This window comes from Ursus americanus, chromosome 2, assembly GCF_024610735.1.
Source record: "Ursus americanus isolate L20-20 chromosome 2, mUrsAme1.1.p, whole genome shotgun sequence".
Classification (NCBI taxonomy): domain Eukaryota; kingdom Metazoa; phylum Chordata; class Mammalia; order Carnivora; family Ursidae; genus Ursus; species Ursus americanus.
In genome coordinates this window covers 6,192,777-6,331,688 of record NC_142128.1, presented here as the reverse complement: position 1 = coordinate 6,331,688, position 138,912 = coordinate 6,192,777, and the positions used below count along the sequence as shown (strand labels likewise).

Genomic DNA, 138,912 nt, shown 5'->3' with positions numbered 1-138,912 from the left:
GCGTTTAGTTTTTGTTTTTTTTTTACACCGCCCACATTTTGACTTGGGATTGACTCCGAGTTTTTTGTCCCTTCTATAACGGGTCTATTCAAAGCAAAATATAAATGTGAATGACGCAAGCTGAGCGCTCAGGACGCGGAGGGTACTCGCGCTTGGAATTCGGGAAACTCACCTCCCCGGGGCTTTTAGGGAGCGTCCTTTTTTGGGAAGCGTCCGGAAAATGTCAGTCGCAGCTCCCAGGGAAGGCAGGAGTGGGGGCGTCTGGGACCCGAGTCCTCTTCGGTCCAAGCCCTTCGGCACGCGGAACAGCATGAGGATTTGCACTCCAGTCACGCCTATGGTGGAAGACTAGTTCCACTTCCCAAAAGGAGCACTTAGAAGTTTCTTTTTTACCTTTTGCTTTAAAAAAATAATAACACATATTCGTTGTAAACACCTCATCAGATATGAAAGCAAACAAAAACAAAACCACAAGGAGTGTTGAGCACCTGCAGACACCAGGCTCTGTACGTCTTGCCACCTGATGTGATCTTTGGGGTTAAAGAACAATGGGGTCCGGGAGGGGAGAGTAATACTTTGTGCTTGGTATATGGAGCATGACCGTGGATAATAGGATTCTGGTAGCTGCTCTCTGTTCATTGATGGTGCTCAATGAATGGAGAGGACCTGGCATCAGGGACATTCTGGACGCAGGACATGTGACAGCCAGGTGTCCCCGACTTGGGCATCATAAAGGCTTCCTGGGTGAAATACCAAGACTGATCTCGCCACATCCTTGCTGGTGTGACGGGAAACCTTCCACTTCTGAGTTTTAGGATGTGCGGAACGCAATGATGATTTTGAGTTGGAACAAAGAATAGTTTAGATATTTCCTCATTCGTGTGTCACAGGCATACCCAGTCAGGACTAGCGCCGTTGGGGATGCTTTAGACTGAAGATTTGAGGTCTCCGGATCAGTGCTGCCTTTTGGCATGGGCTCTACTTTTTTCTACGTATCCAAGTCTTCTGGAAGACAATGAGAAGATCTCGTGCCATTTATAAAAGCGCACCTACAGCAAAGCTTCCCCTGAAGATGCTGCAGTGAATTTGCTACAGTGACAGAAGAGCCAGGCTTCAGTCTGTAGGCATTTCTCAGAGCTTGGACCGAGCCACTAAAAGTTGCATCAGGAAGAAAAGTACTTTTTTATTGTTTCAATAATGTATTTTATTTTTCAAATACAGCAAGTGATACTAGAGATTTAAACTGGGGATATAGAGTTATGGGATGTAAAGGATCTACAGATCTATGCCCTTTTAATGGGAGTTGGTTTTAAAGTAACAGAACAGTAGCGGCGCCTGGGCTGGCTCAGTGGGTAGAGCGTGCGACTCTTGATCTCAGGGTTGTGAGTTCGAGCCCCACGTTGGTTGCAGAGATTACTTAAAAATAAAATCTTAAAAAAAAAATTGAAGTAACAGAACAGTAGAGTGAACACCTCCAAGACACAGACTTGGAGATCATTTCTAAGTCTAAAATGAGGAATTCTTCCAAGGCTCCAACCGGAGTGTATGGATTTCTATTTCCCCCAGAGAGACCCTAACACTGAATGCCCCCCTAGGAAGGGATCAACTGGGGGCTTTCCTGACTGAGGCTGGCAGCTTCATGCCCATCTTGACAGCTCTTTGTGACCTCAGGTGGTTCAGGGGTATTGGTGGCAGAAATGCGTTACTCTTTCATTCTCTAATATTAATGTAAAGAAGAAGGAAAGGGATAAATGTGTTAAAACAAAAAATTCTCTTTTACTCAACAATCACAATGGAACACTGCTAGCATTGGTTTCTCAAAAACTGTGTTTTTATTCAGACAAAACCACAATAATTCCCTGGGCGTGTTCTGGGGAGGAGGCTGGGCTCTGCCATTCGCCAAGCAGCTTGGTGCCTGAACCTATGGGTAAGTTTTCAGGAGGCGTTTTAGGACAGAAATGAAGCAACCTGAATATCGCTCAGATTTAAAATGTACACTCTGCCCTAAAATGTCATAGAAGTAGGGACCTCCAGACACATAGCCCAACCCTCACCTGCCCTCCCCCCAAGAGCTCAGATTTGACCTTAATGCCCACATGGCAGGATCAGACATCTTACCTTGTTCCTGATTTTAGGGAGAAAGAATCCAGTCTTTCACCGTGGTGTATGATGTGGCTATAGGTTTTTCATAGTTTACATGGAAAACTACATATTTTCCCTTAGGAAAGGTCAATATCTATGGGTCTTGAAGACTTTGGGATCAGTTTTCAGGAGTTTTCTGGGAATTTAATACATGCTTACTTTAAAAAGCAAGGTGTGATTCCTCCAGAGGTTTCTGCCTGGTGCTCCCCTTAGAGCCAAGAGTGAGGGCCAATGGGAACAAGTCGAAGCTCAGTAGGGCTCCATGATCCACTCACTGTAAGACCCTCTCCCCAACTGAAGGAGATCATTGATCATTCTGATCATTGAGGTGAACTTTGTTCTCCCTAATGTAGGAACAAGACGGGGGGGGGGCTGCTTTCACCCCTCACATGCCCAATCACTGCTTAACATCACCCATGATGGACCGCCAGACAGTCACACAAAACACTGACCCCATTCAACCTGGATCACTGATCCTGGATGTGACCTCAGATCACAGATTGTTTGCATTGATCTCCACTCCCCAACCATATCAGACACACCCCCAAACCCCTCATAACTCAACCTCTCATCCCCCAATTAATCTCAACAGAAGGCCTCAAGCACTCTCTTACACAGACCTGTAGAGCCATTGGTGCCTGCAGGCCCAATCTTCAGACCCTGAATTCCTGTTGCTCCCACTGGCCAGGATCCAAGATTCTCCCATCTGCCTGCTCCCAGCATATCCTGCAGGTCAGAATCCACTGCTCCTTCCTCCTTCCCTCAAGACTATCTAAGACCCCTTAGGGCCTTTACTGGACTCAGTGGTGAGTCAGAGGTAAGGAGCGTTGAACAGGATTGGTGATCACAGCAACAGCACCTTAGCAGTAAATGTTCCCCCAAATGAACTGAGTGAAAGAGCATCTTGGAAAGAGGAGCTTCCTTTATCTGTAAAATTGTGATTCTAATATCTTCTGTCAAGGCGTTTTAAGAATTAAAGAAGATAATGTGATGTACAGCATGGTGATTATTGTTACTAATACTGTATCGTATATGTGAAGTTGCTGAGAGAGTAGATCCTAAAAGTTCTCATCATAAGAAAAAAATTGTGTGTGTGGTGATGGATGTTAACTAGACTTATTGTGATCATTTTGCAATATATCGTATATCAAATCATTTTGTCGTACACCTAAAACTGATATAATGCTGTATGTCAAATACATCTCAATGACAAAATATCAATTAATTAAAGAAGATAATTGTAACACGTAACATTTAAGTGGGATGCTTGCTATGAGCCACTTGCCCATTCTAAGTATGTTATGTTATTAATCTTCTTACATCCTCTCTGCAGTAGATATTGTTATTAGGAATCCCACTTTTCTGGAGAGGAAATGGAGAGACAGAGGCTAAGCAAATTGCCCAAAGTGATTAAAATGCTAAGCGACAACCCTGGGAAGAACCCTCCCAGCTTTTCCTTTATTGCCCGGTTAGGCAGAGTCTTGACTGAACAAGCTCCCGCCACAACGTGGATGGATCAGTTATCCTAGGTTTCTCTTGGGGGTGAAAACTTCAAGCCCCTCCCTTACATCAAAGGGGATTATCTCTAAGAGGAGCCTTGTCTTAGAGTGGTGGATGTGTTTGCACAAGTAGTAGGGCAGAACAAATGATTTGCTCTTTTTTTTTTTCCTGCACGTGTATTATTTTTGATTGACTTATAACATTGAATTAGTTTAAGATATACAATATAATATGTATATATCGTAGAATGATGGTCCACTCTTTTATAGATACAAATTTTCATCAATTCCCCACATAGCTGCTCAGTGCCAACTCCTCCCAATGATCTGTGATGAGCTATGAAGTGTAACTGTCAGGAACAATCCTGAGACTTCCCACGACGAAAAGCCCGCAGCTTTGAGATAAAACGCAGTTCTTACCTCATGGCTAGTTTTCCTTCACGGTCGCTCCGTTCTGAAAATGTATTAATAGTGTCTGTATGTATAAAATCCTAGCTTCTGGCCCTAGGCCCTCCACCCGACGGAGTGGTCATCACGGCGCTCCCCTCCGGCCGCTCTCTGGGGCCTTCCAGGCGCCGGAGGTCTGCACAGTGGGCTCGAGAGACGCCTGCGTCCCCCATGCGTGCCGGATGGCGGGCATGGACGAGGGGAATAGGAGGAGGGGACGCAGGGGCCACCGCCGCTCCCTTCCTGGTGCTGCTGAGCCCGGCGGGCATTCGTCTCCAGCCCCTGCTTTCCGATTCACGCGAGCCGGCAGAGCCTCCCCAGAAGACAAGCGCTGCTCGCCCCCAAGCTCTCCCTTCCCAGCTGCGACCTCGATGTGGCACCCGTTGAGTTCAAACCAATCAGCTCTGTGAAAGAGTGGAGGACCCTTGGCAAATTTAGCGGGAGAGTAGGGAGGACGCCACGCCGCGCCTTGCGTTGGGTGGGGAAGCTCTGCTCGGTCCCTGCGCCACTAGTGGGGGCTCAGATCCCACCAAGGAAGGCCCATCCCGGGAAGGTGGGAGTTACAGACCTAGATGCAAGGCAGGGTCTCCCCCGACTCCGGTTGCTTGGGACCAGCATCCCCAAACTGGAAGTAAGCTCCGTCTAAGGCTCAGTTCTACCCCCAGACACTGTCCATGGTCAACAAAAGCCCTAAAGAAAAATTGAAACGAACTTTGAAGAGAGTTCAAGGACGCACGATACCATTTCGATGCAGAAGAGGAAGGGATCCAGGTGATTCCCACAGCCCCAAGAGTTCCGGCTCGGGTGGCCAGGGGTGGAGGGAGCCTGGGAGGAGCCGAGGGCTGAGCGGGACGCGGCTGCGGGTGGGGCCAGCGCCGGGCTGGGGGCGCGCTTCCACCCGCGGAGTTCACAGATCTGCTCCCGGGAGGCTGGGGTGGCGGGGCGCAGGGGAGGGGAGGGTGGAAGAGAACTTAGCTGCGGCCCTCCGCCTGGGGGAGAGTGTTACAGCCCCGAATTTGGGTGTTCGCCACACCAAGGCGCAGCCGCTCACCTCTCTCCCTTTCCCCAGATGCGGGGCGAAAGTGGAGTAGACCTGTGGATCCAAATCGCCCGTGTTGAGGATGGGAAGTAGGTTCTGCTGCGAAGGGAGCAAGCGCACAAGGCCAACAGCGACGTTGGTCTTGAATTTTTTATTTTTTTAAGTTTATTTATCTGTGTGTTTATAATCTCTACACCCGAGTGGGGCTGGCACTCACGATCCCCGAGATCAAGAGTCGCATGCTCCTCTGACTGAGCCAGCCAGGAATCTTGAAGGGTGCACTAGGGGCACTGCACGAAAACAGCCAAGGAGCAAGGAAGGTGAAGGCCAGTGCACCGGCAGGCGGGCGGAGGCAGGATCCCGAGGCTCCTCCAGTTCCCCCAGGGCGCAGTGCTGCCCGCATTGTCCTCTGGGCAGGGGAAGGCCGAGCAGGAGCGCGGGGGTTAGGACTGGAAAGAGGGAGAACTCCGATGGAGGTCGAGAGAGTCCTGAAGTGCAAATCGGCTGTCTAGCCTCGATACTCCGTCCAAGAATGACTTCTCTGTGGGAGTCAGATAGGGATGGGGACTAACACCAAGTCCCATTGTGACCCGCCGGGAGCCTCAGCTGAGGATAGGGGCGGGGGGTGGGGTAAGGATAAAAGCCCAGGTCACCAGAGCCTGTACTGGACACAGTTTTGCCGCCCAGCGGAGGCCCTCCAGCTTCTGTCCTGCTGGTCCCTCCTTTTCTGGAGCCCTTTAAAGCTGACTCTGCAGAGGTGACCACTATGACCCGCTGCTCCTCTTCTGAGCCGCAGGCATAGACTCCGGATTCCCACTGCTCACCCCTCTCTACCTCCTCTGCCCTTGAGGAAGCCAAAGAAAAACCGGGAAACACCACGCTGAGCCCCATTGGCTTTGGAAGGAAATACCAGCTGGGGAGTAGTGACAACAGGAAGGGCATCACCGGAATGAAGGACATGGTGTTTAGAGGTTCTGGGTCTGCAAAAGGAGGAGAAAGAAAAAGAAAGGAATGCTACATGCTCAAGTTCATGCAGTGTCTTCTCTTCTCCATCAGAGCTGATGAATGAACATGCGAGTGCACGCTAATGATTTCTTTATGGAGAACCTGCTAGCACAAAGTTCATCTCACCTGTGATGCTAACACTTAACCCACCAGGTACACTGAGGAGGCAGTGTGTCCTTCAGGGGTTCCTATCCATGCTCCTTGTGCTCCATGGCTCCCCCCTGAGCTGTGTAAGGCTTCCCTCCACCCCTCTGCTATCAGTATCTTGAAGGAAGTGAACACTGGGATAGGTTTCCTAAAGGGATCTGAGTGAAGGAATCTGTTCTTGCCTTGAACAAGCTTATTCCCCATGGACACGGCATCCCAACAGGTCCAACTACCCTGAAACCTCATATCCCTTTGCATGGGGACCTCCACACAACATCAAAGTAGGAAGGGCTTCATCAAGTTTTTTCCCCCAGCATTTAATTATGAAAATTGGGAAACAATTTTAGGAGACAAATAATTGTCCAGATAACACCTGTATCGCCACAACATTAATTCTATCATTAACATTTAAATGTACTTGCTTTATCACACGACTCCCCACCCATCAACCCATATTATTTGTATCCATTTCAAAAAAAATTGCAGACACCAGCAAATTTTTCCTTAAATAATCCAGAATGCCTATTAATTCGAGTTCAATATTTTACAGTATTCATTTTAGTTAAAATTTGCTTACAATGAAATGCACATATCCTAAATGATGAGTTTTGACATCTATGTAACGCAAATCTCTATAAAGTTATAGAACATTAGCTTTTGTCCCAGAAAATTCTCTTATGTCCCTTCCTTGTCTATCCCCACCTTCACCCACCCCCCCAAAAACTGTTCTGACTTTTTTCAATGTGGTTGAGTTTTGCCTCATGAACTTCGTATGAATTGCGTTTAATCACCAATGGCCCAGGATTTAATCAAGCATGCCCATGTAATGAAGCTTCCATCAAAACCCAAAAGAATGGGGTTCAGGAAACTTCTAGGTTGGTGGACACATGGAGGTACAAGGACAGTGACATGCTCAGAGACAGCATCGAAGCTCCTCACCCCTATGCCATACCTTGTCCTGTGCATCCATTCTAGCAGGCTGTTCCTGAGTAATAAACCAGTGAGCTAGTAAGTAAAACATTTCTCCAAGGTCTGTGAGCCACTCTTGCAAATGAATTGAACCCAAGGAGGGGGACAGCATTGGAATCTCCTATCTATAGCTGATGGATCAGAAGCCATTTGTCTCAAGTGGGGGTAGGGGCAGACTTGGAGGACTGAGCCCTTAGCCTGTGGGATCTGACACTATCTTCAGGTAGCTATGTTAGAATTGAGTTGAATTATAGGACACCAGCTGATGTCAGAGAAGCGCTTTGGTCGTGTGGGGAAAACTTACATGTTGGAACTGGTGTCGAAATCAGAATGATGTATTGGGAATCTAGGCCTGGAGGGGGAAGCTTGTCCTTGGCCACGCAAGCCCCAGCATATTCAGGAAAGCAGCCACCATCAGGATTCATGCCCCTGCTGTCTCCTCCTGGCTATGGCTCAGAGGGAGCCGGGCCTGTTGGGACTTTCTTACTCCAACTCCTTGGGTTTCCTGTATCCATTTTATATCACAGAGAGTAGCACCCAAGCTCCAGGGGTGGAGAAAAGGGTCTGGTTTTCGCCTTTCACTGTTGGCTTGGGCTTAGGCTTGTGAGCAGGTTCAAGACAGAAACGAGAGCAAATTTCTTTTTTTTTCTTTTTTTTCTTTTTTTTAAGATTTTATTTATTTGTTCGACAGAGATAGAGACAGCCAGCAAGAGAGGGAACACAAGCAGGGGGAGTGGGAGAGGAAGAAGCAGGCTCATAGCGGAGGACCCTGATGTGGGGCTCGATCCCATTACGCCGGGATTACGCCCTGAGCCGAAGGCAGAAGCCCAACCGCTGTGCCACCCAGGCGCCCCCCAGAGCAAATTTCTGACTCCCGGGATGAACATGACACAGGCCTCCACTTTCCCCAAGTGTAAGTGAAGGATTAACTCTTTTGTCTGGGACTCCCTATGGGCCGGACACTGTGGGAGCAGGAACCGTCCCAGTGAATTAGATCTAACATGAAGTGAAGTAACTTCCCCTCCACCCTGTTCTCTCCAGTTCCAGTGTAGACTCTTGGAGCCCCCAGAGTCATCCCTTTTGCAGGCTGCAGATGGGATCCTACACACTCCTTCCCCCCGTGTCCAGCTCCAAAGAACGCATTATGGTCAAAGGCAGGATGCCTGGGAAAGGAGATCATTGCACACTGGCCTCCTGGGGCTACTCCTCTGAGTTGCTCCATCTCACCAGCTTTTGGATGGAAGTGGCTCCTGGAACAAACTCAGTGCTGGGTTCCTGCCCCAGGATTATCCCTTGGGCTCCAGAGAGAGTGTTGTGAGCATCTGTGTGTATAAATGATTCTGTGATGTGTGCATTCCCATCCAAGAGCTTTCATTTATTAAGTTCCCGCAATATTCCAGGCATTCCAATGTGCTTCATGCAGCATATCTTTCATATTGACATCAGTAGCCACTCTGTATTTCTCTGATTAGACCCAGGAAGCCCAGGGCGCCCCTTCCGTCTGGCTGCCTCTACCCTAGTCCTCATTTACGTGGAGAAGCCGAAGGAAGCTCCCAGGTTAGGGAAACCCAGAGAAGCCATCTTCAGGCAGGTTGTACTGCTGGGACACCAAGAAAAAAAAAAATCTTTCTTGGGTTAACAGTACCCATAGCAATGGCAGCGGAGAGCCAAGAGGACTTAACTTCCAACTGGGAGATGAGTCAATGATTTTTTTTAATATATATTTTTTTTATTTATGAGAGAGAGAGTGAGAGCACAAGTCGGGGGAGGAGCGGAGGCAAAGGGACAAGCAGACTCCGTGCGAACTGACCCGGGGCTCCATCTCGTGGGACTCGATCTCATGACCCTGAGATCATGACCTGAGCCGAAATTAATAGTCAGATGCTTAATGACTGCGCCACCCAGGCGCCCCTGCAAAGATCAGTCTTGAACTGTTTGCAACTTTCTAGAAAATAGACATCTGATGAGACTTCACTGGGAGAGGGGTTGCAGGGTCTGGAGAACATGACAATGTTCTTTGCCCAAAGAGGCATTTCTGAATGTCTCAATTCTATTTTTTAAAATTTTATTTTTAAGTAATCTCTGCACCCAACGTGGGGCTCGAACTTACACCCCTGAGAAGAGTCACATGCTCCACTGACTGAGCCAGCCAGGTGCCCCTAATGTCTCAATTCTTGAAAATAAAAGCCACCATCCTGAAGTGAGTCAATCTCTGAACTGCTCCTCTAAGGCTGGGGTGCTTTGCCAGAAATGATGCCCTGAGTGAGAGGGGCTGGTTAGGGTGGGCATCAGCACAGGATAGAGGGCAGAGCTGCTCACCCAAGGACTGCGGGTGGTGTCAGAATACAGTGACTGCCCTCAAGTGGTTGCAGATCATGAGCCTGGCAATGCATGAGAGAGGGCTCATTGTTTATCTGATTCCCCAAATCTTCAAGATCCAGATCTATGACAGGTTCCCTGCACCAAGCAAAGCCGTTACCCCCAGAAATTCTGCCCCAGATGTGACCTTGCACCTATTCCAAAAATTCCATCCTCAGATGGAAAACCTATGACCAAATGAAGAAACAGTGGTCTAGGATCACAGTGCAATTCAAGATTTGGGAAGAGACATGCAAGCGTGAATGGAAGCTGGGTGACCATCACCTTAATGTTCACAAAATTAATAAATCTGGCATCACATAATCTTTCCTACTCTTTTTTTTTTTAGATTTTATTTATTTATTTGAGAGAGAGAGCACGAGTGGGGAGAGGAGGCACAGAGGGAGAAGCAGGCTCCCCGCTAAGCAAGGAGCGGGAGCGGGACTCAATCCTAGGACCCCGAGAGCATGAACTGAGCCAAAGGCAGACGCTCAACCGACTGAGCCACCCAGGCACCGAGGATGTTTTTCGGTGGTTTCCTTGCTTGTGTTTCCAAGGGAAATGCCCACAGCTGCGGGCGTTTTCCGTTCAAATTGTGGGTTATCAGTTTAGTGTCTCGAGGGAAAAAAATGAGCAATCAGCCAAAGGATTTTTTTTTTCCTGGGCCTATAGTGCCCCTGGTGGCTAACTGGATAACAACCCACTTCTCTGAATGTAAGGTGGTGTGGTAAAGATTTTAGGGCGAGACAAGGCACCTCTAGGGGAGCTTCTCCTCCATTAGGACACATGGGGGCGGGGACCCCCCAAGTGCATGTAATCAGAAAACTAATACATAACTTCAGTGTAATTTCCCTGGGGATGGATGTTTTTGTCTCTTTTGTTCAGGACTGTGCTCCCAGGAGCCACGCACGTGGCCACACCAGTGCATAACACATCATCAGTAAGGACTCACCGAATGGCTAAATGATTCAAATGCCCTATTCTGCACATGACATTGTTTCTCCTAATGAATTCTTGAGGTCATTCAATCAGTGAACATTTATTAATGACTTCCTGTGTGTAAGACACCATGCTGGGAGACATGGAGATTAATTTTTTTTTTAAGATACTGTTCTTGTTCTAATGGAGTTGCTATTTATTGCATGTGACAGACCACAAGTGACTGCCTATAACTGAGACAGCCCGTGAGGGACAGGAAAGAGGTGTTAAACAAAGACGTGGGATGGTGGGGTGGGGGGTGGTGGAGACAAGGTAGGGGGACTGGATGTGAGCCATGCAACTCACGGAGCCTTCCTGGAGGAGGCAGCATTTGAGAAGAAGTTGAAGGAGAAATAGAATTTCAGTAGTGGAGGAGAGAGGAAAGGGTAATGCAGGGCAAGGGAATGTGAAGCCAACACCTTTCTTCGATGTTCTTATCTTTGCTGAGGGCCATGTTTCTTACTCCCGCTTTTTGTTCACCACGTGGTGACTCTGTAACACCTGAATCCCTAACAGTCACCTCTCCTGGAGAACTCAGCTGGACCTGCCTGCCTCTCTGGATGTTTCCTTTCCTTTCTGGGTATATCCATGTCTTGGACGTTTCTTCCACCCAACCCTGAGTCGGCTTGGGTTTCTCTCTCCCTCTCCCTCTGTCCTCTCCCCACCCCGTGCTTCTCTCAAATAAATAAATCCTTTTGAAAATGTTTAAAAATTCATATTTTAAAAAAGATATATTTATTTGAGAGAGAGAATGCCAGCCCCAGTTGGGGGAGGGGCAGGAAGGGAGGGAGAAGCAGAATCTCAAGCAGATTAGTACCCAGCTCAGAGCAGATGCTGGGCTGGATCCCAAGACCTTGAGACCATGCCTAGAAATCAAGAGTCAGAAGCCCAGGGGCGCCTGGGTGGCGCAGTCATTAAGCGTCTGCCTTCGGCTCAGGGCGTGATCCCGGGGTTCTGGGATCGAGTCCCACATCGGGCTCCTCCTCTGGGAGCCTGCGTCTTCCTCTCCCACTCCTCCTGCTTGTGTTCCCTCTCTCGCTGGCTGTCTCTCTCTCTGTCAAATAAATAAATAAAATCTTAAAAAAAAAAAAGAGTCAGAAGCCCAGTTGACTGAGGCACCCAGGTGCCCCGGAAAAACCTTCATATTTAAATGTAAATAGCCACAAAAAGCAACTCATGGTTACCATACTGAACAACACAGTGTTATGGTGTCTGATAACTTACTTTTTCTCCAGATAGGGATACTGTAACTATCTCCTACAAAGAAACTGCTTCAAGAGAGCTCATCTGATATAAAGAATTATTTCAAAGAAAGCAAACAATTGTTAAGAAAAAGAAAAAAAAAAGAAAAAAGAAAGAAAAAAGTTTACCTAAAGGTACTCTCAGAACACAACACATCAGGAGGACTGATAACAGATTAAAAATGGGCAGCACGTCCTGAACTTAAGAAAGCCATCATTCCTACAACGTGAGACAAACGTACAGATCGCAGGGCCCCAAAGAGGGCGGGAGGACAGTAAGTGAAATATATTTTGCAGTGCTCAGGGCGGGGGCAATAGTCAAGTGGCACATTGGACACGGGTGTTCTGTAGGAAACTAAATGGAACGAAGGGTACAAGAGGGCCGTTTTTGAAAAAAAAAAAAAAGAAAAAAACAAGAATTCTAAAGGATCGAACCCTTTAAATGATATGAATGTAAAATCCGATTTAAAAGTACACATTTACCAGGGAAACAGCCCTTTCTGAAGACCCTCCAATGCTCGAGTCCCACTCACCGTGTTCCTCTCCCTTCTCAGCCACTGCTCACACTCCTCGTCCGGGAAGACCCCTGCTCCCATCCAGGACAACGCTAGGACCAGGTGGTCTTGCCTGGCATGCGGCCCCGACCCCCACCCCGCACCTTCCCCAGCTCTGCTGCATGGGGCCACTTGCACATCTGGGCTCCGTCTGCTTCTCTGGGAGGCGGATTCCTGGTTCTCCCGGGAGCTGTTGTCCCTTCCCGAGGACTGTAGCCCCTCCCCGGGCTCGGTCCGGGTGTCCCGAACCCCAGGCCGCCGAGGCCAGGGCTTCGCCCCCACTTGGGCTCCCTTTCTCGAAGGCCCAGTTCCTCCCAACCGGGTTTGTGCGATGTCTTTCTGGGTTACCGGGAGGAGCCGAGGTTTGTTTACTGTCACCATGGAAACCTCCAGCTCACCAGGTGCGGAGCTCCGGAAGGGGCGGGGTCGTGGGACGCGGAGAGAGGACCTGGTCTCCAGCCCTTGCGGGAAGCTCTTCCATTTGCCTTAACTCCGCTTTTGACCTTGAGCACCCGCCTCCCTGGAAAGCAGCCGACCCAGGGAGGAAGCGCTGCCCCGCGGACCCTGAATTTAAGGGATTTCCTCTAACCCACCCGACGTCTTGATCGCTGCAAGTCCTGGTCTCTGAGCCGCTGCGATTTCTCTGGGAAATGTGGGACATCTGGTTCTCCACGGGACGGAGGGCAGAGCTGGAAAGGGAAGGATGTGGCGGAATAGGTCGCTCAGCGCAGGGAGGACGGGACAGCTTAGAGGGTCTTCAACGGATGGAGTCATGAGGGTCCCATTGTGACGCTCCCGAAGCCTCGACCTCCGACTGGCCAGGCTTATGAAGGGCAACGACAAAAGCCCAGGTGGCCGGCCAGATACTGGACAGAGAGGGTCTGGGCGCAGAGAGACGGGTCTCCAGCTCTGGGCCTTCTGCTGATCCCGTCCTTCCAGAAGACCTTTAAAGCTGACTCTGCTGAAGAATCCGCCCTTATCCTAGCCCCCTAGCCCGTTTCACAGGCACAGACTCAGATGTTGGATTTTCCGCGCCCACCTTCCCCTCGGACACCGCGTCCCGCATCTCTGCCCAGGGCTGGGGCTGCTGCGCCCCGCACTCCTGTCTCCGGGGTCCAGCCCTCAGTGCCAGGCTTCCCGCCCCGCTGACACCTGCCGCTCCCGTTCCTTGTGCCTATCCGTCTGGAGCCACCAGGGGAGCTGCTGAGTCCCCCTTTCCTGAGTCCTGGGAGCGCGGGACGCCGCTGTAGAAATGAGAAATTGGGTGGGTCAGTGCCTTGATGTGGGGCTCTGCACGTAAGGGACAGTCCCCGTTGCAAGAGAGGAAAGTATCCCAATGACAACTTCTGAACCACTGGAGAATACCCAGTGTCTGAGATTAAATGAACAAAAAAACTGAGCTCAAAAGCCATTCAGGTTTGACAATCATACTTTGTTTTTATTGTTTTTACAAATGTGGATTGTTTCATACAATCATTTTTATATTAAGTAAATTATATTGTGTCATGTCAAAAAAGCCTTCTAGTATTACAGATAACCGAGTGAAGTAAACAAGGGTCATGCTCTGCAGAAGGAGACTAGAACACAGAATGAGAGACTAGGTCTTCAGAGTGTCTAGAGATAGTTTTGACAGGTGCAGAGATGCAGCCTTTTGGGTCCAACATGGACTAAGAATCATCAGGACTTCGGGGTATGGCTTAGAAGAGTTCCAGGCATTAAAGGGGTGGAGTGTGTGTATTTTTGTTAAGGAAACCTGGTAAGATGGATGGGATATTAGGAACTTTCCATAAAAAGAAAGTATCGATTGAACATGGGAGTCAGTAGTTAGTTGTTCAAAATACCTCTATTAACAGGAAAGAAGTTCTTACAACATCAGAACATTTATGGAAGTCAAAGCAGAAAAAAATCTTTAAAGAAACACGCAAAAGATTCTCCTAAGGAAGTTATTCCAAAAAGTAAAGAATGGGAGGAAAATGAGTAAAGACAATCAAAGGAGGTGAAGTTGTATAAAGAAATAATTCAAGGGGTACCTGGGTGGCTCAGTTGGTCAAGCATCCGCCTTCGGCTCAGGTCAGGATCCCTGGGTCCTGGGATGGAGCCCCACATCTATCTCCCTGCTCAGCAGGGGAGTCTGCTTCTCCCTCTCTCTCTGCCCCTGCTCATGTTTCTCTCTCTCGCTCTTTCTCTCAAATAAATAAAATATTTTTTAAAAAAAGAAATAATTCAAGAACCAGAGGAAGAAAATACAGAAAAGAGCACTCCTACAAAAACCAGACAGGTAACTTGGTAAGAAAACCATGCCCACTACCTTGCAGCTCAAGTTTTTTCTAGAGAAATACCAACAGTAACCTGTGGTTGGCCCTTGATTAATTTTTTTAAAATCATTTTTTAGAGCAGTTTTGGATTTACAACAAAATTTAGAAAGAGGTGCAGAGACTTCCCATATACCTCCTGTCTCTGTACATTCATAGCCTTCCCCATTATCAAAATCACTCGCTGGAATGATAAAATTTTTTTTTTTTTGCTGGGGATAAACCTTCATCAACACATCATAGTCATCTAAAAGTCCATAGTTTGCCTTAGAATTAACCCTTGGTGTATATTCTGTGGGTTTGGACAAATGTATAGTGGCATTTATCCATTATTATAATATCATGCAGAGTATTTTCAGTGCCCTTAAAGTCATCCGTGCTCTTCTTTTTTGTCTCTCCCTGCCTCCATCTCTGGCAATCACTGTTCTTTTACTGTTTCCATAATGTTGCCTTTTCCAGAATGTCATATGGTTGGAATCATACAGTATGAAGCCTTGTCACATTGGCTTCTTTCACTTAGTAATATGCATTTAGGTTTCCTCCGTGTCTATCGGCTTGAAAGCTTGTTTCTTTTTCGTGCTGAATAATATTCCATTGTCTGGATGGACCGTTTGAGCTATCCATTCACCTATGTAAGGACATCTTGGTTGCTTCCAACTGTGAGCAATTAGGAATAAACCAGCTATAAACATTAATATGCAGGTTTTTGTGTGGATCTAAGTTTTCACTTCCTTTGGGTAAACATCAAGGAGCATGACTCTGTTACCCAACTTCCTTTCCAGCCATCCTGTAGGATCAGTTTGTCCACATCCACAAAATAACTTGCTGAGATTTGACTGGGATCGAATCTATAGATCAGGTTGGGAAGAACTGACATCTTGACAATAGTGTCTTCCTATCCATGATCATGAAATATCTCTCCATTTATTTAGTTCTTGGATTTTGTTCATCAGAGTTTTATAGTTTTCCTCACATAGATCTTGCACATGTTTTGCTAGATGTATACCTAGGTATTTCGTAGTCTTTGGTGCTAATGTAAATGATATTGTGTTTTTAATTTCAAGTTCCATTTGTTCATTCTTGGTATATAGGAAAACAGCTGACTTTTATATAATAACCTTGTGCCTGCAGCCTTGCTATTTTTTTTAAAAGATTTTATTTATTTATGTGACAGACAGCCAGCGAGAGAGGGAACACAGCAGGGGAGTGGGAGAGGAAGAAGCAGGCTCCCAGCGGAGGAGCCCGATGTGGGACTCGATCCCTGAACGCCGGGATCACGCCCTGAGCTGAAGGCAGCCGCTTAACGACTGCGCTACCCAGGCGCCCCTGCAGCCTTGCTATTAATCAGTTACTAGTTCCAGGACTGTTGTTGATTCTTTCTGATTTTCTACATAGATGATCCTGTCGTCTGTGAATAATGACAGTTTTACATCTTTCTTCTAAATTTGTATACCTTGCCTTATTGCATTAGCAAGGACTTCCGGTGCCATGTTGAAAAGGAGTGGTGAGAGGGGACATCCTCACCTTGTTCCTTTTTTTTTTTTTTTTTAAGATTTTATTTATTTGAGAGAGACACAGCCAGCGAGAGAGGGAACACAAGCAGGGGGAGTGGGAGAGGAAGACGCAGGCTCCAAGCGGAGGAGCCCAATGCGGGGCTCGATCCCAGAACGCTGGGATCACGCCCTGAGCCGAAGGCAGACGCTTAACGACTGAGCCACCCAGGCGCCCCCTCACCTTGTTCCTGATCTTAGTGGAAAAGATTCTAGTTTCCCTTCGTTGAATATTATGTTGGCTGGAGATTTTTTATACATAGTCTTCAACAAGTTGAGAAAGTTCCACTCTGTTCCTAGTTTACTGAGAGGTTTTATCATGAATGGGTCTTGGATTTTGTCCAACGTTCTGCAGTGTTTTTTGGATTTGTCCTGCATGTGCACCACACACAGGTCGGTCTGGGACTTGGATAGTTGTGTACTCTAGTTCAGTTCTCAAAATCTTTGATATGCAGTTTAGGGCCAGAGCCATACATTATCAGCTTGGTGGGGAGCCCAGAGTTTGTACAGAACTGTAAGGGATCCTATGAACAAAACACCAAAGGCCCGTTATTTAACAAGGATATTTTAACACTCCCCTTGGATATTATCCACTTGTAAGCATTTTGTCTTAAATAATATTTAAAAATCATAAATACCATGTCGGGGCACCTGGCTGGGTCAGTCGGTAGAGCATGGGACTCTTGATCTCAGGGTTGTGAGTCCAAGTCCCATGTTGGGTGTGGAGCCTACTTTTTAAATAAATAAATATCATTTCAGAATCTATTTTACTTAAGTATTACATATCGCATTTTTGCCTAATCCTTTCAATCGCATCTTTAAATATTGCATTGTGTTCCATCGAAGATACTATACCAGTATCTTAATTATCTCAATTATTACATAATTATTGTTTCCCCAGTACAGAATGTAGAGTTCTGTTAACACAAATGTCACATCTGGAAAATGTTCCCAATAGGTTTCTCAGCACTTAATTCCCTGAGAAAGTACACTCTTTGATATTTCCACCCTGGAAAGTGTCAGGGCCCTTGTGGGTGACATGACAATCATATTCCAGTATGAAATGAGATCATTCACCAGGTCCCTATAATCTTAGATCCAGTCATTGCCCCCCAGACACACCTGTCAATTTCAATCACCAGCACCCTGGGGCCAGCAAACTCAGCTCAGGTGAGTTCCCTCTGCCCACAAGCTGAGAGTGACAGGGACAAATTCTTCTGGAGAATTACCATTTAATTGTTTACATCATTTTTTTAGTTTTCCGTTATGGTTTGTATCTTCTAAAAATTCATCTGTTGAGGGGCACCTGGGTGGCTCAGTTGTTGAGCTTCCGACTGTTGGTTCCAGCTCCGGTCATGATCTCAGGATTGAAAGACTGAGCACCTCATTGGGCTCTGCACTCAGCGGGGGACTCGACTTGAAGATTCTCTCCCTCTGCTTCTCCCCCAACTCTCTCATGCATGCTTTCTCAAATAAATAAATAAATAAATAAATAAATCTTTTAAAAAATTAATGGGGCACCTGGGTGGCTCAGTCAGTTGTGTCTGACCCTTGATCTCAGGGTCATGAGTTCAAGCTCCGTGTTGGGTTACACTCTGGGCATGGAGCCTACCTAAAGAAAATAAAAACAAAAATAAATAAGTAAATAAAATTAGCCTCTCATTTATTGTTTCTGTGTTCTTTTAACCTTTTAATCCCTTCTCACCATCTTTCTGTCCTATTTCCCTTTCATTGCATATAAATCAGATCCTCCAGGATTTCTCTGTTCACTCTTCAACTCCTCTCACCTCACCACTGGTGGCCACCTTTGTGCACCAGGTGCGTCCTCACTGCACTACCCCTTTATGCCTCCTTGCCAATAGACCTTTGCTCCTCCCCCAGTCTATGATTTTTTTTTTTTGGACATTTTTCTGATTATACTAGAAATGCACTTAGGGCCTTATTCCCCTCTGGTGTGCTGAGATGCCATGCTGAGGTTCTTCTTGCGTTTCTCACATACTGAGCATAGGGACTTCAATTGCTTTCTATCTCTGTGATTCTTCATTTCTTCTTCTGCTCATTTACCTCTCTTTCCTCACACAGTAATTTAACAAACACCAATTGGACATCTTGATTGCGATAGCCAGACTTTGATTTCAGAAACAGAGCTTTATTTTAAGGAGCTCAATTTATAGTGGAAGAAGCAGAAGAGAGGGAACCATTGATGGTTAGTATATCCATCAGTGTACTTGGCAATAAGAAGAGCATCACAAGGCTCTTGTTTAATAAGTGAAGGTAATGATCCCTACCCCCCAGCACCACGTAGAATGAGACAATGATCACAACAGCCTTTGTTAACTTGTAAGGAGCTCCCTGCTATGGGGCGGTTCTCCCTGGTGAGAGGCACCCCTATCATTTTTGAAGAAAGATCATTCAAGGCCACCAAAGCTGAAATGACCATAGCTTTTTGTCTTACAGAAAGTTGCCCCATCCTCTCTGGAAACCAGATCCCAGTGTCACCCCTAAAATGCAAATCCTTTTAGAACAAATCTTAATGGAGGGCACCTGGGTGGCTCCATTGGTTAAGTGTGTCACTCTTGATTTCAGCTCAGGTCATGATCTCAGGGTTGTGAGATCCAGCCCCATGTCAGGCTGCTCACAGGGCATGGAGCCTGCTTAAGATTCTCTCTCTCCCTTTCCCTCTGCCTTTCTCTCTCTCTCTCTCTCTCTCCCTCTCTAAACAAACAAACCAACCAACAAAAAACCAGAAAGAAAAAAAAAAAGAAAGAAAGAAAGAACACGTGTTAATGGACTTATCAGGACTGGAGAAGAAATTTTCCAGGAACACATGAACATGCCCTCCAAAGCCTCCTCAGAGAGCACTAGTTTTTGTTTGTTTGTTTGTTTTGGTTCTAAGAGAAGGAAGGAAAGGGTATTTCAAATGAATTAAACTTCTATGAGGAGACAAATACCACGAAAATGGATCTCTGCCCCAGTGAGGAGTCCAGTTTCTTGATGGACCTATGAAGGCAGTAAATTACAACCCTTTTGCCCAGGGCGTGGATCCTGGCACTGAACCTCTAGCCCACGGGGTTTATATGGTGCTCCAGGGACAGCAAGATCGTGGGGTTCACCCCTTCCTTGTCCCTGTTTTCTTCTGAAGATGAATGGCTAAGGCTTAGAAATCATGGGTCTCGGGGAACCCTGTGCATGTGACTGCAGAGTTTGTTTGCACTCCTGGTTTTTCACATAACCACAGATCCTTATCTATCTATCTATCTATCTATCTATCTATCTATCTATCTATCTATCTATCTATCTCCACAGATCCTTCTGTTTCTTACACTTAGGCTCCTTCTTGAATAGGGAAGAAAACTGTGGAATCCTAAAGCTCCCTGAGGCAGGCAGCTCTCCTGCTGTTGTCTGCTGGTGTCTGCTGAATTGCATCCCTACTTTAGAGAAGGAAGTGAAGTTCAGGGAATAGAAGCAAGCGCCTTGCCCAAGTCAGAATTCCTTAACCAGGAATGCTTATCGTGACCTTTACAGAAAAAACCTAGATGATGGTGAGGCATCACTATGCTTGGAACAGTGGAAGAAATAAGGGCTGGAGCTGTGTACCCCTGGGTCTCGTTTTTTTCTGTCTTCACAGCCCCGCCTAGGGCGGACACATAGACTATGCCTCCTGTAATCTCCCACAACAATTTTAATGCGACAAAGTAAAAAAGCCAGGCTGCTCTTTTTTCCTCATTTCCCATTTTTAGGTCCCTTTCAGCCTCCTCCCTCCTAGGATGGGAAGCCCAGGCTGAGTCCTACCATCACCACCCCGCCCCCATCCCCCTATCCCTCCGCCCCCATTCCCCGGTCCCTATGCCAAACAATCCCGGGGCTTCGCCTTCCAGGGACTTTACCCTTCACCCTATGGTGCACTTGCAGCTCCAGACTCATTACAGCAGCGACCTGCTTCCCATGAACCTCTGCTCTCCGCGCCAGCAGGGGCGCGCGCTCCCTACCCGGCAGTCCTTGCGCGGCCCGACAGAGCGGACACCCAGGACTCCAAAATGGCGTCAGTAGGTGAGTACTTGGAGCCGGTTAATGTTGAAAGGTTGAGGGCAGGACCCGTGGTCCGGAGTTCGGGGCTCAGCTGAACTGGGAGGGGAGGAGGCTGCGGAGCCGCCTGCCCTTCGCTCAGGGCCTTCCCTGTGGCCTCGCCGGAGGCGCACAGAGCCCTCTGCCCAGGGCCCTGCACCGTGCGACCCTTCTCCGCTCGCTCAGCCGCGCAGCCCGCCTGCCCAAGGGCCCGCGTCTCGACTGCAGCGGCGGGGGTGAGGGCAGCCGGGGGACGCGTCTGCGAGCTTGGGAATGCACCACCTCCGGCCACCCTTCCTCCTCGCTGAAGAATAGTGACCCCGCCGCTGCCCAGGCGCTTTGCATTTGAACCCTACGCGCAGTTTCTGCCCTTCTTTTCAAAGCTGAAGCTCAAATTAAGCTCCAGGAGGAGCGAACGCCTAGGACGGTTTCTGATACCACGTCAGGTTGGACGCATATATGTTGAATACCCGTTAACCGGCTTAGAGAGGGGAAGTGACTGACTCAAGGTCACAGTGAGAGGGCTGAGCTGAGATGTAAACCTAGGAGTCTGGTGCCTCTTGGTAAACTGAGCTTTAATCTCTGCAGACTTTTAAGTCACATGCATGTACAAATAAATCTACACTTACCTGACTGTGCACACTGATTTTGTGGGTGGTTTTTTTTTTTTTTTTTTGTACCGAAACCATGTTTTAGCCCTAGAGCCTCTCACCGTAGAGTTGTCAGTAAGTCCCTGTCTGGAAGGTTGATCCCATTTTATTTTATTTTTATTTTTTTAAAGATTTTATTCACTTGAGAGAGAGAGCACAAGCAGGGGAAGAGGGAGAACCAGACTCCCGCCGAGCTGGGACCCGGATGTGGGGTTCCATCCCAGGACCTGGAGATCATGACCTGAGCCGAAGGCAGAGGCTTAACCATTTGAGGCACCCAGGCGATCCCGTTGATCCCATTTTAAAGATGAAAATAAGGGTCAGAGATGTGTGGTCTGCCTGAGGCAGAGTTTTGATTAACCTATGTGTGTTTTACCCAATTTCTATATTCTTAATATCAGCCTGGAGAAATGAAGAGGGGATGAGAAAAGATGAGAATGATGCTATTCTTCCCATCTGTAAAAAAACCGGCACGAGAATATTTATCAGCAGTGGTTACGTTGTTTAAACAAGAGGACATGTGAAAAGGAAGCTTTGCAACTTGGCATCTTATTTAGGTAGAGTGAAGTGATGAGCACTGTGGACTAAGGATTAAACAATTTAGTACGTGTAAGGTACTTGAAGCACTGCCTGGCCTGCTGTTGAGTGCTGGTCATCTCACCTTCCGCTCTGTGACCTTTGAGCAGGGTCATGTCACATCTGGCCCATTCAGCATCAGCCTAGGTGAAGGAGTTGGAGTCCAAGTTTCTTAAGTACTGACAGTCTGTTAGATGGCATCGGTCACCGGAGCATAAAGCCACTAGTTCATTAGCAAATAAAGTGATGGAAATAGGAATCAACAGCAGTAGATAAGATTGGGTCAGCAAACTGTGGCCAGTGGGCTAGATTTCCTGTGACCTGTTTTTGTATGGCCAGTGAGCTAAGAATGGTTTTTAAACATTAAAAAAAAATGTTACAGACGTTTTGTGTGGCCTGAAATCTTTACTCTGTGGCCAACCCCCAGGCTGGATTTAGCACCAGAAGAGACTTAGCATTTTCATGCCTCTCCATATAGGTGGGCAGTATGCTTCTTTGAAGTCATAAAGTCAGGCCAGGGAGCCACCTACCATCCCAAGAACATGTGGTCCTTTCTAAACCTTCACTGAAAGTCTGTCATGACCACAAACTGTGTGTGGGGTTGCTCCCACCCTCACATAGCTCATAGGCAGAAAGACCGATAATTTCCATTTATAGAGTACCTACAGCCAATTACCAAGGTGGCTGCTGTTTTTTTTGTTTTTGTTTTTTTTAATACAAAAAAATTTTTTTAAAGATTTTATTTATTTATTTGACAGAGAGAAAGACAGCCAGCGAGAGAGGGAACACAAGCAGGGGAGTGGGAGAGGAAGAAGCAGGCTCCCAGCGGAGGAGCCCCACACGGGGCTCGATCCCAGAACCCTGGGTCACGGCTTGAGCCGAAGGCAGACGCCTAATGACTGAGCCACCCAGGCGCCGCAAGGTGGCTGCTGTTCTTAACCTTATTTTACAAAGGATGAAACTGAGGCATAGAGGGCAGGAACTTGTCCAAGGGTGCACAGCAGCTCAGTGGCACTGAACCCAGAATACGTGACTCCCCAAGTCTGCTGTGTGAGCCAGCGAGTGCAGAGGGGTGTGCAGCATTGCAGGAAGTGTTGGGAGGGTTCCGGTTTGGCTGCCTAAGGACTGAAGTCTTTGTTTTCCATCAAGAGAGACAGTCTTGGAAAAAGTGTAGATTGACCTCTGATGAATCCGTTGATCCCTTGGGAATTTTATGATGGTGCTGTATTTTCTCTCTTTAAGCCTACTGTGAATTTTTTTCCCCCCTGTATTTATACATTTCTTATTTTTTGTTAAGAAAACCCTCTTAATATGTCTAAATATATAGAAAAATAAATTTTAAATCGGCTGCCTTCTCCTGTGATGCGCCAGGCCACCCTGCCAGCCTCTGAATGTGGTCATGAGAATGCAGGGTATGTTTTCATAGCTTGTGGGCTCAGAAGTGACCTGATTTTTTTTTTTTTTTTTGAGTGACCAGCCTATACCAGTCAAAAATACTTTTTGACTTAAAATACTGTGTTTCTTTTGTACACTTCCCCCAACATAATCCTGAAATGAAAAGCATTTTTAAACCTTTTATTACGGAAGATTTCAAAGACAAAGGAAACAATAATGTAATGAACACTTTACACTCATTACCCAGTGTCAACAGGTAGCAACATTCTGCGCTTCTAGTTCCATCTATACATTTGTCACGCACTCCCCACCATGTGGCAATACTTAAAGCCAGCGGTTTTAGAGTGACATGTTTGCGCTCCTCACTGCATGCAAGAAGGCTTCGGGACTGTAGCAAAGGTGTTGACTGTGTTCTTATTCGAGAAGAAATGTGATCTAGTCATCCTTCAACTGAGGCCTCTTGAACCAAATGAAGACAAAACTGGCATGTAAGAATGTGTACTTGTTAAACTTTTCTAGGAATAGCACGGACAGGGTGACAGACAAAGGTACAGGTCATTCTCAAATGACATTATTGTGTGGTATACTATCACTGACACTAACTCTCCAACAGAGATTTGGAACATATCCTGAAATTCATCTGAGACTATCTCATCTTCAAAAATACTACCAAACTAATCACATCACAGTTTTCTGTTTGTAAACGAACTAAAGAGTGCAATTAATCACTGAAGTCCTGTATGCTTAAAATGTCCTTAAGTTTGGTTTGTATGCCATTTCTTTTTCTGCTTCTGTCTTTTTTGTTTGCTTCACAAAGACCTTAATGACATTTCAACAAGAATGATACTAACAGTTTACAGTTCTGAGTACTGTTCCAAATGCTTTTACAGAGATTCTCATTCAATGCTTGGAATAAGCCATTTTACAGACAAGGAAACTGGAGCTCAAGGTTATATGGGAAGGTAGTACTAGTGCTTGAGATAAGGTGGGCAGGGAAGGAGGCCTTTTAGGGAATAACATTTTAAGTTGAGCTGGCTGTGTGATGATCCAGGAGCATAGCACACACAAAGGCCTCAGGTAAAGCAGCAGAAAGAGGTCTTGAGGAAGCATGCTGAGCCTGGTAAGATGAGTGGGTGAGACGGTTGTCTGGCGATAGCATGTTGGCTCCTGAGAGCAAGGCTGTCGTCTGCAGTCATTGCTGTGTCCACAGTGCATAGCACACTGTCTGTCATACAGTAGGTGCTCCATATTTGTTGGATGAGTCTAGATGGAAGGTTCGGGCCAGTTTGTTTGGCACAGGCAGCCTAAACCATAACCCTCAAGCTATGTATGCAAGTCTTGGGCTTATGCCTCCACCTGTCACTTGTGGTCTCTTGACAAACATTGGATCTGGTCCCTTTATTTTTATTTTTTTTAAGATTTATTTATTTATTTATTTATTTGACAGAGACAGCCAGAGAGAGAGGGAGCACAAGCAGGGGGAGTGGGAGAGGAAGAAGCAGGCTCCCAGTGGAGGAGCCTGATGTGGGGCTCGATCCCACAACACCAGGATCACGCCCTGAGCCGAAGGCAGACGCCCAACGACTGAGCCACCCAGGCGCCCCTGGATCTGGTCCCTTTAGGCCAGGTGTCTCCAGATGTTCTCCAGATGACCCGTAGCAGATTAGAAGCTGCCAGTGAGCCTTGTATTTCTGTTTATGGCCCAGCAACCCTTGCCCTTTTGAAGTGTTGGGAGATGTCAGGAGATCTGTGGGATTCCCCTCAGTGGACTCTCGAGGCTGGTCCTTACAGTGCCTAAATCTTTCCTTGGATCCCCAAAATGGAGAAGAAACCTTTGAGTGATTTGGTCTGGCCCCTTCTGTGGTTGGTAATCTTTAAGGACAACAGACTTTGACTCCTTGCCCTGAAGAGGATACCTGCTCAGCAGCTTTTTAAAGTTGATCTCTCGGGAGGATAAGAAAGGAGACCATTCTCTTCTTATGAGCATCTGATGTTCGCAGTTCGGCCCCGCTCTGGTTCTCCCTGGTCCCCTTCCTATTTTACTCTTAAGCCAAGATGATCACCATGTGGCCTCCACCCCCAATGCCTTTGTGTTCTGTCCCCAGACTCTCATTAGAATATTATCTGGGGCTCACTGGACCATTTGGAGCAGTTTTTATTAAGTCGTTTAACATTTGCTGTCCCAGGTAGGATGTTTGAGTAGATAGCAGATTATCTTCAGGAGCATGGGAGCCAGACCTAAGGCTGAGCCCTGCCTCTACTGCCTGCGTGCTGTGTGAGCTTGGCCAAGTTGCCCAACTTCTCTGAGTCAGTCTCCCCCACTCCTTATAAAATAAAGGCATCAGCTTCTTGCTGTGAAGATTAAATGAGCTAATACATGTAAATATTAGTTTTGCAGTCATTATTCTGCCTTCCACTTGATTACTTAATTCTTCAGGGCCCTTAGGTTCTATTTTTACATAGTTATTCCCAATAAGTTGTTATTCAAATCTTGTTCATTAGTAAGGCTATCGCTTTATATATATTCTGGCTTAAAATAGTGAATTCAGTGTGATACATTCATAATATATTCCTTGTGTGCAGCCTCTGTGTGGTGACTTTATTGAATGGTTGAAGTGACAAAAAAAGGAGGCTGTTTGTCTTACTGGAGGGTTTTCAGTGTGTGTTTTCTGCTCTTCCTTTTCAGTACCAGTGAAGGAGAAGAAGCTCATGGATGTGAAACTAGGAGAGCTGCCTAGCTGGATACTGATGCGGGATTTCACCCCTAAGGGCATTGCCGGAGCATTTCAAAGAGGTCAGAGCCTACAGCCGGGTGTAAACAAAAGCAAATGCCTGGGTCCTCTGGTCTCTCTTTGCTCTGAATTGATTTGAGCAGTCAAAGCCTTGTCTCAGACCAAAAAGTTGTGTAGAGGAGGACAGGGACAGACTGTTAGGCCCTGAAGGTCCATGTCTGATTCGTGATTGGTCCTCTCAGAGGCTGGCTCTAAGATATTTCAGCCAAGACAGTGTTTTCTGCTGCTTGGAATTGGTACCACTGCCTTCGTCTTAAGGATATGTCCATGAGCATTTTTATATCATAAGACTTTTTAAAGAGGAAAATGAGTTTGAAGCATAGTGGATATCAGTCCATGATGTAACGCTCATCCCCTTGCCAGGCAAAACTTCCAGATGTTTGAAATGATCTGTCCTTCAGGTCTGCGCATGGTCACATCAGTCCCGTGGGGCCCTTGTCCCCCTTCCAGGAATCAGAGACCCACATCAATCCATGGGGGCCTGTGTAGTCCCTGGCTTCAAGCCCCACCCCCCCCTTCTGTTTTTCTTTCCAGTCCTGGCCATCCTGTAACTCTTGTGTGTGGCTTGTTTTCCTTCTGCCCCGAGGCCTTCCCTTAGCTCAGATTAGAATTCTCTGCCTTTTCCCCCATACTTAGTGACAACAGTCCCTGACTTCACAGCTTCCTTCACTGTTGTAAATCAGGGCCTTTTAGAATCATTTCATTCTTTTGTCAACCAAGCCACAAGCCCAAAGAGGGTAGAAACTGTTTCCTCACTGGGGGGGCGCAGAGGGGTACCCAGCAAAGAGATGATCGCACAAAGCCTTCTTCCCTGACAGGCAGACCCAGCTGGCCTCAGCTAAGTGGCCTTCACTTAGGGTTGGATTTTTGGTCAGAATTAGGGTAAGAGGATCCCTAGGGCTGGAGGTGAAGGTGAGGTAGGATCAAAAGCTAATAGGCTGAGCCAAGTCTGTTAAGGTGAAGGCCTAAGCATAGGGGTAGGATCCAGGTGGGCCTAGCTGGGGCTTATCCTGGGCTCCCAGGGCAAGACCCATGGGGCAATGGTGCTTTTCCCTTCATCAGCCAGTGAATTTAGGGTGAGGGGCTTCAAGAGCCAGAATAGGACTGGGTCCCTGAATTTAAGCCAGACTTGACTTTGCACTGTGTGAAGCATTCACAGCAAAGCAGACAGTGGCCTCCTCTCCTGTTTGCAGGTTACTACCGGTATTACAACAAGTATGTCAATGTGAAGAGAGGGGGCGTGGCTGGGATTTCTATGGTGCTGGCAGCTTACGTGCTCTTCAACTACTGTCGTTGTTACAAGGAACTCAGTGAGTGTCTCTCCGGTCACCTTGCCCTCTGGGGTTTCTCATAGCTGATGGGACTGGTTCACTGTCGGGTTTACAAGTCCATCATTCTACGGCAGCTGAAAAGTTGGGAGGGACTTACCCAAATATAGCATATAGGATGCTATTTTAAGCGACAAAATTGTGGCAAAGAGAGGAAAACTAACGTGAAGCCAGGATAAAGATAGTACTTGGGAAGCGTTCTGTAAGGTGCCGCAGGCTCCGCTGAGGGTTGGTGGAAAACTTTGGCTTCGTCTTCCCAGCAGCCAGTGCGAAGAGAAAAACAGGAGTGGTGCAATCCGGTGTCTGTGCGGTGTTCTGGAAAAGGGTAGCTTGTCCTGGGTCTGAAGCCGGAGAGGAGCTTGTGGGGCGGGAGATGGCGGTGGAGTGCCCGCGGCAGCCCCCGCCAGTCTGAAAGCCAGGGTCATGCTGGCTCTGAAGGCCAGGGGCTCCGTGGGATCCTTCTGGGAAGGAAGATTAGCTCCTGAGATGCCTTGTACCTCCAGGCAGGTTCTGGGTTATCTCCTGAAAGGGATTCTCAGGATGGCTTTAGATGTTAGCCTGCCGTCACCCAGTCATCTTGCGTTTTCACTACGCCTTTTAAGAAACTTACCATCTTGCCTTTCTGACTTCAGAACACGAGCGGCTACGCAAGTACCACTGAAGAGGGCCCAGTGTGGAGGCACATTCGGCATTCCTGACCGTGACCTTTGCCTGGCACCCTTGAATCCTTTCATATCCTAATTCAGAATTAGCATCCAATAAAAGATGACTGGTACTTGGTACTTGGACTGCTTCGCTGGTGTGGGCGTTTCCCTGCCCTCTTGGAGCTCCTGCTGTGGCAGCAGGGACGTGAAGGCTCTCCGTTCCCAGAGGGCGATTTTCTTGCGGACGGGCCCGGGCTTTGGGGCTTTGAACCAGCTCATGGGAGGTGGGGTGTCACCTGGTTTAGCCGGTCAAGTGCCTGGAGGGGTTTCCCTGCTCTTTGCACGTAGGCTATTCTAAGCACTTCTGGCTTTTTATCAGCTGATGCTTTTACATCAGAATGATGCCCTGAGTGCTTAAGAGTGCCTTCCCCTCCCCCATCTTCCTGCACTAGAGAGGCTGCAGTAGTGCGGGCCCTCCTGGTAAGGAAGCTTTTTCCCTGTGGGATGATTCAGGGGAGCAGGGGAAAACACAGGCCCTGTACCCAGCCCCCTCACCCTTACCCTCCATCAGAGGTCATCGGTAAAGGGATGTGAAGGTCAGAGGGGTGTATGGTACGAACACACGCTGCATGGCGTATAAAGGGTGAGATGCTGTGACTAATTATCTCGTAGAAGATCCGAATTTGAATAAGCAGGTATCATCCAACATCTGAGTTGGAGTAAGGAGACCTGCCACGTGGCTGTTACAACCAAAGGCCAAGCTTCCAGACTTTACCAGCTGCCAGTATAGAGGCCCTTCCTTCCCTGGCAGCATCCCTCCCCTCCGGCAGATTCACGTGTCGAAAGGGGACAAGCGAGCACCGACATCAAAGCTTCGTGCTGGACATCTAGCGCGGCCAGCAGCAGGAGTCCTGTCCTTGGCGTGGGGTCCCTGAAGTAATGAGACGCAGCTTAAAAAATAAGCTTTAATCAACCTCATAAAAAGTGTTCTTGTAATGGAACTTGGATAGGCCCACTTGCCCAGCAGGCTGCAGGTGATGGTTTCACATTTCCAGGTTCAGGGGCAGGGTGATCTCCGAGGCCAAAGGTGAGGGACGCACTGATGCTTGGCGGGACAGGAGGTAGGTGCACAGATGGACCGCGTCCTCTGTTTACTGGGTGCTGTGCAGTTCCAGCTGAAGGTACACCTTGAGATATACCACTGTCAAGTAAGGCGCTCCGAGGAAATCAGCCCAGAGGAAAAAGACCCTCACACCTGAGAGCCCTGCGCCCTTCCTCTCAACTACTGCCAGCTTGGAGCAGGACCAGGCCGAGGCAACAAGTGCACTTAAGTTTGCCCTGAAGGGCTGCCTTGTTCAAATCCCATGGATAGGCACGGCTTCTGGATTCAGCAGGACATGGAAGAAGCAGGCATGACCTGGCCGAAGCTTTAAATGATCCACCAGCCCCCGGGGTCACCAAGAACTGGTGTTTAATGAGGAGGCCTCGAGGGGAAGGGCTGCCTTCCATACAGACTGCTTAGCACAAGCCCTTTGCCACAACCTCCTCCTCTCCCCAGAGGGCCATGTGCAGGGAGATCCGGACAGGAGGTGTGGACGCTAGACAAACATGATGCCAACTTGGAAGGACCAAACTAGAGCACTTGTCCCCTTTTAAAAAAAGATTACAGCAAAATGATAGGGAAACTGACAGACGTAGCCCCTCAGAACGATAACCCCGGCGTGCCTGCCTGCCAGCCCCAGCCAGCGTTGCACCAACACTGGCATTAAACGGTTCAATGCACGCTCCCAACAGCGGGGCCCTCTGGGCTGCTCTGAGCTGGCTCCAGCTGCTGTCACTGTCCACTGAGAAAGGCCAAGTGCCCTTTGGTGCATCTGTTAGCGTAGTGTCCTTTCTCGCCACACTGGGAACAGCAGGAAGGGAGGGAGGGAGACAGAAAAAACCACCGTTTTCAAATGCAATTTTCAAGTGAGGCTGTACCCACCAAATACCAGATGAGGGATGGGACTCTGAAGTTCTCAGTGGTACAGACATTGATTCAAACACGAAGGAAAAGGAGCTCCAAAGCTACAGTGGCCCAGAAGCTTCAGCACCTCAGCAGATGGAAGGGAGGCTGCAGAGCCAGAGGAGGATCTGAGGGCACACAGCAGGGAGAGCTCCCGCAGGCTGGGCCCTGCCCACACGGGCCTGTCCACGGAAGGTCTCTCATGGTGGGTGGCAGGATGATGAGAATCCCATGGCACCAGAGCTCCCCCACCTGCCTGGGGACCAACCCCTCTGTATGGCTGGCCAGTCACTTACCTTTCTGAGGCACTGTTCTGGTGACAGGAGGCAACAACGTGAGAGAAGCCACCAGGCTCCTCCCCCCAACTCGGGGACTCGTTGCGGTGGACACAGGGTGGGCAGCACCCAGTTTTCCCTCCTGGCTCTTGCATAAGCCTAAGCTACCCCAGGGACAGGTTTGTTACAGGAGCAGAGAGATGGGATAGTCTTGGGCGAACAGACCCAGAGCATCCCTTCAAAAATCTAGCACTGACTCTGACCTGTCCCGGCTCTGATTATCCCGGCCCTTCCTTAGCTTCTCTTCATTTGTTCTTGTTACTCAGAAGCAGAAGGGATTTAAGATGTTGAGCGGTAGCCTCAAGCACTGAACAGGGGATCGGGAGGAGACAGGTGGAGGCACCCACTTGGCACTAACTCACCTAGGGCCCTCCCGGTCCCGGCTCCCTCAGCCTGGAACACCGGGCTCTACCCAGGCCGCAGCCCAGATCTCCTGCCTGCTCTATCTCCTGACCCCGCAGGCCCCATGTTCTCAAGTCTGTCTGATCTGTAGGTGTGACTGTGGATGAGTGGCCTGTGTAGCTGCCAGCTGGCGCTGAGACTGATGAGATAAGCAGAGGGAAGGACCAACCGGGCGCCTGCTCACAGCATCTGCCATGTTTATGGGCCTCCACCGCTGATCCTGGAGAACCCAGGATTCCCACAAGGTGCCTGTGTCAACTATGAAGTGCCCATGGTGAGAAGCAGGTGTTAGGTTCTGGCTCCCCCTAAGTTCAGGATGCAGGAGAGCCTGCTGCAGGGTGCGGGGCGCCAGGTTGCCAGCTACACTGCCTCAGAACGCCTGCATTTCCTCGTACCTGAGAAGTGACTGGTCGGAGGCACACCCCCCCTTTCTGTACTCTCCTCACCTGGCGGGGTTCAGGCTCAGAAATCTCTGAGGCCTTTAGTGATTGGGGCACCTGCTGTCCCCTCCTGGGAAAGCGCTAGCATTCTTTGTTTCAGTAGGGATGGCACATAGCACGGGCTCGGTGAGTGTCTGACGGCTGTGGGAAGTGGCTCAGCCTTTGTTGAGGGAAAGTTCTAGGAACAATTTAAGCTAAGCATACGCCTCCTGACTCGGACCTTCTGCTTGTAGGCACGGACGCCGCTGCTATCAGGTGAGAGCTCACAGATGTCGAAGTGTTAGATTCAGCACTGCTTGTAGCAACAAAAACTAAATTGCTACCAACAGAGAACTGGTTAAGTAAACTGCAGTTCTGTTACGCACCCAGTGAAACAGATTAGATGTACGTACACTGACACAGAATGATCCACAACATATTGTCGAGAAAAAAAGACTACAGGATGTTATACTATCAGGGCCTATTTATACTAAAATATACTTTCCTTGTGCTTGTGTAATTAAGGTTTGGCACAGCATTCCCCACGTGGGGTGTAAAAGAGCATCAAAACCAAAAATCGTACATGACACGTGGAATCAAGTGGCTGTTTTAGGAAAGGTGGGAATAGGAACAACACTCTGCACCCAAAACATCTGTGTGTCATCTAAATGTTTTTATCAAAAGCATGTACTAACTTTGCATTTTGTCTAAGAATCCCCAACTCTGAAGTTTTTGTGGCCTAGCTCTATTATCAGTTGTTTCTGCTGACTTCCCTCAGTGGTGGTGGTGATTTCCTTCTAGGTTTTGTGATTAATTACGAATTCATTCTTCAGAACTCTAGCTGTGGGAATTATGTGTGGTCGGGTTAAGAATAAATTCCTTGTAGAGCCAGGCACCAGGGGCCCACATTTGGGGCTGTTTCAGTTCGGAAAACTCAAGTTTCTGGCTTTCCAGCCCTCACCGGGGTGTGAATACAGCCCCGAACTGACGAAGGGTCCTCTGGTGACTGTTAACTCTCAAGGCACTTACCTCCCTGCTTTCCATCCAGAGCCAAGAATGAGACAAGTTTTCTAGTAGGTTTTTAAAAAGTTTACCCTTTCCCTGAGGGTGTGTGTGTGTGTGTGTGTGTGTGTGTGTGTTAGGGGGGGGCGGAGGGGTGAGTTCTAATCTGTTTTCTTCCTCTGTGGGCTTAAAGCTCTGTCCCCTTCCCTTGGGGATGCCCCTGCACGATGTGAGGAGATGCAGAGGCTTAGGGCTTACTCCCGCCCCGGGACTTGTGCTCCTACTTTATTACCAGCCTCCCTTTCCCGCAAGCTCCGTCCTTTCCTTCAACAGCATATGTGATCGTTCACTTGGCCTTGGTGTGTCGTGGAAGGAAGCAGGATGGTCTCTAGCCCACCAGAGTAGCCCATTTTCACTCTTATGGTCCAGAAACAAAGATGTTATCATTTTTCAAAATGAACTATGTGCGGAATGAAGGAGTGGTCCCCCCTACCCCCCCCCCCAGCCCTGGGACTCACCTTGTAACAGGTGACCTGCTCCAGCGGCCGGGGTCCCCGGTTGCCTGCGCTGCTGTTTTGACTCTGCATGACCCCGATGACCTGCGGGGCTCTCTGCTGGTTGGGAGAAGAGTTCTGACTCGTTAACTGGATCAAGGAGGACGACCTTTGTAATGGCGGATTGTTACTTTGCTGGAAAGAGTTACACAACACGGTTTTACTGTGGAAAACACGTGCACGCAGACTACCAATGGGGACAGGAAAAAAGAGGGCGGGACTGCTCCCGCACGACCAGCAGGAAGAAGGGCTTCCGTGGTGGCCCCGCTCAAGACAGCAGGCAGAAAAGAAACATCTGGTGATGATGGCAGGAGCCGCTGCCCGAAAAACACCATGCAGACACACAAAAACGAAAAATAAAAGTAGAAAAGAAAACACCAAAGAGACGAGGAGGTCTCTGGGGCGGCAGGGCGAGGGCATGAGCAGGCCTTACTTTTGTTTCTGAGGTTCTAGCTTCAGGTCAGGATGAACGCTTGGTTCAGCCAGATGTTTAGTAGCCTACACGGCGAGCAACAGTCACAGAAAAACAGTTGGAGGCTGACATGCTGACCTGCGGTCTAGGGGCTGAGAGGGCCCTCCACTAGTGAGTCATGTGAGCAAGGGGGACGGGGGCTCCCGGGGTGGGAACTGGACAGCTAGGCCACCTCCCAACCAAGAGGGTTCCTGGCTCCGGCCCCCATAAATACAGGAGCAGTGAGCTAGAAACCCCCGGGTTGTCATGGCTGTTCCCACACTCAGGAATTCCTGGCTTTGGGAGGAGTTCTGAGTTATCCCACAGCCGCCTGAGGGTGGGGGTCAGTGCAGTAAGTCCAGTCGGCCCCATGCTTAGCCTGTGGCACTCGAGGATGGACAGGGCTCTGGCAATGGGCTCAGCATTCAACCAAGTAAAAGGTAAGGATTCAAGATCAGTAGGCGGGTTTACTCAGCCAGTTGAGACCCTGCTTAGTGCACCTGGCCAGCCTTTCTTCTGGGTCCCCAACCCTCCACTCCCATAACCAAATCCAGGGTGCCCTTAGTTTGGGGGGAGGGACTGCTGCAGATTCCCATTTGTCTCTGGCATCTCTCCCTCTCATGCTTGAGAGGATCAGCCCATCGCTGGGTTATGGGACCCCCTTGTCTAGGAAGGTGGAGCCAGCTGGTTCTTCAGCCCTGTTCCCAGCCCCCACTCCCAGCCAGGAGCCCCCACACGGGGCAGCAAGGGCACTGGTACAAGTGGGAGAACTGATCAGCCCCGGGTCTGCTCCCAGGCTGCTCCTGCCCAGTTGTGGGACCTTAGGTGAGGCCTGCCCTCGAGGACTTTGTTTCCCTGTTTATAAAAGGAAGGACTACGAACCAGAAGAGCAGCAGACCCGGGGCGCTCATGCTGCCCTCCACTCTGACTCCCAAGGGGGCGCTGCTGAGCCACTCGCCAGGCCAGAGGGGAAGAGAAGCCACGTGGGCATTCAGCTCTAGCAGATAGCCCTCCACCTCTCGAGGGAGATGCAAACTGCTCTGCTCCCCGAATTTTCTGCTGGAACTCAGGGTGACTCCCCTTCTGTCCCACTTCCTCCCCTGCCTCTCACATGTTGCCAGCCGAGTCTGTGGCTGACTGCACACCGGGGCAGGCACTGCCAGGGCCGGCAGCACTACCAGGCCAGGGAGGGGCCGGGGCACGGTACCTTTGTTGGAGGCTGCGTCTGCTGTGGCAGTGGGGGCTGCTCGGTGGTTCCCATTGGCAGTTCAAATCGAGGGCTGGTCACCCCGCAGCCGGAGGGTATGAGAACAAGGGGAGGAGAAGAGGGGATGAGAGAGGGGCCAGGCCAGGCACTGTTCTCAAATTCTGGCCCTAGAAGATCACAGGCAGCTTCTGCCCGGGCACAGAGCAACACGGCTAGACGGGGGGCGGGGGAGGGGGGTGCTGGCTCTCAGCTCTGTCCCCGAACCCTCGGGAAAGAGGCGAAAAGAAAAGACTGACCTGGAGTCAGACCCAGCTCTGCTCACACCTAGCTGTGGGACCTGCACCAAGTGCTGCTTCCCCACAACACACACCCTCTCCTGAGGGTCTAGCTCAGCTGCCAGACCACCTCTGACAAGACACACTCCCTGGCTCTCACCTAGCGAGTGGGACCAAGTCTGCAGCACCTGCCACCTGCCCACTGTGTGGCAGTGACCGGAATCCTGTGCTTCTGTGCAGGTGTCAGTGGGGTGGACGGAAGCAGCCTGGGGACTGGGGGACGAACTGTTCTGCGGTCCCAGCAGAAGTCTGACTCCACAACCACCCAAAGTGACAGGTATGCACTAAGGCCCAGGAGAGGAGCTCTGAGCCCTTCTGGGCAAGGAGCACCCAACTTCAGAGGCCACACACCTGTCTCTGACCAGGTGCCACCCTTACCACCATGTGACCCTGGCCGGTGGCTGAGCTGAGCCTCAGTGTTCTCATGTGTGAAATGGGGACATTTTCTTTTCTCTTTTACACACAGACTTGTGAAGAGCTATATGAACTAGTGTATGTGGAATCTCAAGGTCCTTGCCTCCATAGAGGAGGCCCCCAAACTGGTCTCCTTCCTTTAGGAGGTTCTTAATCAGAGGTCCCTAAGTGACATGCTAGACATGAGCTTTCCTGGAGCACCGAGGCCAGCTTTCATCAGATCTATGACCCAGGAAAGGTTACGTGCTGGGCTAAACAGAGCCACCTCTGAACTTGGGGAGCAGCAGTGGCCTCTGCCGCAGGCCCTGTGGTGACACCACGCAGTGATCAAAGGCCATGTGGACCCAGGAAAGATCTAGAGGGCAGCAGGGCCTGGGGCAGGAGCAGGGTGGGGGAATAGGGTCTGGCTACTCACTGCATGAATTTACACGAGGGCCCCTCCGGGCAGAATCCCACGAGGTAATTCACACAGATGACTCTCCGCGTGTGCCGGTGCCTGCACAGGGGACCTGCAGAGCCAAGCGTCCGGGACATTCAGATGCCCTGCTTCGGGGGATGCCCTCGTGCCCCTGTGCTGGTCACAGCCCTGCCCGCACCACTGCCTGGGGCGCAGAGAGCAAGAGCAGGGCTCCACATGCTGGCTCTGCCTTGTATCCACTCACAGGGGACAGCGGGCAGGACCCTTCAATGCTAGTTTCCTTATGGAAAATACAGGAGAGAAGGCAGTCCATGTGGGAGCTCTGGGAGGCTGAGGTGAGCTGAGGGTGTAAAAAAGACTCACTAGCCCCAGACGCCTAACACCAGGTTTTGCTGGGACAGGTAGAGGGTCGTGTGGGCAGAGAAAGAGAGGACCGGCCTCTTGCTGGGGGGCCCAGCCACCCCGACACCTACCATGCTTGCAGAAGCCACGGTCGTACCAAGGGCAGTCCTTGATCTTGGACTCGGGGTCGATGTGCAGGAAGGGGCACTCCTTGTTGCTGCACTCCCCTGCAGGGAAAGCCAGACACACATCCACCTGGGGCAGCTCGAGGAGAGCTGGACTCAGACCCACCTCGGCTTTTCTCAGGGCCGGGACCTGCTGTGTGGCAGAGGGCCAGGTGCTTCTGGTGTCGCCTCCTGGCCTGGCGAGTCCTGAGACCCAGGGCAGCGTCGCAGAGCCTCAAGTCTCCTGACCCATACGTGGACTACGTACAGGACCGGTACATGGTGCCTCCCTCTCACGTGTCCATGCTGCCTTGAAGGTCAATGACCCAGAGCCAGGCACAGGGTACACACTCATCAAATAACTTATGGCTCTACCCCTTACCTAAAAAGGGGTACCCTGGGCACTGTGGGGGGGCCCAAATGTGCAAAGGCACCAACTGAGTCCAGAAAATGACTGGTCTACTCTGATCCGCCCTTCCCATCTACTAGCTGGGACGGGGGAAAGGTCTGAGGATTCTGTCTTTCAGGACAAAAGCAGGGAAGGCTTGGGAACTCAAGGCTGGATCCCTGTGGTCAAGTGCGATGGAGCCTTTGTGATGACAGCTCCTCTCGGGAGCAACTGGCCCAGCTGGCCGGCAGCATCTGTCATCCAAATACAGGAACTGCCCAGCTGGGCAGCCTCGCCACCTCCACGCTTGCCCTCCCGGACCCACGTTACACACGAAAGGCCAGTCTGACCACTGCTGGTCAGAGAAAACGCCAACTCTTTCCCAGATGCACCAGAAGTCCCTGTGAGGTCGAGCCCACCCCTCCCCAGGCTCCTCCTCCCCCAGCCACACTGGCACCCCAGCTATGGCCCCCCACGACTGGCCCCTTCTTAGCCTTCTGATCCCAGCTCCACTCTCACCTCCTCAGAGAGGGCTTCCCTGACCATTCAGCCTAAAGGACACTATGGTCCTCATGTGCTCCCATCGCTGTCTATCAAAGCACTTCTTGCATATAATTTCCATCTTTGTCTCACTGGTGTCAGCTGTCTCTTTCCCTGGGCCGCTAGGGCAAAAGCACCACGGGCCAAGGACTGGGTCTGTCCTGTTTACTAAGACCCTCACTTGTGTCACAGGCGACAGGAGCTGTAGACAGTACATGCACACCAGGCCAGGCTCTGTAGGGAAAGGGCAGGCAGGGGTGCATGAGAGGCATCAGGGGGGTTGCCTGGGCCAGCAGGAATGAAGGAACCCCGGCCAGCCCACAGAGGTGCCCTTGAGAGTCTGCCCCCTTCTGGTGCTGGTTCCAGTGCTGGTATGGGGGGGCGGGGCTGGGAAGCCTGGGTCCTATTTCTGACCCTCTGTGCTTTGACTGCACAGCTTATGCTACCTCTACAAAAAAAAGCCACAACTATCATGAATAAACCGGTGGGCCACCCCTGCTGGGCTGCTGGAAAAATTAACGGCTCCTGATGACACTGCTTTGAAGGAGTGCAGCACACGCCCAGCCCCGCCCAGCCCACCCCAGAGAGTACAGCAGGCGTCCAGCCTCCCGCGGGGCCCCTGCACAGGGCCGGCAGTCCCAGGGCCAGAGCCCACCCTCATCCTGACCGACAGGGCTCCTTCCCGCGCAGCCTGGCCCCCAGCAGAGATGGGGGATAATTCTAGTGCCATCAGGGAGCAGAAGCGCTCTGCTGAGCCCTGGCCCACCCTGTTCTCAGGATGGGAAAGGGCATGTGTCTCTACACAAGGATCAAGGTAATCTCAAGGTGATGAGTGGAGCTCTTTGCCACCAGAAGACAGCCCCCTGTTTACACACTACTACCTGGGATTACTTTCCCAGAGAGCAGGAGCCAGCTGAGGCCCGAGGGACAAGGAGTGGCCATGCTGGAAGCAGCAGCTGATTTAGGGGAAAAGGCCACTGGGAGCAGAAACAAGGCCTCCACCCAGCTGCACTGCACACTCACCCACCACGTGACCCTCCACGGTCTCCCAAACTTCCCAAAGTACTGGAAACTAGAGGGCCAGCTGAGGCTGGTGGGCACGGCCTAAGGTTCTGAAGCCGGAAAGCTGGGAGACGGCAGAAAGTGGGGGCGCCTGAGCAGCTCCTTCTCCCCTGGGGCTCCCGAGGCCGGGCGGCTGCTTACCAAACTTGGAGTAGAAGTAGCACTCGGGCATCTTGGTCATGTCGTACTCGTGCAGGAACTCACACTGGTCCCCCTTCTTGCACAGCCCCCGCAGCCAGTGTTTGCACACGACGGTCTTCTCACCGCTGATGTGGCGGAATGGACACATGCCCCCTGCCAAGGAAGATGCGGGGCTGTGAGGAGGGCGGGGCCTTCATCCCACACGGCCCTGGAGTACCTGAGAGGGACACGTCCTGGAAGGTGGTGGCTGCCTCTGGCAGAAGGCCATGCAATGTCAGGCAGTACAGAGCCACACATCTTAAGTTGTAGTACTTACTTGATGTCAGCGTGTTTTGGAAAACCCTAAATGAAACACCGAATCATGATTTCACAGACATCGCCATAAAATGGAAGCTTAACAGGCCTAAGGGTGGTGGGAGAATGAGCGTATTTCTTAACTGAATTATAGTTCTAGTGATACACAGAGATGGCCAAAAATTGTAGGGGTAGTAAAGACTGGGGTTTGAGAAACACAACACTTTATAAAAAACAGAAGGTAAAGAGGCGGCAGAAGCCTGGACTCAAAGCGGGTTCCAGCCGTAGTTGTAAGTGCCCACTTGGCATCCAAGAATTAAGAAAGAAAATCAACTTCGGAATTGAAGAAATGCATTGTATACAAACTAGGGGAGGTGTGCCTTCTGTAGCAGGACCTGAGCAATCAGCCACCAGAGGGGACAGAGCCAGACCCTCGGAAACTCGTATTTCTAACTTGTGGCCTGGTGGGACCACTGGGAAGGCCCAACCAGAGTGAGGTTGTGACTCGGCAAGACCTAGACCAGCCCCTTCTAACAGAACTTTGCACTGAAGTTCTCCATCTATGCCGTCCAGTATGGCAGTCACTGGCCACATGTGTTAACTAACTAGTAGCCACATATGGCCGGCCAGTGGCTACTAGGTAGTTAACACAGAGCCAGCCACAGTGCCCTGTGTTAAGGACAGCTGTCTGACAGAAGGTGGCGGGTCAGAAGGGCAGAATTACCGAGCACAGACACAGGAAGAAGACCAGGGGCCCAGTGGGCGATGATATTCCAACCAGACAGCCCCAGGTCAACCTGGTTGATCTACCCAGCAGGTCTATCGTTTCCGTGGTAAGTGACGGAGTTATAGAACCAAACTTGCCAAAATCATCCATTAAAACCATTCCTATGCTCTAATCCTGTGCTCCCTACTCACTGATTGAAATTTAGTTTCCAAATAAATTTGCCTACAGGAAGAAAAATGCCCAGATCTATACCCGGCATCTAAGCTCCCACCCAGCAATCGGTCTCCTTATGAGTTGGTGGACAGTCTGGTTCCAGCAGCCTCTGTTGGAGCCCGGTTAGTATGAACAAGACTCCACAGGACAGACTACTGTAGGGGTTTTTGATGACATGAGGCAGAGGACAGTGAGCTCGTGTAGACTGTAGAAGCAGAAAGGCTGGGGTTTAGACACTGGCTCAGTCACTCACTAATGCCGTGATCTTGAAAAAGTTCCTGAACACCTCGGTGCATGGCCTTTCTGTCCATGTCACAGGTCAGCTTGTGGCCACAGGCAAAGTGAGGTGAGGAGGCCAACTCAGAGTGAGGTTCCGTGCTGTGTTGTAGATTTCGGGCAGAATACCCCCTCATGTTCCTAGCCAGTCCGAAGCACAGTAATTTCATCTAGGGACACTCACTCTTAGTCTGCAGAAAGCAATGCGAGCCAGAGGCCTGAGGGTCTAGAGTCTGCTAGGGGGCAGGGTGGTGGAAAGCACCTCGGGAGGAATGTCAGGGAGCCAGGGGTTTCTTACCTTTGCCACAGGCAGCTTTCAAAAAGAATTCGCAGACAGCAGCCCCCGACTCTGCAGGAAGGAAAGGAGAAGCATCAAACAAAGTGAGGTGTGCCTGGGGACAGCTGAAGACATAGGGAGGGGACCCTTCTGGCCTTTGACTTGTGAAGGGTTCAGGGTACAGGAAACAGACTGGCAAAAAAAAAATGCAAGGCCTGGCAAGCACAAAAAAAAGCCGTTCATTTCAGTCACTCCCTGCAAAATGAGACACCTATGCTGAGGGCGGTCATTCTGAGAGCCTCCTATAAGCAAGGTGCTTTCAAGGAGTTAGGAGTGGGTGTGGAAGGACGGGGCACAAGATCACAGATGTTAATTACCCCCAGGTCAGACTCGGACCTTCCAGAGGGCTAATTCACGGGCCCTTTAACAGGAGGCAGAGGGAGGGAATGAGCTCACAGGAAGAACAAACAGTTGTGGGGACTCTGAGGAGGGACAAGCTCCAGAGAAGGGGTGTGGTGCCTCAGAGGCGCTATTCCGGAGGGAAGAGCATAATGGAAGACACAGAGGCAGAACTCCGCCTGCCCATGATCTAGTTCATGGTGGGGCAACACCAACACACAATTATTAAAGGCTCAGTCTTCTGCTTCCAGAGGCAGCCAGTTCAGGTGAGGCGAGCTACGGAATAAAGGCTGAGTGTGATGTCAGTCAGTGACTCAGGGGGCAAGCCTCTGCAATGAGCCCAGGAATTCACTCGCCATGGCGGCTTGAATAAATGGTCCGTGGCTTCATAAACAGGTTTCTCTATCAGCAGGCATGTGGGAGTTGCTGAAAATCCACCAACAGCATCTTGGAAAGCCACTTTCATACCTCTCTTCACTAACCTGAAAGAGATCCCTTGGATTCTCAGAAGTGGCAGATTTTGCTAGGACAGGTTTAAGGCTGTCAAGGGGGTATCACTTGTTTGCATCCCAAAAAGCTTAAAAAGCCAAAAAGTTGTCACCCATTTGCATTTCAAAAGGTTGAAAAAGCCTTACATTAAGAAAAGCATCCTAGAAGAGTATTTCTGGGCTCTTCTCAGAGGTTAAGGTTGCTTCATTCCTTGAAGCCAGAAGTCCACAGTCCTGGGTCTCAGGCAGACAGGTTAAGAGTATGCCTTCAGGGAAGAACTGACAATTCCTCCCAAAACCAAGATGACACTGAAGTGCCGGGACAAAGGAGGAAGGAGGAAGGGTCGTGGCCTCCCAGGGCTGTAACACACTAAACTAGATCGTGGGCAGGCAGAGCGCTGAGGGTGCCTACCAAGTCTGAGGCCCGAGCCAGGGCAGGACCTGTGGCTAGGCACGTCCTGGATCCACCTTAAAACAGGTATGTGGGCCCCTCGCTACTGCGCCTGCCTTCAGACTCAAGTATGTGTGGTGCCAGGCTGGAGAAGGGTAGGCGGGAAGGAGCTGCCCCGCATGGATGGTTCCATGGCCTCAAACTAGTGCCATCAGAACAGGGAAAGGCCCCATGTGCAAAGGTGGATGTGCACGCACAAGCAAGAAGTGATCACGTGTGTTGAGGGGTCTGCTTATAAGATGTGTATAGTAGAGATGCAGGTGGTGTGTGTATAAGATAAAGTTGCCAGGTAGGTCTCGTGGGTAGAAGCAATATCTCACACAGAAGCGTCAGCATGAGTGGGACAACTCAGGTCCTGTGTGCATGAGAAGTGTGGCCACTTGAGGGGAATGAGGCTGCAGGGAGGCTCTTCCAGGCCATGGACCAGTGGGAGAACGGGGGCCTCTGGCAGTCGTATGGCACAGCACAGGGAACTGCAGATTGAACCAGTCAAGAACACTGGAGAGCTAACCTGACTCCACCATGTACTGAGTCGCCAGGGACCAAGTGGTCTTTGGCAAGTCCCTTCCCTCACCCAGGCCTCAGATGCCCCATCTGTGGATTGAACGCAAGGTCCTCTAAGCTTTAATGCTACAACATTAGATTCTAAGTGTGTCCAGAAAGGAGAGAAGAAAACTGCTAGTTTCCTTTAAAGTGCTAGACATCCACCTAAGTCGGTGGGGGAGGGGTGGAGGAGGCAGGAGCTATCATCTGAAGGTGGAGAATGAAGGGAGCTCAAGCAGCTGCCCAGGTGTGATGAATGGCCCAGAATTGGGGTCCAGAGAAAAAGTGAGGGATAGGCTCCCAAGAGTGCACATCCTAGAAGAATGGAGGTTGAGAGTCTAACTGGTAATCTCCTACAGAGAGGGACAGGTGGGTCTTCCTCCAGCAAGACTCCTCCAACCGCCCAGTTTTGATGAAAGCAAGGAGAGGATGATCAAAGTGGGGGGCTGGAGGTGGAGAGGGGGAATATCTAATTATTTTGTTTTAGTTATGGGAGGGAGTAATTTCCAATCCGGGACACCCGCTTTCATTCAAGACTGATTTGAACAGCCAGACATGGTCCTGTCCTCCTGAAGGTTGTATTAGAATAGCCCCAGGGGTTCAAAGACTGGAGAAAGGGGGGCTCCCGAGTCTGAATGGGGGAAGGGGAGTCCCAGGATTGGAGGTGGGTAATTCCAGGACCGATGGGGAGAAGGCCCCGGGACCCAGGGAGAGGGCGTCCCGAACCGAGGGGGAGGGGTCCCAGGGCCAAGTCGGTCTCGCCCCTCGCCCGCGGCCACGGCCCCGCGCTCACTGTCCATGCCGGGGAAGGGCAGCGGCTGTGCCCCGAGTTGCTGCTCCACTGCGATCTCCAAGTCGAACTTGATGTGGTCCACGCTGGCGATGATTTCCTGCATGGCGGCGGCGGCGGCCACACCGGCCCGACTACCCCTCAGGTCCCTCGCCGCCCTCACACCTCTACCCGCCACCGGCCCCGCCGCACACGGTCCTCCGCCTCCTTGCCTCGCCGCCGCCGCCGCCGCCGCCGCCCGAGGGATGCCGGGAGCTCCCGGAGCCCGCGCCGGCCTTTCGCCTGTCCAGACCCGGCCAATAGAGCGGGGCGTACGGGACGCTCCGCTAGGCCAGGCTAGCCGCCCGCCGAACTCCCGCCTACCCTCGCTGCCCCGGGTAACCTGCAGCTGCGCGCTCCGGGCGGGGAGTTCGCGACGCCGACTGCGCATGCGTGAAGTCGGCCGCGGCGTGCGCCTACGAGAAGGTCTCTGGGAAGGAGAACCTGGTCCGCGGCGCGGTGAGGCGGACGCGGGAGTGGGAGCGACGCAGCGGGGTGACGCGGCGCCGGACTGGGGGTGACTTGGGGCGGGAGTCCGGGCTGCATTTACTGGGCCGGACTTTTTGAGTGAGGTCCTGTTTGACCTTTACTGGAGCCCGGTTCCCGGGTGGGGACAGGACGGAGGGGCAGCAAGTGTCGCAGCTGGGGTCGGGACGTCTAGTGAGACGATCGAGGTTCCAGAGGCCCGTGTGGAGGGGGTCGGGCTGGCCAGAGGGCCCCGGGGAGCGTCTGGGGAGGGGCGGGTCCCCCAGAGAGGACAGCGGCGGCGCGTCTCTAATTCAGGGGTTATTAGCTTGGGCAGGTTAATGAACTTGGGTAGAAAGAAAATTGCATCTTTAGTTTTCTCTGTGCGGAATGAGCATTTCCTTCCGTGACTGATGGAGTAGCATTGACGGGGCCCTAAACTAAGTCGTGATTTCTTTTTCTTTCTTTTCTTTTTTTTTTTTTTTTAAGATTTTATTTATTTATTTCTCAGAGAGAGAGGAGAGCACCAGCAGAGAGAGCCACAGGCAGAGCAGGCAGAGGGAGAAGCAGGCTCCCCGCTGAACAAGGAGCCCGCCAGGGGACTCGATCCTAACACCCTGGGATCATGATCTGAGCTGAAGGCAGAGGCTTAACCGACTGAGCCACCCAGGCGCCCCTAAGTCGTGATTTCTAATGGGGATGAGTGTAAATGATGTTTGGAGACAGAGTATCTGTAGCTACTACAAGTTATCATTTACACTAATCACTGCTGTGACAGGATGGCAGGCTCTTGGTATTAAAGCATCAAAATAGCACATATGCTAGTATAGGAAGACTTTTTATTAAAACATCTTGATACCTATTTCGATATCATTGGGATTTTTTCTTGCAGTGCGATGCATTTCATTTAACACAGGTAAGCGCTTTATTTAATGTGGCTACTTGAAAATGTAAAATTAGACCCCAGAAGTGATTTCAAATTGATTAATAACTGAGGCTCAGGAAGGGGAATGACTTTTTAGGGGTCTTGCAGCAGTGCAGCTGAGTGCAAAGGTGAGACTGGCCAGCTGTGGAACTGGGCTGCCTGTGAACCTAGGTCTGGGTAACGTATTAGACAGCCTTTCTTGACCAGCACCCTGGTGACACTAGTACAGAGAGCCCTTAGCACTGCACGTCTGGTGAGGCCTGCCACTCTAACAGAAATATAACTTGGGGGGCACCTGGGTGGCTCAGTTGTTAAGTGTCTGCCTTCGGCTCAGGGTGTAATTCTAGGGTGCTGGGATTGAGCCCTGCATCGGGCTCCCTGCTCCACTGGGAGCCTGCTTCTTCCTCTCCCGCTCCCCTGCTTGTGTTCCCTCTCTCGCTGGCTGTCTCTCTCTGTGTCAAATAAACAAATAGAGTCTTGAAAAAAAAATTAATATAACTTGAGCACATACGTAATTTTACATTTTTTTAAAAGATTTTATTTATTCATTTGACAGAGAGAGAGCAAGCAACAGAGGGAGAGGGAGAAGCAGACTCCCCGCTGAAGAGGAAGCCAGATGTGGGACTCCATCCCAGGGCCCTGGGATCATGACCTGAGCCAAAGGCAGACACTTAACCAACTGAGCCACCCAGGCGTCCTCTGATATTTTTTTATTAAAGAGTTTCAAGTGTGCAGACCAGGATCTCTAGCCTAGCACTGTCCAGTAGAAATATAATCAAAGCACATATGTGATTTAAAATTTTCAAGTAGCCACCTTAAATAAAGCTTACAAATTGTGAAAACTAATGTTAATTTTTTTTAGTCCAGTATATCCAAAATTATCATTTTGACATGTCAAAAGATTATTGTGTATAATTTACCTTCTTTTTTTGGTATAAAATGTTTGAAATGTGGTGTGTGATTTGTACTAAAAGCATATCTTCATTTAGACTAGACACATTTTTAAGTGTGACCACATGTGGCCAGTGGCTACTGTATTGAACAGCTCAACTCTAGGCCATTTGTCCACAAATTTTGCAGAAAAGGCATGCTTGAGTTAACTTCCCTGCGCAGAGGCCCAGAGTGCTGACTTTTTTTTGTTTTTGATAATACATTATAATAGCTACAATTGAAAAAATATTAATGAGATGTACTAAAAACATTTCATTTGGTCTTTACAAGCTTGTGGTGAGGTTAGGATCATCCTTATCTTGTAGCTGAAGAAATCTAGGCACAGGAAGGTCAAGGAATGGGCCTAGTCACACAGCTCTGGCCAGGCCAAACTCAGCTCTAACTTCAGTGCCCAGTCTCAGATCATGGGTTGATAGTATCACTAGCTTATGTCTGTTCAGCGCTGACTGTGGCAGCACTGTGCTGCATACCATGTATCGGAGGCCTCATTCGATCATTGCTCCAGTGCTGTGTGGGCAATAGTTCCAGTTAACCCCAGTTCACAGGGCAGGAGACTGAGACCAGAGCGGCGAGGGCCCAGGGACTCGTGGATGGTTGTTTGGCGAAACTGAAATCTGAACCTAGGCATTCTAATCTCAGTGCTCGTGCTTGTGACCGCTTCTCTGTCTTCTTTTTGCCTTTTGTGACTACAGACCCCAGTAATTTCCATTATGTTTATGACCTGTGCCAGGCCCTGGAGGAGAAAGTCAGAGATGGACCTTGCGAGATTGGCCCGGCTCTTCTCTGGACTCCGCCCCATGGGACTGTCCACCCTCCAGCACTTTGACCCTCTTGGAGCCAAATGGGCAGGAGGCAGGGAGGGGCCTGCATGGCTACGGGCTGCGGGGCTGACTCGAGCCTGCAGCAGCTCCTCGTCACAGCCGCCTCTGGGCCAGGGGAACCAGGAGAACACGAGCAGCCTCAGCTCTGACCTGAGCCAGCCTAGCCCCACGGCCGCTCAGGAGGAAGAGGAAGAGAGCTTTGGGACCCTCTCCAACAAGTACTCCTCGAGGAGAATGTTCCGAAAATCGACAGCCCAGTTGTATAATCTACGGCTCAGGGAACAGAGTGCTGAAGACGAGGAAAGGGAGCTGGAGCCAAAGTCATGGCAGGGCCGGAGAAACACGCCTTACTGGTACTTCTTTCAGTGCAAACGCCTGATCAAAGAAGGGAAGGTGAGGGAACCTTTGGATTCTGTTGCTCCTAGTTCGACTTCCCCAGAAGCCCAGTATTTTGGGGGGGGCCACCTTACCTTCCTGATCTCTAAATATTTGGATGCTCAGGGCTCTTCTGTTTTCACTCACCCTGGGTGCTGCACCGGGCAATCCAACAGCCCCCTGGCTTTTGCCCCCCCCCCATTGCAGTTCTCATGTTTGTATCTCCAGCCCAGCCATCCCAACTCCAGCTACCTCACCAGCTCCCTTACGCTCATGCACACGGGCCTGAAAGTTTGGTTCTCAGCCTTGTTTTCCCTGCAGTGTCTTCATCTCACTAAATGGCGATCCCATTGTTCTATCCGCCCAGGCCGGAAGCCTTTGGGCTGTCCCTAACTCTTCTCCTTCTCTCACCAGCTGGAGCTTCAAAATGTTGCCAGTCCTCACACTTCTCGCAGCGCTACCCCTGAAAGCCCAGGCCTTGCCTTATCCTCACCCCCTCAGCTATCACGACACCTGTCCTTGGGCTCCCTGCCACTGTCACCACTTCCTTCTCCCACGTCTGTGCGCAGCAGAGAGCCACCCCGTTAAAGCCCCACGTCTGCACGCAGCAGAGAGCCACCCCGTTAAAGCAGATCATGTTACTCTTCCTTCCAGGACTCTCAATGTGTTCGATGACACTGATGTGCATTTTCTTAGATGTTGATAAGGACATTGCATTTATGTTCAAAAATCTCTTAGAGGTGTGTGTTGAAGATTTGGGGAATGAAATGATGTAATGTCTGGAAATGTGCTTTAAAAAATTCATTTTGGGGGCACCTGGGGGTGCTCAGTTGGTGAAGTGTCCAACTCTTGATCTCAGCTCAGGTCTTGATCTCAGGGTCATGAGTTCAAGCCCCACATTGGGCTCCTGTTGGGGTGTGGAGCCTATGTAAAAAAAAAAAAAAAAAATCAGTTTGGAGCAGGAGTACAGGGTATGGATGAACAAGATTGGCCAAATTTGGTAACCATTGTGGTTATAGTATTCTCTTTACTTTTGTGTATGTTTGAACTGTTCCATAATGAAAAGTTGAGAAATAAAGAGAAGCCAAAGCCCTCACAATAGCTTATGAAACCGCAGGGTCTGCCTTCCACCCCCTCTTACCTCTCTCCTCTTATCTCCCCCTCCCTCACGGTGCTGCAGCCATCCCAGCCTTCTCACTGCTCCTCCACCTCCAACTTCCAGGCATACTCCTGCCTCAGGGCCTTTGCACTGGCTCTTTTCTCAGACAGTGTTGTTCCTTCCCTTATCTCCTTCAGACCATTATTCTGTCACCTTCTGGGTGAGGCCCTGCTTGGCTGTCATATCTTAAACTGAATCTCCCATCCCCTTCTGCTTTATTTTTGTTTTAAAACCTATCACCGTTTGACACAGTATATATTCTTAGTTATCTCACTTGGCTTCTGTCTTTCTGCACTGGAAGATGTGTTCCATGAAGGAGCTCCCTCTTGTTCACAGCTGTATCCCCGGCAAACAGACCTTGCCTGGTACATAGCAGGATTCGGTCATTACTGGTTGAACCACTATTAAGTTGTGAGGGAGTGAACCGAGGACTTAAAAGGGGATGGTGTAAGGAGTAAGGGACGGGGTAGAGACGACTGTGGGCCAAGGGGATTTGTAGCCAGAGGAGGCTGGTCACGCAGGGCTGCTGCCTCGCGCCGTCACAGGAGGCTGCTGCTGTGAATGGCCCCCTGGGATCGTGCGGCACAGTGGCCCTGAGTGTGTTCACCAACCTTTGCAGAACCTGGTCTCCCATCCTGCTTAGACCCAGGGGGCTGGTGCTACAGATGGGGTCACCCAGGAAGCAAGGGCAGGACAGATCCCAGGATTTGCAGAATTAACATTTTCTGAGGGCTTACTGAGGACCGGGCCCTAGCTCTACTGTAGGCCCACAAAGAGGCAAAGACATGGATGGCCCTGCTTTCAAGGAGTTCATTCTCTGGCTGGAGGGAAGGCAGCCGCGGCAGGGGAGCCAAGAGCCTTCATAGGTGGTAGGGGTTTAGCGGGCTTTTCTTCCTGGCCGCCACGAAGCTCCCTTGCTGCAGAGGGCTGGTGGCAGAGGCCCAGGGTGGCTGTGTGGCTCCTGGGCAGGCCCAGGAGGGTCCCTTAGTCTCAGTCTCCTTCCTTCTGCTGAGGGTCTCTGAGGCCACCTGAGCCCCCTCCCGTGTTCCCTCCCTCCCAGCTGGCCGAGGCCCTGGACCTGTTTGAGCGGCAGATGCTGAAGGAGGAGCGACTCCAGCCCCTCGAGTGCAACTACACGGTTCTGATCGGGGGCTGCGGGCGAGCCGGATACCTGAAGAAGGCCTTCCGGCTCTACAATGATGTGAGTGGGGGGCCCAAGGCTGGGGGGTGGGGGGGGCGGGTACGGCGGCGAGGCTCCAGAGGGCATGGGCTTTAGAGGCAGAGAGAGCCAGGCACGCGTGGTGGGATGTCACCTGCGGTGCATTACCGGGCCAGACTAGCTTCCGGCCTCCGTTTCATCCTCTGTAAAGTGGAGGTGATCTTGGATGATTACATGAGATGCGCTGGAAGGTCCTTCAGCGCCTGCCTTGAGCTACGGCAGGCCCCACACGCTGCCTTCCTTCTCCACTGCTGCCCCCGGTGTGTTCACGTCCTCTTACCCCTCCTCCCCACACTGGACACACGTGCGCACTTGGCTTCCGAAGCTGGTCGTCTGAAAAGGGGCTTTTATTCCTCTTGGAAGATGGTTTTGCTTTATATTCATCCACTTCTTGTGTTGTATTTATTGTTTTCAGAGCCAGGAAGCTATGTCCTTTGTGAGTCGGGAGGGAGCTTTGCCTAAGAGGATGGTAGGCTCTGGTAGGAGTGACCCCATCCTCTCCCGCCACCAGAGCTGGGCTCATCCTTTATCCCAGCAAGACTTAACTGTCATTTGGGATGTGCCTACTCGAGGCCTGATCGTCTCTGGCTGGAAGCAAGGGGAGGAATTGTGGTTGCAAACGATAAAATGACGTATCCTCTAACAGATCTAATGAAATACCCTGGGGGAGAACGACGGGAGGCTTCTCTGACCGGCCGAAAAGCGCTCAGGTGCTAAGTGAGGGGCGGCTCTGCCAGGGGGTGTTTATAGTGGTTCTTGGTTCACAGTGCAGTAGCAGAACTTTCTCACATTTGCAGGATCCTTCAGTGACTTACTACATGTCACCTCAGAGAAGCGCAGTTCCCTCTTTCTTACCTTAAGTTACTCTCTATCAATTTGCTGCTTTTTTTTTTCCAATAAACTTTTTATTTTGGAATAATTTCGGATTTACAGAAAAGCTGCAAAGACAGGAAAGAAAGTTCCCAAATACCTGTCACCCAGCTAATCCCCATATTAGCATCTCCCGTAGCGAAGGTGCATTTCTCAAAACTAAGAAACCACCACTGGGACGTTACTATGGACTGAACTCCAGATTTTACTTGGATTTCACCACTTTTTTCCACCGAGATCCTCTTTTTATTCCTGTATCCAGTCTGGATTCTCCATTTTGTGATGTTTTTTTGAGTTTCTTTTTTTTCCCCATGACATTGACAGATTTAGGGAGTACTGGTCAGGGATTTTGTAGAATGTCTTTCCATTTGTACTTTCCTTTTTTTTCAAATAAAGATTTTATTTATCTATTTGTCAGAGAGAGAGAGTGGAAGAGAGCGTGCACGAGACGGGGCGGGCAGAGGGAGAAGCAGACTCCCCATTGAGCAGAGGCTTAACCGACGGGTCCCACCATTTGTACTTTGTTGTGACGAGGCTGGGGTTATGGGCTCGGGGAAAGGCTGTCACAGAGGCGAAGTGCCCTTTTCCTGTCAGGGGACTTACCAGAGAGGACATGTACCTTGGTCACTTGGCGAAAGTAGTGTTTTTCAGTTTTCTTCACCTGTACTATTTTTCCTTTTCCGCTTTCTGTGCGTGTCCTTTGCAGCCCTTATTACTGTTGTTGGTTACTTACTTGTCTGCTATGCGTCCTCCTGTGTGGAGCAGAAGCTCGATGAACACAGGCTGTGTCTGTCCTGGTAACCACTGGTGGCCAGTGCCTGGCTTGTAGTAAGTCCTCAGGACACATGTGTCGTGTATGTGAGTACGCACACAGTGTACATCAGCTTCAGAGTCGGGCTCGCCATCCTCATTTTTCAGATGAGGAAGCAGAGGCCCAGAGAGATGAAGGGCCACGTCCAAGGTCACCCTGCTTGAGCACGTTGGAGCTGGGATTTGAGCCCCAAACAGCCTGACTCTGAGAACAAGTCTCTTTACACTCCTCTGCGAGCAGCTTGTCACCTGTGCTCAGTCAGATGGCCCTTCTCTGGGAAAGAGCACTTGGCTTTACCAGGAGCTTCTCAAATTCCAGCTTGCTCAGTCATCTGGTGGGCTTGCTAAGCAGAGTGGCAGCCTCACCCCAGGGGGGGTCTGTGGGGTGGGGGTAGGGAGAGGGGCTCCTGAGATGTGCTGTAGGGACGTGCTCCCGGTCTGGGGGCCACTCTCCTAGGTGACCCTTGCAGCAGCTTCTCAAGGTGACGGTATCATCCAGATTCTTCCAGCAAGGAGCTAACTTGCCCATGACCCTTCAGTTAGTAAACGCTGGAGCTGGGGTTTGATTGTCCCCTCCTGCCTTTTCCCAGACCAGATCCACTGCATGGGTCTTAACAGGGTGACCTGGGAGCGTCAGGAGGCTCCTGCTAAAGGCATCTCAGACCCAGAGTGGGCTGACGGCCATGGGAGGATGACTTTCTGCTTGGTGCATCTGGAGTGCACGGTCCGTTTTCAGAAGCCCCCTGGCCGAGTCCGGCTTTTGGAGGAGGAAACTCTGACGTGTCGCTCAGCTCCGCCTTAGCACAGGCCCTGCAAGCCTGTTTACTTCAGGAGCAGGGCCCTCGAGCTTTCCCTCAGGGCGGCTGTCATCTGTCCCCAGCTGACCCGAGAGCCACCTCCAGGTTTCTTCCCATATCCACAGATGAAAAAGCGGGACCTGGAGCCCTCAGACGCCACGTATACGGCCCTGTTCAACGTCTGCGCTGAGTCCCCCTGGAAGGACTCTGCTCTGCAGAGCGCCCTGAAGCTCCGGCAGCAGCTCCAGGCCAGAAGCTTCCAGCTCAACTTGAAGACGTACCATGCGCTGCTGAAGATGGCTGCCGTGTGCGCAGACCTCAGGCTGTGCCTCGACGTGTTCAAGGTGAGGATGCTCCTTCTTTCCTTGTCCCCCACTCGGGGCCAGTCCCATGTGGCAGATGTGAGGCTGTGGCTCTCTGTGTCGCTCACGGGAGGGTTCAGGGGCCGCCGAGGAGTCGGGCTCGGGTTCACCAACTCTCTGAGGCCACGGCCCTAGGAGGGCGGTGGGTTGTGTGCCGGCTGTGCTGTGACTCCTTGTGGGGCTCCTGGGTGCCGCAGCGAGGGCGGGGCTTCACAGCGCCGAGGATGAATGCGTGCTCCGGGGAAGGCCTCTACTTAGAGCAGTGGGGACAAAAAGAGGTGCTGGGGTCGAGGGAAGCAGGTGAGCGGAGGCCTGGGAGTGCCGAGCAGGGGCCTGTCGGCATCAGGGCTTTGGCCCATAGCCTCTTTTTTCTTTTTTCGGAAAGTGTGCTGCATGCTGGAGCTTGGAGCCCATGCGGAGCTTGAACTCTCGACTCTGAGATCAAGACCAAATGAGCCACCCGGGTGCCCCCTGTAGCCTCTTTTATCCCTCAGCTGTAAGAAGGGCTTTTATTCCGCGTTCCAGAGAAGGAGGCAGTGAGGGGGTTTAGGCGGGAGGAGCACAAGCGGGGTGGTGGTTCTGCCCTCTCAGGTTGGGAAGGGAGATAGACATTGGTTAACACCTAAGGGAAGGCTCTAGGTCCACGACCAAACCTCGGCACACCCTTGGCAGCCTCGTCTTCCCCTAGGCCTATGGGCACTCTTGCTCTCTCCTCTTAGGTTCAGTCTCGCTTTTTCCATCACTGACTGACGCTTTTCCTCACTGCACTTTGTGAAGTCCCACCTGCCCCTCCACAGGAGACACGACCTGACGGTCTGTCCAGGCACCACGTGGGCAGAGCAGCCTTTGATCAGACCCTGGGTTGGCTGCCTTGAGCTGGCCTGCCCTGTGGAAGAGGCAGGATCGTGGAGTCTCAAGCCTGGAGACCTCATCGAGAGTTGCGATTCCCTCCGAAGGGTGCTATGTGAGAGGCAGGTAGTTGAAGCTTCCAGAAGAGGGCAGCATGGCTGATAGGCCTCTGTCTGACCTGTCCAGAGATGCCTTTGATATTTTATGCAGATCACTCTGGCCGGTGGGAGAGAGGGACCAGTTAAGAGACAGCTGTGATTGTCCAGGAAGAGGGAGCAAAAACTAAAACCTCACTGAGAGGGGCGCCTGGGCGGCTCAGTCGGTTAGGCGTCTGCCTTCGGCTCAGCTCATGATCTCAGGGTCCTGGGATTGAGCTCCGCATCGGGCTCCCTGCTCGGCGGGGAGTCTGCTTCTCCCTCTTCCTCCCCCCCTGCTCATTCTCTCTCTCAAGTAAATAAATAAAATCTTAAAAAATAAAACCTCACTGAGGTGGAAGGGTTGGCGACGGAGGTGGGGATGGGAGAGCAGCAGTGGTGGGGTAGGGTGGGAACAGCCATGCTTACAAGAGGGACAGAGGAAGACAGGCTCGAGGAGGAGCCCCTCAGGGGCCGAGAGGTGGAAGAACGTTTCAAGAAGGCCGTGGCCAACCCTGACAGGCCTGAGGGAGGCCAAGGGTAGCCAGCACCACAAGCACATACTGCGGGTAGGCACCACATTCTGTTGTGGGGTTGTTCCAGACACCCTCTAAGGCAAGTCCTGCCTGCGACCCCGCTCTGCGGATGAGGAGGCTGGGACCGGGGAGCTTCCTGCCTTGCCCACACTCACAGGTGGCCAGGGGCCAAGCTGGGACTTGAAGCCAGCTCTCTGCAGTTCCAGGGCCTCAAGCACAGGGGCTAAAAGTGGCTGCTGGCGTGGTCTTTGCAGAGGGGCTACCCAAAAGTGATCGTGTCAGCCAGGCAGCCTGGAAGGAGAGGAGGAGGGCGTGCAGGCCGCGGTTGGGCAGCTCTGCTCAGGAGCTGGTTCCGAGCCACCCTAGAGCCAGATTCAGAACCCGCCTTCTCAAGGTGCATGGCCCGGGGCCTGCCCCAGGAGTGTCTGCCCTAAGTCAGAACCCTCGGGCACCAGCCTGGGCTCTGCCACAGGTTTTCACTGTGGCCTCCACTCCCTTCTCCAGGAAATCGTCCAGAAAGGGCATGCAGTCACGGAGGAGACCTTCAGTTACCTGCTCATGGGCTGCATCCAGGACAAGGAGACAGGTTTCCGATATGCCCTGCAGGTCTGTCCCTCCCAGCTCTGTCTTTCTGCCTCTCCCGCTGCCCCCCTTCCCCTGTGTACCTGTGTCGGACCCAAATGATGATCATGTATGCATTTGAGCCCCTGCAACTGCCCTGTGCTGGGTGTTTTTATGTTTGCAGTATCTTGGCCTTCGCAAAGCACACTGCTCCCCACTCTTTTACAGATGGCAGGGGGAGGGGGCCCTCGGAGGTGGCATGGCTGGCCCCCAAGTGAGGGCACAGCCAGCCCGCACTCTTTCACTCGCCAAGTGGCCTTCTGGACAGCTAGCTCCAATCAGCTAAGCTTATAGTCTTGCCCAGAGTGCTTGTTCAGCCCACCTCCAACAGGCCCCTGCTCAGCATGTCTGCAGGTGGGACCCAGGGGTCTGCATGTAGTCCTGAGAGATTCTCACAGACATCAGAGTTGAGACACACTGATTCCACCTCAGATCCCCAGAGAGAACTTCCCCCCACCCCCAGTCCAGTGGTAGCCTTGGTACCACAGGTGGGAAGGACCCAGAGGTCACCTAGAGCCCTCCAGCTTCAAGTGGGGCCACAGACCGGCAGCATCAGCCACACCTGGGGACTTGTCAGAAAAGCAGGGTCTCAGACCCACCTGGGCCTACTGTGTCCAGATCGGCATTTCAACAAGATCCCAGGTGGTTGATCCACATGGAGGCTGAGCCCCAGTGACCTGGGACAGCCCTGGACCAGATGCTTGCCCTCCCTCTGGAAGCAGTAGCTTTCTAGGGAAAATCAGCCAAGATCTAGGTCCTCCCTTTCTTTGTTATAGTTAGAAACAGTCTGTAACGCTAATAGCCGGTTTGTGTTGAGCACTTATTAAACTGCTCAAGTGAGGCACCGTCAGCCCCGTTTTACAGACAAGGAAAGTGAGGCTCACAGAGGTTAAGTAACTGTCCTAAGGTTCCACAGCTATTAAGCAGAGCTGGGATTTGAACTGAGGTCCATCTGACTCCTAGAGCCCGAATCCCTGCTAAACCTCAGTTCTGTCAGCGTTTCCCCATGGAGGTGCCTGCTGAGACCCTTGCCCCCCTTAAGACCCTCTCTGGTGCACAGCAGACCTCTTGCAGGCTGTACCCACCTGGGCCTGACCGGCCCCTGCCTTGTCTGCACACTTATCCCTGACGAGGACAGGAAGTCGGATGTAAGCTCTCGTCCCACTGAATGTGGCCGCCCTTTGAGCCCACAGACAGAGAATCCAGTATGACCAGTGAGCCCCGTGTGGCATCTCACAGCATCTTAGAAGCGGCGTGGTCTGGGTGTCAGAGTGACCCAGACGTGATCAGAGGGGTCCTTTGTGGAGAACACACTGAGTGTGCTAGGCGCTGTGCTGTGGGATGAAGATGATCTCATCTCAAGAGGAAACAGGGCTGCCTGAGCGCCCAGCTTGGGAGGCACTCTTCCTGGCTGAGTGCCCTTCCACCGTGCCTGCCTGTGCTCTCATACTTCCTGGAGGCTGCATGAGGCAGAGCACATGGTGGGCACTCAGGAAGTGCCGCTAAATTCAGTTCTTGAGTCAGCCTAGACTCTTCCAGGACTTAGCCTCTGTGATGCCCCCCCATCCATGAAGTACAGAGAAGGTGGGCAGAGACCCAGGGCAAACTCTGTTCCCAGGACAGGGGCCCTGGGAGAGAGCAGAGAGATGAAAGTGGGAGAAAGTTTTGGGGTGAGCTAGAGAGAGGAAAAGAGTAGCGCCCCCATGAAGTGTCTCGGACAGTCCTCAGATTCTTAGGATTCTTAGTTGTCTAGAGCCCGGTGTCGGGTTAGATGCTCTCCACTCCTTCCTGTGCCCCTTGCACTTGCCCAGTGGTTGTTGACTGCCCATGTCTGCTCTGCTGAAGGCTCTTCTGAGAAGGAGCACGGAGCCAAGCTTGTCTCTCCTGGCAGGTGTGGAGGCAGATGCTGAGCCTGGGGCTCCGGCCGAGTCAGCATGGCTACAACCTACTCCTAGGGGCAGCTCGAGACTGCGGCTTGGGGGACCCAGAAGTGGCCTCAGCACTGCTCCTGAGGCCTGTGGAGGAGATGGTCATGCGCCAGCCCCTGGCACGTGGGTTTCGGGCAAGGAGGAGAGCCCAGGCCCAGGTGGGTGATGGCATGTCAGTCAGGCTGCATGTGGAGGCCCTGGAGAGGCAGCTATTTCTGGAACCTTCTCAGGTGCTTGAGGGTCTTCCGGAGCCTTGTGAAGCCAGAGCCCCCAGCAAGGCCCAGCCTGAGGTGGAAACTAAGATGGAGCCTGACCACATGGTGGCCCTCACTTCCTTGGCCCCAGAACCTTCTCCCTGGGGGCTGGAGGTCAACTTCCTGACTTTGGGAGCCGTCCCCCCAGCTGTGGTCTCGTTTGGGACTGTGACCACCCCAGCTGACAGGCTGGCCTTGATGGGGGGCCTGGAGGGCTTCTTGGGCAAGATGGCAGAGCATGGGCTCCAGCCCAACATCAAAACCCTCACGCTGTTGGCTGAGGTGGTGGAGCCCGGGAGTCCCGCGGAGTCCTCGCTGCTGACTGTCCTGGACACGTACCAGGTGGAAGCTGACGTGACGTTCTTCAACACACTGATGAGGAAGAAGAGCAAGCTTGGCGATCTGGAGGGGGCGAAGGTGAGGGGCTTGGAGGCAGGCCCCAGGTTCAAGGCTGGGGCCCCTCCTTCCGGTTCCCTCCTCTGACCTTCCGACTGCAGGACCTGGCTCCCCTGCAGGGGGCGTCACCCATTCCCGCAGTAGGTGGGCAGACCGACTAGAGCCTATGCTCTGGGCCTGGGCTTGAGCAGAGCTGACAGTTGAGGGCTAAACCGGCCAGCCACGCTGCTCGTCCCCACTGAGGAGCTCCCAGGTGGGTGCAGGCAGACACCAGACACACCCTCACACTGCCCAAGGAGCACAAGGCAGACAGGGCCATGGGACAGGTGGCCTAAGAACCTGGTGGCTCCTGAGGGTCCCTACCCTTCGGCCACACCCCCTGACACACACACACTGATACAGCTGTCTGTGTTAGATGCCGGAGAGCTTCCCATCCATTCCTCTCTTCACTGACCACACCACAAGGCTCTGCCAGTACGAGGCTTTCCCCCATTTCACAGAGGGGGCACCGGAGCCCTCGTGCGATTTTGCCCACGTGTCTGTGTGATGCCTCTTTCGTCAGCGCTGACCTGGGCTCTTGTGGGCATCAAAGGTGACAGAGACACAGCCTCTGCCTTCAGGCCCACAGTGCAGAGCATGCCTTCCTCTAGACAAGCCGAACACGACAGAGCCCCTCCCTGAGCCCGCCAGGCTGCGAGGGCAGCAGCGTCTTGCCCTCCAGCTCTCCCAGCCTCAGCTTTACTTCCCACACTTGTTGGCGTTGTCTCCTGCCCTGGACTGTGGGACCAGGGGCCTGGGAGACTACAGGTGCTCAGTTGACATTGAAGGCCCGGGTGCTGGGATGGATGGCCAACAGAGGAGCAGAGAGGCACAGGAATACGAAGGGCTTTGGGGAGGGGGGTGGCATGTTGGAGACGGGCTGGAAGGCAGGGTGTCCTCACAGAGCGGCTGAACTCCAGGGAGCTGGGTGCTTGTGAGCCGGGCTGAGACTCACATCCAGTGTGGTTACAGAAGGTGCTGTGAGGCCTCTGAGCAGAGCTGTGCCCCTGAGATCTCCAACCAGCCATAGGCTTCAGCTGAGAAGGTTCCTGCCGGGCCTGGCGGGTTACAGCTTACGGTAGTGTCGTCTCTGTCCCCACAGGCGCTGCTGCCCATCCTGGCAAAGAGGGGCATCATCCCCAACCTGCGGACCTTCTGCAACCTGGCCATCGGGTGCCACAGGCCCAGGGACGGTCTGCAGCTGCTTGCAGACATGAAGGTGAGTGGGTCCGGGCCTGGAGGGGACCCGTGGTGCTAACTTGGGGTGCTCAGGAAGAAAGCCTGGCCCTCCTGAACCCCCAGGCCTCTGCACCCGGACAGCATAAACAGTGCATGGGGCAGGGAGAGTGGGGTCGCTCTAGCTTGAGAGAAAGTGGATCCTGGTGAGTTGCTGCAGGAACTGGCATTGAAAGCAGGGGGCGTTAGAGTCTTGAAGATGGTTGCAGTGGGGAGAGGTGGGGGGGTGTGGGAACAGGTGTTGGCCCCAACTCTGGAGAGATGGGAGGCATGACTAGAGCAGGAATGTATCAGAATTCTGGGGGCAGGGGTTGCAGTAAACCCATAGCCAAGAGCCTGTACGTGGTTTGTTGCCTGAGTCCATTGATCTCTGAGCAAGTTCTTCAGGCCGGGGAAGGTAGCGTCCCCAGGGCTGGGTGGGATGGACCTACATGCGGGGCACGTGTGCTTTCCTTTTGGAGCGGGGCATACAGCCTGTTGTTGCAGGTTCGGACCGTCTTGCTCTGGTGGCTGGTCTGTAGAGCAGGCCTGAATGGCCTGACACGCACAGTGAGCTGCTTTGTCCCAACGGCTGCTGTCACCTTGCTGATCCTATGTCTGTGATGTTCCAGAAATCCCAGATGACCCCCAACACCCACATCTACAGCACCCTCATCAACGCGGCCCTCAAGAAGCTGGACTACACCTATCTCATTGACATCCTGAAGGACATGAGGCAGAACAGAGTCCCGGTGAATGAGGTGGTCATCCGCCAGCTGGAGTTTGCAGCCCAGTACCCGCCCTCCTTTGATCGGGTGTGTGTGCCAACCTCTCACTTGCCTGTCCTCTCTCTCTCTCTCTTTTTTTTTTTTTTAAAGATTTTATTTATTTGACATACAGCCAGCAAGAGAGGGAACACAAGCAGGGGGAGTGGGAGAGGAAGAAGCAGGCTTCTCAGAAGAGCAGGGAGCCCGAAGCGGGGCTCGACCCCATGACCCTGGCATCATGCCCTGGGCCGAAGGCAGACACTTAACGACTGTGCCACCCAGGCACCCCTTGCCTGTCCTCTCTTTAACCCCCCCCCCCCCGCCCCGTACCACCACCACCCCCCACCCCCACCGGGTCTGACCTTCCAGAACTGGAATTCCCTTGCTTTGAACTGTCAGTGTGGCTTTCCTTAGGAGAAATCCCAAATTCCTTAAACCACAGCCTACTTCATCTCTGGCCGCTCTTCCTGGATTCACTGTCAGTCCCCCTGGCCTTCCATCATTTCTGTATGACACCAGCCTCTTCCCTGCCTCACGGTTTTTATATTCCTTCTGCCTTGAGTAGGCTCCCCGTGTTTCCCTGTAACTGGCTCCTCACCCTGTTGGTCTCAGCTTGAATGGCTCTCAGGGATGCCCTGCTGTGCCCCGCTGCTCCCTCCTGCCCATCACGTCCAGCCCTGTTCCTTTTCACTGTTTCACAACCTGTAATTACACCTGCACAGGTGACTGTCACCTTCACAAAGTCATAAGCCCCTGGAGCTGGAGATTGACTGCCTTGCTCACCTGGCTCCCCAGGACCTGCCCATTGTCTGATGCCCGATATAGACTGTCTAGTGAACGGGGTGGCAGCTGGGCCGTGATAGAATCTGCTTTGTATAGCAGGCTCTGGGGGTTCGGATTTAGGGCCCACAGGAGTCAGACCCCATGTTGAGTGCCTCTAGAACAGCTATGGCCTGGAGAAACACAGTCCCAGTGGGGAGGGAGGGAGATGGGCAGGGACACACCCAAGCAAGGGGTCAGGGACAGCTGTGCAGGTGCAACGCTTGAGTGCCATTTTGGTTTTGTTTTGTTTAGATTTTTTAAATTTATTTATTTGACAGAGAGAGAGACAGCCAGCAAGAGAGGGAACACAAGCAAGGGGAGTGGGAGAGGAAGAAGCAGGCTCCCAGCATAGGAGCCTGATGTGGGGCTCGATTCCGGGACCCCGGGACCATGCCCTGAGCCGAAGGCAGACGCCTAATGACTGAGCCACTCAGGCGCCCCTCGAGTGCCATTTTGAAGGCTCAGTAAGAATCCAGGAGACAGCAGTAGAGCATATGCCAGGCAGAGGGCATAACTGGGCATCTTTGAACAGTTGGCTGGTAGTCTGATTCTTCAGAGTTCGTTATGTGTTCTGGACACTCATCTTTTGTTCTTTTGCAAGTATCTTCCAGTTAGTGGGTTTGTCTCTACTCCGTGGTGTCGAGTCCTCCAGGGATCTTCTCAGGTTCAGTCCAGATACGACCACCATGGGCCTAAAGCTTACTGGATTCAGATCACTCCTATTCCCTTAGGACAGTGACTTATTTCTGTCACTGTCAAGTTTTTGTTTTATATACTTTCAGGCTGGATCAGGTCCCCGTAGAATTGTATCTTTTGAATCCAGCTGTTTGTCATCGTGTGCTGACAGTCTTCATCTTCGATATATTTTTGATTTTTTTTTTCATATGTGTTTTTTTCATATGTGTTTACCAGCTTTTGGCATCGGCCAGGCCCATCTTGTTTCCTCCCTTTCTTCCCGTCTCCACCGCAGCAGTGCTGAGAGGACACAGGGGAGCATTCGGTTGTGGAGGCAGAATTAGCACCCAGGGATTCTGGCTTAGGGGCCAGGGGGCCGTCTCTGGGCGTAGCACAGCAGCACACACTTTAGGGGACTCTTAGCAGCTGGGAATCTGGTTGCCCCACAGAAGCTGTGTTTCTCCAATAAGCGACTTGAGTATTGAACAGTTTTTCTGCCCTTTCCCCTTAACCACCTAGAAGCAAGAACAGCTTCCCTGAGGCCTGAGCGGGCTGCCATGGTTTGGGATTAGTTGTAGGTAGCATGCAGTGACTAATGGCTCCTCTGAACCCCGTGCTTTTCCATTTATAGTACAAAGAGAAAAACACCTACTTGGAGAAGATTGATGGCTTCCGAGCTTATTATAAGCAGTGGCTGAAGGTGATGCCAGCAGAAGAAACCCCCCACCCATGGCAGAAGTTCCGGACCAAGCACCAGGGGAACCAAGACCCCATCACGGAGGAGGATGTGGATGGAGGCCTCGTAGGCAGGTGATGGGAGGCACTGGGGGCCTCCAGCAGAACTGGGGCAAAGGGCATGGTGTTTACAGAGCTCTGCAGGAGCCCCAGGAGCCTCTCCGCATCAGGCTTGTGCATGTGTTTGTGTGGCCTCAAGCCTGAGGAAGGGTCTGGTCCAGAGTGAGCGCTGCAGCATTTTGCAGGCATTGGTATGAGGACAAACGCTGGGCCCTGGGTGCCTGAAAAGATCCTGGCAGGTCCAAGAGCAGCCTGGCCCACTTCGGCATGCCATCTCTGGTCATCCTCGTCTGGGAGGTGGTCGTCCCCATCACTGATGAGGAAAGTAGACTTGCTCACAGTCACACAGCACCTGCAAGGTGGAGTCAGGATGGAGGTCCAGGGGTGACCAGTTCCTAGGGCCTGGCGCTCACCCACTGGGGTCCACAGACTGCTGGCTCTTGGAAAGAATATATGCAGGACCCAGAAGTTTTAAAAATTTTATTTCTACAAATCACAGCTGAGAAACACCAAAGCCTTTACATGTAGAGACCATGCTCCAACTCAGGCCGGGAGCACTGCTCTGCGAGAAGAGCTGCTCCCAGGAAAGGGGGTGGCACGACAGGCAGAAACCCGCGAAGTCCAAAGTTCAGGGTGAAGACGGGGTCAGGACCTGAGGGCCTCAGCCGGAGCAGCCCCGGCAGCCACAGTGTGTGCACTCGATGATCCGGCCCTGCAACAGAGGACAGCTGAGACGCTGCGCTCCTGCCCCCCCACCCTGCCACGCGCAGTAAACCCGCCCCCCCCCCAAAACAGGGGGCAACCAGACATTCACTGTCTGCAGGTCACTCCTCAGAAAGTCTTCCGTGACAGGTGCAGACAGCTGCTGCGGACAGATAAGCTACACCTGTGTGCACTTAATTTGGGCACATTCGCTGTACATACTTGCCCCCAAAAAGGAAAAAAATCTGTGACTGATTCCTGTTGTTGTGAAGTGAGCGTGACCTAACCTGCAGGGAGCTGGAGGTGGGTCTGCTCCTGCTCAGGGGGCTCAGGGCCTCTGGGCTGGGGAACTTTCTAGTCGGGGCACAGGGGCAGAGGATGTGCACTGGAATCTAAATGGAGCAGAAGAGCTTTGTCCCCTGGCCAGGTGTGCCCGGATGGCCGGCTGAGGGCCTGCCCAACAGAAGGCCCTAGAGCAATGGTTTGTGTATGTCTTCCTTTATCCTCTTTTTTGGAGGAGCAAGACCCTTACCTAAATGGACAAGATCAGATGGTGAAACTCAACTATAAATCAAAAGCAGGCTCTACTCTGGCCACAGGGCCGGGGCAGCACCCCTGACCAAATGCCACCATAGAACTGGCCGGGGGGGGGGGGGGGAGTTTGCCATTCCACCACCTCTCCCTGCCCCCACCAGAAAACCAGCACCCAGGGAAGAATCTGGTGTTCTTGGGCCCTCATTCGATGTCCACCGCTCCTTGACTTTACAGATGATTCAGGGAGACAGAACTGCCCGCTTGGCCCAGAGCTCTATCAACTAGAACTGGTCCGCGGCGTCAAGGGACCGGAGATGAGGCCCCTGTGTGAAAGGTGGCCACCTGGGAGGTGGGCAGTCTGGCCTGCCCGCCCTCTGGGCCCACCATGGTCAGCCAAAGGGCCGCCACTGAAAGGCCGCCACGGCCAGCGTCCCAGGAACGGCCTCCCTCCTGCTGCAGTTCCACTTCAGAGAGGCTGACTCCGTGAGCTTAGCTACTGCAATGCTGCACTGTTCCTGAGCTGCCCAGTCAAGTTTGAGAAAAAAGTTCTGACAGAAGAAATACAACATAATACATCTGAGGAGAAGGCCTGGAGAAGAGGGTACCTGGGGTGAGCATGGGAGGGGAAGGACAGAAGTGCCTGCTGACTGGCCCATGCTCCCCTGACTCAGTCCTCCCCACCACCCTGGGGGTAGGTGTCCTTATCCCCACTCCCTATATGGGGAGGGAATTCAACAGCTTGCCCCAGGGTGCAGCTGAGTTGGCCCCCAGACCTAACACGACTGCTGCCGCACTGCCTAGCATGGACTGCTCGGGAGAGGGACTCACTCCCTGGGGCGAGGCCAGGACGACACCCTGCAAAATTGTGTTCAATCCCCAGCTGTCAACCAGGGCAGACTTCGGAACCGAAAAAGTGATCTCAGACTCGATCATCAGACATTACAGGGGTAGAGACGTTACCACTTCCAGCTTGCTTTTGGGGACCCGGCAAATGCAGTTTGTTCCAAAATTGGTGTCCCGTGTCTGAATGCAGCGCAGGCAGCATAAGTTCTCATAGCCCTGCTTTTTCCATTTTGCGATCAGATTTTTATCTGCATAGCCTTCTTTAATACAGTATTCATATAGTTCTGTCAAAAAGACGGGAAAGGGCATCAGACCATGGTATCACAAAGCTTCCCCCGCCCCGGCCCATCACTACTCTTCACTAAAAAGAACACATAGCCAACGCTGACCCCCCCCCTTTTTTTTTACACCAATAAGAAAACTGACACTTGCTGAAGTTGCAAGAACAAGACCACTATCTGAAAGCTACTCAAGTTGGGTGAGGCCGAGAGAATTTAGTTCATTACCTCTGCTTATGGCTTTCCTCTTGTAAAAGAGGTCAAAAATATACCGCGTTTTTTGGTGGTGGATCCTGAAGATAGGCCACAGAGATTCCACTTTCCTCTTTCCCTCATGAGGTTCTGTTTCAGCTGGGGAGAAAAAGGTGTGTCTGTTTTCTTGTGGCAGGTAGTGTTCACTGCACAGGGTACAGTGTTTTTGTTTTTTTTTTTTAATAACTAGGGATAAAGAATAAATCCTACTTCATACCCTCTAGGTTGGCTATCATCAAAAAGACAGTCACAGGTGTTGAGGATGTGGGAAAACTGGATCATGGGCCGCTGGTGGAAATGTAACGTGGGGCAGCCTCTCTGGACAACATCCTGGCTCTTCCTCAGGAAGTTAAAGTTACCATACACCTTTTTTTTTTTTTTTTAAGATTTTATTTATTTATTTGACAGAGAGAGACAGCCAGCGAGAGAGGGAACACAAGCAGAGGGAGTGGGAGAGGAAGAAGCAGGCTCCTAGCGGAGGAGCCTGATGTGGGGCTCAATCCCAGAGCACCGGAATCACGCCCTGAGCTGAAGGCAGATGCTTAACAACTGTGCCACCCAACTTTAGGCGCCCCTAAAGTTACCATACACCTTAGTGGTTCTCCTGCTGGGTATATACCCCAGAAACTGAAAACACACCTGCCCACAAAAACTCCCATATGAATGTGCAAGCACCAGTACTCACAACAGCCAAAAAGTAGAAACAATTCTGATATCCATCAGCTGATGCAGGATAAACTAAACCCACCCACACCACGGAGTGTCATTCAGCCAGAAAAAGAAATGACCTGCTACAACACAGATGAACCTTGAAAACATGATGCCAAGTGAAAGAAACTAGTCCCCCAAGCCCACCTACTAGATGACGGTCTACAGAGACAGAAAGTAGACGAGTGGTTGCCTCAGACTGGGGGAGGTGGGGGGAGGGGTGATGACCGAAGGGTGCAGGGTTTCTTCAGGAGGTAAGGGTTGCCCAACTCTGAATACACTGAACACCATTTAACACCGTATAAGGACAAATTTTACACAATAGGACTTCTATCTCAATAGAGCTGTTATTTTAAAAGAGAAAAAATCAGCCACGTGATTTAAACAGGACTGTTTGAGGTGGTAAGTAGTGCTGTCTCTTCCCATATGATACTCGCATTTCTGCCTGGCCCCTGGACACATCTAAGCCTGTGACTCTTAGACGCAGCTCACCCAATTAGGAACTCCCCCACTTACCTTCTCTCATCTTTTGATCCAATTCATCCAGTGTTGGTTCGATCAACTCCCAACCATCTGGGGGAGCTTTCCGGCTCCTTTTCACTTTAGGCATTTTTTTGCACTAGATAAATTGGCAAAGATCTGTGGGGCAGGGGGGGAAATTAAATGGATTGATTTCTGAACCTGAGATCCCCAAAGGGAGTGCACATTCCATTCCCTAAATCTGTAAAATGGGAATACTAGAATCTATATAAAGGACCACTGTGAAGATTTCATTGTAATTATATGGAACATGCCTGAATTAGATGTGTTTAGTAGATTTTTCCTGTTATCCTTAACATCATCTATGCGCCTGGCCCTGTACTAGATATTAGGAACATAGAAGAAACAATAAGACACAACTTCTGTTGTTGGGAAGGTGACATTCTAGCAAGGAAACAAAGTGAGAAGGTAATTCCAATACAGTGTGAGAAAGCCTATGGTTGGGAGAGCCAAGAGAATGAGGGTTTAAAAGGGAAAAAGATGGTATAGAGCCAAAGTACCCTACCGTCGGCTTGCCAAGAAGTGTAACAGACCTGTGGTCTCTTCAGTTACAGATTTAGGTTCTTGTCCAATTCTGTCAATTACTTTGTGACTTTGGAAAGGTCACCTTCCCTTTCAGATCCTCAGTCTTGTCTGTAAAACAAGAGCCGTGAATTAGGCGGATTGCAAAAAGTCTTTGAAATCCAACAAACGTATTACATAAAGGTAAGTCATATAAAGCCCATACAATAGGGGCGCCTGGGTGGCACAGCGGTTAAGCGTCTGCCTTTGGCTCAGGGCGTGATCCTGGCGTTATGGGATCGAGCCCCACATCAGGCTCTTCCGCTATGAGCCTGCTTCTTCCTCTCCCACTCCCCCTGCTTGTGTTCCCTCTCTCGCTGGCTGTCTGTCAAATAAATAAATACAATCTTAAAAAAAAAAATAAAGTCCATACAATAGGCCAGTACAAATCTAAAGAAAACATTTTTCAAACCACATAGCATTTCCTAGCTGGCAAAGAGGATTCAGTTTAGTTAATCTCTTATTTTGAAGCACAGCAGACTCCTCTCTCCCAAACTCAACCAGTCCCTCCCTTCTGTGGGGGTGCCTGACAGTTTACAAAGTCCCCCATCTCCTGCATGGGCGCACACATCCCCAGGCTCCTTTTATGAATTTTCCATTAGCAACCTTACAGGTGAGGAATGAAACTTCCAGAGGTAAAGTCAGGGTCACAACAGCTGAGATGTGTAGCAGAATATGATTTTGATTGGGAGGCTCCTGACTCTCAAATCAGTGGTCTTTGCACGTGTCTCTCCTGCGCTGAAGCTAGAGATAGCCAGAATCTGGACCCTGCCCCAGCGCGCACGGCCGAGATGACAAAGATACGGGATGACCACTTTGTTATGACCCAGGGAAATTCGAAAGCCCTGGTCCATGTGTTACCCAGGAGAGGTAACAGGTAGGAGGCAACTGGATCAAGAGATGTCAGGCGGTATAAGATGTGGTAGCTCTCGGGAGAAGAAACGAGTGGAAAAGCGTTCGGAGCTAGGGAGAGAAAACCTGACGTTCGGGATTGTAGGAAAGGCTCCTAGAGACGACGGCATCTGAACTGGACTTACAAAAACAAAGAGTATTTAGACAGAAAACGTTCTCGGCAGAGAAAAGTGCGGGAGGACGGGGAGCCTTGAAGCAAGAGAACCCCCAAACCTCCCATTCTCCGGGCAGAACGAACGAGGCGCCACCTCCTCTCGGGAACTCACTCTGACCTCCCGCTCCAGAGGCCCGAACCCACCCCTGGCCAGCCGCTCCGATCGCTTCTGGGCCAGTGCAGACCTCCGATTCCTGGCCCTAGCCGTTACCAAGGTACTGGACAACACAGAAAAATGCTTACCTGAAATACCGTCACCGTCAGGCGCCACTTCTCTACCGACGGCTTCCGCTTCCCAGGTGATATCTCCAGGCTGAGGTCCTCGCGGAGCCCCTCCCCACCTCGCGCGGAGATTGCGTCATCTTAGGTGTCTGCAGTTTTGCCTGTATAGAATTTTACAGCCGCTGTTGCCTTTTGCTCTCACATCCCGCGGGGAGACCGGCAGGCTCACGCGTCTCCCCGGGGCGTGTGGACCAGAGGCACTGTTGCCTGGGCAGCGTGCAGGCAAGCCTGGACTCAGGCGACGCGCGGGACAGTCTCCGTGCGCCGGCTTCCCTGAGGTCCCCGGCCCTCGCGGCGGCGGCGGCGGCGGAGCAGCGCTGAGGAAAACTGAGCCGGGCGGAAGAAGTCGAGCCCGAGGCGTTTCCGGTTCCGGTGTCAGTTCGAGGCGCCGCCGCCGCCGCCGCCGCCGCAGCCGCTGGAGCCGCGATGCCTAAAGGAGGTGAGGGACTAGCGCGCGTGGCCCGCGGGCCTCGAGGGGCTCCCGGAGTCCGGCTCCCGCTGTTCATTCAGCCCGCGGGCGTCTCGGAGAGTGGCGCAGAGGGAGGACGTCCGCGCCGGCTGAGGGCCAGGTGTGGGCCTCGACGCCCAATTGTCCGGATGGAGAAACTGAGGAGCGGAGTGGCCACGAGCCACTGCTTCGTGGGTCTGGGGAGACTGGGAGGCTCCGGCTCCTCGCCGACTCAGAAGGCCGGATCTAGGGCGCGTTTTTCCTGGGTTGGGGGATCTGGAGTTTCCTCCCGCTTCTGGGCTCGCGGGGGTCTGAGTCACCGCGTCCCGCGCCTGTGCCGGGCCCGTCTGCCTTGCGCGTAAAACGTGGGCCCTCTCGAGCTCTGGGCGAGCCGGGCCTGCCTAATGAGACCTAACTTGATGCTCTCGAGCCTGGCAGACCTAGTTTTGACTGCCCCTATTCGGCAGCGGCTCCATGTGTGCCTTTGAGCCAGTTGCTTCATTTCTGTGTGTCCGGGTTTTCTCATTTGCAAACCGGGCTTATGATTGTCCCTACCTCATAGTACTGGTGGGAGCCTTAAACTAGGTAATCCATGTGGAGTGCGCGTCACAGCGCCGGGCAGTCAAGTGCCCATTAAACATTATTTGTAGGGTTTTGTCAGTTTGTTGGCCAAGAAGATAGAGGATCCACGGTAGACCAGTCCTTCATTATCTTTTCCGTAAGTCAGAAGTTCTTGATTTGAAGTCTAGCTGTGTCACTCTCTGACCCCATGGCCTGAAAGAAATTTAATTCCAGCCTGTTTTTCTCCTTTGGAGCACCTGGCTAATAACCCTTCGCTTGGAGAGCTGGAGATAGAGGTCATAAAAAAATAGAGCACTCAAAGTGCCTGGCTAACTCCTGGCACAGAACAGATGTTCAGTTAATAGTGGTAGCTCATGTGTCATGTTGGTTAAGATGCTGCAGCCCACAGGAAATCTACTTGGAGTTTTTTCAAACCTAAATGACTTCCTGATTTTACTTGCAGAGATATTGGGGTTTACAGAGCTGAATCCATTTAAACCTACCTCCCTACTGATTTCATCTGTGATAGGAAGAGCCACGTCCCTTCCATTTTTCTCAGTCTTGTGTTCTGCAAAAGGAGGGTGCTAAATGAACCCTTCTGGTTCCAGAATTCTGGCTCTGAGTGTCCTAGTTCATAGATACTTTGAGCCAAGGTTGGAGGCCACAGTTAGAAAATCCTAAATATCTGGGTTAAGTGACTTGATCTTTGGCTTGTGAAAAGCTTCGTGGGCGGATAAGATTTATGTTTCTTGCTTGTATTGATTTGCTTGAAATGTAAAAGAAGACTTTTTTAATTTTGAAGTACGAAATTCCCCGAGAGAAAAGGACACACTCTTGTTTCCATTGTGTAAATGTGAAACACTTTTAAAGGCAAGAGGAGCTTTTGATAAAAGTTACGGTAGGCCAAACCAAGGTCAGTGTCTCCTAGCCAGGTGTGCGGGATGAGAGCCTATAGTAGTCAGTTTTGAGTTGTGACTACTGCCTGGAATATTAAGAGGGCAAGAAAGTATGTTGGGTTTTTTTAATGGCAAGCTTGATCTCTCACAATAGGACTTTCATGAGCATAGACTGAGACACCCCTGGGAACCCAGGTAGTCATTAAAAATGGGTGGTGTGGTCTGTAACAGCCCAATTATGGCTCTGCAGCTGCTGTCTAGGAAATAAGAGGAGGCTGGTATCTGTGCTACTGTCTCTGGAGTCCAGAGAAACTGGCTAATTACAGATTCTCTGCACTCAGTGAGACACTCACTGGAAATCAGCTGGGCCAAAGCTTCCAGAAGAGGTGGGGATGGACTGAGCCCACAACCACCCCAGCATCCTCCAGGACCAGCAGAGCAGGAGCCATCCTGCTATAAAACTTTGGCTGATGGCTTTAGCAGGGGTCAGTCTCTTGTCCTGGCTCAAGAGGTCAGACTGAAACTGATACTCTTAGATGAGCTTTAATTTACAGTTACATTTTTAACTGGTGGAAGGTAGTCAGCTTCATTTTCAACTTCAACTCTGCCAGCTGTTTCTTACTCCAAGCACAAGAAAGTTTTCAATAGGTTTTAGGTTTTTTCTTTCTACCATACCACTTAGGTGAACATGAAGTATTTATTATATTCTTTCATATTTATAGTGAATCACTGATTAGGTCAGTGGCTTTGTTTTTTTCTTTTTCCAGAATACTCAATTAGAAAAGTAACAAACATAGCATATGTTTCTGTAGTGCTTATTCAATACCAGGCACTGTTCCAACAGCTTTACATATGTTAACAAATTCATTCTCATGACAACTATAGGATATAAGGACACAGATGGAGAAAGGAGACTCAGGTTAAGTACCTGCCCAAAGCTAGCAAGTGGTAGAGCTGAGATTTGAATTGTAAGTGTGTTGTCTGTAGAATGGGACCAGCTGTGACTCCTCATAGGTTTATTCTGAGGATCAGATGAGTACATGGCTGTGACAGAACATTTGCAAGTAAAAACCACTGTAGTCACAGCAGGGATGTGTTACATGTTCTGACTGCATTTCGGTCCACGGTGTTTGGATTATAAGGACCGTGGGATTTGGCTGGTTATTATGTGTGGTGTGCCCTCCCCCATATCCTCCTCTCAGGTCTTATTTGTAGGAAGCTACATCCAGCACACAGTTTGGGGCTGCCTCAGGTGGTCACATGTTGCCTCTTTTGTCCCTTTGAACATGTGAAGGTAGGAAAGTATAGGTTTGGGTGGTTCTTGGTGGGGGGTGGGGGCGGTCTCTGCAGCCTCTGATGAGAGCTCCTCAAGCAGGACACAGCCCCCTGGGGCTCAGGGCAATCAAGGAAGCTGATTCCCTCCCACCTTCCTAAACTGCCAATCCTTGTACAGGGAGAAAGGGAGGCCACAAAGGCCGGGCAAGGCAGTACACGAGCCCTGAGGAGATCGACGCACAGCTCCAGGCTGAGAAGCAGAAGGCCAGGGTGAGTACGTGCCTGTCCAGGCCACTCGAGTGGCCCAGGGTGGTTCCCTGCCTCTTTGGCATCCAGAGAGGTCAGGCAAAGGGGGCATGGACAGCAGGCGGGTGTCCCAGAACAACCAATGACAGTGAAGAGGAGAGCCATCTTCTGATTGAATCAATTAGAACTTTGTTCTTTTACCAGTGATTACCTTAGTGGGTCTCTGTTCTTGGTCCTGTGTTTCTGCTTTCTGGGAGCTGTTCTTTCACCAGGCTCAGCCCATCCACAGCTCAAGTTCCCAGCAGTCCCCATTTGTTTGCTCTAGCCATGCCAGACCTCTTGCCAGACCCAGCATGACACGATGCCCTGCGTTCCCACACCGCCAGCAGGCAAAGTGCTATTCGTTTCTCCAGACCTTGCTGAACGTCATCTCCTCTGTGACTCTCACTGATGATATTTACCCTTCCCCCTCTATTCCGAGCTTAGTAGTTCACTCTACTCTGTTCCTGCAGTGTTTTTTCCAGCCTCTTATCAGGAAATAGAATGTTTCCATCATCGTTGATGTCCACATCCCTGACTACATTATTAGATCTTCACCTAGATAAGAGCACAGTCAGGCCTGATGAATGACACAGCTATGAAGTGTCTGGGAGCCCCTAGAAGGGAGGGGCCACATGTGACTGGGAGAGAGGGGAGGAGGGCTTGATGGAGGAGCTGGCAGCTAAGCAGGACCTTGGAGAATGTGTGGGCAAGTGCTAAGGGGGAAGGACCTACTGTTTTTGTTAGGAATATTTTTGGTGGGGAAGCAAGAAAGGTGGAAGGAAGCAGCATGTTGGGTGTTGTCTTAGGAAGCCAACGCAGCAAGGCCTCTGCATGGGCAAGTTGGAGTGGCTGGCCTGCCACTGACTGTGGGAGTGGAAAGCAGGGGAGGACTTGCCTAGGAAAGCGAGTACAATTTGGCAGCAGCATGTGGCAGCTGGGGAGACGGGAGGGGAGCTGAGCAGGACTATGGTTTCCAGCCCCACAGCTGAGTCTTTCTGACCCTGGGAGATGAACTTCTCACCCAGGATGGACTGTGGGAATGGCTTTTGGGCTGTGGAGCCGAGTAGATAGGTTGCCTCTGACCCAGGTCCCCTACTGGGGGCCAGGGTCGCAGAGTAGGACCCTTGTCCTACTTGGTCCCAGTGTTCTGGGGGCTTAATTTCTCTGGGTCCACAGTCTGGAGGTGGTGGGAGCAGGGGTCACAGTCTAGGGGGGTTGTGCATTTTTGATTTTGCAGGTTGTCCATTTCTGAAACAGGAAGAAGAGGAACAAGGAGAAGAAGGTGGAGATGGGGCTGCAGGTGACCCCAAAAAGGAGAAGAAATCCCTAGACTCAGATGAGAGTGAAGATGAAGAAGACGATTACCAGGTACTGCGTTTGGTGGAGGCCTGGGACTTGGACTCATTCAGTCAGCAAACGGTGATCAAGTGCCTGTTGTGGACAGAGTCCTTGGTCACAAGGGGTTGTGCTCTAATAGGGAGTCGTAGACAATAAGGAAGTAAACAGGCAGCATAATTTCAAGTAGTGACAGGTATTATGAACAAGATGGACTGTGATCATGGGTACGTGAAGTAGTGTGTGGTGAGGACGTGGCTTTTACACTGAGATCTGAAAAACAGGCTGGAGCCAGGTGTGTGAAAATTACCATGCAGAGCAGTTAGGGCGGCTGGATTAGCAAGCTCAGAGGCCCTGGGGTGGGAGCAGGAACAGCAGCAGGCTGCTGGGGGTGTGCCTTGGTGGGTACGGACAGGAGCGGCGAGGGGGGGAGGGAGGCGAGGTTGGCAGGGGCAGCTCCCGTGTAGCACTTGAGGGGTTTGGGTTTCACTATTGTGGGTGGGGGCAGCTGGTGGAGGCCTTGAAGTGGGAGAGAGACACGACCAGATTTGTTTTTAAAAGGTGGTTTTGGCTTCCCTGCAAAGAGTAAATCGTAAGGTGTTCCCTGCCATAAGCAGGGAAATGGCAGCAGGTCTCCAGACAAGAAACTGTGGCTTGTGTTGGGATGGTGACAGTGGCAATGGAGACTAGCCGGCAGATTTCACACCATGTTTTAAGAGATGGGCTCATTGGGGTTTGCCGACGAAAGGAAGCATAAGGCTGTGGCCTAAGGATGGTCGGAAGGAGCAGGGTGGATGAGGCATGTTCAGTTCGCGATGTCAGTAACCAGGCGGAGGCGTTTACAGGTAGCTAGATTGGATATTGGTGTCCAGAGCTCTGTGTCAGATTGGCTGCTGTTTGGAAGCTGTCTCCTTGGTCATTAAAGAGAAAAGCTGGGGTTGGCAGGGCCTGAAACTTCAATCCAACCTGCTACGTTGAGGCCTCGTACTCTTGCTGAACTTCCCCCAGGGGAGGGAAGAGAGGGGAGATGCAGGTTCCCTGAACCCATAGATTGTGATCTCATGGCTCATTCTCAAGTCACTTCCGTCCCATCAGCTGAGATGGCTAGGAGTTGGAATTGGTCCTGAGAACATCCTTGGTCCGGGATCCAGCAGTGCTTGCTGCAGTCAACTGTGAGATTCCATGGAAAACTGCTTGCGGGGGCTGGGCTTGAAGTAGGGGCGTAGTGCTCTGTGTTGAGAGCTCGTGAGTTGGGCTTGGGTTCTCAGCTCATCTGCTGTCTACTTCCTCGTTGGTCTTAGGCAAGTCCTGTGTCTCTGTTAGTCCTGTGTCTCTGTTCTGTCACCTCCGAAGCTGAGAGAATAATCCCTGGTTCTTGGGACTTGGAATAGGTTGGGCTCTAGTCCTGTGCACTCACTGTCCTCGTACCTCCCAGGCTGGTGAAGACTCTCCTAAGTGCTATTCCCACTGTGAGGCCCAGGCTGAGCATCATGTTGGGCCGGGGGTGGAGCAGGAGTTTGTCCCCCTCCCAACAGGTGGGCTGTTGGGAGACAGTGGGAGTGGCCCTCAGGGGCTCTGCAGGACCAAACTTCTCCAACAGCCAACTTCTTGCTCTGTCTTAGCAAAAGCGCAAAGGCGTGGAGGGGCTCATCGACATCGAGAACCCTAACCGGGTGGCACAGACAACCAAAAAGGTCACGCAGCTGGACCTGGATGGGCCCAAAGAGCTTTCAAGGAGAGAACGGTAATCTCTGCTACTGGGCCTTGGGACCTGGGTACATGGGCCGGGGGCTGGCCTGCGGGCTGGGGTGGGGTGGGGGGAGTGGTTGAGGCGCCCAGGTCCCCTGCCCTTGCCTTCTGGTCTCTGAGGTTTCCAGTGGCTGGGTCAGGGCTCCAACTACAGCATTTATTTTTGTTTCATCTCATTCCCCAAAGGCTCTATAGAAGCTTCTCCAAAAACACAAAACAAAAACAATTTTTTTCACCAGTAGGAACACAGCAGGGAAAAACAGAAGAATAGTTTCAGATCTGAGTGTTGCACTTGAAGTAATGCCCAGGGATATGGAGGGTTGTGCTACAGTCCCTTCCTCCAGAGCACCCCTCTCCAGGGACACTTCCTCATCTAGCCTTCTCTGACCTTTGCTGGCCTGCATTCTTCTGTTGTCACTGACGTGGGGTGTGGGAGAAGGCAGCACAGTGCAGTGGTCTGCTGGCTGCCTCGGGGCTCCCTAAGTCCCGGGTGGAAATGGAGTAGCAGACAGCCTCTTCTGGGGTTGTGTGAGGGTCTCAGTCCAGCGCTGCAGTGCTCTGCACATGGCCATTCTTTGACAAGTAGTGCCCTAACTTTGGATGGCCACCGGCTGACACCAGGGGCCTTACAAGAAAGAGGTTGAAGTCCTCTAGAGAAAGCGGCCTTATTTTTTTTCCTTCCTGTGCTGCTAGGATTTAAATCCGCCTTCCTGTGCTAACCCCATGATGGCTGAGGGGTCTCTGAAAACACCACAGGGAAGGCTCATGAGCTCATGGTGTGATCAGAGGCTGCTAAGGATTCTAGCTTTCCAGTTGCTTCCCTTTCATCAGTAAAAAGGGGATCCTGTTTTTACCCCCTGCTTTTTAAGGTTGCAGAGTGAAAGCCATAAAGGCCAGCACCCTGCTTGGCACTTAGCTTTCACTGAGGGGGCTTTGCAGAGCCTTTGGGTAGCCTTGCTCATCATTCCAGATGCCTCCACGGCATACTGCTCACCGCTCCCCAGGTTCGCATCTCTACTGCTCAGTTTAGAGGCTCCTCACTCTGCACGTACTTCCCAGGGTGGGATCTGCTGAGCTGAGAAGTATTCTGGTCTCATCTCTGTAGCACATGTCTTGTCCAGAGTCTACTGGGCAACACATCTGCTTATCTGACTTTGGGTGGCTGGCCTTCTCTCCTTCTGTCAGGCCAGGCCCCGTGCTTTGTTTCTTATTACCCGGTGCCGTGTGCTGTGAAGGCCTCTGGGAGGCCAGGTCCCTCCCCCAGGCTCGTGGTAGGCAGGGCTTCCCTGCCCTCTCCTCCAGTATTTGGCTCTTCCAGGAACCTGGTAGAAGTGGGATCATCCAATAAAAAGTGAAGGTGTGCCCAGTCCAGAATCTCAGGCTTGGGAGGAAGAACCTCAGGTGGAGCTAATGACCATCACCTCTTTCTCTACCTGGTGGGTTGGTGACTGACACCTTTGTCCTGTGGGAGTCTAGCTCTCATTTCCATACCCTCCTCAACTGGGGCTCAGCCCTTGGAGGGCAGCCTCTTACACATCTGAGCTGCCCTGATTGAGAATGTGCTGTGTTCTGTTGACCTGAGATTGGATGGGTGTGGTTCCCATCTGTGGCCACTTGGTCCACTCCTTTCTCTACCCCTCATAGAATGTGGTTTCCAGTGCCTTCCTCCTCCTGCTCATCTTTGGATACACCGTCTACTTGGTTTTTGGTCCCCCTTTCTCACTGTGGACAGGAGACCCTAGTCAGCACCCCCTCCCCCCAGTGCAGACATCGTTCACTCTGTGCTGAGCTCACCCCCATCCTCTGCTGTCTGGGAAGCTGCTGCACCACTTGAACTTCTTCCAGCCCCTTCAGTGTATCCCTCAGAGGTCCAGGCCTGTGCCTCTGCTTGTTTGCTGAGTGTCCATCACGGAGGGGGTACGCGGAGCCAGGGCGCCTTCCTCCACTTGGGCCCCAGGCCCGAGGACTTGGCTTGTATCCTGGCTCCCACATTCAGCTCAGCTGATAATGGTAGGGAAGATGTCCCCTGTGACACCATTTTATCCAAACAGAGAAGAAATCGAGAAGCAGAAAGCAAAAGAACGTTACATGAAAATGCATTTAGCTGGGAAGACAGAGCAAGCCAAAGCTGACCTTGCCCGGCTGGCGATCATCCGGAAACAGCGGGAAGAGGCTGCCAGGAAGAAAGAAGAAGAGAGGAAAGGTAAGTCCTGAGCTGGTGTGACTGCCCGACTCTGGTTCTGGGCCACCAAACCCTGCACTTAGCATCCCGTTGTGCGATGGGATGGGTTGGGGTGTTGGCTCGAGACCCAGCCTGTGTGTTTATGCATGTGCCTTTGTCATTGTCACGTGGAGGTGGGCTTTCGAGCCCACCACGTTCTAGGGTGCTGGGAGGGTCCAGCAGCAGCTGGCAGTCAGATAAGGGTTTGAATCCAAGCAGAGCCCCGTCCACAGCGGCTGATGGAAGCCTCAGGGACGCAGCTAGGGCAGACGTTCAAGGTTGGATGGTCCCGCTAAAGTGTCTGGTGCCTCGGGTAACCGCTGTCTATCTGAGGGGCTTCAGAGGGTAGGGCAGGGGTGGGCTGGGCCTCACAGCGCAGACCGAGATGAAATCTAGCCCAGCTGTCCCTTTTCCCCCATGCTCTCCCTCCAGGGGTTCAGGTCGGCGGCGGGAGCTGTGGGGGGTTGGTCTGGTTTATAGGAGCGTTTGACTCATGACCTTCCGCCTCCTGGTCTTATGCACCCCTCCATACGTGTGGGGACACGAGAGCTCTTAGGGATCTGCTGTCCTGCCTCGTCACCAAATCACAATGAATCTGAGGCCTAGAAGGGGGAAATCAGCTGCGCCAGGGTTGTCACCACACTGGAGATAGTCTGCTGTCCCGGCACCCCACTGGTAGCTCTTGCTTCACAGACCCCAAGCAGGAAGGGCCTTGGACTGTTGTTGTGGATTGAAGGCTGCAGCACCCACAGGGAGAGGGTGTAATTGCAGGGTTCTGCCTGGGAGTGGGGTTAGAGGTTCCTCTTTGCCCAGTAGATTGCGTGTTGGGCCTGTGTCGGGGGCAGCCACCCGAATGTGATGGGAATGTCTGGACACCAGGGCACAGTGGCTCCCACAGGAACCCTCTTCCCCCCAGGCCTGTTCCTCCTCTGCCAACTGAACCCGTTGCCCAGAATGTTTTCTGTGGTCTGTGAGCCCTCCAGTGCTGCGCCTCCAGGGTGTGGGGGGCATGTGTTGTCACAGGGGTGGTTTCGCGTTAACACCTGCCCTTCCCTTCCCACCCTCAGCAAAGGATGATGCGACTTTGTCGGGAAAACGGATGCAGTCGCTGTCCCTGAATAAGTAGCACGGCCCGCGGGAGGAGGCACCCGGGGTCCGGCCACGCCGCCAGGCCCTCTGCCGAGTCTCGCCTGCCCCGTCCTGGCGCCGCAGCAGCAGCCCCTCACGGCAAGGAGCCCCCGCAGCCTGGGGCCTCCTATTCATCTTGGCACAGAAGTCGTTTGGGGGGATGGTGGGGAGGGCTGGGGGGAGGGGGCAGCTGCTATCTTTGAGACAGAAAGATGCAGGACAGCATTTCATATGTAACCATTTGAATGTTTTTGCTGTTTTTAGAATTCAGAACTCTTGTTGGGGGTGCCTGGGAGGTGGGGTAAGAAGAGCTTCCATTTGTCCCGTAGGTTGCACGGTAGCGGCTGATTGGGGGGGGGGCGGCAACTGCTGACAAGTTTGCAACAACCAGCCCTGGTCTGTGTTGCCTGGGTGCTCACTTAGAGGGGCTACTGTCTGGGAGCCCGTGCCCCCTGGGTCCCTGAGGGTCATGGCTCGTCTGCAGCCAGTCCCCTCTGCCCTTCCCCACCCTATCCCCTCCCTTCTGGCCAGCGCTAGGGCCCATTCTTAATCCTCCCCATGGATCATTTCAAGAAACCTCTGTTTACTGTGCAGCACCCAGGCAAAACATACTCCACAAGTCCAACTTGTATATTTGGCAGATTAAACTTGACATTATCGTAATCTTTGTTCTGTGATGCATTTTTGGGTCCTTGTGCCTGGGCCCTTTTCCCCAGCAGGGCATGGTGTTGCTCTCAGGCAGGTCCGCCCCACGAGGTTTGGGCAGCACCCAGCAGGATGTGGGAACTGGTCCCTGGGCATCTGAGCTAGGAGAGACCTCAGGATACAGAGTTCGTCCCTCCCCTCCTTTAACCCAAGTATGGTGGAACTTAAGCCAGAGTGGCCAGGGACTGACCCTCCACGGTCCATAGCAACCTGGCAGCAGCACCATGCCTCCCTTTCCTGCCCTCCAGGTGTTCAGAGAGTCAGGATTTCAGTGCTGGGAGGAAGCATCCCAACACCTGGCATGACTGCCAGGCATGACCTCATGCCATCCTTACCACTCTGGATGGTGGGGATAGCAGCAGGGATACTGAGGCTTAGCACCACCACGTGAGCCGCCTGCAGACTCGGCCACTGTGCCTGTCCTTTATCCTGCCCCCCTGTCAGTGGCACTCCGCCTTGTGAACACCAGCATCCTTTGCATATGGTCCTGAGAGGTCAGTAACTGGTGCAAGCTGGGCCTGAGGTCAAAAAGAGAGATGTAGTGGCAGAGATGGAATTGGGCCCCTGACTTCCACGGACTCCTGCCATGCCCCCTGGGCTTGACCACGCTGGAGGTCAACAGTCCCAGGAGCCCCAGAAGGGTTACCAAGCTGCCAACATCTGCGGCTCCCTCCAGCCTGCGAAATACCTGGACCTGCGGAGCGGGACTGAACGTGAGGTTGGCCAGAGTGCCCCACCCCTCAGAGGTCATGCAGCAGCGCAGTTTCAGGTCTGTGCCAGGAAAACAAGGTTCTCTGAGAAGATGAACAAGAGGTGCTGGCTGTCTGGAAGGTTCGCGGACAGAATACCCTATCCTTGGCTCCAGGGGCTGCCAGCCAGCTGAGCTGGAGCTGCGTGGTAAGGAGGTGGCCGCTAAGGTGCTGGCAGCTGGAGGTTTGCAGGGATGGCCTGGGCCAGCAGGACTCCCTGTGTGCCCGGGACTTTTCCTTGTCTGCTTGGACCTTGGTGTGAGACCAGAGCCAGGACATCCTTGGTGTCTGCGGTCCTCCGAGTGGTCGTACAGATCTCACCTGTATACCTGGGTGACCTGCCGGCAAGACTTCTGGCTCGAGGCATTTCCTCCCTGGCTCAGCTAGAGACCCGGACTCACATGGAGTACGTTTCAGCTGGGGCTTGGAAGTCAGACCTGAGTTAGGATCCTGGCTCTGCTACGTCCCGCCCGTGAGACTTTGAGGAGGTAACTTCTTTCTCCGGCATTCAGTTTGGTCTTAGAAAGGGATAACAAGGCTGCCTTTTTTTTTTTTTTTAAATAAAGATTTGAGAGAGAGAGTGCATGCACATGGTGTGGGGGGTGGAGGGAGAGAGAGAATCCCAAGCAGGCTCCATACTCAGCCCCACACAGGGCTCGATCTCACGACCCTGAAATTGTGACCTGAGCTGAAAATCGAGGATGCTTAACCAACAGAGCCACCCAGGCACCCCAGAGTATGGACAGAATGACTTGTGTGTTAGGATTTTCCCAGTTGTGTTCTCCACTCTCCCAGGTCATCCCAGCTCTTTCCTGTGCTATTCCCGGGTCCCCTCACACCCACACAGCTGCAGCAGCAGCCTCATGTCACTTCCCATTTAGTGGCTTGATTCCCCACAATGCCAAGAACCTCCAGGAACTGGTCTCTGGGGACCTCCCAGTCTCACCACCCACCTCATCCCTGTCCTGCACACATCAGTCCCCCGGCTCCTAGAAAGATCAGATCCTTGCTCACAGCCCTCCTTGCACGTTATGACTTGCCTGGAATCTTCCCTCAGTCCTAATCCCTCCTTTTCTTGCTCCACCAGCTCCCCGCCCCCCCCATTGAGGGGGTCATCTTCAGCTGCCCCCACCAGACTATGAGCTACTTGTCCCCTCCACTGTCTGCAACATCCAGTGGGGTGGGGTACAGAGGAAGGCCCAGAAAGTCTGGCCAGTGGTCCTAGTGTCCACTGGTGATATGTCCATCATAGAACAGGGTCTAGATCCCCTCCTTCCCTGATGGGACTTCCCACCTGCCACAGGAGCCTTGGCCATGCTTTGAGGACCCCAACCCTATCCGACCGTGTCCTGTAATGCCTCTTCCTTCTTCTTAGAAACAAAAGATTGAGCCTATCAGTTTTAACAAGCATTGTGTCTATAACGAGGGCAGACAGTTGATGTCTGCGAGGCCTCTGCAGCGGAACAAGAGCATGCTTGCTGCTCGTCCTTCTCTGAGTGAAGGGAGCCTGTTTGTCAGGGTCTCAGAAGAACAGATATTCTGGGGCCACTTTTCAGCCCTGAGGTGAGCTAAAAAAATTAAAAAGGTATGTGGACATCTTCCTGGCCTTCCAGGGCCTGACAGTAGTCCCATCTGCTCCAGAACCAGCAGCTCACTTTACAGAGAGCTGGTATGGGCCGGGAGGGCTTTGGCAAGCATTCAGAATAAGAGGAGTTGTGTGGCCTGTCTCTTGGGATCTTAGAATTTCTATCTCGTGATTTTAGAAAAGTCAGTGGGCCTCTTCCGACTGGCAGCTATCCTGAGGGATAGGCCCTAGAACAATCCGGGAGAATGCATGTTTAGGTACCCTTCGTCCTGCAAATGTAAGGACAGTTCACAATTAGGATCTGTGGATGTAACTCATTACCCAGCTGTGACTGAGTAATTAGGTAACTGAGAAGCATGTGTTAAACAGAAAAGGCCCTCTGTGTAAAATAGGAGTGGGAGGGAAATTGAGGAAACGATGCACATTTATCAGAAACCAGCTGCAAACATCAAGTAGAGAAATCAATTTCCATGAAAGCCCACAAAGCAGCCTGGAATGTGAAGCGCTAGTCTGGGAATCCGACTGCCGAGTGACAGGAAGCCATCGGGGTCTGGCCGCGCCCTGACTGGACTGCGGGGGAAAGGGGAGCGGAGAGGAGAAGGCCCTTGGGCTTCAGGATCAATTTTCTGCTGGTAAAGCAGAAGTAAGGGACCTGTGCCTGTGGGAACACGCGCTTCTCCCAGACACAGGAGACCAGCTCTAATACTGTTTTTATTACATCCGTGTTTCGGAAGCAGTTCATGACCAGCACAGTGCTTTGAGAACATTTTTGTTTTTAACAATAAATGAAAGCATTTCTTTATAAGAAAAAGGCACATGTTCCTTCAATAGGTAAGAAAAGCTTCCCACCCCTCCCTCCCCTCCAGCTGGAGCAGTCCCCAGGGGGACCCAAACTGCTACCCTAGAAACATTCAGCAAAGCGACCCTTAGCCTCCCTGACGCCTTCCCCCGGCAGCTGGGATGAGGGCAGTCTATGCCTCCCGGGTCATTTGATCTTGAGGTCCTTCAAGGCTGATTCCAAGCTCTGGAAGGAGACAGCAGAACAGACAGGCTGGTTCTCAGTTGTCCCGCACTCACCCCACCCTCAGGGACCTGGCTCCCAGCCCCCACCTCACAGAGGACAGAGAACCTGGTCTTTGGAGTCAGAGAGACTTGGGTTTGAATCCCAGCCGTAAAGGGAAGTGCCCCTCATCCTTCTCCCCCCGCCCCCGCCTTCATCCCAAAGAAGTGCCTTTCTCCTGGAGGAATAAAGAGAGCGGAAAGTCCAAGGTGGGCTAGGACTCACCTTCACGTCCCAGATGCTCATGCCGCCATCCATTCCCGTGGTGCAGAACTGGGAGCACTTGGCCTTTCCCCCGCTGAGCACTGAGATCTGGCTGCAAAGAGGAGGCGGGTTGATGGGTCCCAGCTGGCCTCGGGCCCGCCTGCCCTCCAGGAGCTCCCACCCGCCCTCCAGGAGCTCCCACCCTCCCCGGGTCAGCTGCCGGTGAGAAGTGCTGGGCTGTGCAGTTGGGGTGAGCCCCGCAGAGAGCCCGGGAAGTGGGCCGGGAGGGCCCACAGAGGACAGGGCTCACGAGTCTGCCTGGAGAAGCAGCAGTGTGCGAGGGGCCGAGGGAAGCCCATGTACATGGAACCGGGCAGGGCACGAATCCCACGTATGGGGAATGTCCAGAGTGACAGGAGTGTAGCAGGACGGGGGGAAGCAAAACCGGGGGCTGGGAGGACCCGTGGGGTTGTTCTGACAAGCCCTGAAAGCCGGGTTCAGGCCCTGAGTCTGAAAAGGACACCGGACCTGATGGCCACAGGGGCCGAGCCAGTCGGGGGCGCCCGGTCAGGAAGGCCTGCCGAACTTGTCCCCGGTTGGCTGTGGGGTGGGACATCTGGGGCTGGCAGGACTGGGGCGTCCTGAGCAGTTTCTCATGCCTCATCCTGCCTCGCTGCTCAGGGAGGCGACAGCAGGCTGCTTCGGCCATGGCCCTGCCCCACGGGACTGGTTGCTCTCTGGTCGGCCCAGAGAACAGTGACGGTCCCCACACCGCCGTGTCCTGAAAACACAGAGCACACCGCCTGCGCTGCCCTCACCTGATGCTGTTTTTGTGCCACCTGGAGGTCACCCCACTTCCTAAGTCAGGGCCCCCCGCATTTTGATGCTGCTGGGAGAGGAGTCAAGGTGGGTCCTGCCCTCACCTCACGCTGTTCTTATGCAGCGAGTCCAGCCCAGCGCCAGAGGCCACGCTGCCCTCCGAGCTCGCCTTCTTGTCCAGGTTCTGGAAACGCTCTCGGGCTGTCAGGCCGCGCTGCGAGCTCTGCTTGGGCACATCCAGCCGCCCGCCGAAGCTCAGGGTCCCTGTGGTGCCGTCGTAGGTAAACAGCACCGGGAAACAGTCGTGGCCCTGCGACAGGGTGGGGATGTCACGGGAGCGTGGCCGAGGGCAGGCACAGCGCCCCCATTTTATGCACAGGGAAACAGAGGCTGGGGACAAGGAACAACACCAAGGGGGTGTCTGGCCAGGAGTATGGTGGTGGGACTGGGGTGGAGCTACAGGGAAGCCCATGCCAGCCCAGAATCACAGCCAGGCCCACCCCAGGTACCCTGACAGGGCCCAGCTGCTGGGGGGGGGGGGGTGTCTAGGGGTGGCTCCCTTCCCCTGGAAGCTCAGGGACCTTGCCCTGCCCAACAGTTACACCTGCTCTGGGAGAATACTCCACAGTTGGACGCTTCTGTAGGCAAAGCAGGCCTGACCCCCTCTGGGACCCGAGTGTGTTTGCTAAGGGGTGAAAAGGGAGGAGATGGGTGGGTGGGAGGAGGAGAGCGGCGTCCTTCTGGGTGCACGGGAGGACTGTGCTGCCCCCCACACCCACTGAGTTAGGTGTGGCCCTGGCCTTTCCCCTGGCCCATAAGATGTAAGCAGAAACCTCAGGGTCCAGGGGACGATTCTCTGCCTCCCCCTTCTGCCTCCATGGCAGCTGGGGAGCAGGTTGGAGACGAAGCCCCCCCTGCACTGAGCAGGGCCCCCCCAACACCTGCAGCGCGATAAACGCTGCTACCCGGGCCTTGTTACCGCAGCATAAGCCGCCAGATCTGACCAAGGAGGAAGAGAAGGTGGGGGGAGACCAGTGGAGAGCCGCTCTAACTAGCACTACTCCCCTCCCTCCCCCTCCCTGCCTCACCGCTGCCACCAGACTGTTGTCTGTGATGAAGGTCAGGGCCAGCAGCGGCAGCGTTTCAGAGGCCAGAGTCGCGACGCTGAGAGAGAGAGAGATGTCAGCCATGCCGGCCCCTCCCACTTGGTGCCTTGGTTGCCCCCCTTCCCACCCCAGTGGCCTGTACTCACGCCATTTTCTTGTCGGCATCGGCCAGGCACACGGTGCTGTCGTGGCTGACCCAGGCCACGCGGCTGCCGCTGGCTGAAAAGCAGACACCGTGCACCCAGCCGCAGCTACTGCTGGACTCAAACATCAGCTCCCCGAAGGGCATCTTGGAGCCCCAGGGGGTGGGCGCCGGCCGCTCCTCCACCTCTTTGATGTAGGCCGAGAAGATCCTGCAGGGACCGACAAGAGAAACACACCGCGGTGACTGGGGAGTCTGGGAGCAGCCTGATGAGGGCCTTCTCTCCCAGACTGGCCTGGTGAGGCCCGAGTGTCCAGCCGGGACCTTGTGGGTACCAGAGCAGGTTTCCTGTGACCTGCAGCTTCACGCCTGGGCAAGTCTGGGGCCCTGGGCCCTCTCGGCACAGTGGAGTGGGGACCTCCTGGCTCAGTGTCCATGAACTCCCAGGGCCCTTGGGCCCTCATCTAAGGACTGACCGTGCACGGCTGCTACAGCCCCCAGGGGGTGTCCTGTCCCCCATCATGCAGGTGCCTGCGCTCCGCAGCCAGCCCTTAGGCTGCCCCCCCCCGCCCGGCTCTGCACCTTAAACCAGTCCGGCCCACCTTCCCCACCAGCTCTTCCCAGTACACCACTTTCCTACTCCATCCCAGGGCCAGCACAGGGTCAGGTGCCAACAAACCAGCTCCCCACCCCACAGAGCCTCAGTAGGACATTACCCTCTCCATGTCCGGGGCCTCCAGAGGAGCCCCTGGAGCCTGCTAGAGCCTTGTTTCCCAGGCGTGGTTCAGAGACCCAGGCCCTGTGTCTGGAGCTGGGAGCCACAGGCCTTGGGAGGCTCACGGGTGCTGGGCCCGGAAGCAAAAACAGCCAATGGCAACTGGAGACACTACGTTCCAGGCCCAAGGTAATGAGGCAGGTCTGTCTAGGCTGCTCAGTCATGTAGTGTGAGAAAGCATACCCCCTCGTCCTTCAGATGGGAGACAAGGAAACAAGGACAGGAGCGGGGCTCTAAGGAGGCAGGAGATGAGGGCCTAGGAAAGCGTCCTCGCTGACATGCAGAGGCAGCAAGGGGCGTGTCCTGCCAAGACTCTCCATGGGCAGGAAACAGGACCCAATGGCGACCCCTCCAAAAGCAAAACCTCACAGATGCTGGACTGAGGTCCCAGGTCCCGCTGCTGGCGGCAGAGCGGGTCCGGAAGGCAGGGTGTGGGGTTCCCTCCACCCTGGTTCCTGTGCTGATGTCTGGGGGCCCCCCTGCTCACCTGCACTTGAAGTCACAGGAGCCCGCAGCCAGGAGCACGTTGTTGGGGTGCCAGTCCAGGCTGAGGACAGTGGAGCGAATGGGCTTCTTGATGTGCTTGCACACCCACCTGGACACACAGACACGCAGAGGGGAGGGGGACCGGTCACCTCAGCACCCAAGGCCTCAGTGCCCCAGGAACTCCACGTTCCCATGGGGCCCTGCAGACCCCCCTGCCCCCCACCAGGATCCCTGGAGGGAGGGGCCTGGGCACTACTGGCCCACGGGCCTCTCGGCTGGATCAGGCCCGTGGGGTGCTGGGTCCCCTCCAGCTGGGAACTCTATCCCTGCTAGCCTTTAAACCTCACGACAAGCCTGAGCCAGGCTCAGTCACATAGCAGCTAACTGGCCAGGGTGGAATTCGATCTCAGGTCTCCCAGACTCCAGCCTAGCTTCTGCCCTCATGGACCCAGGGGAAAAGATGATGCGTCCCTAGAGCACAAAAGGCTTGACATCTCGGACGAGTGACCGGACCTCAGGGCCTTATTTTTGCTCATCTGAAAAGTGGGGACAACAGATGCCCAGTCCAGAGGGCTATCAGGGAGTCCATGCGAGTGTGTGTGCAGGGCTTTAGGCAATGCCCACAGAGGCGGTCCTGGTGTAGTCTATGCCTTTAGTACTGAGACAGGACTGTGGGAGTGCCCGTCACCTCACCTACAAGGTCCAGAGAGGACCTACCTCCTCAGGGTCATGTGAACAGGGCTCCTGACACCCCATCCCGTGCTTTCTGGGACACTAGTCCCACCAGCTTTTGGTCTGCAACCCTAGGGTCCCTCCCAAACCACCCTGACCCTGCCCAGGCACCCACCAGTCATTTTCCTGCTCAAAATAGCAGATGGAGATGACACGGGAGCCACTACCCACAGCGAACTTGTTCTCCTGGGGGGCCCAGCGCACACAGCGAGCAGCCCGGTTGATCCGCAGGATGACGAGCGTGGGCTTCCACGTGCGGCCCTTCAGTGTCCACACGTAGGCATTGCGGTCTGTGCCACAGGTCACAATTCGGTTACTCTCAGGGGCCCAGTCGATGCCTGTGGGATGGGGAGGAAACAGGCTGAAGCCATCCAAGTGAAAAGGCTCTCTGGTATCCGTGTAGGAGGGGCTTAGAGGCCACAATCTGGATGCAAACTGCTCCAGGGGGTGCCACTAGAATACCGAGAGAGAGCGTTACAGCTCTCCAAACTATCACCAAACATGCTGGATAGCCAAGAGACAGAAGAAATGGGTCCTTGGTAACACTGAACTGAGCTGCTGGATCAAGCCTTTCCTGAAGCCCACAAACCTCTTCAGTTTTTCAGTAACATGAGCCAACATGATCCCTTTGTAACTTGAGCCAGTTTGAATTAGGGCTGTGTTACTTGCAACCCAAACTATCCTACCTAACACAGTGATTGGGAGGATGACACTGGCTGGCCCTGCCCCATCCCATCTCCTTTCAGGAGAATGAGCCCAGTCAGCATGACATACCTGTCACCTGCCCATTGTGCTCCTTGAGCTCGTGCACCTTGACCCACTTGGCCCCGCTCTTCTCATAGATGTGCACCTCGTGGTTGTTGGGGCAGATGGCAATCTCTGCAGGAGAGAAGGGTGGGGGTAGGCAGTGGGAGGAGGTGTGTGTGCCCAGGTTCCCCCTTCCCTCATGACTCCCCTCTCCTAGGAAGGCCCTTCACCCCTCTGCCTTGGTGCGGGGCTCCCTGAAGCACCTTGAGACCCTTCCCCTGGGACTAGGCATCCTTCACCTGCACCCACTACCCCTAGGCACCCCCACAGCACTCTCATGACCTCTGGGAGCTCTCTCCCCACTATTGCCCTCTGCCCCCCAACTCCAGCCCTGGGCTCCTTGCTGCTCCTGACAATGCCAGGCTCTCCCACTGCGAGGCCTTGGCACGGCTGGTTCCCTCACCTCCAAAAGACCTCCCTGGCCACCTTTTCTGAACCACTGCCTCTGCCTCCAGTGCTTTCCCCTCATCCTGCGTGTGTTCCTCCAAGCCGTCTTCATTTCTCACCCCACTCTGGGAGCCCGAGTGGCACCTGCGACAGGCCCGGCCCAGGCTGGGGCCGCACTCCCCCCTCCACCCCTCACCGGCTGCCCCTGCGTGTGCCCAGAGCGCGTCCGTCCCCTCTTCCACACTCAGGACTGGAGGTGAAGGAGGGGGACAGCCAGCCCTCAGAGCCCACAGTCTAGGGCGCCTGGCCGTTTTACTGCCAGCATGCACTCAGGGGGCTCCCCCCTCACATCATCCTGTGGGCAGTGGCACTCACGGGTGCGGTCCTTGTTCCAGGCATGGCAGCTGATGGGCTCCACCAGGAAGCTGTGGTAGGCCATGGCTGCTTAGCTCCTGTGCCCAAGAGAGGAAGGGACCCCCAGTCAGCCCCGCCTCTGATCCCAGCACAGGCCCCGGCCAACCTTGCGGGAGGGCAGCAGGAGCCAGCCTGGCCTTCCCCTGAGTGGGGTGTGCAGACCCTGTGTCAGGTCGGCTGTCACTCATCTGTGCCTCAGTTTCCTCAAGGGGAGAGACCCCCCACCCCCCCGCCTGGCCCAAGAAGGATGGAATCGGGCGCCTGGGTGGCTCGGTCGGTTGGTTAAATGTCTGCCTTCAGCTCAGGTCATGATCCCAGGCTCCTGGGATCGAGTCCCCACATGGGGCTCTCTGCTCAGCGGGGAGTCTTCTCCCTCTGCCCCATCCCCCCTCCCTCCCCACTCTTGCGCACGTGCACTCACTCAAAATCTGGAAAAAAAAAAAAGTGAGGTGAGGATGAAAGGCGAGGTGCCCAGCACTCAGCAGGCAGCCTTGCACACCCAGAGCTCCTGTTTTCAGGAGAGGGAGGGGAGGAAGCCAGTCTGCAGGGGCGCAGCTGAGGACACGGACGGACACACAGACACATCCCTTCCTCATCCAGAAAACCCACTTGCTGTTCCTTCCACGAGGAGGAGGGCAGGACAGGGCCCTGAGTGGGTGGCTGGACTGTGGGGGTGAAGGTGGGTACAGAAGGCAGCTGGGTGCACCCCCAGAACTGGGCCCCGCCCTGACTGCACCTCTCCAGCCCCCTCCCTGCTGCTGAGTTCTGAGGTGCCCGCTGAGCCTGAGGTGGGGTGGGACACACACCACAGTGGGTGATGGGCAGTCGCTTGCCTCCCCCCCAGCTCTGCCCACCCCTGTTCCATTCAGCAAAGCCCTACTCATCTGGAAAGACGCAAAGGGAACATCACTTCCTCAGGCCCATGCTCGCCCTACTTCCCCACTCAGCCGCGGGGTCTGGGGCGTAGCCCAGCCGCACCGCTTGCCAGCAGTGACTGACCCTGGGGGCACGTCGCTCACCCCTCCGAACCTCAGTGTCTGCATCTGCACAATGGGAACAGGAATCCTGCACCCCAGAGGTGTTGAGAGGGTAAAACAAGACATTAAGCCCTACCTGGCACACAGTGTTCCCGTGGGGTCACTCCCAGCCACCACCCACCCGTGTGGGAGTTTGTCCCCCCAGCTAGCCCAGCGGCTGATTCCAGGGCACACGGGCCTCAGGCCTTTGCAATGGCTGTTCCCTGGCCTCCAGAGCTCTTCCCCCCCACCCCCCCCACCCCCGCATGGCCAGCCCATGCTGCTGCCCTTCAGATCTCTGTTCCAAGGCCACCTTCTCAGGCACGCCCTCTCTGACCACTGTTTGCAAATGCAGCCACCTGCCTCTCCCCCGGGCTCCCTATTCCGGGTGAAGTTTCCCCACAGAGAGTCACCACGGACCCTGTTACCCTGTACTCGTTCACAGCACCTGCGGTCTCTCCCCAGCTGGGACTCAGGAGCTGGACGCACACCGTTCTCACTCGTCCACACTGCTTTCCCCAGTGCCCAAGTGCCTGGCACACAGTAGGTGCTCATAAGTACATGATGAAGACAACTGTATACTGTCACTAGTGCCCAGCAGAGTACATTCTTTATTAAAAAATTAAAACAAAAAACTACTGGGGCTCCAGGCCAGCTCGGTTGGTGGAACGTGCGACTCTTGAACGCGGGGCGGGGTTGTGAGTTCAAGCCCCATGTTGGGTGACTTAAAATCTTTAAGAATAAAAACCAACAAAACCACCACCACCCAACATTTCCTGAATGCTCCTTACTTGCCAGGTCTAAGCAGTCCAGGCGTTTTTTGATTTTTTTTAATTCCAGTAGCATTGACACAGTGTTATACTAGTTTCAGGTTACAGCATAGGGACTCAATTCTATTCGTTCCTCAGTGCTCAAGAGAAACTAGTGGGCACCTACCCAGCCCCTCAGGAGAACGGCCACCTGTCAGGCTGAGCTCACCCGCATGGCTGACCTGGAGGCCCTGCTGGAAGGCACAGCATGGAGCTGGGGCCCCGCCGCAAGAGAGGGACGGGCTGCATGTAGCCCACTGTCCAGCCAAGAAATCCAGGGCTCAGTGATGGCCTGCCCCAGGCGGCACCACACATCCTGCCGGGCCTGGCTTCCTGACTCCCAGCTCCCCGCCTTGTGGGCCCTGCTCCTCTTGCCCACCCCAGATGCAAAACCCGTTTTCATTTATAGCAGGAAGCTCTGGAAGGTTCCTGGGGCAGCCTAGGTCTCACGGACCCACAGAGCAGGGATATGGCTAGAGCAGGGCACCAAGTGGGTCCTCGACCAACAAGAGAGGAGAAAGCTGATACACCTGCAGCCCAGGCCACATACACTCATGCATGTTCAGCCTCGCACGCGCACACACGAGCACACTGCTCTTATGTGCTCCCACGTGTTCAGCCTCGCACATGCATGCACAAGCACACTGCTCCCACGTGTTCAGCCTTGCACGCGCACACACAAGCACACTGCTCCCACCATGGCTGCTTCCCCAGCCTCTCCATATAAGGCCTCTCTGTGGAAGGCAAAGGCCCCGGAAGTGGCGCTCTGGGTGCTCAGCTCAGGTCAGCAGTCCTGATGGGGACGTCCCCCAGCACTTCCGGTGCCGCTGGGCCGGGTCAGCACGGGCATCCAGCTTGGCTGGATCACTTCATCACCATCCACACCACAGAAGCAAGACTAAGAAGTGGGAGCACCAGGCCTCTCTGTGCTAAAGTGCCCACCCCGCTTTTCCAAGGTCACCAGTGGGGCAGAGATAAGGCCAGAGGCCCACTTCCACACCCCAGCCGGGCTCTCGCTGGCTGCTGTGGAGGCCAACCACCCCCTACCCCTTCAGCCCCTGGTGGCCCAGAAAGAAGCTCTGTGGCTACGGCCCTGAGGGTCTCTGGGCCCACAGCTCATATGCAGAATGCAACTTCCCAGCTCCGACTCTCCCGGACTGTGTGGCTGGGCGTCTCTGCCTCTTGCAGGGTCTTGCTTGGTAAGAGTATCCAGACCTGGGGGCCAGGCTGCAAGGACAGAGAGGTTGGGTCTGCTGAAGACGGCAGCCCCCATACTAGTAACACAGCCAAGAGAACTTGGGGAGCCCTGACCATTGTTTCCTGGGACCCAAAGGTCCTCAAGTGGGAGAGGAAGGGGCTGATAAAGATGGCCACAGGCACAGTGGGACAGGCGGGGGGGGGGGTTCACACCACATCTATCAGCCAATCACACTTCAGCATGAATTCAGACAAATACTCACAGTACACTGCATTAACTAACACTTTAAAGGGGCCGGGGGTAGATATGGGGGAAGGGGGTGGGAGAGAAGAGGTGCATTTTCCCCTTTTCATAACTTCTGCAAAACAACTAAAACCAGCTGGGCCTCGGCAAGGACTCCAAACCCCAAGTTAGCAAGGAGGAAGTGGTAACCCAGAGAGGGGAGTAGCTTCTCTGGCCACTGTCGCCTCAGGGCCACATCCTCCTAGAGGAGAATCACTGGATTGTTCCCAGTGGTCAGACGCAGAGAAGCAGCCTTCACATGGGGCCACCCTGTCGCCGGAACTTTGACTTCATCGTTCCCAGGAAAACCTCCATGGGGGATGGGTTAGCACCCACTGCCAACCAGTCACCCTAAAGAATATGCGGCTAGAGGTGCTTTGCCCAAGTGTGCTGACAACACAATGCCTCGGCAATGGCTCCGGGGTGGGGTGGGGGGAGGACAAAGGCAGGCTGAGGCCATGGCCTCCGGAACACCCACCCACTTGTCACTGTGGCCCTGGGAGCCAGCACAGTGGGCCCATTGGACTACTGGGGACAGAGGCAGGAAGGGGCTCTGGGGACGGTGTTGGGACTAGAAGTCCACATGCAGTGATCTGTGCCTCATTACCCCAGAAACAGGCTGGGGGAGTGTGGGCCAAACGCCAGGTCTCCCCTGGCTGGCTCCCCTCTGCCAGCCTAAAGCCAGGATCTCCGTGTTCCCAGTAGCCCTTCCCCTACATCCTTCCAGCACACAGAGAACACTCAGTATGAATGCGCTGGAGATCACCCAGGGCTGGGGCTGGGAGAGCACAGGGAAGGGTGGCCTGAGGTCTGGGAGAGGTTTGGGTCTCCAAAGTAGGGTGTGGGTTTCCCTCCAGGGGGTGCCAGAGACCACACACTGGGATATGGAGGTAGGTTTTGGTGACCCATGTATCCCCCGCACCAACTAGAGTTCCTGGCACATAATAGGTGCTCAATATTTCTTGAATGTGGTTGAACGAACCCCATCCTTTTCTTTAGGGGATGGGCTATAAGAAATGAATATGCTTTATCTCAGTGGCATATGTATGCAATTTTTAAGTATTTGGGGGGGGGTATGTGCTCAGTGTTTCTTTTTCTTTTTTTTCTTCTTCTTCCTGATTAGGGTCAATGATTAGCAAAGCATGGAAACCTGAAATCTAGAAGGTCCTCCCTGAGCATTTGGGAAGAACTCAGCTCCCCTCCAAAGCAGAGCAAGCCAGGTAAAGTCCGACTTAGCGCTCCTTCCTTAGGTGCTGGGGTCAAATTCTGACACTGTCCATACTGGCTGGACGCGTCAGCCAATACTTCCTTCACATCTCAATCAGAAAAGGTTGGGGCTGAACAAGGTACCGGCTGTAGGTTCCTTACTGCCTTCAAAGAAGCTTGGCCACGTCTGAAGCTAGAGGTTTGGCTGTATCTGAGGCTAAGCCAGGCAGGAGCAGTCTGGACCAGGATCTTGGCCCTACAGGCACTCAGGGAAGTCCCCACCCAGCTCAGACGCTCCAGGGAGCTGCCAGCAAGCCATTTTGCACACGTGCGAAGCAGTTACTCAACTTCCTGTTGTGCATAGAATAGCCCTTGCCACCCAGACAGACCAGCCAATACCTCCTCCCCAGGTCTGCTCCTGAAGTCTTACAAACCAGGCAAAAATCAAGTCAAGAAATATAAATGAAAGCAATCATAGAAAGGCACCATAAAACTTATTAATAAAGCAATCCAAACAAAACAAAATCCAAAAACACATAAAACTCAATGTTGGCAGGGTTGTGGAGAAACTCTCATTTGTTGCTCATTTGTTCAGCCTTTGTGACGAGCGATGCAATAACAATTGAACAACTGGGTTGGAACGAGCAGAGTAACACGAACAGGAACTTAAAAATTAACACTCTTTGGTGGCATAAATTCATTCTGGTGCTAAGGACATAACCACTGACTTTTTTTTTTTTTTAAGCAAACATGTTCATAATAACCCCCTTTAGCATAGGGGAAGGGTGGAAAAATCCAAGGGACTACAAATATAGCAAGAGTAAATTGTGACACTAACATGTTGGGGTATCATTTAACTATTTGAAAGGATGTGTGTGGATTATGCACAAAGACACACATAAACTACCTTCACTGGCATCTTTAAATGCCCAGTATTTTTACCCAAGACTTTGACAGACATTCTCTCTTACCCCTGAAAGCAAGCCTAAAAAGTTTTGTGGGTTTTTTTTTTTTTTTTTGGTGTTTTTGTTTTTTTAAATCTTCACTTTGTACAGACAGAAACAGACTCAAACAAAAAGCCAAGATTCGCTCAAAGCCACACAGCTCCTACATGGCCCAGTTTGGGATTCTGGCCCCAAATCTCAAGAGGTTCGCATCATCCAGACACTTTGATAAATGTGGGCAGGCCTTATAATGCCAGTGGCAACAGTTAGAGCACATTTGTACCTTGTGTGTGCCTGGTGTGTTGCCAAGTGCCTTCCACACATTATCCCAAGTAGTCCCCATTTTACAGGTAAGATAGGTTGAGGTCCAGGGAAGTTAGGTGGCTTGCTGAGGTCATCGTCCAGTGACGGAAGCTAGCACTCTCACCCCGTCCCAGAGGCCTCACGGGGAACGGGTGCCCTTAACCACTGGGCAGCACTGCCTGCCAGGCGCGGGGAATCCAGGGACAGTCCGGAAGAACCCGGGGAGCCTCCGGCTCGGTCCCCGCGCTACGCTGGCTCCGGGGCTTCCCGCTAGTCTTTTCAGTGTTACTGTCACCGCCCTGGGCGGGTCCCGCTGCTCTCCCCGCCGGCCAAGGAGGGGCCGCTCTGTCCGGGTTCGGGACCCCCTCCCCGTGAGGACCTCGGACCCGGGCCCCTGGGGCAGGGGTTGGGCTGGGGGCCCAGGAGGGGGCCGGGGGGGGGAGGGGGCGGGGGAGGGGAGGGAGGGGCAAGGTGGGCGGGGGCGCCAGCTCATTTCCCGGCCGAAGCAACCCGGAAGGCTGGAGGATGGAGGGGAAGTGACTGGGCGTGGGGCCCTTGCGGCCCGAAATAGCGGGGGGCACCGACCGCGGGGCAGGGTCAGGGAGGGGGAGGCCGAAGGGGAGGCCGAGGCGGCGGCAAGGGGGGCGGCGGCAAGGGGGGCGGCGGCAAGGGGGCCCGGGCCGCCCCGAGGGCGCCGGGGGCAGGGAGCCCTGCATTTCCCTCGCCCGGAGGGGGCCGCCCACCCGGGCCCGGCCCACCATCCCCTGGTCCCCTCACCTCCAGGCGACCCCACACACGTGGCAAGCCCCCAGCCCTGTGCCCCTTCACCCAGGCACCCCCTCCCACGCCCCCACGTCTACGAGCGCCCCGCACCCTCCTCACCTGCAGGCAACTCCCCGCCCCCTCCCCTCGGGGCGCCCCCTCCCCTCCGGAGGGTCCCTCAGCCCCCTCACCTCGGGGCACCCCGGCCGCGGACTCTGGGCAGTCGACGCGCCGAACCGGCTCTGGGCCCCGCGCCGCGCCGCAGCCACTTCCTCGTGGGCGGGGGGCGGGGCCTCCCAGCCTCAGCCCCGCGGGGACGGGGGCGGCGACCAGGGTGGCGGCGGCGAGATCCCAGGCCCCGCCCAGCCATCCGGGGTGGGGGCTGCGAGGGGCCCAGGCGTCCAGAAATGATCTGCGACTGCCCCTCGCAACTTTACGCGTGGGGAAACTGAGGCTCAGGGAGGCGCACAGCCGGAGCAGCAGCTACGCGGGGTGCGCACGTCCCCACCGCCGAGAGGGCGCCCTCTCCATCCTTCCTCTGTGAGCTGATAGCCACAGGGCGCAAAAAGTGCAGGCCGGGAACCGGCTGCGGGCAGGAGGGCGAGGCGGGGCTGCCAGCCCCTGCCCTCCCGCCCTCACTGCAAAATGCGCCCCGGGGAGGGGTGGCCGCTGGCCTCCTGCAGCGACTCTGGCTGGCGCCGCTCCTTCTCTCAATGACGACTTCCTGCCCTTTGATTCCGTTGCACCCCACTTCTCTCCTTTAAGTTGCCTGGTGGCCGTGCAACCACATGAATTTGGGTCCTGGGCCAAGTGGTCCCCAGCGGTCTTTCCGTCCTTAGCCTCTGCCTCAGCTTTGGAGATGTGGCCAGATGAGGGGCAGATGGGGGAGACCCTGAAGACCCTGCTGTGCCCTCTCAGTGGGTCAGGCCTCTCCCCCGGCGGCCAGCAGCAGATGGGGTGCGGAGTCTTCCCGATCGCAGGAGGTCTGGGGCCAGACTCCCACCCTGACAGGTCTTGGGGCTTTGACACATGCTGTTCTTTCTGCCTGGAACACTTTTCCCACCCTGTCCCCACCTGGCCAACGTCGGTTCATCCTGGAGGACATGTGTCTTAGCTCACTTTGTCCACAACCCACGCCCCACTGGAGGTGTCCGAGAGACTCCCAGCAGGATCCCTTGTTCACCAGTCCCAGCTCCTGTTACACTGATTTCTGCCTCCTGGGGGGTTTTGGGGAGGAGGACATATATCCAAACCTGGGAGCTCTTCCAGGAGCCAGCACGCAGTGAGAGCTCAGCAAGCGTCAGCCACGGTTAGTGGGACTACCATACCTTCCCGGCTGGAGGAGACCCTGCGGGGCTGTCACCAGCCCTCCCAACTAGCTGTGGGGAAAATCCCAGAGAAATGGTCAAACTCTGACTGGTCAGCTCAAGCCCAGCCTGCTTCTGGAGGTTTTCAGACCAGTGAGCCAAGGACTCCACTTGTACAGCTGGTTTGAGTTGAGACTTTGTCCCTCGTCACTAGAAGCATCGGACCAATAGGAACCCCTGAGCATATAAACTGTGAGCAGGGAGCGGGCTGGTATGGTTTGCTCTGCTCTGCCTCGTGCACCTGGCATTCAGGAGCTCCACGCGCACCTGTTGCCCGAGTGAATGAATGAAGGAACCCCAACAAGGGGTGGCTCAGTCGTTAAGCATCTGCCTTCAGCTCAGGGCGTGATCCCAGCGTTCTGGGATCGAGCCCCACATCAGGCTCCTCTGCTGGGAGCCTGCTTCTTCCTCTCCCACTCCCCCTGCTTGTGTTCCCTCTCTCACTGGCTGTCTCTCTCTCTCTGTCAAATAAATAAAATCTTTAAAAGAAAAGAAAAATGAGCTCCAGGCAAAGCCCTCCTCTTGCAGTGCTCTTATCTCTGAACCTGTGAAGTGAGGCTAACTCAGGATAAGCGCTGCCAGCCCCCTCACAGACCTGGACATTGAGGGAAGACCACCTCACACTGGGAAGCCCCGGGGGGTGTCCTGCGGGGACCAAAGTTCTCCAAGCCTTAAGTGAAGCAACTCCTGAGTGAGGGGAACCTGGGGTGGAAGGATTTCACTCCAAGTTCTGGAACAACTCAAACAGCTCGTTTCTTCCTGGAAACTGCTCCCCCGCCCCTCTGGGATGAAGATGCCGCACTCCCCCTTCTCAGGTTTCCAAGAAATGCAGCTACACACCCAGGCTGACTTGGAAGAGGGCACTCATCCCGGGGCTGGGGCAATATCCTCAGGTCCTCAAGGTTCTTTCCGGCTTTCTGTTCCTACCTCCTGGTTGCACTGGCCTTGCTGCCTCCTGGTCACAAGAGGGCAGCCACGCTTCAGGCATTTGGACTCTGGACGTGGTGGGCTGGCCCAGGCAGTGGGGAGACCAGGGAGGAAACCCTTTCCCCGAAGCACCCGGTCTGATCTCCTTCTGTCCCAGCGTGTGCCCACCCCCACATGGGGACCACGTATCGCTCTCCCTGAGATCAAGGGATTGCCACCTGATCCCTGTGAGGAGGAAGAGGAGAAACCCTTGTCTCCTTTCCCAGGCCACACCTGCATGGGAGGCGGGCAAAGCCCAGGAGGCCCAGAACACGCTTAGCGTCTCGTATCCCGGCCCGATGGGGTCGGCACCTGTTGCACAACCACATGGCTTTGTATCAGTCTGATTGGGAACTGCAACGAAACCCTCCAAGGTAGAGTTGGAAGGGTCCCCTCCCACAGTTTCAGTGACCTCACCCCACCCCCCGAGCCTGGGCTGACTCACCTGGGCTTGCTCACTAGGCATCTCCACCCCGTGTCCTCGCCCAGCAGGGGGCGTGCTTAGCGGTGACCACGGCGGCTCCCTCCACGTTGGGTGGGGCTCGAACGCACAATCCCAAGATCGAAGGTCGCTTCCTTGCTCCACTGACTGAGCCAGGGAGCCACCCCACCCCTTGTTCTGTCATCTTTAAAATGCGGCAGTAACAGTTGCAACCGTGTGGCGCTGTTGTGAGTAGGTAACGCGTAGCAGTTGCGCACCTCGGGGCCTGGTCCCGTGGTCTCCAAGGTGTGGCTACTGCACCCTTGCTGGGACCCCCCGCCAGAGGTGCATGACGTTAAAGTGGTGGCTAACGTTTTCTGTTCACGACCCACAGGGCTGTATACTGTGACCCCGTATGCACCCCCACATATATCCGAAGCCTAGGTATCGTGACGCGCGCCCACTGCCATGCCAAATGTCCTTTTCTTGTTTCAGTTTTTCCAAATGCTGGTCAGGACCTACTAAACGGATTTTTACAGCCATGAATGGGCTCTGACCCTCAATGTGAAAAACTGTTCTAGACCATACTTCCTTCCTTTTTCTGATGTGACTGGGCATGTATTCGTTTCCTATTGCGGCTGGAGCACCCTGCCACAAACAGGACAGGTGAAAACAACAAAATGTGTTCTCTTACCTTTCTGGAGGTCAGAGTCCCCCGTCTGGGTGGGCCGTGTGGCGCTCGTTCTGGAGGCTCCTGCGGAGAGCTTGTTTCCTTGTCTTTTCCAGCGTCCGGAGGCCGCCTGCGTTCCTTGGCTCCGTGGCCCAGCGACACTCTCACCTGCGGCCCCATCTCTGACTCACCTGCCTGCCTCCCTAAGGATCCCTGGGACTACTGTGGGCCCACCTGGGTAATCCAGAATCCTCTTCGTCTTTGACTTAATCACATCGGCAAAGTTCACAGTTCTGGGGATTAGGACATGGACATCTTTGAGGGGGCCATTATTTGACCTACTGTACCCAGTATTGAAATTACACATATATAAATAACTTAAATAACCTAACCTTATAATTTATATCCTGATCTACATGGCACCTGAGTCCACACGGGGTAGCTCATGCCTCAGCCACACCACATCGTTGCCTTCGGGGCTGGGCACACGTGGGAACTAAACCAGTAGTGTGATGGCCGTTGGGCCAAACCGAAGAGTTGCCCAAGCAATCAATCTGGGTTCTGAGGCTGAATTCAGCCTTTCTCAGAATATTCTGGAAAGAACTATTGGATTTTTCTTTGGTTAGCAAGATCCTTCATACACTGCTTCCCACTCCATGGCATTGTTATTTAGGGTCTCCGGGGCCTGTAATAGGGCCAGTGCCAAGCCTAAAAGTGAACCTTGGCTTTACTGAGTATCTAACAGGAATTACTAATCCTGTTTTTTTTTTTTTTTTAAAGATTTTATTTATTTGAGAGAGCGAGGAAGAGAAAGCACAAGGGGGGAGGGGCAGAGGGAGAGGGAGAAGCAGACTCCCCGCTGAGCAGGAAGCCCCACGCTGCTCCATCCGGGACCCTGAGCTTCACCTGAGCTGAAGGGACTTGACTGACTGAGCCACCCAGGTGATGCCACTAATCCTGTTTTTACCGCCATTTTACAGGTGGGGATTCGGAGGCTCAGGTTAACTAGGTTGCTCAAGGTCACACGACTTGGCAGAACTATAACCTGACATCAAAGCCCAAAGCCCCGAATCAAAGGGCTTTGGCAGTCACCCAGAGCCCCCCCCCCCCCAGATTGGTAGTTACTGTGGCCCCGGGCCCAGCAGCACTGTGGGTTTCCGGCTGCCGTCACTCGGATGGGCCTTCCTTGACGGGTGAGAAATGGCCCAAGTTAAAAAAAGATAACTCTGGCTAAGTTCTTGGAGGCAAAGTTAGAAACTTTTCTTTGTTGCGGTTGTTTTTTCATGGAATACAGTGTTTCTCTAAAAACCTCTGGGCTTGTCTGCCAAACCGTGTGATTTAAAGAAACGAAAAAGAAATTTTTAGCTCATTCCTGTTTAGGGCCTACTTTTGTCTATCCTCGGTGACAACAGCCCTGCGGACGCAGGGGTGCAAACACAAAGGGGCTCCTGCCACAGGGGGTCCCGAGAGGAGGCTACCGCAAACAGGGATGAGGCCGGCCCACCAGGCCAGCCCCTCGGCTGCTGAGATTCTCTCCCGGAGGAAAGTAATGCTCCCCATGAGACACCAAAAGGGCAAAATTACTCTTGAGAACGTATCATGATGTCCTCTGAGCAGCACTGTTACCAGTGTCCTAAAACCGGGGTTGTCTTCGAACCACTGTGAGACAGGAGGCAAGGGAGGCTCGGGAGGCCAGTTGATCGAAGTCAAGTCATTTTGGTTTTAGGCCTTGACCTAAGTCAGCAGGTCATAAAGAGTCACAAGACCCCTCTCCCTCCGGCAGTGAGAGCCACAAAGTCTGGACATTCTTACCACTGCTCCCCGTGGGTAATTCTGCAGCCCTAAGCAACAGAAAAACCGCCCGATGTAGATGATAAACCCAAAGTTAAAGAGTAAGCCCCTCCCTGTACAGCTAGTTAATTTTTAAAAACTTATAAAACCCGTTGTGAGAGGCATCACGGCAGTGGCGGGCAGGGGTGGGGCCACTTCCCCACACTCTGGTGACAGAGTAGCTCCTTTCCTACTCGTACTCTTCATCTTTGTCCCTTTCTCTAAATGGCTTGCTCTTGAATTCTTTCTTTTTGGTGACGGGCCTCAACCCATTAGACCTCAACTGCTCCCCTTCTCCTGGGCCAGCGAGATGGAGAACATGGCCGTGCTCAAGGCTACTCTGCATTTACTTCCTTTGCTAATTCCTCACATTTGCCCCTCTCAGGACTGTCAGCCTTGGAATGTTAAACTTCCCCTCTACACTATGATGAGAATGACTCAGTTTGGGCCCCATAATGCCTCACGGAAACGGGAAGCTACCGTGTCCCTTCCCCCGCAGCACGTCCCCACAGTGCGCTGTGGGGCTTGGCTGCCCCGTCCTGGCCCCGGCCTCCGAGCAGGCTCAGCGGGCGGGCGTCTGCGGCCTGGTGCGCACGCGAAGGGCGCGGGGCTCTGCAGCGGCGCCGCGAGGCTTGACCACAGCATTCAGGGAATGCTTTTCTCAGAGGTGTTAGAGGTTGGCTCGATTTCAGGAACTCAGAATCCAAGATTTTACCCTAAAAACCAACCAGTATACTATGAAGCGTTTGTCTCTATTTTTCTAAGAGAAATAGCACAAGGAAACAAAACCAAAAACACATTTGGTATTTTTATTTAATTGTTTAGCAGACAATTGACGTATCTCCCACCCTTTCCTTTAAGTTAGTGTGACAATTTTCCATAATAAACTACTTAAAGAGAAGCTTTGGTCAAGAATGGAATGAAATAGCAAAAACAAAGAACAAACCCAAATCACTGCTGCTTTTCAAAAACCAACACTGTCACCAATTATATTCAAACAAAACACACAAACGGTATTTGCGCGAAACGTGTCTTCAGTGTTTCCTTGCGGCTGGCTCTCCTCACCACCATGCACACGGCGGGGCTGCGTCAGCGCGTTGGTCAGTTTGTCAGTCTGTCAGTTTGTCATGCTGGATCTGGGAGGCTCACTCAGCTTCACATTATCCGGAGGCCCTGGATAGAAGACTCTAAGGTCTTGGAAAGGGCAGGAAGAACACTGAGGGTTACTGAAGACGGTCGTCTTGGGGACTTCCCCTGGCCCCACACGACTGCCCTCTCTCCCTTGACTGATGTGCAGGCCCCGCACCCCCCCAATCTGGCCTACCTAGCTCTGAAACACGCTCTCCCAGGCCTGGGCCCCCTGCTGGCCCTTCCAAGCCCTGTGCGGCCCTGTCACCATGGCTCCGACCAGAGGATCTGGACGCTTCCGCCGGCTCAGGGCCTGCGCTTCCTCGCCAGGCCACCGGCTTACTGGTGACAACTGCCGGTGTGCATGTTCCGTGCCTCTCACCACAGCCCGGAGGCCCTCACGGCGGGCACTCTGTTTACACAGGCCACACAGCAGGTGCTCAAAGGTGGACACGGACTGAAGGACGCTGCCCCGGGACCTCCTCGTGAACACGCGTACACAGGGAGAGGACAGGACTTGACCCGAGGGATCAAAGAATAAAGCGCGGAGTGTAACTGCTCTGGGAGCTAATTTCATGGGGGCCTCGATGGCCACACTGGAAAGGGTGGGGGGTGGGGGTGGGGGAACTTTTGGAGGAAGACGGTTTGTTTCTCCACAGTATTCTGGAGGCTTTCTTCCATATTATGTATTTCACCCAAGGAGGGGGGGAAACCAAACACCATGGAAATGCACAGGGAGGAGCAAACTACTGTAAACATTTACCTGTTTGGGGCTTAACAACCAGGAGAAAATGAAATGCACAGGGCTGCGCGCAGCAGCCATTCTCTCTTACCCCCTCTGCTCCCCTCTGGCTCCTTATCTCGCTCACTGTCCGTCCAATCCCCAAGCCAGAGTGTGCGGAGTCCCCCTGCATTTGCTCCTCACGAGGCCCTTCCATGTGGCCTCCTCAATCTCCCTCCTGTCCAGAAGCTCGGGGCCATACCCCTGCCACAGCTGGGGGTCACATCCTCCTCACTTGTTCACCGGACCGCACAGCCTCTGCCCAGAGCCCAGGCCGCCCGCACCTGACAGGCTGGTGCTTCCCTATTTGGCTGCGGCCCAGCTCCTGGCTGTCACAGACGCGGCCCAGCGGCCTCTCCTGCTTCCTAGCTGCATCTTGTGCTTCCGCGGGACCCACAGCGCAGCCCAAACCGCTGGCAGTGCCTCACACACGGCGCATGCTCCGAGCTCAGCTGGTCTGCACCTGCTGCTCTTGCAACTCAGCTCGCCCCCCACGCCCGCGTGCCCCCGAAACGATCCCACTGCACCTGGCGATGCAGCTCAGGCCAATCTCTTCCCTGCAGTGCTGGCGACCCCCGCCCCCAACTCATCCGTGTAGACAGAGGCACTGGCTTCTCTTCGCCAGGTGCCCAGACTTTCAGGTTTTAATGACCACAATCGAATGTTCTCCGTTTCTGATGTGCACTGGATTTGACATTTTGTTCCAAGAAATGAGAAACATTCTTGTCACAGAAAGAGTTTTAACGCAAACAAGGTTTCTTCTGAAAAGTGGAAAATACCTTGAAATCCCAAATTGTCATGGCTCCATCGATGCCAGTAGTGCAAAATTTGCGACAATCTTGCTTGTCCACCTCATAAATAGACACTTGACTGAAAAAAAGCAAAAACAAGAGACACTGTCAGGTATGTGGAGGGAGTGGGCCCCAACCTTCCTGGCTAATAGTGTAAGGGCGTTTTAAGGCAACGAAGTCCCAATTCCTAAATATTAAGTTGTCCATCAATACTAGGCTGCAGCGATCTGATGCAGAAAATATTTTTTTTTTTTTTTAAAGATTTTATTTATTTATGTGACAGAGACAGCCAGTGAGAGAGGGAACACAGCAGGGGGAGTGGGAGAGGAAGAAGCAGGCTCCCAGCGGAGGAGCCCGATGTGGGACTCGATCCCGGAACGCCGGGATCACGCCCTGAGCCGAAGGCAGACGCTTAACGACTGCGCTACCCAGGCGCCCCCTGATGCAGAAAATATTCAAACGCATCTTATGACCGGATGTCCAGAAAAGCCCTGACTGAAAAGGTAAGAAGCTACATTAATTAGTGTGACGTGCAGAGGCAGGACAAGCCAGGCCAGGCAGCACGCAACTGCCCGGGAGCAGAGTGTGGGCAGGACCACAGCAATGACGAAAATGGAAACAATTAAAAACAAAAACAAGCTAGAGGCAGGATGAAGCATGACTGAAATTCAACTGGCTCCAAACAAAAACTCCCAAATCGCCCTCCTAGACAAGCAGGGTCTGTAAGTCAAGAGCTCGCCCTGCATCTGAAATGAATCACCGTAAATATGAGCAACGTTCAGACACACGAGTCCAAGTAACCAACAGATGAATGGAACAACCTGTCTTAGCCTAATTATCTGAAAAACTTTCAAGAAAATTCCATAGCTCAGACAATAATTTTTCTTTAAAAAAAAAATAATTTTTCTTTCTCCTCTGAAAAGTCTAGAACATTCCACCTAGGGAAGGAAATGGCAAAACTATGGCACATGTGGCCTGTTTCTGTACAGCCTGTGAACTAAGAACAGCTTTAACGATTGTAAATGGTTACAAAAAAATTAAGACTATTATTTCGTGACATGAAAATTAAGTGGAAATTCAAATTTCAGTGTCCATAAAGTTTACTGAAACACCTCCACGCGCATTTTTATATGTACTGCCATTGGCTGCCTGCGTGCCACCAGAGATGTCAGCAGCTGTGACGGAGACTGGCTACCTCCTCAGAGCCTAGAATATTTACTCTCTGGTCCCTTACAGGAAGTGTGCTGACCCTCTGCTTAAGGGCAAAGAGAACAATTTTAATAACTGCAAATAAAAGCAAATATGCCAATCTGCAAGGGTCTTTTTATTTTTAACCAGAAACTCTCGAAGACGCAACGAGAGCTGTTTCCTTCCTGGTACACAGTCTGCAGAGACGCTTCAGAGAAATTCACGAGAAATAATTTTGAAAGTCATTCGAGACAAACTAGAAGTGCAGATAAGACTTCAAGTTATTGCTTTCCAGCAGAGCAGACATTTCGGCCTATTTTAAGTCCAGCGGCCCTTTCCACTGAACATGACAAGCACAACTTGCATTTAATAATTCTCTCAAAGAGAAAGTCTAGAGGTTTCCATTCTTGTTCCCGCCATCATCACCTCAATGAAAGTCTCTCAACACAAAAGGTCTAGTCAAAAAGAGAAAATCTTCTGGTACCTAACTCTGACCAGAGTCATGGAAAATATCAAGAACAGACTACATTTCTCTTCTAGATTTAGAAAAAACCAAGCTTTCTGGATAAAACACAGTTCACATATGCCTGATGAAAAACCGAAGTCAGGAAACTCCTTGGTTTCGCCATGTATCAGTGAATTCTGTTTCTTTAATGACATGATCTTACTGGTACACATCACTTGAATTCCACGGCTGAAATGACAGCTAGAGTTACCTTTTCAACCAGGGTATAACTAGTCTTCCCGTCATGCGGTCACTACCACAGGACCACAACATTCAGGAAGGTCTCCTTTTGTTCTCCCTCAGGGTTGGAGGAGGCAGGCCCCGGGAAGAGGCTGCGTCGGCAGGCACGCCAGCTCGCCGTCCGCCGCAGGACCAGCGCTCCTCACCGGGGACGCCGCGCGCCAGCCGCACCGCGAAGGACAGAATGACTAGGCGGGGGCGGCTCGCTCTGTCACAAGCTGAAAGTAAGAGCCCGTAGTCGGGAGGCTACAGACTCCTCTCTGCTCCCGTTCCTGAAGGAACGTCTGGGCACACGGTACACAACTTGCACCACCGGGACCCAGTCAGGAAACAAGGAGAGGAAGACAGGCATCCTCGTCAGCGAACGCTTCTCCACAGCCGGTCAGGGCCCCGGCTACAGCGGCTTCCGGGGGCCCCAGGAAGCCGGGTGGCACGTACGTGATGCTATTCTGGTGCAGCGTCTCCAGGGCTGTGTTGCGGTCCTCGGTCGTGGCCCTCTTGTCCATGTTGCGGAAGCGTTCCATGGCAGACATGTTGCGCTGGATGCTCTGTTTTGGAATGTCTAGTTTGGACACGAAGGTCAAGCAGCCACGGTCGTCGTAGTTAAAGAGCATTGGGCAGCAGTCGTGGCCCTGAAACGAGATCTCAGTCAGGTGCCAGAGGGTGCGCTGCCCACCCGCCGACCCCTCAGCAGAACGGGCACACCACGCGCGTCTCTTACTCTTCGAGGCTAGCTATTCTAAAAGGCCGTTCAGGTTTGTGCCGGTGCACAGTCACAGAGCACGCACTGTCCCTGTTCTGGAGAATTCAATACAGTGTATTTACTGCAAGGGAGAATGAGAAGAATTACTTACCGCGGCTACAACGCTATTCTCGGAGACAAATGACACGCTCAGGAGGGGCAGGAACTCTGTTTTCAGAGTTGAGACCCTGAACACAAGAACAGTTGTTAAACTGAGATGGAACGGACCACGCAGCTTCTTTATAGACACTGTGAATGACAAAGGACCCATTTTCACAGGGGTTTGTGCAGTAAAAACGAACTCTTATGCTTAAAAGGAGCCCCATGACCTGTACTTTCAAGAATCCCCAGCGTGACACAGCCCTGGGGTCAGTCACCTGTAGAAACAGAGGCCTTTGACCCTCTCTGGCCCAGGGCCCCACCTGCTTCTGAGGCCCCCCACTCATGACAAACTGGTCCCCAGAGAGTCCTTCTTCTTTCCCATCTCTGCTTCGCTCCCACACCCTTTACCCACATGCTGTCTCTTGCTTGTCCACCAAAGTCCACCCTGGTCTCTGAAGCTCAGCTCTCATTTGACCACTTCCATGAATTCCTGGACCGCTTCAGCCTAAAGTGGCTTCTCCTCTGACTACCTAGTGCTCTGCGTGTCACTGTCACTCACGACTGAATGCCTTGTCCTGCCATCCTCTCCTTGCCCCGTGCTCACCGTGGGCTCCCGGAGGGTGGGCACAAACGTCTAGGAGAGTCTATTCTCTGTTCTCTGCCAGGCACTGGGGGAGGAGCTGGGGGAGGTGCGTGGACCCGTATACCTAATAGCTATCTGCTGCAGCACCTGGCCAAGAGGTCAACAGACGTGGCGGGCAAACACACTGGCTGATGAATCGGGATCAAAGAACTTCATGTAAAAGATGATGCATTTTGAAAACTATATCTCAGGAGAACCCCCCCACCCTCCCAATACCACTGTAATTGGATTAAAGTCCTAACACCTCATCTGAAGGCCTTACTGTGGCACACCTGGCTCCTACTACACGAAATATTTGTGTTCGAGAACGGGAAGGGTAGAGGATATAATCTGACTTGCAGGACCGGAAAAGCCAAATCATAAATCAATATGAGAGCAGACAGGGATTGTAATAAGCATATGCTAAGAGCTTATTACGCATTACAATAAACTGTACACAGATCAAATAACCATGACATCAAAACTGAATGACAAAAGACAAATTACTGTAAAAATGTAGAGTATAATCCCATTTGTGTTCAAAATGAAAAGACATGTAAGTGCCTATACATGTCCAGAAATCTGGAAGACTATACCATTTATTATGGTGTTAAAAAAAGTAAATAGGGGCGCCTGGGTGGCTCAGCCGTTAAATGTCTGCCTTTGGCTCAGGTCATGATCCCGGGGTCCTGGGATCGAGCCCCACGTCGGGCTCCCTGCTCCGCGGGAAGCCTGCTTCTCCCTCTCCCACTCCCCCTGCTTGTGTTCCCTCTCTCGCTGGCTGTCTCTCTCTGTCAAATAAATAAAATCTTAAAAAGAAAAAAGAAAATAAACCCAATTCAATCCAATTAGTACAAAAATATCCTCTCTGAAATGTCACTCTGTTGTCATCGTGCAGTGGAGGGAGACAGACACACCTGATGGGACCAGTTCTCAGCGCACAGGTTGACAAGTCAGGAAACCTTTTAAGGTGGGTAACCTTTAGCTGCCAATGGAAAGGATTCACCAGGAGAGAACAAAGATTCAGAAGGGGAAAGAATTCCAATTATCCCCTCTCTTCCTCCAGCGTATGATGAGCAGATATTCTGACGTGTGACAGGATGCCCGGTGCTCTCCCTACGGCTGGGCAGGTGCCTCCCTCACAAATGAGTCATTGCAATTCAAGTTCTTCCGGCACACTCCAGAGGAACTGGTATCAGGGCTTTCAGTATGACTGAATGAAATTCACTGACTACACAGAGTAAGAACACCATCTCCTACGTAAGGCTGCTGGATGACACTGACCTGTTGTAAGGGATTCACACTAACAGACTAAACTGGCTATTTGAAGGAACCCTCATCAGCTGCAAACCAGGAGGGTCCTTCAAAGGCACTACCCTCATCACCTCCATTAAGAAGTGTTTCTGGAAGTGAGACCTAACTGTTTACAATTTCCCCAAAGGGACAATCTAAATGTGTGTCTGTGACTTTAAAGGTGGCCTTGCAGCTCTGGGTCAGATTTTTACGCTCACATCCTGAACTTACAGCCAGGAAAGGACAGCCTTAGCCGAGCTGGTGCGAGATCCCAAACCACTAACTCCAGCAGAAGGCGAATACTCACTGCACACTTTTTGAGGCATCGGCAACGGATACAGTGCTGTCATGGCTGACCCAGGCCAGGCGGCTCCCGCTGGCAGAGAAGCTGACCCCGTGCACCCAGCCGCCAGTGCCGCTGCCGCCGAACTCTGACATCAGCTGACCAAAAGGCATCTTGCTGCCCCAGGGTGTACTGGCTGGCTTCTCATCCACTTCTTTAATATAGGCAGAAAACACTCTGAAGTTTAAGGGGCAGGAAAGAAGGAAAAAGTAAATGAAAACACATGTATACAGAAACAGGCCCCAGGCAGCTGCCGTAAGGTGTCTCAGAAGGCAGAGATGGATTTTTGAAAAGCAAAACATGACAAAGTCATATCCACAAATCTCTTAAGACTTGGTTCTAAGGGCTGCCTACAGGCCCATCTGAGTCTGGCAAAGTGCAGACTCAATCAGAGGGTATACACGGAGACCTTCGAAGCGTCGGGCCCTGCTCTAGGGGTGCAGTTCTGGAAGGAATGAGCACAAAGTCTGTCCTTCCTGGAGCGCACGTTCTGGGGGAGGGTCTTGCTGCCGCCCCTCCCTGGCACACGGCCGACCTTGCTAAGTGAGCGCAGCACTCTTTCCGCTCTACTTCACTACCGTTTTCAACACAGTATTCCAGAAGCCCACACGGCCGCACGGCAGGAGAGGAAAGTATGTGCCACGCTGCAATAAACCAATGGCACTAGCCCACTTAAAGAAGGGGACACGCAAACAGGAAGCCAAGGGAGGCCAGGGAGGGAGTGGGCAGGCTGTCCCTCAGGCTCTCGCGCTGTCAGGGCTCACTGTCCAGTCTTTGTGACAGGTTATCGTCTGGGGTGAAGGAGGGTCCTTTACGGCCGGCCGGCAGCAGTCTCTCTCTCTCTCTCTCTCTCTCGAATTCCATCAAGCTGTGTGTGAGGGGGTTTGGATGCCGAACTCAGGAAGCAGGGGGAGAAAGAGCAGCCCGGAAGCCACCCCCCGCCAACACTACTTCTACTTCGTAGAGCTTCTCTTCAAGAACCTCTGGACCTAAGGACGCCCTAAAATGAGCTGAGAGATTTGCTCCAAAATGACAATGACAGCAGTAGCCCTGGAGAGGTGAAGGGCACAGTGGGTTACCTGTAAGTTAGAGGACGTGACCTTGGAATCTCTGGGCTTTACTTTTTTTTTATTTGAATACAGCTGACACATTATTACATTAGTTTCAGGTATACAACATGGTGATTCACTTCTCTGTACCTTACACCAGGCTCACTGCCAGTGTAGCTACCATCTGTCACCATAGACGCTCTTGCAGGGTCCCTATGTTCCCTGTCATCCTTGTGACTTACTCTGCCAACTGGAAGCCCGTACCTCCTACTCCCCTTCACCCATTTTGCCCAGCCCCTCACCCTCCTTCTTTCTGGCACCCGTCAGTTTGTCCTCTATGAGTCTGAGAATTGTTGGGCCTTAAGTCAGCATCACAACGGCCACTGCTCTAGTCATCAAAGGCTGGGACAGAACGGGTGGTTCTCAGTTGCAAACCCCAGAGCACGAATTGAACAGACTCTTACCCACAGGACCACAAGTCAAAGCAAAGTTTATTTCTGGAATTAATATTATCGAAAGAATTTTCATAACCAGATTCTTCAGACATAGCCCGATAATTCAAGTGGTACGGATCATTCAGTTCTATCCTTCAAGGGAGCTGGAATGACTCTGGGCAACACATCGGACAACAAAACTCCTGAATTCTCCCACAGGATGTCTATGCTGTTAACACTGGTTCTTAAGTAGGAGAACCAATCTTTTTCCAAAGACGGCCTTGACGCCGCTGTATCCCCATTCCACAGCCAAATTCCCACACACATCTTAAAAAAATAAAACAAAACACCAAACCCTTGGATATTCTTGGATATAAATCACTAGGCCAGGTTTTCTGGAAATTCTCCAAATAACCTACTAAAGAAAGATGCATCCCATCTCCCAACCCACCACACTGTCAATGTGAAATAACACTTATTTGCTTCTCTTTTGGCTAAGGGAAAAAAAGCCTTCTTGGTAAAGAATAACCGTAAAAAGCAGTTACACCATATGATCCTTAAAGCTCTTAGCAAAGTGGCTGTGTTTCTTCTAGCCTCACGCTACCAACAAATAAAAAGCTTGAACTGAAAAGGAAGAACACAGTCATAGCTCAGCAGAGCACTGTTCAGCTATCTTTCATTCATCTTAGCTTCAGCCTGGAATTTGCTGAGTCTCTGCCTGGGTTATGAAATGAGAAATAATACCATAGTCCGAGGGCTACCATACCCCTGCTCCAAACATTATGTTCTGCCCAAGGAAAACTTCCTCGGCCCCACCCGCGCAGCTCCCTCCTACGGCACACCTCCAAGTCCACTTCCTTCCCCCTCCGTGACTTCTGTGCTTGCTTTCCTAGATCACAAGCTCCTTCCATCTCTGAGTCCCTCACGGTACCTAGCACCGTACCTTGCAAAGAAAAGGAACCTGAAAAATACTTGAAAGATGAACAAGGAACAGATCAATCTATCAGTTCTCATTTGTTCCCACCTGCATTTGAAATCACATGATCCTGCTGCCAGCAAAACATTGTTGGGGTGCCAATCCAAGCTGAGGACCGTGGAGCGAATTGGCTTTTTAATGTGCTTGCTTACCCACCTACAAAAGGAGAAAATCCGTTTCAGTTTATCCATACATCGAGCAACAGTTTCCAAAGGGCCTGACAAAGGTGTGTCAGGTGATACACACGTGGCGTGCAGGTCCTCTGCCAGAGAGAGGAACGGAGAGAGGGAGAAGAGCCATAAATAGTCCTTTCTATTCTGTCTTTTAGGCTTTGACATTCTTATCACAGCAGCCAGCTCTGAACCTTCCTGGCCAGGGGATCCCCAAGAGTAACTATATTTATGGATTAACTCTGGATACTGTTCATGGAGTTTCAGATTACATGTGACTTTAACCTTTAAAATAAAATATGGGGTTTGAAATTACTTAAATTTTTATTACAAATACTCAGTGACCTGTTATTTCATTTTGGGTTAAGTTTGGCTTGTAAAATAGCTCAATTTCCTTTCTACATCTCTGTAAAGCTGCAAATTATTATTTTTCAGAGAAATCATAACCAAGAAAATCGCAACCTCTTGTTGGACGTTCTAACGAATTCTCTCGCTCCACTTGAAAAGTTTATTTATATCTGAAATCAGTCATTATTCTGGCTTCACTAATTCAATTTCTGCCCCTAAACTGCTGCTTAAAAACCCATCATGTTCTGCTGTTTCAGAGCTGAGAGACTCAATATCGAGCCGAACGCCCATCCCTGAATGCCAAACTGCTTTTCCACAGAATCTTTCTCTCAGGAACCTATCCAAAAAACTTCCTTCTGAAAAATAGTATTCTGACTTGCTTATGATGCAGTTTCTTTAAAGGCTTTTAGAGACTGTTTGAAAGTACTCACATCACGCCAGTGAAATGTTCTAAAGCTGAGAAACTCCCCTGAACACACAGCTTGTTCAAATGACAATACCTTGTACTACAGAACAGCCCAATTGCCTATATTTGAGACTATTTTTCAATGAATAAAAATGTGAGCAATCTCTGAGGTTGAACGTTACCTAGGAAGTAAAGTTTTTATCTATTCATTACAGTGAGTCTCTTAAAATGATTTTTGGCAGGAAACATTTTGTTAGGCTTATTTTTACACACACTTGAAAGAAAAATGCAGGTCTTAAATTCATAATTTAATCTTGTTGCAAATTCACAGACTCTCCAAAGAATCAAAATTTGTGAGATTTCACTAAATTTCGCAAAACATAATATAATCTGTTCCTTTCACTGTTTCAGCAGAAAGCAAACAGTAACACTGACACAAAGAGTAATGTGTACCCTGCTATTTTTAGTGCAAATACAAACACTGCCAGATCGTACTGCATGACAATTCCACGTTGAAGGCTATTTACCATCCTTTGTGAATGCTCGTCACACAGAGCAGAGTCGTTTTCTTATCAAAGTAAGCGAGAAGGATTAGTTAAGGTGAGTTACTTGGCCATAAAATAAAATTCTGTATTTTGAGTGGCTCAGCTACAAGTGATTTATACAGAAAGCTGAACAGGCTGACGAGAGTTCCAAGATTCTGGTCAATTTTTACTCCAAAGGTTTAAATGAATAAAACATTATACCAAGACACAGATCTGGTTAGCCAATAAATTTTAAAGGAGTACATTGTTATCCGCAGGAATCTTAGATATTTTACATGGACAGATAGTGAGGAAAAAAATTATTCTTCAGGTCATGCCTGGGAATCTCTCAAGTTTATGATTTACCTGTAAGAGTACGAAAACAATTTGGACAGCACAGAATGAGAAGAGTAGTAGCATCTTCTAGAACCTACCAGTTAGGAGATCAGAACATGGGGCCACAGGTCAGTATGGACATGAGAAGATGTGAGATTTGACTCAACATGCGTGTAAGAAGGAAAAATGCTCAAAGGGAATGGAGATCTTCAGAGGAAAAAAAAGATCTCCAGATGAGGAAACACTGAAGTTACAGTTAAGCCTTCACCCAGTGCTTCAAGAAGTCACCAAGAACACAGTGGTCCAAATGTATAATTCCACAGAGAGAAATGAAAAATACTCAAGATATAGCTCACCAGTCATTTTCAGACTCAAAGTAACAAACAGAAATGAGTCGTGCTCCACTTCCCACAGCAAATTTGTTCTCTAGCGGGGACCACTTGACAAAAGTCGCTGCACGATTAATTCTCAGGATCACCAGGGTTGGCTTCCAGACACCATCTTTCTGACTCCAGACATAGGCATTGCGGTCTGCCCCACAAGTGACGATGCGGTCACTCTTGGGAGCCCAGTCGATACCTGCAAGTGAGACGTGGCGTCATCTGCTTTGCCTGGCCAATGACAGGAGACATGAAACAGCCAGGTGGGCACTGCCATGGCAAGGCTAGATGTGGGCTTGGTATCTTCCTCCCCAGCCCCAACCTTCCCCCCATCTATGGTCCTGATCATTACTTCACACGCAAAGGCAAGGTTTCTCTGCAAAGTTCTGAACTCAGGATCCTACATGAGGCCAGGCAGAACAGAGCTGTTCTATGATGGTGGAGGTTACAAAGCTAAACGGGCATTCTACCACCCACTCAGAGGTTCCTAAAGTTATCTGGTATCAAAGACCTTTTTCTTTTCTCTTTATTAGATTTTTGGGGGGTTTAAAAAACTACCTTCATTCATTAACAGACCTCACTCCAAGATATTAACTAAAAATCTGCTACGTGACATCTAAATAAAACACCAGGGTAAATTGAAATAATCTTCAGTAAAGAGAGGCAAAAATATAAATTGTGACTCATTATATACTCTTCGGGGGGTCATGGTCATTTCAATTAACCTATTTTCTATATGCTACAGGTCCTAGAAAGAGTCCTTGAGTATCTCTGCATCTAAACGAGGAAGAGATCTAAATATGTTTGGGTTATTCTTCATATTTGATCAGACTTTTACTTATTTGATGGCTCCGTGAAGGATCCCAAAGTCAAGATCAGTTTGTTATATACCAAGAGTAAAATCCGCTAGGGCTCAATCGTTCTGTAGTTACATGACGAGATACTTTCTATAAATACAATTTCACATTGAACATGCAGAAATGTTACTAATAAATTCTTTTTTTTTTTCTTTAAGTAGGCTCCATGCTCAGCATGGAGCCCAACATGGGGCTTGAACTCAAACCCTGCAGTCAAGACCTGAGCTGAGATCAAGAGTCGGACACTTAACTGACTGAGCCACCCAGGCATCCCAACTAATAAATTTTTATTATAGATATCTCCCTAAAAATTGATCACTATCATTCTTAACATATGGAAAAAAGATGAATATAAATCAAAGTTTCCAATGGTCACAACTCACAGTGACTTTAGTTGTATGAAGAGTTCATTCATTCTTTCACCTACAGGAATAGTCTGCTCAACTATTTGCACCACTGAGGGGAAAAAGATATGGGGGAGTGTATTCTAAGTGATGTGTATTTTGATTGCAAGTCCATTCATTATAGGATAGTTTTGCAGCCCTTTATTAGATTTTAAGTTTTAACTATAAATGCAAAATCCAAGAGAGACAAACACCACAAAGGGACATGCAGGAAGTAAATAAAGCCCTGTCCCCACTCTTATGTCCATACATATTTCTCCCCCAAAATACTACAGCAAACATTTTCTTCTTTTTATAAATCAGTACAGGTTATGCATTATTTCAGAAAATTGATCTTATTATAATAATTTCCCCAAACATCCCATTGTTCAATGTTTTTAGTCTCTAACCATTTATTAAAATAGGTAACATTGGAATAAGCATTCAGGAACATACCTTTTTGTTCTGATTAAAATGACCTATGATAAATTCCCCAAAGTGTGATGCAAAATATTGTTATTTTTATGAATGTCTTGTTTTCTTGACTTGATTACAAGCTTCTTGACAATCAGAAGCAAGTCTTTGAAACTACTGTAGCGGGAAGACCTAGGGAAGTCCCCTCCCTATAGGTGTGGGCAGGACCTGTGACTTGCTTCTAACCAATGGAATGCTGGGAAGGTGATTAGATGTACATGATTAGTGGACAAGATTACATTACATTAATCCTACAGCTGCTAGGAAATTCTACTACCAACAACCTGAAGGAGCTTGGAAGTGGATCCTTCCCTGGTCAAGCCTCTGATGAGAACTCATCCCTGGCTGACACACTGATTACACCTTGCAAGACCCTAAGCAGGGGTCCCAGATAAGCCATGCCTGGACTGCTGATCCACAAAAACTGTGAGATAATAAATGTGCTTTGGTTAAGTTGCTAAGTTTGCAGTATTTGTTACACAGCAATAGAAAACAAATGTGTCCCCTAACATCCAGAATACTGCCTTATAATTATGAGAACCTCAGTGATTTTGTGATGATTTTGACAATCTAAAATCTCACCCCTTATTCCATATGATCACCTCTGATTAAACATATTATGTTTTATAAGAATTCCTCAGGTGCTTAAGCATGAGGCACTTAATCAATAGATCCATACTCTCTAAAAAACTGAAGGGACCGTCTTCTGCTTTTATACTTCTACTCTACTCCTGTAGCCACATCTTTCATTTCAGTATGGAAGCTGTAAAAACGGTCACAGCTTCAAAGTATTTTAGATGATATAAGCTTTTAACTCTTTTTATTTACTCTTGTTTTTTATGCTCTTATTTTAAAATTTTAGGGTTTTTTATATAATTTTTAAAAATTTTAATTCCATCTGAAGACTTTAAAGGCAAAGGGAGAGAATCAAGCATCTGTCCTGTTTTTTCCATACTAACTATACCTCCAGGTAGCCAAACAGTTGATGAAGGAAGGGAAGTGTCTCTCATAAATGTGATCAGCTAACAGAGAGGAAATGACAGATTTGGACCACCACCTGCAGCCACTACTAAATGAATGGATATGGTCACTGATCAGACCGTTGCTAACATCACAGAACGATGACTAGACACCATGTGCCTCCTTGACGAAAGAACTTCCTAACTCCCTAACTTCAACTCGCAATGTACAGGAAATATGAGGACAGAAAAATATGTAAAACACCATGGGCTTGGGATCAGTAAAATCCAGGTTCTAGAAAACACTACAGGACAAACAACCTGATTTCTCAGTTTTCTTCACAAATAAATTACAAAGTTAAAGGGAAAAAAGGGAACCTATAAACAAAAGACTTAAGAGACAGATCAACTCATCACAACCGTGTGTGCACCTTACTAAGGTCCCCATCAAAACTAGTGTATCAGTTATTATGGAAAAGAAGAGACCTTCTCTTTTAGAGACACAAACTGAAATATGAAACGATACACTGTCTGGGATGTTCTTCCAAACTGGAGGAAGAGGAGGAAAGTGAGTTGAGAACAAGGTTGGCTGTGAGGTGGTCAATGCTGAATCTGGGTGATGGTGGGTATACAGGGGCTCACTACATTCTTCTGCCTTTCTTATGTTATCTGTTTAAAACTGTCCATAGTAAAATGTTTTTTTTAAAGAGAGTGATCACTTTTAACACAAAAAAAGAAACGCACAGAAACAAACACTAGAACTCTGATATCTCTTTGATGTTAACCATACTCTTTTTCTCTGTGGTACTGACTGGTCTTTTCTTCTAGAAAACATCAGAAGATTTTTTTTTTTTTTCTGTAGTTACTATCTTTCTGAGAAACTATGTTTGATCCTTGGTCTTCTGCCACAGAGTTATATTTAGATTTTTCCAACTACAGTTTTTTCAGATCTAAAAAAAACCCGTCATTTGAGCAACTGGATGAAAACAGGCCCAAGTTCAAAGAATTCCAAAAGAGAAGCAGAAGAGAAAAGAACATAACTATGTATTTCACTTTTTTGGCTATTTCTTTGGTCTTTCACCTTAGCCCTTCCTCACTTAAAAGTATTTCCTAATGTTAAAATTCCAACTTCAAGTATGAATGTTCTTATTTTTAGGCCATAAGGCCACTGGCAAAGGAATGTAAAGAAACTAGGCCAAACCTAATAGAAATAAGGTCATGGGAAAGCAATAGCAACAAAAATAGAAATTATAAATGATGTCTTTCGTGCTAGCTCAGTAACAGAGTCAGGTGGCGCCTGACGCTTGCTAGCATCACGCACAAATCACCAGTAAAAACAAGAAGGGACGGTCACGAGTTTTTGCTGGGGAATACAACGGAAAGGGTGCAGGAGGTCAAAACATGCTGCTGTTCTCTGGTTGGAGGGAAGGATGTCTTTAAGCTAATCAGTATGTTGGAGGACCAGAGACAAAATTCCAGGGTCACAATTAAAAAAAAAATTATCAGTCACTCTGCAGCCCACTTAAGAGCAAATGTCATTGTGAAGAGAGGGAAAATCCAAGACTCTCAAATTTGTAATTGAAAAGTTACGCAGAGTAAGTTCTGACGTGCTTGACCAAACTATTCAAAGCAAGAGGCTGAATCAACCCTGCCAGAAAACAGATAAAGAAAAAGTTATAGTGGTAAAGATCAAGGAACAAGAATTCTTTCTGAACACAGCAGTACGTGAATATGTTCTTTTAAAAACAGCCAGATATCACTTCACAAAAAAGCAATTCATTGTCTGGAAATTTGGTATCAGGATTTGGTTCACTGAATTTTTTTTTTTTTTTTAAAGATTTTATTTATTTATTTAACAGAGAGAGAGACAGCCAGCGAGAGAGGGAACACACACAGGGGGAGTGGGAGAGGAAGAAGCAGGCTCCCAGCGGAGGAGCCTGATGTGGGGCTTGATCCCAGGACTCCGGGATCACGCCCAGAGCCAAAGGCAGATGCTTAACGACTGAGCCACCCAGGCGCCCCTGGTTCACTGAATTCTGAAAAACATTAGAGAAATTCTCTGTTTTTATCTTACTGCTCCTCCTCCCTTATTTGACACCTGCTTAATGAAATCCAGCACTGCTCTGCTCGCCACCTTTATCCATCTATTGATAGTTTTTGTCAAAGATGAAGGCTAATGTATACTCAGGGAACAGCCTCAGAGCCAATGCTTTAACATCCTGTCTTCTATGAATCAACAAGAAAAAGATAAAAACTCAATGGAAAAACGGTCAGGAGTAACGTCTGAAAAAGAAACCTAGGATGGCTAATAAGCATCAGAAAATATGCTCAATCTTTTTATTAATCAGGAAAATGCAACTTCTGGAGACACAACCTTTTACTCATCTGATCGTAGCAAGTACGTGCGGGATGGGGGAAGCACTCCCATACCGGGGGCCTGGGATGGAGGCGGTATGACCAGGCCTAGCACAGCTGGGCACGGGCACACCCCAGGGGTACAACAGGTCTGCCACAAACACACGCTGACGCACGTACAAAGACAGCTGCACAGGGATGCTCCACTTAGCACTTCACTATCAGGAAAAACTGCAAACTCCCTCAACATCCTTCGGAGGAGAGAAGAGGTATGAATTGTTACACAGGGTTAAAAAGAATAAACTTGATCAACACAGAGCTCAGGAACGACGTGAAATGCAAAAAGCAAGCTGGAGATGCACAACACGGTGCCATTTATGTAGCAAACAGACCAGCCCGAGGTACTGAAGATTGCTTACGTGTGCGTATGGGTACGTACAAGTATTAAGTGAACTGGGACAATGTCATCCCAAATCACAGACTGCTTCTGGGGGATGGGAACAGGACTGGCAGTGGGAGGAGACTGTACCATTATCTTGAATAATACTCCTTATTATTAACGCTCTGTTTCCTCAGTGTTCTGCCACCGTTGTTAATTCTAGGTGGTGGCGATGTGGGTGTTCGTTACATTACTCTTTGTCCTCTTCAGTATTTTGGAATGTCTTCCTCGCCTCACAAATAACATACAGAAAGCTTTTGGAAGACACTGAGTCCCCTCAGCACTTGGGAACACAGTCTGGCTTATGTTTTCCCACAGCTGACGCGCTACATGTCTAGTTTTCACTTTCTCATCCTGTCACTTCATCCAAGCTCTTCACTCGTCAGAGCAGGATCAGTGCTTCCCATCGGCTAGCGGAGTACTGTGGACCAGCTGGGCTAAAAGAAGCACTTGAAAACTGAGATCACTATGATGATGATTTTCTTGAGTTTTCTGAAGGAAACTCAGTAAATGCTGCACAACTTTAAATATGGTAGACTTACTTTATGAGGCTCTTTTTTTAACGACGAGTGCTCGATTTTCAAGTACCATACTAAGCTCACGGTTGTCTTCCTTTACCTGTGATGTGTCCGTTGTGCTCCTTGAGTTCATGAGCTTTCACCCACTGGCTCCCGTTCTTCTTATAGATGTGGACTTCGTGATTATTGGGGCTAAGAGCAATCTCTGGAGGAAAAAAGTCAACAGTTAACACCTAAACCTGAAATTGTCACCAAAAAAAGAGATATGTTACAGTTGGGTGTTTTTTTTTTTAAAGATTTTATTTATTTATTTGTTAGAGAGAGACAAAGGGGGAGAGAGACAGCGTGCAAGCACAAGCGGGGGGGGGGGGGTAGCAGGCAGAGGGAGAAGTAGGCTCCCTACTGAGCAAGGCATCCCTGTTTTGTTTTTTTAAAGATTTTATTTATTTAAGTAATCTCTACACCCAACATGGGGCTCGAACTCACAACCCCAAGATCAAGAGTTGCATGCTCCACCAAATGAGCTGGCAAGGCATCCCGACAGCTGGCTTCTTAAAAATAGATTCAAGGAAGGAGTAAGAAATCTGTTTAAAATGGTTCCCGGGGCGCCTGGGTGGCACAGCGGTTAAGCGTCTGCCTTCGGCTCAGGGTGTGATCCCGGCGTTCTGGGATCGAGCCCCACATCAGGCTCTTCTGCTATGAGCCTGCTTCTTCCTCTCCCACTCCCCCTGCTTGTGTTCCCTCTCTTGCTGGCTCTCTCTGTCGAATAAATAAATAAAATCTTAAAAAAAAAAAAAAATGGTTCCCAAGATCCACACCTGAAAAATTCCTTTTATTATTTTTACCTCTTCTTGGATCCCTTATTTTAAAATGTTCTGTAGAAAAACTGAATTTAAAAATTCATTTTAGGGTACCTGGGTGGCTGAGTTGGTTAAGCGTCTGCCTTCAGTTAGGGGCATGATCCCAGAGTCCTGGGATTGACTCCTGCATCACGCTCCCTGCTCAGCAAGGAATCTGCCATTCTCTCTGTCCCTCCCCCCTGCTCAGGATCTCTCACTCTCTCTCTCAAATAAATAAATAAAATCTTTAAAAAAATAAATATTCATTTTATTAGAGCCATATATAACTGTTATGTAAAGATTCTAACCAGTAAGAATTAAACAATGTTATCAAACTTTGCTGATATAATTTTAGCCCATACTAAAGATATTTGACATTTTAGTTTACCTGTCCAACATTATTAGCAATAAATATTTATTTTCTGTTAGAATTTCTGAAACACTGAAAATAGCTCATACGTTCTCATTACTGCTATCATGCACCCAGGTTGAAACTATCGATTTATCAAAAAAAACTTGATTCTGCTCATAAAATACATCAAAGCTTTCCTTTACAATAAAGCCAAAAAGAATCACAAAATAAAATTGTTTTCATGAGAAATCTCTTAGATCAATTTGAAATATTAAAAATATACATGTATATGATAATTTCTTTTGAATTTATATTGATTTTCCCCCTTTCTAATTCATTAAAAAAAACCCAAAACACTGATTTCTTTTTCTTTTAAAGATTTTATTTGAGAGAGAGAGCGTGAGAGAAAGAGAGCGCGCACATGAGCCAGGGGTGGGGGGTAGGGAAGGGGTAGAAGGAGAGGGAGAAGCAGACTCTCCGGTGAGCAGAGAGCCCGATGCGGGTAACAGTCCCAGGACCTTGGGATCATGACCTGAGCCTGAGCCGAAGGCAGACGCTTAACCATCTGAGCCACTGAGACACCCAAAACACTGATTTCTTAAAATTAAAATTAGGATCTATGATGCAGACTTTGGATCATTTACTATTTCCCCCCTTCTATTGTATTAGCTTTCCCTTCCCTCCTTAGGAAAGTTATATCTGTTTTACAGATTAAACTGCGGAACCAGATAAATATCTAGCTCTAAAATCCCAAGACTTCAAGTACTTTCTCAAAACCAGTTTTATATATTTCTCTAAATTTCTAAGATGCTTCAAAAGCCAAATCTAAATCTAAAGTTGAAAAATGCTATAAATTTCAAATTATAATAACAAAAATATGTCTTAACATATTAAGTTTATCAAGTAGTTTAAATGAAAACAATAACTTTCTACTAAAAATAACTGGAAATACTCCCCAAACCCATTTTTACATGGTAGACACAGAGGACATAGGAAACTCAGCTATGAAACTGTGACATGATCACAAAATATGAGCTCTAGATTCACCATCCTGTCATGTTACATATTAGATTGAAAGCAATCTCTATTAAAATCTCAGCTGGCTTCTTTGCAGAAATTAATAAGCTGATCCTTAAAAATTCATACGGAAATACAAGGGACCTAGAAGAGCCAGAAGAATCTTTTTCTTTTTTTTTAAGATTTTATTTATTTATTTGACAGAGAGAAAGACAGCCAGCGAGAGAGGGGACACAAGCAGGGGGAGTGGGAGAGGAAGAAGCAGGCTTCCAGCAGAGGAGCCCGATGTGGGGCTCGATCCCAGCACCCTGGGATCACACCCTGAGCTGAAGGCAGATGCTTAACAACTGAGCCACCCAGGTGCCCCAAGCCAGAAGAATCTTGAGAAAGAAATGCAAAGTTGGAACTCACACTTTTCAATTTCAAAAACTTACTACAAAGCTACAGTAACCAAGACAATGTGGTCCTGACATTAGGATAGACATAAAGATCAATGAAACAGAATTGAGAGTCCAATAAACCTTCACATTTACAGTCAAGTGATTATTGACAAGGGTACCAAGAGAGGGAACAGTCTTCAACAAATGGTGTTGGGACAAATGGAGAGCCATATGCAAAAGGATGAAGTTGGGCCCCCTACCTCACATCTTATACAAAAATTAATTTGAAATGGATTCAGGATGTAAATATAAGAGCTAAAACTGTAAGACTCTTAGACGAAAACACAAAGATGTGACCTTGAATTAAATAGTTTCGTAGATACAACAGCAAATGCATAGCAACAAAAGAAAAAATAAACTGGACTTTATCAAAACTAAAAACTTTCATGCTTCAGAGGACATGATCAAGAAAGTGAAAAGACAACCCACAGAATGGGAGATTTTGTAAATTATATATTGCGTAAGGGACTTGTATCCAGAGTATATAAAAGAACTCTTACCACTCAACAATAAACAGACAATCCAATTTTAAAAATAGCCAAAGGATCTGAATAGCCACTTTTCCAAAGAAGATATACAAATAGCCAAAAAACATGTGAAAAGATGCTCGACATCATTAGTCATCAAAAGGGAAATGCAAATCAAAACTACAATGAGATACTACTTTATACCTACTAGCATATAGTGCGTAGAGGGATATAACAAAAAAGACAGACAATAACAAGTGTTGACAAGGACACAGGGAAACTGGAACCCTCTTACACTACTAGTGAGAATGTAAAATGGCACAGCCATTTTGAAAACAGTCTGGCAGCTCCCCAGAATGTTCAACACAGTTACCATATGACCCAGAAATTCAACTCCTGGTTATAAACTAGGGAATTGAAAACATATGTCCACATAAAAACTGGTATGTGAATGTTCACAGCAGTGTTAGTTGTAATAGCCAAAAAGGGGCAACAACCCCAATGTCTACCAACTGATGAATAAACCGATGAAAATATGGTATGTCTAGGGGGCGCCTGGGTGGCTCAGTAGGTCGGGCATCTGGCTCTTGATTTCGGCTCAGGTCATGATCTTGGGGTTGTGAGATCGAGCCCCGCATTGGGCTCTGCACTCAGCAGGGAGTCTGCTTGAAGATTCTCTCCCTCTGCCCGTCTCCCCACTTGCACGTGTGCATGCTCTCTCTCTCTAGGATAAATAAACAAATCTTAAACAAAATATATGGTATGTCTATAAAATATTATTCAGCCATAAAAGAGAATAAAGTACCTACACATGGTACAAAATGGATAAACCTTGAAAGCATTATGGTCAGTGAAGGAAGCTAGATGCAAAGAGCCACATATTGTATGATTCCATTATACAAAATGTCCAGAGTGTGCAAATCCATGCAGACAGAGTGGATTAGTAGTTGCCTAAGACTGGCAGTTTTGAGCAAAACTGGGAATAACTGCTAATGGGTACAGAGTTTCTTTCTGTAGTGACAGAAAATATTCTGAAACTAGACAGTGGTATTATTACATAACTGGGAATATACTAAAAACTGCTGACATTATCTTTTAAAAGGGTGAATTTTATGTGACGTATATCTCAATAAAGCTTTATTTTATTTTTCTTTTTTTAAAAAATATTTTATTTGAGAGAGAGAAAGCAAGGGACAGAGCATGAGTGGAGGGCAAGGGGCAAAGGAAGAGGCTCAGCAGGGAGCCTGATGCGGGGCTCCAAACCAGGATCCTGGGATCATGACCAGAGCCAAAGGCAGATGCTTAACCCGACTGGGCCACCCAGGCACCCCAATAAAGCTTTATTTTAAAGAAGACAGTGAATATAATTTAATTTTTAAAAATAACTCAGGGGTATACTACTACACTTCTGTCTCTGTTTTTAGGGTTTTTTTTGGCCTCCCTCTTATATACTCTGTCATTTTGTTTGTTGTACTGTGCCTACTTCTAAGAGTCTTTTCCATCCTTTTCTAGTTGGTTGGAGCTAGAAAACTAGAAACTCAAGCTTATTACAAATAATATAGTAAATATTAGCTAATACTGCTCTTAGCACATTGGGAGAAAACTATACGTCTCTGTAATAGCTTAATTCTAGGTCCTAGTATTCTCACTAAATATTGGATGACTGTGACATTACTATACAACCACTGGAGACACTGGGCTCTTAAGGCAATGAAAGATGCCTCTGATATAAACCATTCTCCACTGGTATCGTAGAAAAAGATACAGACACGGAGCCAGAAGACTTAGATGCTAGCAATGGCCCTAACATTAACCACTGGAAAGTCCTTCCACTGGAAACTCTAGGCCTTGGTTTCTCTTATCTATAAACCAAACAACTGAGCTAGTTTCCTTCCGAATCCATGTCCATGCCCTTTTCACATGTGACACAAATATGTGATCCCTAAAAAACTGCTTATGTATAAATACATCAAAGGCACCAAAATCAAGGAGTAAAATTAATAGCATACTTACGGGTACGATCCCTGTTCCAGGCATGACAGGTGATTGGCTCTAGTAAAAACTGATGCAGGGACATTATTCTTAGTGTTTTCAAAGGATAGAAAGCTGTAATAAGCAACAGAAAAAAGCATTTAAAATGGCAGACAACACATATTTAAGTTGTCTGGGGATCCCAAAATGTTTGGGGATAAATAAAACATTATTGTCCCAATAAAAGATCAACCTCAATGTCAAAACTTCATCACTTAAATACAACAACCATTGAAACCGCCAATGTATACTTTATTCTGTCAAGGGTCATCAAGGGACTCTAAAACCATGGTTAAAGATTGCTGGGGTACAGGATATTCACACAATCTCAAATTATCATCCCACAGATTACTTACTAATTTCAAAGAGAGAAAAATGAGCCTTAACAACCAGAAAATCTGGCAGTCACCACCTTAACCAAGGGATCAAACTTATTGAAAAGACTGGAACAATCTAATCTGATGGGCTTCCTGATGAGAGGAAACAGGAAGTACACATCATGACTTAAAAACAGTGACCACTGAATTTATCATCCGGACCAGAAAATTTTTAAGAAAGCAAAAAGGGGCATTATTAATTACGTTGTGACAACAGATCACAGGACCATCTAATACGGCCAACCCATCTATCGAGTATTTCTGCCAAACATATCTGCTCTAAATCTAATCAAGATCCAGACCTACTTTCCAGTTTAGAGGAACTACAGGGGAGTAGAATTAGTCAAATGACACAAAGGGGAAATAAACAGTTCAAACCAGAATATACGCCATCCTATAAACCAATTGGCCTGGACTATTCAAAAAGGCAATGGGTGTGAGGCAGACTATCCTAGATTAAAAGAGCAATGAAAATAAAATTCAAAACTTGATTGTAATCTATATTTTTAAAATAGCCATAAAAGACATATTTTGTACAATAAGGAAAACATGAATTTAAATTACGTAACAATATGGAGTTATTTTCAATGTCTTCACTCTGTTTGCCATTAGATAGGAGTATGTTCTAACCCTTAAGAGATAAAGACGGTGAAGTGTTTAGGGATGAAGTGTCATGATGTCTTCTGTAATTTATTTTCAATAGTTCAGGACAACAAGTAGATTTATAAAGAGCAAATTTGGCAAAATGTCAACAACTGGTAAATCTACACAGAGAGTATACTATAGAGATGTTTGTTACATTGCTCTTTAAACTTTTTACTGAAAATGAAAAGCAGGAATCTGTGATACATCATGAAATTAAAAATCAAATAAAATTCTCTATTATCATAGATACCCAAACTAGATCCACCAAAGAGGCAACCATTACCTGAAATGAGACACTGAATTTTAAAAAGCACCCAGATCCTCCTCCCCTTTATCATTTCTTTCTTTTTTTTTTTTAAGATTGTATTTATTTATTTGACAGAGAAAGACAGCCAGCGAGAGAGGGAACACAAGCAGGGGGAGTGGGAGAGGAAGAAGCAGGCTCACAGCGGAGGAGCCTGATGTGGGGCTCGATCCCACAACGCTGGGATCATGCCCTGAGCCGAAGGCAGACGCTCAACCGCTGTGCCACCCAGGCGCCCCCCCTTTATCATTTCTAAGAGGCACTCACACAACGCTCTGAAATTTCAATACACATGAGTACAAGTCTTTAACCTACGGTGGAGACTGAAATGTAAGATAGGAATTCTGACGTAAATAGGAAATGAATGGAAAGGACAGCAGAAGATTATGAAGTGAACAAAGTTCAGCAGACAAAGCAGAAATCAATCTCAGTGGAAAGCAGAAGAAATGTCTCTGTTAATTGTTGTAAAGAAATCCAAAGGTCAAAAGAGATTCAGCGCACCCTTAAATAAAACATATGATATCTTGAACTGGCAGAGAAATGTGTTTCATATTCTATTCTTCAGTGAAGATATTTAGGTCACTGGTTTTTTACTCTTACATGTTCTAGAAAGCAAACTGCAACTCACAAGTAAAGAAAAAGCCTCTAACTGAAAATTTAAAAAGAACAAAACTGTTTTAAATGAATTCAAATGAGGCTGCTTAATATGTTTTTTAAAACAAACTTCCAGATGCTCACTGCATGATTCTCTCTTACATCTGGTATCAGATGCTTACCCATCACAACAGGTTTTACTCATATTACTCAAAATAACATACCGTGTCACAAATATCTCCTTAATTAAAAGCAATTTAGTTCAAAAGCCATATTTTATAGGCTCATTTGTTAATTAAAACAAAACTGGCCTACAAATAATTCAGTGTGACTATCTACATGCAATAAAAGCACATATTTCATGTATAGTTAAAACAGAACAGTTGCAAAGACTTTCTCATTCTTTAACTCAGTTTTTTTTTTAAAGACTTATTTTATTTTTAAGTAATTTCTACACCCAAAGTGTGGCTTGAATTTACAATCCCAAGTATTACATGCTCCACTGACTGAGCCTGCCACCATTCCTCAACCCAGTTTTTTAAGTGAAGTATCAAAGCTTTCAAAAGAGGTAAACATTTACATAATGGCATAATTACTTCTAAAATTGCATTTCTAAATTTGTTATATCACTCAAGTTCCATATTTGGACATACACTCAGACCTGTACTTCATTTATAATCATGTGGGTATTTTAAGTCTGTAGAGTAAGACAATATTCATGTTTGTCAAATTTATAAGGCACCCAGTAAACACGGTCTGTATTCATCAAACTCTGAGTGCAGGAGAGTTACAGCTTGAATTCTGTACCAAGAAAAAGATACCTTCTGTCATAGCATGATAATTCTAATTCTAAACTGTGATTAATATTTAAGTGAAACCTGAAAACCTCTGTCTTAATGAGAGTAGACAGGAGAAAAAGGGACAAAAAGATGGTTACATGAAATCTGACAAGCTTCTATTGATAAGCTTTTACTGTACAGCACTGAGAGAAAAAACAACTTACAATGATTTACAGTATGATTCCAGGCACTCCCCCTACAACCTAACTTCTTTACCTATCACTTTGAGTACAGTCATTCTGATGTTTGGTTGCCACGGACTCTGGAGCCAAGGGGATCTGGGTTTGAATCCTGCCTTGGTCACATACTGGCTATGAGACCCAGGGCAAGTCACCTAACATCTCTAAATCTCATTTAAAAAAAAAATATGTAAAATGGTCATGTCACTGACATCCCAAGGCTGTAGCTATGAGAATTAAATGAGATAACATGCGAAAACATGTGGTACAAAAAGCCTAGTCCAAAAGAGATGAATGAGTTCTCTTCCCTCCTTTGATCCAAGGCTTCTGAACCATCTCTAGAAGCACACGCTGGTTATTATCCTCTGAAATTGGAAATATCTACATATATTTTGAATTCTTGGCCCTGAAGCCTGAAAGCATTTGTACAGTGAAGATTTCAGTTATCTGTTTAGGGTCAGTTTCCAACACTGTGATTCATCCAGTTTCTAATTGCTCTCATTACCCAACCCAGCAATCCCAGGTACTCCAACAAGGTCACCACACCCTCCACAACATTCGGAGACCAGGTTTCAATGCCAGGCACCAGCCTCACCAGCAGATCATTTTAAACCTCTTTATGCAGAATTTGTTTCAGCATACGATTAGTTAACTAGATCAAAATACCACCACTCTTCCTCCATGCAAGTGTTTTATTTTTCCAAGATAATCCACTCCTTTAACTGTGATAAGTAGATGAATTAACCTTGGAAGGTTTCAGACTACTCTGTGGTAGGAAGCCAGTTACACCCACTCCCTAACTGGGCAAAAACACCCCCCAGACTGATACCCTCTCCTTTTCCCTTAGATATCTGAAAAACCCAGGTCCTACCTGAAACCAAAAGGTGAGATAAAATTGATTAAAAAAAGAAAAGAGCAGAACTAGGATTACTTCAGTAATTTAGGCAATGAGTTGAAGTAGATAAAAGTAGGTTAGCATTTCCTTCAAGTTCTAGAGCTGCAGTGAGAACAGATGGCTTTCCGATCAAAGATTCTAAGCTACAATTTATTAAGTGTCTACCATGTTCCCAGCAGTGTAGTTAAGTACAGGGATAGGGCCAGAAACATAAATACATCTGACACTTTCCTGGTTCTCAAGTCTGGGCGGAGGTGCAGGGGTTAGGAAAGGAAGGGAAGATAGATATGCACAGAACGCCCACAACAGTGGGAATAGCTAATATTTACTAAGCACCTACTCTGGGCCAGGTACTAATCTAGGCAATTAACGCAAATAAACTCACTTGATAAAAGGAAAAAAAAAAAAAAGCCCTAAGGACCTTCCTACTATAGACGAGGAAACGGGGACTCAGAGAAGCAATCTTCCCAACGAAGTGGTGGTGCCGGGACTGGAATATGGGCCGTCCTACTGGAGGGGCTGGAACGTGAAAGGGGCTACATAAAAGGCTCCACGGAGCGAGTAGGGGCGGGTTTGTGCAATACTGACTTAGGAGAAGGCGGCACTCGAGCGCAGGAAGCTTAAAGAACTCGGGGGGAGGGTCTTTCTTGAGTTCGGGAGTCCCCCTCCCCAAGAGCTAAAAGATTGTAGGGCTGCCCTAGACAGGAGCGGGACATTCCAGGGTCGCCCACCGCGCGCAGTACCTATTCTAGACGCTAAAGAAAGGAATGTTCCGTCGTGAAGCTCGACTAGCGGGAAGGTCACCTAATTTACAATTTTACAGATTTTGACAAATGCCCATCATACAAGAGCGAACAGGGCTACGGAAGCGCAGGTGAAGGAGCCGCTAATTCTGGCATTGAGGGAGGCTCGGAGCTGGAAAATCTCGAGAGAAGCGATCTGTGCGTGTATGGGAACCCCAGGGGCTCGGCGGGCCCCAGGGAGAATGGGGATCCCCCGCCCCCTCCGGAGGCCGGACCAGGAGACCCGGCCCGCCCCTCAGCCCCTGGGCCCCGCGGCCTAAGCCCCCGCCTCACCGCCCCCGCGAGTTCAAGCCCGGTGCGAGGCCGGGCCAGTGGAGGCCAACAGGGCCAGGAGCTCGCCCTGTTGTCCCTTACCTGGGATCGGGGTAGGGCGGACCGGCTCGGAGCGGAGAATTCGCGGACTCTGGTCAGTCGACGCGAACAAGCTCCGGCGGGCGCGGGCGGAGGACCGAGGCCCAGAGGGAGCGGCTGACAGATCCCGGAAATGGCTACGGCGCCTGCGCGGGGCGGCCGCGCGGCCCTGTGCGCACGCGCTTAGCTTGGGCGCGCGGCCGGGGTCCCGCGCGAGTGCGGCCGGGGAGGGTCCGGCCTTGGGAGCCGGGAGACCTGCTCGAAGGTGGTGGTGAAGCCGTGTGGATGGCTTTTTTTCCCCTCTGGAAGTTTTCTAAGACTCGCGGACCGACGTGTGGAGCATTGGCGCTTTTACAAGTGCATTTGTCGGGAAATGAATTAGAACTGAGGCCTTTTTGAGCCGCAGGGACCCGATAACGACTACGGTTTTCTTCCTTCAGAGAGAACCTCTCTTGAGAACCTCTAAGGCCCTCCCCGAGGAACCTTCTCGACCTTTCTTCGGTCAGAATCACTTGTTCCCTGCTCCCAAAATGGCGCCACAGGACGGAGGAGTTGGGGGAATTCATCACTCTCTAGTCCCCCAAATACGTGGAGACAGTGCTTACTGTACAGATGACGCGTCTACGAAATGCCCTGAACCCCACTTCCGGTTAGACCTGGCGCCCTTGAACCCATGGAAATCTTGGAGCAGCACTCCTTTTGTTGGGGCCGCTGCAGATCACCAACAGAGTGCCTCTGCTGGCTTATGAGTTTGACCCCAGTGTTTGCCCAGAACGTGATGTTCACAAAAGTGAAGTTGTCACATTCCTGATTTCAGAGCCACACTCTGTTCTGTAGGGTTAGTTAATCCAGCTGTCCAAGGAGCCCTGATGCACTGGAAGTAATTGGTTTTATTTTGCCCCATGGCTACAAAGTCTTTGGTCCTAGGAAGATGGAGGACAGATTGAGAGAGCAGAAAGATCGTTTTAAATTAATTACCTCCCTCCCAGTGACAACATCTTGGCCTAGGAAGGATGGCACACATAGAAGCAAGGATTCCTCCTGTGTCTGCAAGTTACATGAACTAATCCAGATGTATGTAGGGTATCCAGACTCTGGTATCCAGAGTCAAAATACCAACTGTTTTATTTAGATTGCACCTCTTTACAAAAGACAGTAACTTCTTTGAAGGAGTTTATCATCGGGATAGATGACAATAACATACAAAACAATAGACCTTGATGAAGGTGCTGATACAAGTCGGTGCCAGGACTGGCCTCCTGATACCTGGTCCAGAACGTTTCCCATTATCCCATCAGGCCCTGGTTATAAAAGCCATAGGAGTTCCAAGGAGGGTGAGTTATTTTTAGTGTTTGGTTTTTTACCTGCGTACTGACACTGATCTAGTATCCCAAATGAGGATTCTCTTAATTAGTAGGAGGGAAGGTAGTACTTAGAAATGGGAAATGGGGGGGGTGCCTGGGTGGCACAGCGTTAAGCGTCTGCCTTCGGCTCAGGGCGTGATCCCCGCGTTATGGGATCGAGCCCCACATCAGGCTCCTCCCTGTGAGCCTGCTTCTTCCTCTCCCACTCCCCCTGCTTGTGTTCCCTCTCTCGCTGGCTGTCTCTCTCTCTGTCGAATAAATAAATAAAATCTTAAAAAAAAAAAAAAAGAAATGGGAAATGGGGGGCGCCTGGGTGGCTCAGTCCTTAAGCGTCAGCCTTCGGCTCAGGGTGTGATCCCAGAGTCCTGGGATCGAGCCCCGTATCAGGCTCCTCTGTTGGGAGCCTGCTTCTTCCCCTCCCACTCCCCCTGCTTGTGTTCCCTCTCTCGCTAGCTGTCTCTCTCTCTGTCAAATAAATAAATAAAAATCTTTAAAAAAAAGGGTTGGATACTACCATGAAATTATTTTGTTTGCTTTATTGATTCAGTTGGAATAGGAACAGGATTGAATTGGAATTTGGTCAAACTTCAAGTCATTAGGATTTAATGAGTACTCACCAAGTGCCAAGATTGGTGTTAAGCATTTCGATAAATGTACAGAAGAGTTGGGTAAGATCTTTCTGTCCTTAAGGAGCCCAGAAGCTAGGATAAGATCAGTTCACACATTATTTTATTTTTTTATATTTTATTTATTTATTTGACAGAGAGAGCACAAGTAGGGGGAGCAGCAGACGGAGAGGAAGAAGCAGGCTCCCCGTTGAGCAGGACCCGGGGATCGTGGCCTGAGCCGAAGGCAGCGGCTTAACCGACTGAGCCACCCAGGTGCCCCATACACATAATTTTAAATACAAGGAAATACACAGTGCCTTAAACCTGGAAGATACTACTTAATATTTGTTGAATGAACCTACGAATGAATGAAATAAACAGTCTGGGATTTTAAAGAACACAGAGGTTACTACCAGTTGTGAGTGGGAGGAAGGGCATATACAGATACATCAGGAAGTACCCAGTCACAGGTCAGAAAGATTACATGTTTGCAAAGACTAAGGATTTCCATCTGCTCAGGAGGGCCTTGATTTAGTATCTGGATGTGGTTTGGAGGGTAAGAAGATTGGTTCTCCCTTGAGCCCCAGCTGAACAACAGTGAACACTTACTGCCAGTCTGCCTCCATTTTGTTTTTTCTTTTTAAAAACATTTTTAAAGTAATCTCTGCACCCAATGTGGGGCTCAGACTCACGACCCCTGAGATCAAGAGTCACATGCTCTACGAATTGAGCCAGCCAGATTCCCCTCTGCCTCTATTTTGTATTTTACATGGGTTAATGCCTACCACCTACTCACCACAAAGACTGCTGGAAATATTTATTGAATCAATGTCTATAAAAGGTATAGGCAAACAAAAGGACAAAAACATAAATGGAAACTCTGTGTTAATGCTTACGCTTTATTTAATTTTTCAAAAGATTTTATTTATTAGAGAGAGAGAGAGAACAAGCAGGGGGAGTGGCAGGCAGAGGGAGATGGAGAAGCAGTTTCCCCATGGAGCAGGGAACCGATACAGGGCTCGATTTCAGGACCTGGGATCATGACCAGAGCCAAAGGCAGGCACCTAACCAACTGAGCCACCCAGGCGCCCCTTGACATTATGTTTATACATTATTGTATTCATTTGGTAAAATTTTTCTTAAGAATTTAGCAATTTAGCGGTGCCTGGGTGGCTCAGTTGGAGGAGCATGCAACTCTTGATCTTAGGGTGGTCAGTTCGAGCCCCATGTTGGGTGCAGACATTATTTAAATAGACAAAACTTAAAAAAAAAGAATTTAGCAATTTAAGGGGCAGCTGGCTGGCTCAGCTGATAGAGCATGTGACTCTTGATCTTGGGGTAGTGAGTTTGAGCCCCATGTTGGGGGTGGAGATTACATTAAAAAAATCTTTAAAGGCTGTAAGCAACTTGCTCAAAGACATACTATCAAAAGTAATAACAAAGTCAAAGCAAATACTTTAAAGGAATTTAGTAATTTAGAATCTTGGCATATGAAGGATATTGTTTTGCAGTTTACTTTTCTTGTAATTTTTACTTTTTTTAGTTTTGGTATGTGAGTAATTCTGGCTTCATAATGAGTTCAGAAATATTCTTTCTTTTAAATTTTCTGGAAGAGTTTGGATAGAATTGGCATTTCTTAATTTATTTATTTTTATTTTTATTTTTTTAAAAGATTTTATTTATTTGACAGAGAGAGAGACAGCCAGCGAGAGAGGGAATACAAGCAGGGGGAGTGGGAGAGGAAGAAGCAGGCTCCCAGCTGAGGAGCCTGATGCGGGGCTTGATCCCAGAGTGTTGGGATCATGCCCTGAGCTGGAGGCAGACGCTTAACAACTGCGCCACCCAGATGCCCCAGCATTTCTTAATTTTTAAACATGGGAGTTTTAAGTTATATTTTTGTTATTGATTTCTGCCTTAATGGCATAGTTTCTAGCTTAATTACTAATTTGTTTTTGCTTGCTTGTTTTGATTACTAAGAAAGGTGTGATGGGGCACCTGGGTGGCTCAGTCGGTTAAGCATCTGCTTTCGGCTTAGGGTACGATCCCAGGGTCGCGGGATCGAGTCCTGCATCGGGCTCCTTGCTCAGTGGGAGTCTGCTTCTCCCTCTTCCTCTGCTTCTCCCCCTGCTTGTGCTCTCTTGCTGTCTCTCTTGCTTGCTCTCATTCTATCTCAAATAAATAAATAAATAAATAAATAAATAAATAAATAAAATCTTTAAGAAAAAATAAAAAGAAAGGTGGGCTAATATCTTCCAAGTGGTCGTGGAGTTGTCTATTTCTACTGTCTGTTATTTTTTCTTTATATATTTTGAGGCTATATATATTTATTTTTTAAAGATTTTATTTATTTATGTGACAGAGAGACAGCCAGCGAGAGAGGGAACACAGCAGGGGGAGCGGGAGAGGAAGAAGCAGGCTCCCAGCAGAGGAGCCCAATGTGGGGCTCGATCCTGGAACGCCGGGATCATGCCCTGAGCCAAAGGCAGACACTTAACGACTGCGCTACCCAGGCGCCCCTATTTTGAGGCTATATTATACATGCCTCTATGTTATAGAATTGTTATGTCTTAGGAGTTAGATGTTGTATTGTTATGAAATATTTCTTTTAAAAAATATTTATTTGAGAGAGAGAGCGAGAGCATGTGCAAGCACAGGAGTGGGGGGGGGATTAGAGGGAGGGGGAGAAAGGCAGACTCCATACTGAGCAGGGAGCCTGACTCCAGGCTCCATCTCATCACCCTGATATCATGACCTGAGCCGAAATGAAGAGTCAGATGCTTAACTGACTGAGCCACCCTGGCGCTCACCCCACCCCCGCTTTTTCTTAAGTAAGCTGTACATCCAACATGGGTCTTGAACTCACAGCCCTGAGATCAAGAGTCCCATGGGCTATCAACTGAGCCAGCCAGGTGCCCTGGAATATTCCTTTCTAATAGGGCTTTGCTCTTCATCTTTACTTCTCTGATATTAATATAGCTATACCAGCTTTTTGGGGGGTTAGGGTTTGCCTGGTATATCTTTTTTTTCTTTTTACTTTCAACTTTTCTATTACCTTATGCTTTTAGATGTGTTGTTCATAAACAATGTGCAGTTGCAATTTATGATTATAGTATATTTATCTTTTACCTGAAATATCCATCCATTTACACTTAATTACTGATATATTTGAATTTAACTCGATCGTCTTTTTTTTTTTTTTTAAGATTTTATTTATTTATGTGACAGAGAGACAGCCAAGCGAGAGAGGGAACACAAGCAGGGGGAGTGGGAGAGGAAGAAGCAGGCTCCCAGTGGAGGAGCCTGATGTGGGGCTCGATCCCAGAACTCTGGGATCACGCCCTGAGCCAAAGGCAGACGCTCAACGACTGCGCCACCCAGGCGCCCCTCGATCGTCTTTTTATATGCTTTATTTTTGTCCTGACTATTCTGTTCTTTTTCCCCCCTCTCTTCTTTCTTGCCTTCTTTGGATTGATTGTTTTTTATTCCATTTTCAAGAACTAATTTAGGGGTGGGGTGCCTGGGTGGCACAGCGGTTAAGCGTCTGCCTTCGGCTCAGGGCGTGATCCCCACGTTATGGGATCGAGCCCCACATCAGGCTCCTCCCTGTGAGCCTGCTTCTTCTTCTCCCACTCCCCCTGCTTGTGTTCCCTCTCTCACTGGCTGTCTCTATCTCTGTCGAATAAATAAATAAAATCTTAAAAAAAAAAAAGAACTAATTTAGGGGTGTGCCGGAGCGGGCCACACTGGCTCAGGAGAACAGCTTGTGCTCTCTTTTCCCAGATTCTTGCTTAGTAACCTTTTGTGGGTAGCTTGAAATTGGCCACCATGGGAGCATTTATACCATAGAGAGTAGCAGAGGCTGCAGATTGGGGCTTTTGTCCTACAGAGCACACCAATTATTAGTACTTTCTCTTCCTGAATAATGCAAAGGTCCTAGATTACCTTAACTCCACTATTCTTCTTCTCCATAGTTATATGCTATTCCTGTCATATATTTTAATTCTATAGTAAATATAATGTATTTGCTATTTTCTGAAGTTCCCGTGGATTGTTTCTATTACCAACTTGTTGTTTTGACTAGTTCTCATTTGTATTCTGTCCTCTTATATGGTTGGTTATCAATGTTGTGTCTAACATTTTAGTTTTTAAATTATGTAGAAATAATTTGAGACCTAAAATGATTTTTATCTTTGCCCAGATAAGATTCTCATTTTAATTTTGCCGAGGGCCTGAGGATGTCTGCAATCTGGGATCACCTTAATCGAATTTTAGGATTTGAGATTTTTCGGGGTCATCCAGATGACTCAGAGCTGGGCTCCAGTCCTCGAGAAGAATGTTCATCTTCTAATTCACCCTTACTCCTAGTGTCCCATCCCAAAGCACAAATGTGATGGCTAATTTTGTTTGTCAACTTAAATGAGCCACAGGAGGCCCAGATGTTTCGTCAAATATTATTCTGGGAGTTCCTGTGAGGGTGTTTTTGGATGAGATTGGCCTTTTAGATGGGTAGACTGAATAAAGCAGATTGCCCTCCATAATGCGGGTGAGCATGAGCCAATAGGAGCACCTGTTCACCACTCAATAGAACAAAAGCCTGACTTCCCCCAAGTAAGAGAGAATTCCTTCCTCTTTGACAGCCTTTGAACTGGAACATTGGCTCTTTCTGGCTGTCCAGCAGTTCTGGCTTTCAGCCTTGAGCAGGAATATCAACTGTGCAGATTTTTTGCTTGCTAGCCTCCATAATCCTGTAAGACAATTCCTTTTATTAAGTCTTTTTCTATTTGTGTATCTACTGATGTAACAGGATGTCTATATCTGCATCTGTTTCCTATTGTTTTTTTTTTTAAAGATTTTATTTATTTATTTGACAGAGATAGAGACAGCCAGTGAGAGAGGGAACACAAGCAGGGGGAGTGGGAGAGGAAGAAGCAGGCTCGTAGCGGAGGAGCCTGATGTGGGGCTCGATCCCAGAATGCCGGGATCACGCCCTGAGCCGAAGGCAGACGCTTAACCGCTGTGCCACCCAGGCGCCCCTGTTTCCTATTGGTTTTGTTTCTCTGGGGATCCCTGACTACTACAACAGACTCTTACCAGGATTCCTGTCCTTGGAGGTCCCTGAACTCCATCTTTTGTCTCTTAGATAGACTTTAAAAGTACGGTTCAGTCACCTGGTCTCAAATCAACAAATAGTCCTTGGGGTGAGGCAGTCCTAAAATGCTAGGCTCACTCTCTGATGTTCTCTTTTCTCTTGGATATGGACCTGGTGTTTGCTACCTTATTAGCTCTCTTATCTCTCTTATCTTTGTATGTTTTCTTCCACCTTTCTAGTTATCGCGAGTGGGAGAGGGGTCTGTCACCCTAGTCCTCCATTACCAGAATCATTTGGTAAGTAATTATTTTTAAAAATTGCTCTATTTGTCTTTTATTTTGCTAAATTCTATTGCATTAATTATATATCTTTAACACAGTGTCACATTGTTTATTTGCTTTGCAGTACATTTGTTGCAGGTTAAAGGGAATATTTAATTCTCATCTAATATAGTGTGTATCATCGCATACTGCTGACAAATGTAATCACCATGGAGTTAGTGAAGTGTTAAATAATTAGTGATACATGTAAGCACATAAAATGTTTATATTACGTGCAAATGTTTGGAGAATTGTTTTATAGGTATTTAAGGGGGTTTTAGTGATTCAGAAACTCGTTAGAATTTTTAGGCAGGCAGTGCATGCATTCTTATTTCTCATTTAAAATAATCTAATATAGGCTCTTTTGATCTTAGACTTATTTTCAGAAATGGATTAACCTGGGATGACTGTAGTTCTTTTTTTTTTTAATGATTTTTTATTATATTATGTTAGTCACCATACAGTACATCCCCGGTTTCCGATGTAAGGCTCGATGATTCATTAGTTGCGTATAACACCCAGTGCACCATGCGATACGTGCCCTCCTCACTACCCATCACCGGTCTATCCCATTCCCCCACCCCCTCCCCTCTGAGGCCCTCAGTTTGTTTCTCATAGTCCATAGTCTCTCATGTTTCATTCCCCCTTCTGATTACCCCCCCTTTCTTCTCCTACCGATCATCCTAGTTCTTATGTTCCATAGATGAGAGAAATCATATGATAGTTGTCTTTCTCTGCTTGACTTATTTCACTTAGCATTATCTCCTCCAGTGCCGTCCATGTTGCAGCAAATGTTGAGAACTCGTTCTTTCTGATAGCTGAGTAATATTCCATCGTATATATGGACCACAGCTTCTTAATCCAGGGATGACTGTAGTTCTAATCGTAGTATATAGCGTGCCTTTGCTTTTGTGTGCGTATATCTCAGGTGTACTTCTGGGCTGCTTTTGTCACGGCCCCAAATGAAACTGCTGGTGAAAAGTTGAGTAATTCTACACCTGGAGGGAAGCTAACCAACACAAAGAATGTCTCTCCAGGAGCAAATTTGAAGTGATAGAAAATTACAAGTCTGATGAATATTTTTGTCAGAGCACTGAATGAAATGGCTGGTTTGCTTATGACATTAACTGTTCTTGTTTGGTTCCTGCCTCTGGGTCTGAACTTCAGATGCTGATGAACTCAAGTTTTGCCTCCCTCTGCACACAGTCCCTAAGTGATCTCTCACACACTCTCAGTTTCAACCCCCGTGCATTGGTTGCTGACCCTCAGATGTGTGTCTCACTTTCTTCCTGACCTCTGATAGTTCTCACTGCTCACTGAGTTCCTTCATCTGGTATCCATCAGCTGCCACTGCTTTCTTTCATTCTTTCTTTCTTTTTAAAGATTTATTTATTTATTAGAGAGAGAGAGCGAAGGAGAGGAGAGAGAGTGACCACAAGCAGGGGGATGGGCAGAGAGAGAGAGAGAAGGACCACAAGCTGGGGAAGGGGGAGAGAGAGAGAGAGAGAGAGAAAATCTCCAGCAGACTCTCAGCTGAGCGTGGATCCTCATGTGGGGGTCAATCTCATGACCCTGAGATCATGACCTGAGCCAAACCAAGGGTTGGACACTTAACCTACTGAGCCACCCAGGTGCCCTTATTTGTTGAGCCATTTGTAAGTCACAGACATCGTGGCTCTTCAGCCCTGAATACTTCAGTGTGTATCTTGAAGAACAAGGACCTTCATTGGGGTTCCTGGGTGGGTCAGTTAAGGCTCTGCCTTCAGCTCAGGTCATAATCTCAGGGTCCTGGGACTGAGCCCAGCATCGGGCTCCGTACTCAGTGGGGAGCCTGCTTCGTCCTCTCTTTCCCCCCAGCTTGTGCTCTGTCTCTCTGTCAAATAAATAAATAAAATCTTTAAAGAACAAAAACCAAAAAAACAAAGACTTTCATTTACATAATCATAACACAACGATCACATTCTGGACATTTAACATTACTCCAGTATTATTATTTACTATCAAAATAATTAACATAAGTTAATTATAAAACTTAATTATATAATATATAATTATAAGTTTGTTATAAGTTCATATTCAAATTTCACCAATAATGTTCTTTCTAGCAATTTCTTTTTTTTCTTTAAAGATTTTTTAATTTTTTAAAGTAATCTCTACACACCCAGCATGGGGCTGTAACCCACAACCCTGAGATCAAGAGTCACACACTCCACTCACTGAGCCAGCCAGGCACCGCTCAATTTCTTTTTCTTGATCCCAGAGCCAATCCAAGATTATTTGCTGAATTTAATTGTCATGTTTCTGTAGTCTAATATGCAATAGCTCCTTAGCCATTTTTTTTTTTTGCCTTTCATAACATTGACAATCTTAAAGAGTCCACACCAGTTATTTTGTAGAATGTTCGTTAGGTGGGGTGGACACCACCTTAATCAACTGTCAAACTTAACATCACAAACGGTCGCACAAATTGACATCACGTGTCTTCTGGTGCGATGCAGTGGGTGGGACACAACTTTGCTTATGTTGTATTCCCTGCCCAAAATGCATAATCTGAATTGAATTATGACAAACCTCTCTTGCCCTCCGAATAAAGTCCATACTCCATGACAAGTCATCAAGGTCTCCCACGCTCTGTTACCTTCATCTCTCACCGTGTCCTCTGTGTGACAGACACTCTCGCTATCCACACGTCATCACCTTTACCCTCTTGGCTCCACTGCTTTTGTTCAGGTGGCTCTTAGGGAAGCCAGGACCTTCCCTAACCCTGGGAATGAGCCACAGATGTTCCTTGCCTTATGTGGCAACTGCATTGCCACTTGCTACTAATTGGTTTAGGGATGGGTGTGTGGCCCATTTCTGCCAATCAGGACTCAAGAAGTCTCCTCGGGAGCTTCCGGGAATAAATATGCTCCCTGATAAAAAGGATGGTGAGGAAGTCTTTATTTTTTCCCTGTCTTAAACATGGTTGTGGGAAGATAGGACGGTTAGAGCTGTGGCAACTGTCTTGACAGACCCAAGAGAAGAGTAGTATGGAAAGGTGGAGACCTGGGTTGCTCACCCTGCACTAATTCCAGAACCGTCTGTGAGTGCAGGGGTTGGCGCGTAAGATCACTGAATGCCTCTATTGCTCGTGCCACTGTTGCTCATGTGCTGCTCCCCGCTACCAAGCACACTCTGGCTGGTCCTCCCCACTCCCACTGTCCATTCCCACATGCTCTCCCTCCCCTTTGAGGGAGAGCAATTCCTACTTCTACTTAGGCTTCAGCGAAGACATGATTTCCTCCAGAATGCCTTCCCTTATCTTCCACGACTGGGCTGAGTGCCTCTCCTGTACCTATTCCCACAGTAGCCTTCCTAATTGCTAAACCTAATGCTCATAATACACTTTTCCCCTTGGTCTAAATGCCTGATTACTGTTCTGCTGCCTATATTTAAAAGTTGTGGTTTTTAAAAATATGTGTAGAGAAAAGTTTTATGGAATCAATGCTCCAAGGCTACAGGATACATTTTTTTGTGAGTCGAAGCCAGGGTTCAGGAAGTAGAGGGAAGAAGAATCCCTTATAACAGCCAGCAGGTTTCCTTCCAGTCTTGGGATTTTACTGTGACTCAAGTTTGACCTTTTCACAACAGATCTCCAGCCCAATTCCTGGTAGCTTATAGGTGAAAGGGTCAAGGGGTCTTTGTGATGATTTTGTGATTTCAGGAAGCCCCAAGGGTGTGGTCCTTGGCAAGACCCAGACTTGCTGGCTTCCCTATAGGGCCCCAGGATTGGTTCACATGTGAAAGGAGGGGGAAGATAATTGGTATTTTTTAATGTATCCGGGATTTGTTTTAATCAGATGTAGTTAGACATACAGATATGGAAATGATTGTCACAAAGGAAGTTTTTACACTCACAGACCCATCTGTAGAAACAGGAGGCATGGCATGGCATGGCGTGACACTCAGGGCCATGTGAGGAAGTGCTGGTGGAGGCCAGGAGGCAGGAGCAGCAAGGGAAAGCATGCACACAAGTCTTTATTGTGGTTTTTGTGGGAAGGAATGGGTGGGGCAAGGTGAGCAGGCTTAGGATTGGCTAGTTTGAATAATTTCAGTAGACTCCGGAGTATAGGAGCTGTCCCTAGTTGTCTCGTATCTGGCCCTGGGATGATTAGGGCAGAGGAATAATGCCTCCGAGGATATAAGAGCAAACTAGAGGAGGAGATTTGGAGTATGGGCTCTGGATTGGTTAGTCTGTATGAAAGCCGTTCGCTATCTGTAAGAATTGGCTAGCCCTGGGAGAGGCAGTGTCTCCTCAGTCAGGGAGGCCCCAGATGGCAGAGTATCAAGAATACAGAAAAAAAAAAAAAAAGAAAGTACAGTTAATATAATCAGAGACACAAAATTTAGCAGCCTTGAAAGCTAGCCCAAAACGTTTAGCAAAACCCCTTTGCTCCATTTATTCTGCAGAACCTGGTGCCAGTGCCCTGATTTTGGTCTTCATGGATACTAATTAATGCTATTATTTTGCAAGGCCATAGAATATATCCTTTTAGACCTTCAAGCCATTCTGAAATTACACGTCCTTAGGCAAAAATAGCACATGTGGCTAAATGAAAGCCATTTTCTTATAAATACTGGATCAGAAACCTTTCCTCGTTCCACCCAACGAAGAATTTTTAGCTCTGCTGTTAACTGGTGTTGGGCAAGTCACTAAGCCCACCAACATCTGCGCCCCGCCCAACCCCTCCAGCAAAGTGAGGAGCTGCTCTGAAATTCTCCACATGTGGGGAGACCGTGGGTAGACTATCCACCGGGAAATGATGGTGAGGTCTTAAAACTTCATGGAAATCCCCTTGCATTTCTCCAGTAAGAGACTCGTTGCTGTCGGCTGCCAGACTGACAGGCCAGGCCAAGCCTCCTTTGGGAGATCAAGTGTTAAGTCCTACAGAATGCTAGAAGAAGCTTGGCAAGTGTCTAAGTGTTGTGCATAATAGGCTCTGTGCCAGGTTATCTTGTTTAAACTTTACATTCCTAAGAGGCAGCTACTGTTATTATTCCTCATTTAACAGTTGAGAAAACAGGAGGTGAGATAGGTTAAGTTGCCCACAGTCTCACTGCTGAGAAAGTGGAACCCGTATTTGTCTGACTTCAAAGTATAAGAACTAGACTTATTTTATGTAATTACAGAGGTGGAAGAGTAGCTCCAAATGAGGGCAAAAGGCAGGGAGACATATTCAGGCTCAATTTTACTTTGAGCCATGATTGTCAGTCAAAACGGCAGTGGGAAGGATTCCGATCCAAGTTGGATTACCATTTTTTCAGGGATGTTATGGATGGGAATCTCCAATTGGCTGAGAGTTGGACTAGACACCCTCTGACTATCCCTTTGAGCCCTAAAATTCCAGTATGTGTAATTCTACTTGTGTGATTTGGTGCCTCCCAGGATATTCACACAAAGCAGTTGGAGACCCCACCGCCAGAGGGCAGTGTCTTCTCATTTGATCCATTT

The 138,912-nt window shown here is 50.2% G+C and overlaps 6 protein-coding genes across 21 annotated transcripts; 2 read left to right on the top strand and 4 right to left on the bottom strand.

Annotated features, from left to right (window-relative positions):
• The first annotated feature begins 20,181 nt into the window (after positions 1-20,181).
• LOC123777320 (ATP synthase F(0) complex subunit f, mitochondrial) lies at positions 20,182-62,397 on the top strand. Of its 13 annotated transcripts, XM_087867420.1 has the most exons (11): positions 20,206-20,291; positions 25,614-25,721; positions 35,185-35,203; positions 45,451-45,922; positions 48,124-48,264; positions 50,885-51,103; positions 53,145-53,246; positions 55,153-55,860; positions 56,981-57,097; positions 57,726-57,908; positions 59,989-62,397. In XM_087867420.1, exons 1-11 carry the CDS (start codon positions 20,279-20,281, stop codon positions 60,169-60,171), a joined length of 2,265 nt encoding a protein of 754 aa, XP_087723546.1. In that variant the 5' UTR covers positions 20,206-20,278; the 3' UTR covers positions 60,172-62,397. The 13 variants fall into 13 exon arrangements, with proteins under 13 accessions (XP_045629861.1, XP_087723546.1, XP_087723540.1 ...); XM_045773891.2 differs by lacking the exons at positions 20,206-20,291; positions 25,614-25,721; positions 35,185-35,203 and adding an exon at positions 42,740-42,826 and having other exon boundaries at positions 45,439-45,922; XM_087867388.1 differs by lacking the exons at positions 20,206-20,291; positions 25,614-25,721; positions 35,185-35,203 and adding an exon at positions 42,765-42,826 and having other exon boundaries at positions 44,314-45,922.
• CPSF4 (cleavage and polyadenylation specific factor 4) lies at positions 28,643-42,565 on the bottom strand. 3 transcript variants are annotated; one of them, XM_045773898.2, is made up of 8 exons: positions 42,332-42,565; positions 39,679-39,729; positions 37,871-38,023; positions 35,707-35,802; positions 35,231-35,324; positions 34,067-34,139; positions 32,373-32,543; positions 28,643-29,594 (listed from the first exon to the last, which is right to left on the bottom strand). In XM_045773898.2, exons 1-8 carry the CDS (start codon positions 42,432-42,434, stop codon positions 29,526-29,528), a joined length of 810 nt encoding a protein of 269 aa, XP_045629854.1. In that variant the 5' UTR covers positions 42,435-42,565; the 3' UTR covers positions 28,643-29,525. The 3 variants fall into 3 exon arrangements, with proteins under 3 accessions (XP_045629854.1, XP_045629855.1, XP_045629856.1); XM_045773899.2 differs by having other exon boundaries at positions 32,373-32,468; positions 42,332-42,564; XM_045773900.2 differs by having other exon boundaries at positions 32,373-32,465; positions 42,332-42,564.
• BUD31 (BUD31 spliceosome associated protein) lies at positions 60,618-64,108 on the bottom strand. The gene is made up of 4 exons (XM_045773902.2): positions 63,986-64,108; positions 62,738-62,860; positions 62,349-62,515; positions 60,618-60,864 (listed from the first exon to the last, which is right to left on the bottom strand). Exons 1-4 carry the CDS (start codon positions 64,077-64,079, stop codon positions 60,814-60,816), a joined length of 435 nt encoding a protein of 144 aa, XP_045629858.1. The 5' UTR covers positions 64,080-64,108; the 3' UTR covers positions 60,618-60,813.
• Positions 64,109-66,204: 2,096 nt separating this feature from the next.
• On the top strand, positions 66,205-76,482 carry PDAP1 (PDGFA associated protein 1). The gene is made up of 6 exons (XM_045773901.2): positions 66,205-66,357; positions 69,277-69,368; positions 70,644-70,754; positions 72,344-72,465; positions 74,522-74,673; positions 75,759-76,482. Exons 1-6 carry the CDS (start codon positions 66,345-66,347, stop codon positions 75,815-75,817), a joined length of 549 nt encoding a protein of 182 aa, XP_045629857.1. The 5' UTR covers positions 66,205-66,344; the 3' UTR covers positions 75,818-76,482.
• Positions 76,483-79,556: 3,074 nt separating this feature from the next.
• Positions 79,557-95,113, bottom strand: ARPC1B (actin related protein 2/3 complex subunit 1B). Of its 2 annotated transcripts, none has more exons than XM_045773897.2 (10): positions 95,089-95,113; positions 85,752-85,828; positions 84,957-85,061; positions 84,298-84,520; positions 83,452-83,559; positions 82,194-82,400; positions 82,030-82,105; positions 81,046-81,251; positions 80,144-80,234; positions 79,557-79,882 (listed from the first exon to the last, which is right to left on the bottom strand). In XM_045773897.2, exons 2-10 carry the CDS (start codon positions 85,813-85,815, stop codon positions 79,844-79,846), a joined length of 1,119 nt encoding a protein of 372 aa, XP_045629853.2. In that variant the 5' UTR covers positions 85,816-85,828; positions 95,089-95,113; the 3' UTR covers positions 79,557-79,843. The 2 variants fall into 2 exon arrangements, with proteins under 2 accessions (XP_045629853.2, XP_045629852.2); XM_045773896.2 differs by lacking the exon at positions 95,089-95,113 and adding an exon at positions 92,502-92,651.
• Positions 95,114-98,359: 3,246 nt separating this feature from the next.
• ARPC1A (actin related protein 2/3 complex subunit 1A) lies at positions 98,360-126,169 on the bottom strand. Its single transcript, XM_045773787.2, has 10 exons — positions 126,044-126,169; positions 121,036-121,128; positions 116,008-116,112; positions 109,899-110,121; positions 107,807-107,914; positions 105,264-105,476; positions 103,052-103,127; positions 102,636-102,829; positions 100,253-100,343; positions 98,360-98,758 (listed from the first exon to the last, which is right to left on the bottom strand). Exons 2-10 carry the CDS (start codon positions 121,097-121,099, stop codon positions 98,720-98,722), a joined length of 1,113 nt encoding a protein of 370 aa, XP_045629743.2. The 5' UTR covers positions 121,100-121,128; positions 126,044-126,169; the 3' UTR covers positions 98,360-98,719.
• Positions 126,170-138,912: the final 12,743 nt, after the last annotated feature.

What these genes read in the sequence shown, in the direction of transcription:
- ARPC1A (XM_045773787.2), bottom strand. Translation starts at nt 121,099, where the DNA reads ATGTCCCTGCATCAGTTTTTACTAGAGCCAATCACCTGTCATGCCTGG. An exon ending in AGAATAGCGTTGTAGCCGCG is followed by an intron (nt 102,830 to 103,051) that starts GTAAGTAATTCT and finishes ATCTCGTTTCAG; the next exon opens with GGCCACGACTGCTGCCCAAT. An exon ending in CTGCACCAGAATAGCATCAC is followed by an intron (nt 100,344 to 102,635) that starts GTACGTGCCACC and finishes GCTTTTTTTCAG; the next exon opens with TCAAGTGTCTATTTATGAGG.
- PDAP1 (XM_045773901.2), top strand. An exon ending in CTGAGAAGCAGAAGGCCAGG is followed by an intron (nt 69,369 to 70,643) that starts GTGAGTACGTGC and finishes TTTCTGAAACAG; the next exon opens with GAAGAAGAGGAACAAGGAGA. An exon ending in ATGAAGAAGACGATTACCAG is followed by an intron (nt 70,755 to 72,343) that starts GTACTGCGTTTG and finishes GCTCTGTCTTAG; the next exon opens with CAAAAGCGCAAAGGCGTGGA.
- ARPC1B (XM_045773897.2), bottom strand. Translation starts at nt 85,815, where the DNA reads ATGGCCTACCACAGCTTCCTGGTGGAGCCCATCAGCTGCCATGCCTGG. An exon ending in TTTGAGCAGGAAAATGACTG is followed by an intron (nt 83,560 to 84,297) that starts GTGGGTGCCTGG and finishes CTGTGTGTCCAG; the next exon opens with GTGGGTGTGCAAGCACATCA. An exon ending in ACAACAGTCTGGTGGCAGCG is followed by an intron (nt 81,252 to 82,029) that starts GTGAGGCAGGGA and finishes ACCCTGTCGCAG; the next exon opens with GGCCACGACTGTTTCCCGGT.
- LOC123777320 (XM_087867420.1), top strand. An exon ending in GCCTGATCAAAGAAGGGAAG is followed by an intron (nt 45,923 to 48,123) that starts GTGAGGGAACCT and finishes CCTCCCTCCCAG; the next exon opens with CTGGCCGAGGCCCTGGACCT. An exon ending in GCGATCTGGAGGGGGCGAAG is followed by an intron (nt 55,861 to 56,980) that starts GTGAGGGGCTTG and finishes CTGTCCCCACAG; the next exon opens with GCGCTGCTGCCCATCCTGGC.
- CPSF4 (XM_045773898.2), bottom strand. Translation starts at nt 42,434, where the DNA reads ATGCAGGAAATCATCGCCAGCGTGGACCACATCAAGTTCGACTTGGAG. An exon ending in GAAAGCTGCCTGTGGCAAAG is followed by an intron (nt 38,024 to 39,678) that starts GTAAGAAACCCC and finishes CTTCCTTGGCAG; the next exon opens with GGGGCATGTGTCCATTCCGC. An exon ending in CCCTCGTGTAAATTCATGCA is followed by an intron (nt 34,140 to 35,230) that starts GTGAGTAGCCAG and finishes CGGGGTGACCAG; the next exon opens with CCCTCGATTTGAACTGCCAA.
- BUD31 (XM_045773902.2), bottom strand. Translation starts at nt 64,079, where the DNA reads ATGCCTAAAGTGAAAAGGAGCCGGAAAGCTCCCCCAGATGGTTGGGAG. An exon ending in GAGGAAAGCCATAAGCAGAG is followed by an intron (nt 62,516 to 62,737) that starts GTAATGAACTAA and finishes TCTTTTTGACAG; the next exon opens with AACTATATGAATACTGTATT. An exon ending in CCAAAAGCAAGCTGGAAGTG is followed by an intron (nt 60,865 to 62,348) that starts GTAACGTCTCTA and finishes CCTCTGTTGCAG; the next exon opens with GGCCGGATCATCGAGTGCAC.